This window comes from Salvelinus fontinalis, chromosome 33, assembly GCF_029448725.1.
Source record: "Salvelinus fontinalis isolate EN_2023a chromosome 33, ASM2944872v1, whole genome shotgun sequence".
Taxonomy (NCBI): domain Eukaryota; kingdom Metazoa; phylum Chordata; class Actinopteri; order Salmoniformes; family Salmonidae; genus Salvelinus; species Salvelinus fontinalis.
The window spans coordinates 40,282,992-40,397,069 of NC_074697.1; the positions used below are offsets into that span (position 1 = coordinate 40,282,992).

General features: G+C 43.9%; 5 protein-coding genes and 1 non-coding gene across 8 annotated transcripts; all 6 read left to right on the forward strand.

Annotated features, from left to right (window-relative positions):
* The first annotated feature begins 24,356 nt into the window (after nucleotides 1–24,356).
* On the forward strand, nucleotides 24,357–34,759 carry LOC129832263 (synaptosomal-associated protein 25-like). Its single transcript, XM_055896192.1, has 9 exons — nucleotides 24,357–24,705; nucleotides 28,546–28,620; nucleotides 29,395–29,574; nucleotides 30,413–30,454; nucleotides 30,685–30,733; nucleotides 31,605–31,716; nucleotides 32,021–32,158; nucleotides 33,575–33,719; nucleotides 33,815–34,759. The coding sequence occupies exons 3-9, from the start codon at nucleotides 29,491–29,493 to the stop codon at nucleotides 33,878–33,880; spliced, it is 636 nt and encodes a 211-aa protein (XP_055752167.1). The 5' UTR covers nucleotides 24,357–24,705; nucleotides 28,546–28,620; nucleotides 29,395–29,490; the 3' UTR covers nucleotides 33,881–34,759.
* Nucleotides 34,760–34,825: 66 nt separating this feature from the next.
* trnar-ucg (transfer RNA arginine (anticodon UCG)) lies at nucleotides 34,826–34,898 on the forward strand. The gene has a single exon. It is a non-coding gene; the product is annotated as a tRNA-Arg (tRNA).
* A 244-nt stretch (nucleotides 34,899–35,142) lies between these two features.
* Nucleotides 35,143–38,960, forward strand: LOC129832262 (uncharacterized). Of its 2 annotated transcripts, XM_055896190.1 has the most exons (5): nucleotides 35,143–35,396; nucleotides 36,363–36,580; nucleotides 36,795–37,259; nucleotides 37,379–37,432; nucleotides 37,524–38,960. In XM_055896190.1, the coding sequence occupies exons 2-5, from the start codon at nucleotides 36,442–36,444 to the stop codon at nucleotides 38,000–38,002; spliced, it is 1,137 nt and encodes a 378-aa protein (XP_055752165.1). In that variant the 5' UTR covers nucleotides 35,143–35,396; nucleotides 36,363–36,441; the 3' UTR covers nucleotides 38,003–38,960. The 2 variants fall into 2 exon arrangements, with proteins under 2 accessions (XP_055752165.1, XP_055752166.1); XM_055896191.1 differs by lacking the exon at nucleotides 35,143–35,396 and having other exon boundaries at nucleotides 36,491–36,580; nucleotides 36,764–37,259.
* Nucleotides 38,961–39,040: 80 nt separating this feature from the next.
* Nucleotides 39,041–42,361, forward strand: LOC129832264 (ras-related protein ORAB-1-like). The gene is made up of 6 exons (XM_055896193.1): nucleotides 39,041–39,241; nucleotides 39,698–39,770; nucleotides 40,048–40,143; nucleotides 40,265–40,360; nucleotides 40,478–40,609; nucleotides 40,796–42,361. Exons 1-6 carry the CDS (start codon nucleotides 39,228–39,230, stop codon nucleotides 41,015–41,017), a joined length of 633 nt encoding a protein of 210 aa, XP_055752168.1. The 5' UTR covers nucleotides 39,041–39,227; the 3' UTR covers nucleotides 41,018–42,361.
* A 64-nt stretch (nucleotides 42,362–42,425) lies between these two features.
* Nucleotides 42,426–76,919, forward strand: LOC129832260 (mitochondrial import inner membrane translocase subunit TIM50). 2 transcript variants are annotated; one of them, XM_055896188.1, is made up of 11 exons: nucleotides 42,426–42,721; nucleotides 43,780–43,939; nucleotides 44,494–44,525; nucleotides 52,758–52,779; nucleotides 58,939–58,997; nucleotides 59,995–60,114; nucleotides 61,000–61,104; nucleotides 62,269–62,367; nucleotides 75,154–75,310; nucleotides 75,412–75,518; nucleotides 75,760–76,919. In XM_055896188.1, exons 1-11 carry the CDS (start codon nucleotides 42,485–42,487, stop codon nucleotides 75,856–75,858), a joined length of 1,197 nt encoding a protein of 398 aa, XP_055752163.1. In that variant the 5' UTR covers nucleotides 42,426–42,484; the 3' UTR covers nucleotides 75,859–76,919. The 2 variants fall into 2 exon arrangements, with proteins under 2 accessions (XP_055752163.1, XP_055752164.1); XM_055896189.1 differs by lacking the exons at nucleotides 42,426–42,721; nucleotides 52,758–52,779 and having other exon boundaries at nucleotides 43,895–43,939.
* Nucleotides 76,920–85,280: 8,361 nt separating this feature from the next.
* LOC129832259 (delta-like protein C) lies at nucleotides 85,281–91,425 on the forward strand. The gene is made up of 9 exons (XM_055896187.1): nucleotides 85,281–85,640; nucleotides 85,791–86,030; nucleotides 86,609–86,669; nucleotides 86,904–87,161; nucleotides 87,556–87,917; nucleotides 88,017–88,233; nucleotides 88,825–89,527; nucleotides 89,799–89,916; nucleotides 90,036–91,425. The coding sequence occupies exons 1-9, from the start codon at nucleotides 85,590–85,592 to the stop codon at nucleotides 90,039–90,041; spliced, it is 2,016 nt and encodes a 671-aa protein (XP_055752162.1). The 5' UTR covers nucleotides 85,281–85,589; the 3' UTR covers nucleotides 90,042–91,425.
* The last annotated feature ends 22,653 nt before the right edge of the window (nucleotides 91,426–114,078 follow it).

Sequence of the window (114,078 nt, forward strand, 5' to 3'; positions counted from 1 at the left end):
ACACTGTTGACGTTTAAGATCCATTTTCCCGGCTCTGACTGCATGTAAAGGGCGTGTAAAGTGAATTAAAACGAATACAAATAGCACTTTTATCAAGTGCCCCGTCATTTAACACTGTTTCCATGGCGCTCGCCATTTGTACCAAGCCCTCCTGCTTGGTTGACACTAGTTACCACAGCCACAAATTTAAAATGGGCTATATCGTAAACATTTATGAAAATAAAAATGTATGTTTTGTCTTAATGTAAGGTTAGGCACAATGTTGGAAGTGTAAGAAATTGTAATAGGGACTGGAAACTAGTAATAACTACATTTCAACATAAGTCATCTTTTATACATAAGTCATCTTTTATACAAAATACACATGCTCCTCATTTCTCTTGGACATATGCTGGACTTATTAAGACACCAACTACAGACACACATAATTCCCCTCCCCCATGATAACCACAGACACACACAACTCAGGGTTGGAGCTCAAGACAAAGAACTATCTCAGGAACCAATGGAACGTGGACACCAGGCCTGTACAGGACTACCCAAGACCCAGATCGACCAACCGGAAGGCCAGACTCGCAGATCTACCTACTTTGCTTGTTGTCTATATAAGACTGTACAATTGTTGAAACTACCTCTTTCCGGACGATTTCATACAAATCAGACAGAATGAGCCGTGCCGCACGCTTTGCCTAATATCTTTACACTTGAATAAATCTGCCTTATTATAAAATTATACACCTTGTCATATGTCTCCTCTTGTTCTCCTGTCTCCAGTAAAACGAATTATCAACAGAAGTGTTGTTAAGGTCAGGGTTAAGGTTAAGTTTCAAATTAGATTTTAAGAAGATAAACTGTAGAAACAGGAGGGGTTTAGACATAATTATGACTTTGTGGCTGTGTTAACTGTGATGACCCTCCTGGTTGGGTCCTTGTTCTGACATCATCATGTAGGCGGTCTTCTGTGGACACCAAACGGAAGAAAACGTTTTCAACTGGGGAACGAGAATTAAAGTTCACACAGTCTAGCTTCTTCTTTTTCAAACGCTTTCCCTCGTTTCAGACATCAACATTCCATGCAATTTGTAGGTTAGGCAAATAGGTCTATAGTCTGAATGGAAAAATGCCATTCTAACTAGCATTTATTAGGGCATGAAATCACATGACAATTTTTTGTTAAACAGCATCAGTAAATCACTAAACATTAGGCCTATCGTGTAGGTTACTTTATGAAGACACGGACTACTTATGTACGTTTATACTGTTTAATGTAAAGTAATAAAAGGCTTTTATTGAACACACTTGCTGGCTAAAACATCCTTATTCTTATCTGCCTTCTCCCCGTGACCTCCTTGCCCCCTATGTTACTGCTCAACATTAACATTACACCACATCTCCCTTTCTGGACAACAATGGGTAGTCTAGCTTCGTCTCAGTAGGTCATAAGGGGTTATTCTGCCCATGTAAAACAGGCTTGTTCCTAGTCTGGCTTTTTAACTAAAACTCAGTATCAGGTGAACATTTAAAGCAAACTATTTCTATTGAACTGTCCCCAGCACTATAAACTTTTATACAAGTTACTTTCAGTCACTCAAAAATCAAGCCTCTGGTTTTATCACTTCTCTGCCTGATCTCGTTCTCACAGAGGCAGGTGTGACCTGACAGTACATAGAGGTAGACACCTGAGTCTGCCTGGGAAGGGTAGGCATGTCCTACTAAGGTATTTGCAACTGTTGGCTGTTTTCACAGTTGGTCTTTGAAGCAGGCATAGGCACCAAATGATGGCAGTTTCTCCTGAGGGTGCCTTGTGGCTCGCTGATAAGGTAATAGCGGGGATTGCGATGTGCAAATGTCACTGAGCCCTGTGCTTTTGCTTCAATGATCCACACATTGTCTCCTGGTGACAGTCTGGAAAGGTCTCTCACCCGATGTCTCTTGTCGTAGCATTTTGCATCCATCCACTTCTTCTCTCTTTCCTTGAGTTTAACTTTCCTGGGGTCTGGAAGTACTGGTTCCAATGTAGCTGGAAAGGTGGTGTTAGGTTCTGAATATCAGAGTAAGAACTCGATGGACACTATGAAAGCTTAAACCAAGTTAATTCATCCCAAAGGATCGAACAGCTGAACAGACAAAGACATGGTTCTACCAGTGGTGGTATATATACCCCCATTTGGGGTGGAGTCTTCTTCTTCTCGCTAAACATTGCATCTTTATTGCTAGGCAGGAAATTAAGTGATACGGGCAATAAACTGTTCCTTCTCCCTTAATGTGACCTGACCCCATCCATCACTAAACCATGGCTTTCTCCCCTTATCAGTGCCTGCCACATGTGATCATTTTTCCTACACTCAGTACATTCCAAGCTTAATTGCATACACCATTTACCTTCCTCCTACAGATAACCATTTACTTCTGATGTAAACCTTCTAGACCATAGCACTCAATGTTTCAATAGGATACCTGATAATTAACACTATTCCAAGTTCTAGGAGTCTGTAAAGGTCCTGACCTGTTTTATGTTGTTTTTGTATGTGTATTATGTTTTGGGTGGGCAGTCTATGTTTTCTGTTTCTATGTTGGTTTTGGGTTGCCTGGTATGGCTCTTAATTAGAGGCAGGTGGTTTGCGTTTTCCTCTAATTAAGAGTCATATTTAGGTAGGGTGTTCTCACTGTTTGTTTGTGGGTGATTGTCTCCTGTGTCGTCGAATGTATGTACCATACGGGACTGTTTGGCTGTTCGTTTATTTTGATGTCGTCTGTTTCCTGTCCGTGAGTTTACGTTTAGTTATGTAAGTTTATGTTCAGGTTTCGTCAACGTCGTTTTCTTGTTTTGTAAATTTGAAAGTGTTTTGTTTCGTGTTGCCATCATCGTGTCAAATAAAAGATGGCTTATTTCCCGAATGCTGCATTTTGGTCTGATGATCCTTCTCTCCTCTCCTCGTCCGAGGATGAGGAGAAAGACAGCCCTTACAGAGTCAGAACTCAGAATCCATCAGTAGGTAAGGTAGTGCGCGTAGGCGATGCCCCATAAGAAGTTCTGCTGAACTGTATCCGTTGCGCAGAGGTGTGGGCCTGTAGGCGAGCAATGCCAGATATGGATCAGCAGCCTTCTTCAGCAGGTTTTTGACCCTCTGAAAGGCTCGTTCAGCCTCCCCGTTGCTCTGGGGAAACCGAGGGCTGTTCGTCACATGCTCAAAGCTCACTAACCTAGTGCCCTGTAACAGAAGAGCCTCATGCTCAGCCAACAGAGCTCCCTCACTCCAGTAGGGCTTTAGTGGCCTGTCCAGTCTGCTGCCATGCCTCTATGCAGTGTTTCATCACTTTTGAGCAGACACTGTTGGCTATGTGCTGCTCCCTGAGCTCACTCAGATAGTGACCACTGCAGGTAAGTTCTCCATTATTGTGTCAACATAGATGTCTGTATCCTCCATCAGTTCCCCATCTGTTTTTATAATGCACACCAGATGTGCATTGAAGACTGCAAAAAAAGGCAGAATAACTTGTAACAGGTCATAGTGTATTACAGTGCAATAATTGTATCCTTTTATCCTTAATGAACATTTCAGACAGTGAGTGATCACCACGAGGTAGCCAAGCGTTACATTAAACTAACATTGCTTCTGTAACCATTCCCTTCTGTAAACATTCAAATAATTGATTCTTAAGTTATTTCGGAAGTTTATATAGTCGGGGGTCATAGTCGGGGGTCACACGCGCGCACACACACACACACACACACACACGCACACCTAGTCCTACTTGGCCTCTGCTTAATAAATGATCCTATGGATGTGGAACCTGATGGCTGCTTTTTTGACAATGGTCAGCCTTTTCATGGATGGGAGTAAGCTTTAAAAATAAAAAAAGCTTGTCCTCATCCAGAGGGGCCTGGATAGGGTCCTGGGTGGGTGGTGTTGATAGTGGACCCTCCGATGCCTTCCTTGCTACAACAAGGACCCCATTTCTCGAAAAGAGTCATTGGTTTCTGGGGTGGGACTCGTCTCTTGACAGAGGCTTGTGGCTCAGAACTGGGAGGGAGCACTGAGTTGCTTGTGGTTGACCACATCCCTCATCATCACTATCCTCACTCTCTGATGCTGCGGCTTCTCCACCGTCTCTCCCTTTTTTTCTCTTTGCCCTGCCGCTTCTCCTCCTCCTCCTCCTGCCCATGCTACTGCTGCTCCTACTTCTCCTCCTGCCGCTGCTACTGCTGCACCTACTTCTCCTCCTGCCGCTGCTACTGCTGCTCCTACTTCTCCTCTTGCTGCTGCTACCGCTGCTCCTCTTCCTGCCGATGCTAATGCTGCTCCTCTTCCTGCCGCTGCTAATGCTGCTCCTCTTCCTGCCGCTGCTAATGCTGCTCCTCTTCCTGCCGCTGCTAATGCTGCTCCTCTTCCTGCCGCTGCTAATGCTGCTCCTCTTCCTGCCGCTGCTAATGCTGCTCCTCTTCCTGCCGCTGCTAATGCTGCTCCTCTTCCTGCCGCTGCTAATGCTGCTCCTCTTCCTGCCGCTGCTAATGCTGCTCCTCCTCTCCCTGACACTGCTACTGCTGCTCTTACTTGTCCTCCTCCTGATGCTCCATGGCTGTCCGTTGCTCCCCTACCTCCTTCAGCCATGTTGGAAGTGGTTTGGCGGGACTCAAGGAAAAGGGTTGAGAGAACTCATGACAGCCATGAAGCGCCATGACTGGTGTTGCAGTGCCCCTGCCCCACTCATCCTCAACTCCTCCTTGTTTCTTTCCTTGACGAAAGTGTCCCTGAGGTTCTTCCACTCGCTCCTGCAAAGTTCCTCTAACGAAAACAGGTGAAAAATGTAATTAAATGAAAGTATAACATTATCAAATGTAATGCACTGAATATTTTACCAGATGTATTATATGATCTAAATGATTCTTATTATGGTAATAGATTGAGCATATGTTCTCACCGAAGAATGACATGTAAATGCAAGGTGATATCTGAAACTCATTAATGGCATGTAACACAAAGAATAGACTACATGATCAGTGAATATATTCCATGTATAGGCTACAATGTGGGGAACTCATGCTTGGTAACAACTACATGTAGCTACAGTACAGTTGAAGTCGGAAGTTTATATACACTTAGGTTGGAGTCATTAAAAATAGTTTTTCAACCACTCCACAAATTTCTTGTTAACAAACTATAGTTTTGGCAAGTTGGTTAGGATATCTACTTTGTGCATGACACAAGTAATTTTTCCAACAATTGTTTACAGACAGATTATTTCACTTATAATTCACTCTATCACAATTCCTGTAAAGGTTGTCAATGTCGTTCTCCTCCTCAGACGAGGAGGAGCATGGATTGGACCAAGATGCGGAGTAGGAGGTATTCATGATTTTAATGGCAAACCAACAAACACTACAAATTAACAAAACAACCAACGTGACTAACCTGCAACAGTCCTGTGTGGCCCAAACGCTAACACAGGAAACAAACACCCACAAAACACCAGTGAAACCCTGGCTGCCTTAGTATGACTCTCAATCAGAGACAAACGATACACACCTGTCTCTAATTGAGAATCATACCAGGCCGAACACAAAACCCCACATAGAAATAGAAAACATAGACTGCCCACCCAACACTCACGCCCTGCCCAATAAAGACATATAAAACAAGAGAAAACAGGTCAGGAACGTGACAATTCCAGTGGGTCAGAAGTTTACATACACTAAATTGACTGTGCCTTTAAACAGCTTGGAAAATCCCAGAAAATGATGTCATGGCTTTAGAAGCTTCTGATAAGCTAATTGACATAATTTGAGTCAATTGGAGGTGTACCTGTAGATGTATTTCAAGGCCTACCTTCAAACTCAGTGCCTCTTTGCTTGACATCATGGGAAAATCAAAAGAAATCTGCCAAGACCTCAGAAAAAAATTGTTGACCTCCACAAGTCTGGTTCATCCTTGGGAGCAATTTCCAAATGCCTGATGGTACCACGTTCATCTGTACAAACAATAGTGTGCAAGTATAAACACCATGGGACCACGCAGCTGTCATACCGCTCAGGAAGGTGATGCGTTCTGTCTCCTAAAGGTGAACATACTTTGGTGTGAAAAGTGCAAATCAATCCCAGAACAACAGCAAAGGACCTTGTGAAAATGCTGGAGGAAACAGGTACAAGGTATCTATATCCACAGTAAAACAAGTCCTATATTGAAATAACCTGAAAGGCCGCTCAGCAAGGAAGAAGCCACTGCTCCAAAACTGCCATAAAAAAGCCAGACTACGGTTTGCAACTGCACATGGGGACAGATATTGTACTTTTGGGAGAAATGTCCTCTGGTCTGATGAAACAAAAATAGAACTGCTTGGCCATAATGACCACCGTCATGTTTGGAGGAAAAAGGGGGAGGCTTGCAAGCCAAAGAACACCATACCAACCGTGAAGCACGAGGTGGCAGCATCATGTTGTGGGGGTGCTTTGCTGCAGGAGGGACTGGTGCACTTCACAAAATAGATGGCATCATGAAGAGGAAAATTATGTGGATATATTGAAGCAACATCTCAAGACATCCGTTAGGAAGTTAAAGCTTGATTGCAAATGGGTCTTCCAAATGAACAATGATCCCAAGCATACTTCCAAAGTTGTGTCAAAATGGCTTAAGGACAACAAAGTCAAGGTATTGGAGTGGCCATCACAAAGCCCTGACCTCAATGCTATAGAACATTTGTGGGCAGAACTAAAAAAGCGTGTGCGATCTAGGAGGCCTACAAACCTGACTCAGTTACACCAGCTCTGTCAGGAGGAATGGGCCAAAATTCAACCAACTTATTGTGGGAAGCTTGTGGAAGGCTACCCGAAACCCAAGTTAAACAATTTAAAGGCAATGCTACCAAATACTAATTGAGTGTATGTAAACTTCTGACCCACTGTGAATGTGATGAAAGAAATAAAAGCTGAAATAAATCATTCTCTCTACTATTATTCTGTCATTTCACATTCTTCAAATGAAGTGGTGATCATAACCTGCCTATGACAGGGACATTTTTATAGGATTAAATGTCAGGAATTGTGAAAAACAGAGTTAAATGTATTTTCCTAAAGTGTATGTAAACTTCCGACTTCACCTGTAGTTATCATCTGAGATTTTTATATTCACGTTAACGGATGGTGACGCCAGCTAGGAGCGAAAGAGCAGTATACGTTTCCCAGGTCTCGCCTTCCTTTCGTCCTTCTTCCAAGCCAAGTCATCTGCCCGGATGTCAAATCAATTGATCCCGTTGATTCTCCTCCGGTGGCTCTCCTTCTGTTCTTCCTGTGCCTTGTTCAAATTGAGTCTCACCGTGATTGATAATAGAGATAAATGCAATTATATTTTATATTATTACAAATGCATTTCTTACTTCCACATCCTTCTCAGCCCGTGCCTGAAGGTGGTCCTCGAAGGAGTTCTGATCTGGTTTGACAACTTCCACCACAACAAATCCAATTTTATTAGTCACATGCGCTGAATACAACAAGTGTAGACCTTACAGTGAAATGATTACTTACGAGCCGCTAACCGACAGTGCAGTTTCAAAAAATACGGATAAGAATAAGAGATAAAAGTAACAAGTAATTAAAGAGGAGCAGTAAAAAAATATATATACAGGGGGGTGCCAATACAGAGTCAATGTACGGGGGCACCGGTTAGTTGAGGTAGTATGTACATGTAGGTAGAGTTAATTAAAGTGACTATGCATAGATGACAACAGGGAGCGGCAGTGGTGTGTGTGTGTGGGGGGGGGGGCAATGTGAATAGTCTGGGTAGCCATTTGACTAGATGTTCAGGAGTGTTATGGCTTAGGGGTAGAAGCTGTTTAGAAGCATTTTTGACCTAGACTTGGTGCTCCGGTACCGCTTGCCGTGTGGTAGCAGAGAGAACAGTCTATGACTAGGGTGGCTGGAGTCTTTGACAATTTTCAGGGCCTTCCTCTGCCACCGCCTGGTATAGAGGTCCTGGATGGCAGGAAGCTTGGTCCCAGTGATGTACTGGGCCGTTCGCACTACCCTCTGTAGTGCCTTGCGGTCAGAGGTTGAGCAGTTGCCATACCGGGCAGTGATGCAGCCAGTCAGGATGCTCTCGATGGTGCAGCTGTAGAACCTTTTGAGGATCTGAGGACCCATGACAAATCCTTTCAGTCTCCTGAGGGGGAATAGGTTTTGTCATGCCTGCTTCACAACTGTCATGGTGTGCTTGGACCATGTTAGTTTGTTGGTGATGTGGACACCAAGGAACTTGAAGCTCTCAACCTGCTCCACTGCAGCCCCGTCAATGAGAATGGGGGTGTGCTCGGTCCTGATTTTCCTGTAGTCCACAATCATCTCCTTTGTCTTGATCACGTTGAGGGAGAGGTTGTTGTCCTGGCACCACACGGCCAGGTCTCTGACCTCCTCCCTATAGGCTGTCTCGTTGTTGTCGGTGATCAGGCATACCACTGTTGTGTCATCTGCAAATTGAATGATGGTGTTGGAGTCGTGCCTGGCTGTGTGAATGCTGACCTGTCTAAAGGTCTTACCCAGATCGGCTGCGGAGAGCGTGATCACACAGTCTTCTGGTACAGCTGGTGCTCTCATGCATGTTTCAGTTATTTGCCTCGAAGCGAGCATAGAAGTAGTTTAGCTTGTCCGGTAGGCTCGTGTCACTGGGCAGCTCGTGGCTGTTTTCCCCTTTGTAGTCTGTAATGGTTTGCAAGCCCTGCCACATCCGACGAGCATCAGAGCCGGTGTAGTACGACTCTATCTTAGTCATGTCTTGACGCTTTGGAGGGCATAGCAAGATTTCGGAGGGCATAGCAGGATTTCTTATAAGGATTTATAAGGATTTCTTATAAGCTTATAATCTGCCGCTCCTTGAAAGCGGCAGCTCTAGCCTTTAGCTCAGTGTGGATGCTGCCTCTAATCCATGGTTTCTGGTTGGGGTATGTATGTACGGTCACTGTGGGGACGACGTCATCGATGCACTTATTGATGAAGTCAATGACAGATGTGGTGTACTCCTCAATGCCATTGGAGGAATCCCGGAACCTATTCCAGTCTGTGCTAGCAAAACAGTCCTGTAGCTTAGCATCTGCTTCATCTGACCACTTTTTTATTGATCTAGTCACTGGTGTTTCCTGGTTTAATTTTGGTTGTATGCAGGAATCAGGAGGATAGAATTATTGTCAGATTTGCCAAATGGAGGGCGAGGGAGAGCTTTGTATGCATCTCTGTGTGTGGAGTATAGGTGGTCCAGAGTTCTTCTCCCTCTGGTTGCACATTTAACATGTTGATCGAAATACGGTAAAACTGATTTAAGTTTCCCTGCATTAAAGTCCCCGACTACTAGGTGCGCCGCCTCTGGGTGAGCGTTTTCTTGTTTGCTTATGGCGGAATACAGCTCATTCAATGCTATCTTGGTGCCAGCCTCTGACTGTGGTGGTGTGTAAACAGCTACAAAGAATATAGACGAAAACTCTCTCGGTAGGTAATGTGGTCTGCTGCTTATCATAAGGAACTCTACATCAGGCGAGCAATGGCTCAAGACATCCTTTGAGATCTGCACCAGTTGTTGTTTACAAAAATACATAGACCGTTCCCCTGTCCCGTGAAGCATAAGATGTTACAGTTTTTAATGTCCCATTGGTAGTTTAATCTTCCCAATAACTCATCCATTTTATTGTACAAAGATTGCATGTTTGCGAGCAGAATTGAGGGTAGTGGAGGTTTATTTTTTAACCTCCTACTCCTCAAGAAGGCAGCCCGCCCTCCGGCCTCTCATTCTCCGGCAAATCACTGGGGTCGGGGCCTGTTCGTGAGGGAGCCAACCGTATATCCTTCGCCTGGTGCTCGTCAGAGTCGTGAAAGAAGAAAAAGGATTCTGCTAGTCCGTGGTGAGTAATTGCAGTCCTGATGTCTAGAAGTTATTTTCAGTCATAAGAGACAGTAGAGGCAACATTATGTACAAAATAGTTTAAAAAATAAGTGACAAACATTGCAGATAAACAAACAAAAAAACACAATCGGTTGGGGGCACGTAAAACATCTGCCTTCTGCTCTGGCGCCATTTTAGGTGGAGTTTCAGTGATCTCAAAGTACGTTATGCAAAATAGCAATAGACAAACACTAAGTCAATCACACATGTTTTACACTACAGTATATGCAATCATTTGATATACAATTGCATTGTTTACCTCAGTAAAAAGCTGTGGCTCCCGTCCGTCCGTAAACAACAGGTTTTAATAAAGAAATGTGAAATGTTGGATTGATCTTAAGGGATCTGGGTAAGTGCAGGCGAAAAGTAACGGGATTGACTCTCCTGGCAATCTTAAAGGGACCGATGAACCTCTGGGACAGCTTGCGAGACTCCACCCGTAGTGGTAAGTTCTTAGTTGAGAGCCATACTCTCTGGCCGGGGTACAGGGTAGGACCGGGACGGCGACGTCTGTTGGCTTGTCGTTAGTACTGCTGAGAGGAACGCAGAAGATTAAGACGTGCCTTCTTCCACGTAAGCCGACAGCGTCTGATGAACCTCGAGGCTGAAGGCACTCTGACTTCTGCCTCCTGGTCCGGGAACAATAGAGGCGCATAGCCAAACTGACACTCATGCGGGGATATACCAGTGGAGGAGGAGCACAAGGTGTTGTGCGCGTACTCTGCCCAAACAATGAAGGATGACCATGTGGACGGGTTGTTGGAAACCATGCATCTGAGGGTGGTTTCCAGCTCCTGATTCATCCTCTCAGTTTGGCCATTGGACTCCGGATGGTACCCTGAAGATAAACTGGCCGTGGCCCCTATGAGTTGGCAGAAGGCCTTCCAAAACCTTGAGGCGAACTGGGGACCTCTGTCGGAAACCATATCTTGCGGAATCCCAAAGACTCGGACCACATGGTTAATCACCAACTCAGCTGTTTCCTTGGCAGAAGGTAATTTGGTCAAGGGAACAAACCTGTCCGCCTTAGAAAACCTGTCGATGATGACTAGGATCGTAGTATTACCATGGGACGGAGGAAGGCCAGTAATAAAGTCCAACGAGATATGGGACCAGGGTCGGTGGGGAATAGATAGAGGGTGAAGGAGTCCTTGAGGGCGGAGGTGAGAAGATTTGCCCTGGCAGCACACGGAACAGGCCTTGACGAAAGTGGCAACGTCTTCTTTTATGGTGGGCCACCAGAACTTACGCTGGATGAACTCCAAGGTGCGACCTACGCCCGGGTGACAGGTGAGGCGAGAGGAGTGCCCCCACAGAAGGACTTGGGACCTTGCTGCCTTGGGAACAAACAACCGATTAGCAGGACCTCCTCCAGGGCCCGGTTCGATGGCTTGAGCTTGTTTCACGGAATCCTCCACTTGCCACGAGATCGGAGCCACGATCTTAGCGGCCGGAAGGACAGTCATGTCAGTCTCTTCTCGAATGGCAGGAGAGTAGATTCGTGACAAGGTGTCTGGTTTGAGATTCTTCGACCCGGGTCTATAGGTGAGGATGAACTGAAATCGGCTGAAGAAAAGAGACCATCGAGCTTGTCTGGAGTTCAACCGCTTCGCCTGCTGGATATACTCCAGATTTTTGTGGTCCGTAAGCGCTTGAAATGGTTGAGAAGCCCCCTCGAGCCAGTGTCTCCATTCCTTCAATGCCATCTTAACCGCTAGGAGTTCACGATCCCCCACATCGTAATTCCTCTCGGCCGGGGTAAGCCGGTGAGAGAAGAAGGCGCAAGGATGAAGCTTCTTGTCTTCACCCCTCTGAGACAGGACAGCTCCAACCCCAACCTCTGATGCGTCTACCTCCACCACAAAAGGTTCCTCCGCCGTTGGTAGTGTCAGGATGGGAGCAGAGAGGATGCGCTGCTTGAGTCCTTGGAAGGCCGTCTCAGCTTCTCTTCCCCACAGAAACCTTGTGTTGCCACCCTTGGTTACAGCTGAGAGAGGGGCTGCCACCGAGCTGAAGTTCTTGATGAACGCTGAACTTCCTTAACGGACTTGGGGGTGGGCCAATCCGCTACCGCCCCTACCTTCTTGGGGTCCATCTGGACTCGACCGGTTTCCACTATAAATCCCAGGAATTGTACTCGAGAGGAATGGAACTCACACTTTTCCGGCTTAACGTACAAATAGCTGTCTAGGAGGCGTTTGAGCACTTGTCTGACATGCTTAGTGTGTTCTTGAAGGGAGCTCGAAAAGATGAGGATGTCATCCAAGTAAACAAACACGAAGATGTTAAGCATATCCCTAAGCACATCGTTTATGAGCGCTTGGAACACAGCCGGGGCGTTGGTCAGGCCGAAGGGCATCACCGAGTATTCGTAGTGACCAGTAGGCGTGTTGAAAGCGGTCTTCCACTCGTCCCCGGGTTTGATCCGCACAAGATGGTATGCGTTCCGCAGGTCAAGCTTAGTGAAGACAACTGCTTCCTGGAGCAGCTCAAAGGCTGTGGCCATAAGGGGTAGCGAGTAGCGGTTACGGACGGTTATGGCATTGAGTCCCCGGTAGTCAATGCAAGGTCGTAATCCACCGTCTTTCTTGGCCACAAAGAAAAACCCTGCTCCCGCCGGCGAGGTAGATGGACGCATGAGGCCTGCTGCCAGAGCGTCCTTGATGTAGGTATCCATAGCAGCTCGTTCGGGAGGAGAAAGGGAAAATATCCGACCCCTGGGAGGGCAGGTCCCCGGAAACAGGTCGATGGTGCAATCGTAAGGTCTATGGGGTGGTAGTTTGGTGGCCCTCTGTTTGCTAAATACCAGTTTGAGGTCATGGTAACACTCGGGAACTCGGGACAGGTCGATGGATTCTAGAGACTCGGAAGGGGAACTCTGGGAACTCGGGAAGATACAAGTGGCTTGGCACGTAGGACCCCACTGCTTGATAGTGCCCACAGACCAGTCGATGTGGGGGTTATGGCTGTGAAGCCAGGGATAACCAAGGACGAGAGGGAACTCGGAACAGGAGATCAGATGAAAGTTCATCACTTCCTGGTGTTGGGAAACTGAAAGTCGCAAGGGGGTAGTGGCACGAGTGACAAGTCCAGATCCCAAAGGGCTTCTATCCAACGTAGTAACCCTTATGGGGTCACTTAGAGGTTCAGAAGGAATGCCATTCTCCTTCGCCCAGACCCCATCCATGAAGTTACCTGCGGCTCCAGAGTCTACCAAAGCTTGAAGAGAAAACTCGTGGTCGTCCCAGGAAAGGGTAACTGGAATGAGCAGGCGGGAGTTGGATGGATGGGAGGAGGTTATGTTTCCCGTTACAGTCCTCCCAGGCCTGCACGGGAGAGTGCGTTTCCCTGGAGCCCGGGACACGTGGAGCGGAAATGGCCCGATTTGCCGCAATATAGACAGCATCGCTCCCTCATCCGGCGGTCTCTCTCAGCCTGGGAGATGCGTCCAACCTGCATGGGTTCTGGTGGAGCCAGCGAGGATAAAGGTGGAGACTCGGAGCTGGAACCAATAGGAGCTAGGGTGAGCGGTCTACGGTTGAGTTCTCTCTCTCTCAGACGCTGGTCTATGCGTGAAGCCAACTTGATAAGGGACTCGAGGTTGTCCGGTGGTTCCCGAGTGGCCAGTTCATCTTGGATGGTGTCAGAAAGACCCTTCAAAAAACACACTGTGAGCGCCTCGTCGTTCCAGCCACTTGCTGCCACAGTGCGGAACTGGATGGCATAGTCCGTCACGCTGCACCGACCTTGGCGGAGAGTCAGGAGCTGTTTGGCTGGGTCAGGGCCGTTGGTAGGACCTTGAAACACTCGCTTGAATTCTTCAGCAAAGGTAGAGTAGCTGGCACAGCAGGGACTTTGGGCATCCCACACAGCATTAGCCCAGGCTAGGGCTTTTTCCGACAGCAGGGTGATGATATATGCTATCTTGGACCGGTCGGTGGGAAACGACGATGGTTGCAGCTCAAAGGAGAGAGAACATTGGGTGAAAAACCCCTTACAAACACTCGGATCCCCTGAGAACCGTTGGGGAGGCGGCAGACGAGGTTCAGCCAGGGGGTTAACTGCCAGGGGCACTTGAATCGGATGAACTGGAGCAGAAGCGGTTGCCGGGGAAAGTCGATCCGAAATCTGCTTTATGGAAGTCAGCATCTCTGACAGAAGTTGAGAATGTCTAGCCATTAAGGCCTCTTGCTGAACCAGAGCAGCTTCGTGGCGTTGGACAGTCCCCTCGTGGTGGGACAGCATGGAAAAAAAATCCTGGGTACTGGCTGCCTCTGGGTTCATTATAATGGCTCAGTGTTTCTGTCAGGACCCGGTGCGAGAAACAGTCACTAATAATCGTCAGAACCCAGAAGATGAGGCAGACACAGCAGTACTAGAGATGGTGGTTTAATAAAAGAACAAAATCTTCAGGCAAAGAAACTAAATCCACAATGTCCAAAAATAAAGCCAAGAGGCACAAAATGGAAATCCTCCAAAATACAAAAGAAACTCCACAAAGTGGTAAAAAACAGCAGGGAAAAACAAACCTCAAAAGACTACTCAAATAATACACAAGAACTAAACCAGAGAACTTCTGGAAAATCCAACAAGAGAAATATCTGTATAAAACAAGGCTTGGGCTGGGGCTGGGTGCTAACTTACAAACACTGAGCAAGGAACTGAGGAACACACAGGGTTTAAATACTAACAAGGGAATGACCTACAGGTGCAAATAATAATTAGAGCAAGAAAAACAAAAGGTACAAAAAAGGTGCAATGGGGACATCTAGTGACCAAAACCCGAACAGTCTTGGCCAAAACCTGACACAAACGGTCAGAAACAGACTCCATGAGGGTGGTATGAGGGCCCGACGTCCACAGGTGGGGGTTGTGCTTACAGCCCAACACCGTGCAGGACGTTTGGCATTTGCCAGAGAACACCAAGATTGGCAAATTCGCCACTGGCGTCCTGTGCTCTTCACAGATGAAAGCAGGTTCACACTGAGCACATGAGCACATGTGACAGACGTAACAGAGTCTGGAGACACCGTGGAGAACGTTCTGCTGCCTGCAACATCCTCCAGCATGACCGGTTTGGCGATGGGTCAGTCATGGTGTGGGGTGGCATTTCTTTGTGGGGCCGCACAGCCCTCCATGTGCTCGCCAGAGGTAGCCTGACTGCCAATAGGTACCGAGATGAGATCCTCAGACCCCTTGTGAGACCATATCCTGACACATGCACATTTATGGTCTACTTGAGGTCATTTTGAGGGCTCTGGCAGTGCACCTCCTTGCACAAAGGCGGAGGTAGCGGTCCTGCTGCTGGGTTGTTGCCCTCCTACGGCCTCCTCCACATCTCCTGATGTACTGGCCTGTCTCCTGGTAGCGCATCCATGCTCTGGACACTACGCTAACAGACACAGCAAACCTTTTTGCCACAGCTCGCATTGATGTGCCATCCTTGATGAACTGCACTACCTGAGCCACTTGTGTGGGTTGTAGACTCCGTCTCATGCTACCACTAGAGTGAGAGCACCGCCAGCATTCAAAAGTGACCAAAACATCAGCCAGGGAGCATAGGAACTGAGAAGTGGTCTGTGGTCACCACCTGCAGAATCACTCTTTTTTTGGGGGTGTCTTGCTAATTGCCTATAATTTCCACCTTTTGTCTATTCCATTTGCACAACAGCATGTGAAATGTATTGTCAATCAGTGTTGCTTCCTAAGTGGACAGTTTGATTTCACAGAAGTGTGATTGACTTGGAGTTACATTGTGTTGTTTAAGTGTTCCCTTTATTTTTTTGAGCAGTGTATATAACTCACTGTGTTATCAGTGTCAATTTAGAAAAATATATAAATTACTGGAGACCTATGTGAAACAATACATCAACCACTACATTATTAACCACTAACATGTAAGCTAACATTGACTGAAACAAACTAGCCTAGAGCTAACTGGTGCTTAGCCAGGCTAAATTTGGTTAGCATCAAATTAGCGAACTAATAAACACTATTTTCATAAATTCAGATGACATCTTAATCCCTTCTCTTAAAAACTTCTTATGGCTGCAATCCCGTTAAAGGGGTGATATGACAACAGCCAGTGAAAGTGCAGGGCGCCAAATTCAAACAACAGAAATCTCATAATTAAATTCCTCAAACATACATGTATCTTATAACATTTTAAAGGTAATCTTGTTGTTAATCCCACCAAAGTGTCCGATTTCAAATAGGCTTTTCAGCGAAAGCACCACAAACGATTATGTTAGGTCACCACCAACTCACAGTAAAATTCAGTCATTTTTCCAGCCAAAGAGAGGAGTCACAAAAAGCACAAATAGAGATAAAATTAATCACTAACCTTTGATGATCTTCATCAGATGACACTCATAGGACTTCATGTTACACAATACATATATGTCTTGTTCGATTAAGTTCATATTTATATCCAAAAACCTCGGTTTACATTGGAGCCATGTTCAGAAATGCCTCCAAAATATCCGGAGAAATTGCAGAGAGCCACGTCAAATAACAGAAATACTCATCATAAACTTTGATGAAAGATACATGTTTTACATAGAATTAAAGATACACTTGGTCTTAATGCAACCGCTGTGTCAGATTTCAAAATACTTTATGGCAAAACACAATATTCAATCATCTGAAAACAGCGTTCAGCCACAAAAGCAAGCCATACAGTTACCCGGCAAATTGTGCAGTCAACAAAACTCATAAAAAGCATCATAAATCTTCACTTACCTTTGCTGATCTTCGTCGGAATGCACTCCCAGGACTCCCACTTCCACAAGAAATGTTCGTTTTGTTCGGTAATGTTCATCATTTATGTCCAAATAGCTATTTTTGTAGCGTGTTTGGTAAACAAATCCAACGTCAGGAAGCGCGTTCACTAAAGCTGACGAATTGTCCAAAAGTTCCGTAACAGTCAGTAGAAACATGTCAAACGATGTATTGAATCAATCTTTAGAATGTTTTTAACATAAATCTTGAATAACGTTCCAACCGGAGAATTACATTGACTTCAGATGAGCGATGGAACAGAGCTCCCTCTCATGTGAACGCGTATGGTCAAAGAATGGTCAGGTCATGGCAGACTTCACAGTAGAGGCATCAGACAAGGTTCTACAGACTGTTGACATCTAGTGGAAGCCGTAGGAAGTGCAAACTCATCCATATCTCGCTGTGATTTCAATAGGATCTTGGTTGAAAATCGACCAGCCTCAGAATTTCCACTTCCTGTTTGGATTTCTTCTCAGGTTTTTGCCTGCCATATGTGTTCTGTTATACTCACAGACATAATTCAAACAGTTTTAGAAACCTCAGAGTGTTTTCTATCCAATACTAATAATAATATGCATATATTAGCAACTATGACTGAGGAGCAGGCCGTTTACTCTGGGCACCTCTGTGTACCTTTCATCCAAGCTACTCAATACTGCCCCTGCAGCCATAAGAAGTTAAAAAGTTAACGTTACATGTAAACCATTAGCAATCTAGCCAAACTCCATTACTTACAATGGGGAAAATACCAACCAGTTTTTCACTTCACATTAAAACCCCCCTCATTTGCATTCAAACGTCACCAACCTCATGGACTATGTAGTTAACCATGTTACCTCAATATTTTGAGTCATATTGCACTTTTGTACATTACATACCTGAATTAATAGGTTACATTTATAGTTAGTTTTCAGTAGTAGTCATTCTCCAAAATTGAAGAAGAAACCTCCAAGACCTGCCGATCTCACTAACGATCTCACTAACTGTCACGTTCCTGACCTATTTCTGTTAGTTTGTTATATGTGTTAGTTGGTCAGGACGTGAGTTTGGGTGGGCATTCTATGTTTTCTGTTTCTGTGTTGGTTTATTGGGTTGCCTGGTATGGCTCTTAATTAGAGGCAGGTGTTTTGCGTTCCTCTAATTAAGAGTCATATTTAGGTAGGCGTTTTCACAGTGTTCGTGGGTGATTGTCTTCCATGTCTGTGTCTGTACACCACTCGGTTTACGGTTTGTTCGGTTTGTGTAGCCTATGTTCCTATTCCTGCGTTTTTCTTGTTTTATGTAAGTACGTCTTCTAGGTCTGTCTACACCGTTTGTTGTTTTTGTTAGTTTAATCATGTTCGTGTTTCGTTAATAAAATATGTCTTTTCACTACGCTGCGCCTTGGTTCCCTCAATACTCCTCCTCTTCCGAAGATGAAGAGGAGGAGGACTGCCTTTACACTAACGTATTTCTCACTAACGCATTTCAATTGATGTCACAGCTCCCCCCTAGCGACAGTAATCATATACATACATTAAATGTAAATACCTGGGAGGCCTAGAAAATAATACAAGGGATGGCTCCATGAAATAACAAACAAAATAAAACAAAAAATATGACCATACATATTTGTGTGTGTCACATATACACATGGCATGTGCTTGGGTACCACCTTGACATCTCTGATAGGCTTGCATCAATAAATGAATGATAGAACAGCCAGGATTAGCTGTTTGTATCTCTTAATAATTGCATAACGGTGCAAGTTAGACACATGTTATCTTTTGTTTGCATGTGAGTATGTCTTTTTTTTTGTCGGTCCTGTCAATGTTCAGTGATCACACATGTCTCAGCACACAAAGGAGGTTACTTGCCAGCTTGCAAATGTGTGCTAAAAGTGGGGATGTTTCATATTATTTTCGATTATCTTAACTCCCCACCACCAAAGAACAATTTATTTTTTTATTTTTTACAGAAAACCACAGAACCACCACTGCAATATAGGCCTACACTCAGATAAAAATGTGCAACCTAAAAGGATTCTTCCACTGTCCCCATAGGAGATCCCTTTTTAGTTCCAGGTAGAACCCCTTCTGTTTCTAGGTAGAACCCTTTTGGGCTCCATTCGACAGAGGGTTCTACATAGAACCAAATAGACCTTTGAAGGTTTTGTCAACTTCTGCTCAGACTTAAATAGCAGTGTTAAATACCAGAACCTCCACCAGGGTGACTATAGTGTCCTCAAACGGACAAAAAGGAGACACAAGAGGGCATCTCACACACATTTTAGATCCCAACGGGTCTTTATTTTCATACTATATGCCCTCACTCTCATCACTATCTCCATTTGCTATCTTCTAATGTCTTTTCTTGGAACTCCATCCATACATACACACACAAAAACACACACACACACACACTACTGTGGCATCTTGTTTACATTTACCACATTTCAGGCGTCCAGCTTTGGCCTTGGATGGATCATGTTGCAATGAGATGGGCACAGAGGTATGTATGTACAGTCCTTTTCAGTGTGGCGGGAAATTAATTGAACAGGAGAAGAGGATGTGGTTTCTTGTGGAGGGAGTGCTGTATGGGTGGTAGGTAGAACAGCTACAATGACGCTGATTGGTTGCTCTGACTCTGGTTGCTCTATCACTTCTTTACTAAAATAAATGTAGATTTAGAAATTAGTTCGACCTTGCCATAGTTCAACAGCTGAAAAGCCTTTGTTAACATACTTCCAGAGATAGGCAGAGTTGCAAAGAAAAGCCATATCTTAGACTGGCCAATAAAAAGAAAAGAGTAAGATGGGCAAAAAAACACAGACACTAGACAGAGGAACTCTGCCTAGAAGGCCAGAATCCTGGAGTCGCCTCTTCACTGTTGACTTTGAGACTGGTGTTTTGCGGGTACTATTTAATGAAGCTGCCAATTGAGGACTTGTGAGGTGTCTGTTTTTCAAACTAGACACACTAATGTACTTGTCCTCTTGCTCAGTTGTGCACCGGGGCCTCCCACTCCTCTTTCTATTATGGCTAGAGCCAGTTTGCGCTGTTCTGTGAAGGGAGTAGTACACAGCGTTGTACGAGAACTTCAGTTTCTTGGAATAGTCTTCATTTCTCAGAACAAGAATAGACTGACGAGTTTCAGAAGAAATTTCTTTGTTCCTGGCCATTTTGAGCCTGTAATCGAACCCACAAATGCTGATTCTCCAGATACTCAAATCAAATCAAATCAAATGTATTTATATAGCCCTTCTTACATCAGCTGATATCTCAAAGTGCTGTGCAGAAACCCAGCCTAAAACCCCAAACAGCAAGCAATGCAGGTGTAGAAGCACGGTGGCTAGGAAAAACTCCCTAGAAAGGCCAAAACCTAGGAAGAAACCTAGAGAGGAACCAGGCTATGAGTGGCCAGTCCTCTTCTGGCTGTGCTGGGTGGAGATAATAACAGAACATGGCCAAGATGTTCAAATGTTCATAAATGACCAGCATGGTCAAATAATAATAATCACAGTAGTTGTCGAGGGTGCAGCAAGTCAGCACCTCAGGAGTAAATGTCAGTTGGCTTTCATAGCCGATCATTAAGAGTATCTCCGCTCCTGCGGTCTCTAGAGAGCTGAAAACAGCCCATGTAGCACGTCCGGTGAACAACTAGTCTTAAGAAGGACAGTTTTATTGCTTCTTTTATTGCTTCTTTAATCAGAACAACAGTTTTCAGCTGTGCTAACATAATTGCAAAAGGGTTTTCTATCGATCAATTAGCCTTTTAAAATTATAAACTTGGATTAGCTAACACAACATGCCATTTGAACACAGGAGTGATGGTTGCTGATAATGGGTCTCTGTACGCCTATGTAGATATTCCATTAAAAATCAGGTGTTTTCAGCTTCAATAGTCATTTACAACATTAACAATGTCTACACCGTATTTTTGATCAATTTGATGTTATTTTAATGGACAAGAAAGGTGCTTTAAAAAAAGAAAGAAAAAAAGAGACATTTCTAAGTGACCCCAAACTTTTGATTGGTAGTGTACATTATTTACCTTCAGAGGTGAATGTATCAAACCAGTTGCCGTGTTAAAAGTTCTTTGTTGTTGTGCACTCTCCTCAAGCATGGTATTTTTTCACTGTAATAGCTACTGTAAATTGGAGAGTGTAGTTAGATTAACAAGAATTTGTCTATGTGTCTATGTGATGAGAATTTTTCTTGTTACTTACAACTTTATCCTAATCACAATAGCGCTCGTTAGCTCAACCGTCCCGTGGGATGGGACACCAATCCCATAGTAGAGGTTAAGATGTGTTTGTTACTTGAACTCTGTGAAGCATTTATTTAGGCTGCAATTTCTGAGGCTGGTAACTCTAATGAACTTATCCTCTGCAGCAGAGGTAACTCTGGGTCTTTCTTTCCTGTGGCGGTCCTCATGAGAGTCAGTTTCATCATAGCCCTTGATGGTTTTTCTGACTGTACTTGAAGAAACTTTCCAAGTTCTTGAAATTTTCCGGATTGACTGACGTTCATGTCTTAAAGTAATGATGGATTGTCATTTCTCTTTGCTTATTTGAGCTGTTCTTGCCATAATATGGTATTTTACCAAGTAGGGCTATCTTCTGTATATCACCCCTACCTTGTCACAATACAACTGATTGGCTCAAACGCATTAAGAATGAAAGAAATTCCATAAATTAACTTTTAACAAGGTACACCTGTTAATTGAAATGCATTCCAGGTGACTACCTCATGAAGCTGGTTGAGAGAATGGCAAAAGTGTGCAAAGCTGTCATCAAGGCAAAGGGTGGCTACTTTTAAGAATCTCAAAGATAAAATATATTTTGACTTCTAAAAACACTTTTTTGGTTACTACATGATTCCATATGTGTAATTCATAGTTTTGATGTCTTCACTGTTATTCTACAATGTAGAAAATGGTAAAAAATAAATAAATAAAAATCCTTGAATGAGTAGGTGTGTCCAAACCTTTGACTGGTACTGTACGTGTTTGGTCTCATTGGTTTTTCTCTCCTGTTATGTCCGTGTGCAGGTTTCCCTCTCAACTACCAGCTCTTCCAGTTGATCGTTCGCAGGTACAGTGACGAACAGGGCAACATGGACTTTGACAACTTCATTGGGTGCCTGGTCAGACTGGACGCCATGCTTCATAAATTACTCCTCCTCAATACTCCCCTCAGTCCGATTATGTTCTTGTTTTCAGACTATTTACTTTTCATTACCCTTCAGTAATAGTGTTTTGTGCATTTCCAGGAGCCTTCATGACTCTGGACAAAGATGATAATGGAAGGATTAAAGTCAACATCCAGGAGGTAAATTAGTTTTCACTATTTCCTCTATATTTAAACGGGTTTAGGGTTTAGGGACCATTTTTAAGTTTAATGACTGGATATAGGCACTGAAATTAAACCTAGATAATCACACCTCTTATTGTATTTTGCTTTCTCTGCAGTGGCTTCAGTTGACCATGCACTCATAAAGCATCAGGGAAAGCCTACAAAAAGGCTGCATTCATTTCTTCATTCTCTCTCATTCAAAATGTGTATTTCATATTACCATTGTTATTATTGTTTACAGATGTTCATGGGTCATTCAGTTGTAAGATGGCGTCGATAGAGATGGCAGCTTCGCTTCAAGTCCTTGGGAAACTGTGCAGTATTTTTTATTTTTTTATGTATTATTTCTTACATTGTTAGCCCAGAAAACCTTAAGTGTTATTTCATACAGGTAGAAACTAATACAGGAAGCGCCCGTGCCTAGGTCTATCCAACACTGGTCTGACCAATCGGATTCCACGCTTCAAGATTGCTTCGATCACATGGACTGGGATATGATACGGGTAGCCTCAGACAATAACTTTGACGTATATGCTGACTCGGTGAGTGAGTTTATAAGGAAGTGTACAGGAGATGTTGTACACACTGTGACTATTAAAACCTTCCCTAACCAGAAACCGTGGATTGATGGCAGCATTTGCGCAAAACTGAAAGCATGTACCACCGCATTTAATCATGGCAAGGCACCTGGAAAAATGGCAAAATACAAACAGTGTAGTTATTCCCTCTGTAAGGCAATCAAACAAGCAAAGCGTCAGTGTAGATACAAAGTGGAGTCGCAATTCAATGGCTCAAACACGGGACATATTACAAAAAGAACGGATTACAAAAAGAAAACCAGCCCCGTCGCAGACATCAACATCTTGCTCCCAGACAAATTAAACAACTTCTTTGCGCGCTTTGAGGACAATACAGTGCCACCGTCACGGCCCGCTACCGAAGACTGTGGGCTCTCCTTCTCAGCTGCTGACTTCAGTAAAGCATTTAAACGTGTTAACCTTCGCAAGGCTGCTGGCATAGACGGCATCCCTTGCCGCGTCCTCAGAGCATGCACAGACCAGATGGCTGGTGTGTTTACCAGCCAATTAATCCCTATCCCAGTCTGCTGTCCCCACATGCTTCAAGGTGGTCACCATTGTTTCTGTTCCCAAGAAAGCAAAGGTAACTGAACTAAATGACTATCGCCCCATAGCACTCACTTCTTCATGAAGTGATATCACCTCCACCCTACCTGTCACCCTAGACCCACTCCAATTTGCTTACAGCCCCAATAGATCCACAGATGATGCAATCGCCATCACACTGCACACTGCCCTATACCATCTGGACAAGAGGAATACCTATGTAAGAATGATGTTCATTGACTACAGCTCAGCATTCAACACCATGTACCCTCCAAACTCATCATTAAGCTTGAGACCCTGGGTCTCGACCCCGCCCTGTGCAACTGGGTCCTAGACTTCCTGACGGGCCGCCCCCAGGTGGTGAAGGTAGGAAACAACATCTCCACTCCACTGATCCTCTACACTGGGGCCCCAGAATGCTTACATGTCTCGCATTACTCATCTCATTTCTATATACCGTATACTGTATCCTTCACTATCTATTGCATCTTCGCGGCTCTGTCACTGCTCATCCATATATTTTGCACGAATATATCCTCATCCCATTCCTTTACTAGATTGTGTGTATTAGGTTTTGTTGTAGAATTTGTTAGATATTACCTGTTAGATACTGCTGCACTGTCGGATCTAGAGACATAAGCATTTCGCTACACTCACAATAACATCTGCTAACCATGTGTATGTGACCAATAAGATTTGATTTGATTTGAATGTTAATTAAATTCATCACTAGATGGCAGAATTGCAGCAACACAGGGAAAACACAAATCTACTTTCTCTCCAATAGGCCAAACTCAACTCCCTTTTTAGATTCCAAATATTTTAAAGTTTTGTGTTTTCCTTTTATCCGGCAACACACTTTTGGTCAAACATTCCATACTGCTATGTCATGTAATGTAATATATAAATTATAGTGCTCAATATTGGTGTAATATTACCTAATACTTAAAGCTGTAATTTATTATAATTTATTAAAGAAATGTTATGTCATATGTTTGTAAATAACTTTAATATTTATTTTTATTGTACTTATTTGATTGACTTTTACAAACCAAGTCAATAATAAAGCTGATTGTTATTCAGTTATTCATCAGCACCACTCTTGACTTCCCCCTCTGCCAACTAATAATCAAATCTTGGCTGCCTGTTAACTTTATTTACACACTGCATCGGAAAAAGGAGAAGGACACTGAAGAACAGCGGCTGATGATTTGCACAGGTACCAGGGCCGTTTCCAGAGCAACGAGAGAACGGCTGTTCAAAAGGGCGTGATCGAAGAAGAAGGACTTGGAGCAGAGCCAAGAGAATTAGAGAGTCCCTTGTCGGGGTGTAAAGTTATAGACAGAGCCACCAATTGGGTGAGCGGATGGTAATCGGGGCGTGTGATTGGACTTACCTCCGGGCAGAGCCGACTTGGAAGGAAGGAACAAAAACCTCCGAGATGATGCTGAGGGACCTTGTAGATCAATGAACAAACAGGTGACGGATGTTCCAGTGGATTGTTGGGCAAATTCGAGGCCAACACGACCTCTCATTTAAGTTAAAGGTAAAGTTACAGGTTTGTTTAACTGTGTTTATCACTTTATAGACGTAGGCCTAAGTTTTGCGTGATTTTTATATTATAATATAGGCTATGTGGAGGCTAAGCTTGACCCATCACATTGACACTGTTTAGCTATTTATTTATAGCCTAAAACAGTTACAACAAAGTATGGCAAAATCTATTGTTTGATAAAGGGAAAGTTATATAGAAAATCTAAAATATCAGTATCTAGTATTGATGTAAACAAACATGCAGGTTACTTGATATTATGTAAACATTACAGTAATAGGTCTTGCACAAGACAATGTGCTGAATCCTCCCATGCCTTGTAGCTGCACCCCGTCCTGTTATCAATGCTCTTCCTGAAAAAAAAAAAAACAGGTTTTGATAACATAATATTCTCTTATTAGTGTTTTACTGTAGGGGGTAGATTAGTATTCTAGTGGGGATGTACAATGAATGGTATTTACTCATCAGTGGTAATTACTGTGGCATAGCGTTTTCAATGCGCCCTCCACTCGGCAGTCCTCTTCAGCGGGTAACCATGATCCATGATGTCAGAAAACAGGTCATGCTGTGACCAATCATCTCTGCCCTTTTCAGGGGCCATGCAGGTTGACATTTACAGCAGGTTAACGTTAGATGAATATATCGCTCTGAGCATGTTGACAAACACACATGTTGGCAAACAAACACACACTTTGTGATCAGATTCAGATACTGTATGATACTCTCACAAGTTTGTCAGCTGTTAAGTTTGAGGGAAATCAAATATTCAGATATGTCCCTTCTGATAGGTTATGCATTGGTTATGTAATGAACAGTCGTGGCCAAAAGTTTTGAGAATGACACAAGTCACAGGATTTCCTGCCTTGGTATAGACTCTGAGATAAAATAGGCAATGATGTCGCGCTCCTATCGACACAGCAATACTGTAACCTACTCATACTGTCAAATATTACATAAATATTACATAAGCTACCGGTCTATTTACTGTGTTGGCAGAATGTTTTAATCTTAGCCAGTAATTTATGCTGTATCTGGAACAGGACTGTGTCCGTTTCTGAACGAGAAAACAATGGCAAATTGTCGGGGATCTGTCAGCAGAACATTTGAATTCAACAATGTTTTATGATGAACTGCCCACGCATTCTGAAACATTGTAGGGCTACATTTTGTTTGCAGTCCTTACAGTTCTATTTCTTGTGTGTTTTTGTTCTATTTGGCTTTTTATTTATTTATTATAGTACTACTGATTTTCATTACTGCATTGTTTTGAAAGAGCAAGCAAGAAAGGCATTTAGCTGTACGAATCGTGGCCAAAAGTTTTGAGAATGACACAAATATTAATTTCCACAAAGTTTTCTGCTTCAGTGTCTTTAGATATTTTTGTCAGATGTTATTATGGAATACTGAAGTATAATTACACGCATTTCATAAGTGTCAAAGGTTTTTATTGACAATTACATGAGGTTGATGCAAAGAGTCAATATTTGCAGTGTTGACCCTTCTTTTTCAAGACCTCTGCAATCTGCCCTGGTATGCTGTCAATTAACTTCTGGGCCACATCCTGACTGATGGCAGCCCATTCTTGCATAATCAATGCTTGGAGTTTGTCAGAATTTGTGGGGTTTTGTTTGTTCACCTGCCTCTTGAGGATTGACCACAAGTTCTCAATGGGATTAAGGTCTGGGGAGTTTCCTGGCCATGGACCCAAAATATCGATGTTTTGTTCCCCGAGCCACTTAGTTATCACTCTTCCCTTATGGCAAGGTGCTCCATCATGCTGGAAAAGGCATTGTTCGTCACCAAACTGTTCCTGGATGGTTGGGAGAAGTTGCTCTCGGAGGATGTGTTGGTACCATTCTGTATTCATGGCTGTGTTCTTAGGCAAAATTGTGAGTGAGCCCACTCCCTTGGCTGAGAAGCAACCCCACACATGAATGGTCTCAGGATGCTTTACTGTTGGCATGACACAGGACTGATGGTAGCGCTCACCTTGTCTTCTCCGGACAAGCTTTTTTCCAGATGCCCCAAACAATCGTAAAGGGGATTCATCAGAGAAAATTACTTTACCCCAGTCTTCAGCAGTCCAATCCCTGTACCTTTTGCAGAATATCAGTCTGTCCCTGATGTATTTCCTGGAGAGAAATGGCTTCTTTGCTGCCCTTCTTGACACCAGGCCATCCTCCAAAAGTCTTCACCTCACTGTGCGTACAGATGCACTCACACCTGCCTGCTGCCATTCTTGAGCAAGCTCTGTACTGGTGATGCCCCGATCCCGAAGCTGAATCAACTTTAGAAGACGGTCTTGGCACTTGCTGGACTTTCTTGGGCGCCCTGAAGCCTTCTTCACAACAATTGAACTGCTCTCCTTGAAGTTCTTGAAGCAATGATGACGGCACGTGTTTCCTTGCAGGTAACCATGGTTGACCGAGGAAGAACAATGAATCCAAGCACCACCCTCCTTTTGAAGCTTCCAGTCTGTTATTCGAAATCAATCAGCATGACAGAGTGATCTCCAGCCTTGTCCTTGCCAACACTCACACCTGTGTTAACGAGAGAATCACTGACATGATGTCAGCTGGTCCTTTTGTGGCAGGGCTGAAATGCAGTGGAAATATTTTTTGGGGATTCAGTTCATTTGCATGGCAAAGAGGGACTTTGCAATTAATTGCAATTCATCTGATCACTTTTCATAACATTCTGGAGTATATGCAAATTGCCATCACACAAACTGAGGCAGCAGACTTTGTGAAAATGTATATTTGTGTCATTCTCAAAACTTTTGGCCACGACTGTACATTGGCTATGCATCCATAGTTGTCACTCAGTTTATAGAGCATGGCTAGGGGTCTTCTTTGGTGTTGGTTACAGGTGGCTGGTGGGTGGTATGACAACTTGCACTTCATCAAGCAACTGTGCACTCATGGAAGATAATAATACACGCTACACTACCAATGAATCAGCTTTTTAAAAGGCATCAAAAGCGTGCCCTCCCCACGGTACCAATTTTCCCCATGGCTAAGCTATGAATCAGCGTGCTTGTCTCATTTCAATCCTTCTGTTTTATTCATTCGTCAAACGTGTAATGAGGACACGCTAACTTTACACACTGTGCTGTTGTCTGTGCCCAATAATGTTTGTACCATGTTTATTCCGCTACCATGTTGTGCTGCTGCCATGTTGTGTTGCTACCATGTTGTTGTCATGTGTTGCTGCCATGCTATGTTGTTGTCTTAGGTCTCTCTTTATGTAGTGTTGTGGTGGTTCTCTTGTTGTGATGTGTGTTTTGTCATATATTTACATTTTTAATCCCAGCCCCCGTCCCGCAGGAGGACTTTTGCACTTTGGTAAGCCATCATTGTAAATAAGAATTTGATCTTAACTGACTTGCCTAGTTAAATAAAGGTTAAATTAATCAAATAAAAAAATAACTACCTTTGCTTGTCATATAACTGTGCTGCTTGCGACTGTGACTTTTCTTTTATATTTGTTATTTCCTTCTATTTAAGCATACAAAAACAGGCACGTTACACACAATACTTCAGTTTATTTAATAGAGTAAGTTCTGTGTCTGAAAGATAGGCAACCCTGTTATGTCTCCTTCATGAGTTGTGGAAATGGCTGTCATTACCATCAACGATGTGATGCGTAGGTGGTGCAGTAGGAGTGCAACAGGAAGCCTTTGGTCAAGATGTATTGTATGTCTCACTCTCATCTGTCTATCTGGTACAGCAGATACCGTTCTCATTGAATCATGGCAGGAGACGGGGAATCTGCATTGAGATAAAAGAGCTCTGGTTTTTCTTTGGCAATTAAGTTCTCAAAGTCTCCTTCCAGGTGTGACTCCCCAGAAAACCAGCTTTTCCTGTGGGTCTCCTTATACAACAACTACTAGCCGTCATCATATATACAGTACGTGTTATTCAGTACGAGACAAAACATACTGTTGTTACTTCTGGTTGTCTCTTTTCTTTCCTTCGGCCTTTCTTCCTCCCCCACCTCTCTCACTCTTCTTCTCTCTCCATTTCTTTCTTTCTTTCTCTCCCTCTCCTCTTGCCTCTCAGCATGTTGCCTGGGTGAGGCAGGTGGTGATTAATGGTAATTATAAGGATGCTGCTCCATGGTGCACTGTCAACTCCCTCACAACAGAATGGAAGGAGTGTAGGTGGGATGCATGTAGGTGTGAGGGTCTGAGGAACAAGAGAGGTTTTGTGAAATGAGCAGTAATTATGTTAAGCAATGAATGGAACATGATCTGAAAGGGTTGGCAGCAGAGGCACAGAGTCGAGTGGGGATGGGAGGGGTGAGGAGAAAACAAAGGGTTGAAAATTCAGTCATCAAACTGACATGCCAGGTGAAAATGTTCAGGTTTTCAGAACTATGGGGCTCCAATTGCGCACGACAGAAAGACTGTGTAGCCACAGCGTTGAACCAACAGACCATGTTGAAATCATGATTGATCCCATGTGTCCTTAATAGTACTGTTCCATGTCCTCAAGCTCACTCAAAGAGCAATGGTAATTAGAGGGCAAATTTCATTCAGTTAATGTCATTCCCTTCCCGAGTCAATGTTAAACCACATTACTGGGTGTTAGGGTTACCATGTCAGAGTTTCTGGATGATACTGCCTAGATTTTCTATTTACTGCACTCTGTACTGTTGCACTGTTTTCATTGTCTTAACCAGGACTGTTGTCAAAGCCACCTGATGCACTAGCCTTGCCTCTTGGGAAAGAGGCTACTGAGCAAACCAGACTGTGCTGTCCTCCCGCGGCTGCTGTAGATGTCAGGCAAGATGGCTGCCGACTCACCTGTGAGGACAGAGCATGAGGAGCTGCAGAGGAGGGCCAACCAGGTGACAGAGGAGGTAATGTCACATATCATCTAAAGAGCACACACTTATTTAACTATGAAATATCAACAACAGAAGGTTCAGTTGAACTTTTAAGATCAATACACAATGTCCCCATAGCCATTGGCTGTTGACCATTGGCCCACACAATAAAGGGTAAATCATGCCAGGAGCTATAGAAAAGGTTACCTGCCATACCCGGGCATTGTTTTCAGAGTTGGAACATTCAGAGATTACACAGTGACATCACCCTAAGCCTCTCTCCCAGAGGGTTTCCCCTTTGGGTAAAGGTTACTTACTGCACATCACAGCCATTTCCCAGTCCCATTACCTCAGCATCAGGAAATACCGTGGAGAATGTCCCCAGCTATCTGTACAAACACATTCTTGGCACACAGACTACTGAAATGAGTCTGTTTGTTTATAGCCTAAGCCTTGTTGTGTGGAAATATAACAGGCCATTAGATCAGTACAGGATGTTTCAATCTCCACAGAAGTTCTATGAAAAACAGGGGAAAGGGGCAGAATTCAATGAGATGATGTCACAGTGTGTCTTCTAAGATTGATTACCAATGGAAATACTTTCACCGAGAGAATAGTGTTGTAATTTGTTTACTGTTCCATATTTGGGCAATACAAATACTGTTGTAGCTTTAAAGACAGAGCCCTAAGACAGTGCAACATGTATAGTATTAAATATGACTCACGCGGAGTGATCTTGATTAGTGCCTTTCATCTGTGGAAGTGGACAGGTTTTCAGCCTCACCCTCAGGATTTGAAATGTTTTTAGTCCTGTATCTAAGGTAACTCAATCCTCTAATGGTGTCCTGTCTCTCTGTCCCTCCTCATCCAGTCCCTGGAGAGTACCCGTCGTATGATGCAGCTAGTAGAGGAGGTATGGGAGTCTCAGCAGCTGCCACTCACTCTGCCTCTGTTGACCAAGCCCTAATAATGACACGTCGTCGTCATTATAATCACATTATCTCTGGTTGATTTTTTGGGGGGAGGCTGCCTATTGATAATGAACTACATTTTAACTGAAGAGTCTTCATTTTATTCAGTTGAAATGCAAAATCATGAACAACAACATTATGGTGAATCTAAGGCCGTTTCTGATCTCAACAGAGCAAAGATTCGGGAATCCGGGCCCTGGTCATGCTGGACGAACAAGGAGGTAATGGAATGGACGTTATATAATCGTTTTCTCTCATTGGAAGATGTGGACATAACATCAAGGTCAATCGTACAACAGCAACCTTAGATGGTCCTTGTTCTTGTATATATATCCATAAGTGAGTGCTCATGTTTTTGTCAGTATACTAGATGTGTGTAAGCTATGTGTGTGTTTGCTTTTGTGTGTATGTACTGTATGTGTGTGTTCCCTTCTGTGTCTCTCCTATCCACCCTGCTCATGCTCCCCACCTTCCCCATATGGGCAGAGCAACTGGACCGCATCGATGAGGGGATGGATCAAATCAACAAGCATATGAAAGAGGCTGAGAAAAACCTAACTGACATGGCCAAATGTGGCCTGTGCATCTGGCCCCGCATCAAGTAGGTCTGGCCTGTTCTGAGGACATCTGTCATCTGTGTGTCACCTGAGTGCCCGCCAGGCCAACCGGCAACTAGACCGTCTGTCTGTCCATCCATCCATCCGGCCTCTGCTCCAGGCCATGATTTATTTTGTTTTGTGTTTTGCTCCATTGTGAGATTGGGTGACTAGAAGTCTGCACCAAAGTTAACCACAGGAAAATGATGGTCAAGTCCCAAAATATGTGTGTTTTACAAACGGTACATCTTCTACCCACACAATACCAGGCATTTTATGGACATGTGCAGACCATTACTAAATCATTTGTGTCCTGTTCCCAGTTTTGGGGTTTGCACCATATTTGCGCAATTGCATTATATTTGACCGCTGGCTTTTGTCAGTTGGGTGCTTTGGTGATAGAACAGTTTTGTGTTATATTACGTTCTCCCTCATTCTCCCCACTTTCCTCCACCTCTCCCATTCCTACCCTTCCCTCGCGTTTTGCGTTGTCCAGAGCAACTGGAGCGGATTGAGGAGGGCCTGGACCAGATCAACTCGGATATGAAGGAGGCTGAGAAGAACCTCACAGACCTGGGCCAATGCTGCGGTCTGTGCTCCTGTGATAAGTAGGTGTTGGCAGGTGGGAGGGGTCATGAGTGTCAGGAGCAGATTGGGAATACATGGTTCCTTCCTCAAGTATTAATGCGCATGTTGGTGTGCCAGTCTTTACACTTTGTTTGCCAGTTGCCACGCATCAGACTCCTACTCGCTTTCCTTCCTCAACATGCCAGGGCTTAGATCAGGAGTTTGTTTATTTCATGCAGGTGACCCTTTGTTGTACTCTGAGTTAACACAATGTACTGTGATATGAAGCTCTGTGTGTATGGCTGTGTGATGTGCTCTATCCTGTCTGGCTCTGCCTCTGCATAGGCTGAAGGACTTTGAGGAGAGTGGGGCCTATAAGAAGGTGTGGGGGAACAACCAGGATGGGGTGGTGTCCGGCCAGCCGTCCTCACGCGTGGTGGATGAGAGAGAGCAGATGATCATGAGCGGAGGCTACATACGCAAGTAATAATGGTCAAAGGCATGACGAACCCAATAGCAAGGCAACAAATCCCAACCAATGGAATATACTCAAAGACGTGCAAGTGCCCTCACAATTCCTAAGAGAACGACAGCTTATTATTGTTGTACACCCACAGTAGGCATATATCACAGCATTATGGATATGGGCTAATAATCGCTGGGTTTCTTTGCACAGAAAAGTCTTGGGCGGGCCACCTAAGCCTTTTTTTGGGACGCTAATTCCAAACAGTGTAAAAAAAAGAAGAAAGTAATCTAGACAAAAATAATGAATTCTGGAGTATTGATTTTGTTGTAATGTTTGAGCATAAGAACATAAAAATGTGCTTTAAATCGGCTAAATTTCTCCCAGCTCCATGGAAAAATGTGTAGAATCGCGGGAAAGTGGCTTTAAGACACCAAAATCCTTTCCGCCACCAAGATAGCCTAATAACAATTCTTGCCCAGGGCCTTGACCGATAGACTGACCACACCCATTGCCATGCCCCACCATACCCACCACCAAAGCCCCTTTTTGATGCAGAAAAAACCCTGAACTGTCTGCCTGCAGTCTGCACATATTTTTTTGGCTTACAAATATTTTATGATGAATCTGGCCCTTGCTGTCACGCCCTGGCCTTAGTTATCTTTGTTTTCTTTATTATTTTAGTTAGGTCAGGGTGTGACATGGGGGATGTATGTGTTTTTTTGTATTGTCTAGGGGTTTTGTATGTTTATGGCTCAGTGTCTAGTCTAGGTGTATGTATGTCTATGGTTGCCTAGATTGGTTCTCAATTAGAGACAGCTGTCTATCGTTGTCTCTGATTGGGAACCATATTTAGGCAGCCATATTCATTGGGTAGTTCGTGGGTTATTGTCTATGTCTATGTGTAGTGTGTGTCAGCACTATGTGATTATAGCGTCACGTTTGTTGTTTTTGTAGTTTGTAAAGTGTTCGTTTCGTGTCATTAAACGAGGAAAATGTATTCACTTCACGCTGCGCCTTGGTCCTCCTCTCTTCCACCATATAACGATTGTGACACTTGCATTGATTTGAGATAATCCAGCTATGCACAAAACAGGTTAGAATCTCTACAACTACAACTTGCTCATTTATTGTATAGCTTCAATGACTATGTACATAACAGAGGCTGTGTGTGGCAGCCAGGAGATATTTACTCTCGTCTATAACACATTGACATGTAGAAGCAGTCACTGGTCATGTTCTGTAGGAGCACCTGGCCAAACAGACGACATTTATAAAAACCTAGCGCACTTCCCTGGATGCAGGGAGAATACTCCTTGCAAAAACAACAATGTACCGTAAACTTTTGTTAAATGTACAAACTGACGACTGCAAAGTATACATTCTGTTGATGTGTTTTCTCTTTATCTATATCTGTCTGTCTGTCTATCTATCAGGGTGACAAATGATGCACGCGAAGATGAGATGGAGGAGAATCTGGGACATGTAGGCAGCATCATAGGCAACCTGAAGAGCATGGCACTTGACATGGGCAATGAGATCGACACGCAGAATGTCCAGATTGACCGCATTCAGGGCAAGGTCAGTCCTAAAGTACCTGCCATACAGCCATTTATTCAATAACAATAGATGACCAATTCTGTATTGAACATTAATCTAATGTGTTGTTTTTACAGGCCATTCACAATGTCTACCGCATTGATGCTGCCAATCAGAAAGCTAACAATCTAATGAAAAGATAAAGAGGAAGATTGTCCTTCTCTGCTGTGTGATCTTATCTACTCCCTGTCTGTCTTTCTGTGCCAATATGCGTCCAGTGACCATCCACGTACATAGAAAACCTGCCAAATGATTGTGTATGCCGTATCATAAAGCCTGAGCAGCAGGGTACACATCATTATTCATACCTGGCTCTAGATTGACCCTAGCCTGTTTGCCAGTCTCTGCCACATGACGAAGAAGAGTACAATGAGTGGAATGCTACCGAGACTTGTACCCAGATAGCCTGGAGACCACACTGCTGCCATCTGTTGGCTAGATTGTTTTCTAAAAACTAGATGCACATCCTCTCCGCTCTTTCACCATCCTCCGCTATCCTTCCTCCTTCGATGCAGAATGGAGCACCAGGGGAATTGGGTTGCTATGCTTGTTGTCACCAGGAAGACTAAAGTAAATAGGAAAGAATCAACATTCTGTCTCTGCTTTGCTTTTAACACTTGAATGAGGTTTGCCTGTCAATGATGACTATAGTTTTTGAAATGCACTTTATAGCTCAGTTTTCGTTTTTATTTATTTAACTCAACAGTTGCATGATGGTAAGCACATTCTCCCATGTAGGCTGTGTTGAGATTGTGAACTGGACTTAACATCTACATGTGTCTAGCAATTGATATGTTTTAGTTTTGGTTAGACTATATTAGCGCTTCAATATAGCTGATGTCAAACTTGGTTTCCATCACACAATTTCCTAATTGTCATAACATCAAGTAGACTCACATCCCCCTCCCCTGATGTTGTGGTGTTCAACTATATAATTCATATAATTTTGTATACAAGATAAATATGGACTTATATTGTAATTCTGTATATAAAATATTAAAATGCATAATTATTTATGTTAACACAGGTATGTTTTTGTTACATAGCTAGGTACGGTTAATTTGAGAGTAAAGACACCAGAGTTCATAGACCGCGTGGCCTAATGGATAAGGCGTCTGACTTCGAATCAGAAGATTGAGGGTTCGAGTCCCTTCGTGGTCGTTTAATTTCTCAAGTCTTACTTATTGGAACAGGTTCCCGATGTAATTACATAGGTAACGTGTCATGTTTCTTGTAGCCAAGAAAAGGAAGCATCTCTGACATATAACCCATACTTTGTTTTAGATGGACTATTCCCGCTCCTGTACGCTATTTTCTTATAATTAAGTAGCCTAGTATTTAAAGCCTTCGTGTGTTTTAGTAGCAACATGACTTGGTTGAGAAATGTCACCACAGGTTGTGTACTCGTTCAACCAATGAATGTGCGTTATTCTGTAACAACAGTAGCAGTGATTGATGCACGTTGAACTGTAATGTGGCCATTCCTGGTATCATACCAAATTCCTATTCTGGTAAGATTTCGTACATGTTGCGCTCGTGGCCGCCGTGGGTCATGGAAAAAGCGCGATCAGAGTCTGCGCAACTCAGCGTTCTTCTCGTCGTCTGTGCGAAGTTTATGAAGCTACACTGCAAGAGGAAAAAAAACATTCGTCAATATTGGTAATTCCTGCTATATCCAATGAAACAAAACTTCACATTTGTTATTCTTAATTACTAAGCTAGTTAAAGTCATATATATAAACAATCTGCAAACAAAACGCGGACGACCTAGCTAGCCAGCCAACGTTAGCTAGCTAGCTAGCGACCGACATTAGCCAACGTTCCTTCAAAATGTTAGCTACTATAGTTAGGCAGAATGCATAAACCGCTCGCAATTGTCTTATCAGTTTATCTATAACACATTGGTAAAGATCTGCGTTCGTTTTCTAATTTGTATTTTGTCCTCTTCGTTGCATGGCAGGATGCACGTTTACCGTGGTTGAAAACACTGGCCTTTGACGTTGTTCCGCAAAACATCAAAGCAAAATAGCTACTGTAGCTGGTTAAAGGGGGCTCAACAAAGAACCAGGAAGCATAATGCTCATTGGCCTAGCAAGAGAGTGTGAGATTGAAGCTACTAATTATACAAATGGTTAATTTAAAGACAAATACCCACATTTAATTCCCATGCAGAGTTGTATTTTAATGTTTTACAATGAACTGTTGTCAGGTATTCTCGTCAATAGTAAATCATGGTGTCCTCACTACTGAAATGTATGCCTAGCCTACATTTATTTAATAAAGTGATTGATTCATTACAGAAGTATTGTTTTAGGCACACTTAGGGATGGATCCCTGGAATACCCATTGGTTACGGCATATTCTTTTCCCACAGAATAAAATCTCCCCCAAAACATTCTATATGCCATTTAGCAGATGTTTTTATCCTTTTATCCATAGCAACTTACAGTCATACGTGCATACATTTTTACAAAGTTCTGGTCCTGGGAATCAAACCCACAACCCTGGTGTTGCAAGCACCATGCTCTACCAACTGAGCTACACGGTCTTTTATAACCATAATGTTTTTACACAGGGATTCCTATCAGTGGAGTGCAGTGTGGTTTACATTTTGTTCTCCTGCAGGCTGGCAGTGCCAGGGGTGGTGCCCTCACAGGTATAGGTGGCTATCTCTTGGGTGTGTAAACAGGCCTAGGGGTGCAACATGAATTTCAAATTCACCTATAGCGAAATAGAGGAACTTGGGGGCAACTTGCCCATGAAGAAAAGGAAGTCACGCTTCACCTTCGATGAAGTCCATCTGTTGCTGTCTGAGGTCAAAAGAAACAGGCACATCCTCGTAAGTAAGTACCTCCACTCAGTGTGTACTGTGTGCACAAATCACATGGATTTGATCATTTACGAAGTTTATGCATGGTATTGTGTGAGGCCTTTGGTCATGATCAGCATGAAGCACTCAATAGACATATGTTCACTTTGCATTTGTTTGTCTCTTTTATTCTCTGCTTGCCTTTCATTCCTTGGAGTGCTATTATCTTCCTTTATTCATGGCCACAGGCAAGTTCAACCAAGGCGCCTCGTCAGACCTGAGGAAGCGAACATGGGCGGACATCGCGATTTGCATCAACAATATCAGCGAGTGCCAACGGGAGGTCATGGAGATCGTCAAGAAGTGGGCGGACCTAAAGTGCGACGCCAAGCGCAGGATGGTGGCCATGCGAGGGCCTAATGGCGTCCGTATCTCCCAGAACCTGTCGCCGGTGGAGAGAATGGTGCACGAAATACTAGCCACGTCCCCTCCGAACAAGGCCACCATGGGCAGTATGAATCATGAACCTGAGGAGAATGACTTTGGTGACATGTCAGAAATGTCGACTCGCTCCTCTGGCACCTCTAATGGTATGGCTGGCCTTCATCATATGGGTATGCCCGGCACCACCCCCCACGCCATGGGCTTGTCTATGTCACCTTTCACAACTCAAGATAAAGATATTGGCATGTTTTCTCGGATGCCATTTGGCCGTGAGTCTTTCCTGTATTCACAACAACATTTCTCCTCTTCTCTTCGCACTCAACACAATATGTTGTATTGATTTTTATTATCTCCCTTGTCATATTTTTATTTATTTTTGTCCTTTTAGGGGATCCTTCTCAGTCGTTTCATGATTTTTCATTCATGACACCAGTCGATGAAGGTAAAACTATTTTCTCTCTCGCTTTATTGTTGGTAAATGTGTTTGCACCCATGTTTCTGTGTGTATCACATTGTTTGTGTATTACCCATAGACAACAGTCTAGGATTTGAGGACCTAGAAGAGGACCTGCGGCACATGGACTCCTTCCGCCCTCCTGCTGAACCTCGTCGCACCTACTCCAGATTCGCCGCCTCTTCCACCGCTGTGTCTTCCTCCATGGCTACTTCCTCGTCCTCCCTCCCAGCTCCCTCCTCTTCCTTTCTCCCTGCTCCTCCCTCCTCTTCTACCTCTCCAGGGTCAGTCATGGGGCAGGGGGCAATCCGGAAGCAGCTAGCCCACAGTGCCTCCCTCAGTCTCAAGGAGCAGAAGGCCACTACTGCCCTGCTAGGGGCCGTGTCGGGGTCTCTGGAGGCCTTGGCCCAGTCCGTGCAGCAGCTGGTGGAGTCGCAGCAGGAGTTTGTACGCGACTCCCTGGAGATGCAGCGAGAGACTGTGAGCGTCTTGCGAGACTTCTCCACCAATGCCCTGGCTCTCCTGCGGGACAAGGTCAATGGCCACCCGCCTTCTTAACTCCCAGTTCACCTACAGAACCCAACACAACATACACACGGACCCTACCTGTGAAGTGCTTGCCTGTGGACTGAGATCATGTCATTAATACTGTTTGCGGATTCACCTAGAGAATGAGTATGCTGCCACTAGTATAGAGTACTGAATAGCAGGAAGCTAAAATAAAATTATGAATATCTTTATATACTGGAGATGAGCTTTCTAACTAGTGACTGTTTTGTGATACCTTTGATGATAAAGAGCAATGCATCCACGTGTCATGGTTCCAGAACTATGGTAAATAAAATAAATTACTGAATGGAACAAGAGTGGACATAGCAAGGATGTCTGTCAAAGAAAAACTTGTGCAATACTCTAAAAATGCTTTTTGAGGGTAAGCGAACTTTATCTGAGCCTGTTTTGTTTTACATGGCCTCATTTGTAGGTTTCCTCTAAGAAGTATGCAAAGACCGGTCATCCAAACACTTCAAGCATAACCAGCCACATTTCTAGATTAATTTGGGTATATCGATTAGATTACAAAAAAAAGAGCAGCACATACATGTGGAAGGTATGAATGAGTTTTCGTCTGCCAACCTCTCATATTGCTATCCAAAGGTTAGGTGGTTTGGTTTTTGAACTGGCAATAAATCCCACTACAACTACGAGACGACTAAATAGAAACTGGCCATATTTGTAGCATTTGCACTTCAATTTAATGTATTTTCATTTTGTATTGAGTTTAAATTATATTGAGTGTCCAACTTTTTAGGAAAGTTTTGCGAATGTTTTAGATATATTTTGTCAATGCTGAAGAAATGTTTTTATGAAAAAGTAACCTTTTCACTGAACTTCAATTAACTTTTGTTTTTCCAGACTGAAAGATTTTTAAAACATTCTCTAGACTACTGTACTGTAACATGTAATCTGTGACTCCTTTAACCAAATCTTGAGAATAAAACAACCTGTTTTGAACTTATTTGTTCCTGGAGGCAGTGAATGAATGTATGGGTTTTGTGATCAGTCAGTTCCCAAGCTATACCAGGCTACAGCTTTAAGACTCGGGTAATGACAGCATTGAAACATGATCTTAGGTTTTAATAAATGATAGGACTCCCGGCTCATCATACAAGATGCTGTCTGAAGAACGTCAACACAAAGCATCTGTGAAAGGCCCAAGATAATTCTGTTCACAGTTGTTTTTATTTTCTTTTATATTCTGCCCTCTGGATCCAGCTATCTGGCCATGAATCCTGAATAGTAAGTAGTGATGAGTTGTGAGTGACAATGGTGTTGTAGTATTATTTGTACGGTTGTTGAAGCATGATGTGTCATGTTTAAGTGGGCAATTGTCTTGGATAACATTGTAGCTACATTTAAAGGCCCTTTTAGGTTTGTGGGACAATAAAAGGCCCTCTGAATTTGGGACACATTTTCCCACTTAGGGCAATGGATGTGGTGCAATGGGAGTCAACCCAAACAAATGTTTTATTTTGTTGCTTTGGAAAAGCACAAAGAAACTCTTCGGCCTTCGATAACTTGGTCGAACCAACCAATACTAAAGAGATGGGAGGCCGACAGCTGTGTGTGTGTGTGTGTTTCTGCAGAGCTTGTATGCAATAACAATAGTGCATCTTCCATCTATCAATGGTGTGTTTCTTTATCCTACTTGATGAAAAATAATCAACCTAAATAATAATGTAATGTATTCCTCAGCGACTACCTGTTCAAACTGCTTCTTATTGGAGACTCTGGTGTCGGCAAGTCTTGCCTGCTCTTGCGGTTTGCGGTAGGCAAAGCTTTTCGCTACACCCGCAATAATATCTGCCAAACGTGTATGTGACCAATAAAAATTGTATTTGATTGTGTTAAAACAGAATACACACAATCCTTTGTGTTGTCCCATATGGCAAGGAGTCTAGAGTAAACAGAAAGCGAAGGCCATTTCCTTTGTGGAAAGGACCCTGCAAAATGTCATCCAAACCAGTAATTAACCACTGTGAAGGTTTGTTCAGCCATTCTCCCATTGTAAATAATAACACTGCTCAGTTGTCTCTACACCTCAGGATGACACCTACACAGAGAGCTACATCAGCACAATCGGGGTGGACTTTAAGATCAGAACCATTGAAATGGATGGGAAGACTGTCAAACTGCAAATTGTAGGTGCATGTTTATAAGACAAACTCTGTATAGCTCTGTAAAATGTATAGTTGTACATTTTGGTAATGGGGATGTGGTAAGGCTTGTTTGTAATTTCTAACTGTTTGATCTCTCTCCTAGTGGGACACAGCTGGACAAGAGAGGTTCCGGACCATCACATCCAGCTACTACAGAGGAGCACATGGGATCATCATTGTGTATGATGTCACTGATCAGGTAATACAGTGTATTTGAACTCCTCCTCTCTATGGGCTGGATTGACCATCTATTGCATCAAAATGTACTGGAGTTAGAGATAAAACTATATGTACGAGATTTCAACTATTTTGCCAGGAGTCCTTTAACAACGTGAAACAGTGGTTGGAGGAGATTGACCGCTATGCGTGTGAAAATGTCTCCAAATTGCTTGTGGGAAACAAGTGTGACTTGGTCTCTAAAAAGGTAGTGGACTCTGCCACTGGTCAAGTAAGTGTCTGTTCTCAGTCATAAAATGCTTGGGCCACCAATGCACAATCAATTCTTCATTAACTACAAATCACTGTTAATCATAGATAGACATGCTAATCACACATTATTGTGCTTTTGTTCTGGTGTGTCGTGATAAATGTCATACAATTCTGCTCTCTCTTTTTCTTGGTACAATTGCTTCAGAAATTTGCCTCATCCCTAAAGATTCCATTCCTGGAGACCAGTGCAAAGAATGCTGATAATGTAGAGAAATCATTTTTAACCATGGCCTCTGAAATACAGAAGCGTGTTGGAAGTGATGGTGTTCAAAGTGAGGCTGCTAAAGTGGGCAACAAGATAAACAGTGCACCCCTTTGGCCCGGGGGGAAAGACGAGGCTGCTGCAGAGGGGAATTCTTGTTGCTAGTGCCATACACAAACTACAGCATATGAGAATCAATGCTCTTGGACACTATGCATTTCCTTTTGTTTTGTTCAGAGATGGTAATTGATCCTTGTGAGAACAGCTATGCAATAGTTATGCAGTAGCCTGTTCCAACAGTGCAGAGAATGTGACCTGCTGAAAAGCACCCTTTGAATTAGTGTGGGTACTAGTCTATGTAACATTCCACTCCTTGTTATATTCCAAAGAGTGTTTGGCAAGAAGTGGAATGTAATAGCTGAACAGAGACAGCAACCATGCCTTCTTTGAATGGCCTGGGTATCGGACATGTGACAAAAATCAACAGTTGATTTACCCATGTGGGGATCCAGGATAGGTGAATGTTTGCTTGATGCTTTGAACTTGTAAGGTGAATTTAGGGTGTCATTTTATCTGTACCATTTGTGAAGAACTGATTGTTTTGGTTACTATCGGTGGTCAAAAAGTATTATTTCTAATGTTAAACACTTTTTGATTAACGTTTGTTGTTTAATGATGACAATAAATTATATATTTGTGTCTTAATTTGTTTTCCAGATTGTTTTTATGCATAATGCACTGTTGTTCCATAATGAATGCACTGTTGTTCCATAATGAATGCACTGTTGTTCCATAATGAATGCACTGTTGTTCCATAATGAATGCACTGTTGTTCCATAATGAATGCACTGTTGTTCCATAGTGAATGCACTGTTGTTCCATAATGAATGCACTGTTGTTCCATAATGAATGCACTGTTGTTCCATAATGAATGCACTGTTGTTCCATAATGAATGCACTGTTGTTGTATATGAACAATTTGATCAACTGAACACTTAAAATAATATGATGAGTAATGTGTAATGTCCACAAATAGAGTGGTGCACAGGTACAACTGTGGCAGGTCACTCTGGTACCGTCGGTGCAACCGTAGAAATATAATCGTTCTAGTCCTGCGGGTGCAACACCCAAAATCTGAAGCAGATGCTGTGTTGTTATGGCTGCCCTCTAGTGGTCATTAATATTAGATATAGAAAAGCAAAATAACCAACATGAAAGGATGAAATTATGATAATGATTGTTGCTATGCTCTACGAAAATCATAATTTATTACATAGGGGCCTAAAAGTTTAACATTTGAAAGACAAATCAGTGCAAACTTCCATGTCTTATAAAATACCAAATTCATTTTATACAATTCAGACTGGTCGAAGTTGTGTGTATTAGGCTACAGTAAAAACCTACAGGGCAGGTGATACATTTTTAACATACTTTGGGCATTGCCATCAGTAATGATGGACATTTTGGGGTGCATTCGAAGGTCAATGAAATCTTAAGTTTCGATTGGAGAAAAAGCTGTAAGTACCGCCCTATTTTGTTCCACATGACATTTAACGATGTTTATTGCACCTTATGGATGTTGCTCAGAGTAGCATAAGCCAATCAGGCGCCTTTGTCCTTTTCACTCGCGCTATGTTCAACGGCTCTTTCCCATTCAAGATGTCGACGACGTCGATGTTCCCCATGTGTGTCCGGGCGAGTAGGGGCCTCCTCACGCTCAGGAGCTGGAGCAGACGTGGTTCAACCCCTGCAGTGGTGGACTTGATTCGGGCAATTTCCACGGAGAAGCCAACAGGAGAGGGCAGTGCTACAGGTGGACTCGCTCAAGCAGTCTTGCAAGAGAGGCTTAAGCAGCAACAGAAGAGTCAGGTGAGTCAAGCAGGCTAGGTAACGTTAACTAGCTAACTGACATCCCCCCCTGCCTGGTTGGGTAACGTTAGCTAGACCGCCATAATCATGCAAGGCTACAGAAAAACCAAAGAGACATTCAATAAATCAGCTGGTTTGGTTTTCATGTTGTAATTTCCAGTTTGTTGAACCTCCGGTCTCTCACGACACTTTCCATTTACACCCTATTATTTGTATGAATGAATGAATGAATGAACTCGTCCGATTAGCACGTTGAGCTAGGCTAGTTTGTCATCCAGGTCAGTGCAATCCGGGATCCTTGAACATACCCTAACCCTAAACCATTTGAATTTCACCTTCAATTGGGTAGTGACGTCCGGAGGATCCCGAATAGCACGGACCCTGTCAGTCAGCTAGCTAGCCTACTAACAGTGTCTTTGCAACTCGCCGTAATAATTAGCTAGCTGCATATAATTTATCAATTGCCAGTGAGTTAGTGTTAGCTTACTTTCACATGTCACACATCGAGGCATATTCCAGGAGATGTACTAGCCAGCCAGCTACCAAGGAGGTAGTGGATTCATCCCCTAGCCAAGTAGATAACTAGCTTTACCTAGATATCCAGCTAGCTAACACTTATACTCCCATGTTCAGCCACCGTCTATTATTTATTTATTTTTTACACATCAAGGCTAACATTACATTATATATATGGTAACATTATCTGTCAAAGTTTTTCTAGATTTTTGAAGGTCAGGCAGACCCTCCACGCCCCAACGCATTTCCTGCAGACACACTGATTAATCTTATTGTCACAGTTTAATAACATTGCAGGATATTTTACTTTAACTTGAATCTCAATCTTTTGAATCTACGATCACGGTCTTATATCACTGAGTTTGTTTTTACTGATTTGGCACTACCTGCATGTGTGCACATAATCTCATTTCCCTTTAAATTATTTAAATTCCTTATTTTCCAAGCTATTCTGTATTATAGCTATGTATTCCTAATATAATGTCTAGCTGACTTGTGTGAGGAAATAAAAATGAATCTGACCTGGCTATTTGCTCTGACAGGGCCAGCTCCCTCCAGAAGGGGATGGGGACTCGGAACAGAAGCAGGACCAGGGAGAGGACAAGAAACGGAAGGAGAACACAGCCTATGCCAAGAAGATGGTGATGCGGCTAGCAGGCCTGATGGGGGTAGGGGGTGCGGTCGGCATGGTGTACGTATTCGGTGAGTCCGCCTGTTCCCTCCACTCTGTCAGAGCAGCAGCGTGTCAAGGGCTGACACTGAACCAGTAGCACTAGTGAAGGTCATACTGAAGATAGTGGAGAGATTTGGGACACCCTCTCCTTGCTCGGTGGAATATTTCCTTTTAGAAGGGCATTCTTGGTAACTTGTTTTGAACTTTAGGTGAACGGGCAGATTTGTATACTTACTCGCCTCTCATCTCAATGGTGTAGAATTTTGATTGGCTGTTTCTTTGCACTCGCGTCTTTCTCAAATGTGTTTTCTCAAAATATGCCAGACTGTCATTGCTGTCAGCCTAGATGGATGGTTGAATTGTAGAAGACATGACCGTACTTGTCAAAAGGAATGCTTGAATGTTTCATGAGTCTGTCTCTTTTCTGAAAAGCTTGACACTGCTGTGCCATATGCTTTTCAGAAGTAATTTGAATTGTGAATACATGGCATCTGATGCATGTAATGCAATAAATGTGCATGTTTTTTCAAAGCAAATAGATGTGTAATATTATCATATGTAATGTATTTCTCCCTGTCTACAGGTAGCAATTCAGTGGATGAACAAGGAAACACGGTATGTTTTCATTAAAACATGTTTCGGTGCATGTGGTTTATTGCTTTGTAGGACCAATTATTGAAAAGTAGAGGTGAAAGATTGCCAGATGACGTTATGTAAAAATTCTAAGCAGACTGGCTTGTGCCAGTGGGTTTTAAAGTGTGCAAAATGAAAGGTGGTTACTTCAAGTGACACTTATCACACTTCTCAGGTAGATCCCATGTAGCTTGTTAATTGGTTCAAGCAAGTGCTTGCGGTATGAATTGTTTCCCACAAGGCACATCAGGGACGAGAGGTGTGAGTCTGGGAAGGTGGCTACTTCAAAGAGCACACTTCTTTAAACTTGCAGGTGTGGTCCTGTTGTCTACTTCAAAGGGCACACTTGTCAGCCTACTGTAAATAGTCTGCTAACTGCCAGGGGTTGAAGGTATGGGGTTGAGAAGGTGGGCATTTGAAAAAGCACACTTCTCTCACTTCAAAGGGCACACTTGTCAGGCTGCTGTGAGTGGAGTGTGCCAGGCCTCTTGGTGCTGGATCCCACACCTGTCCCCCTCAGACTGGAGGCGCTGTGTTCATTTGAGGTGTTTGGGTGTCACTGTGAGAAAAGGAGCTGGATCCTGTTCTCATCTCTATGGCTTCCTTTCAGGGACCAGAGGAGCCTACGGTCTGGAACACCTTTCCAAGGCTCAGCCTTCATGATGTGAAATGTCGATCTCTGAGTGAATTGATGTCCAACATTTTTTGAATGAAAACCTTATTATGAGATGACTGGCTACTTACCTAATATTACATTTTTTTGTGCTTACAGCAATGCATCACAATTTTACTATAAGTTACACCCATAATAAGAGGGTAAAATTTAATCCAAAAGCCACCAAAGGAGCCTGTCGCAAGGCGAACATACTGTAGTTGGCCGAGATGACTCTTGTGGTCACTGTCTATTTTTCAGTGGCATTTGTTAAGCCAGGTTCTGTGGAATGAGAACAGGATTTGGGGCAACGTCCTCCGAAGGGCACATGTCTCAGGTAACTGATATGTGCAAGGGGTTAGAGCTGTGGGTTTGGGAACATGGGCACTTCTTTTGGCCCCCCTCATCACCAAGACCCTAGTTTGGTCTTTCATAGTTAAATACCTGTGGCCACATCAAAGGGCACATTTCTCAGGCTGCTGTGATTTGAGGGATGTAGGCCTTACGTGATGTGTGGCCTTCTGCCACAGGTTAGAGGTGAGGGTTTGGGAAGGTGTGCACTTGAAACAGCCCAGTTATCTTACTTCAAAGGGCACACTTGTCAGGCTGTTGTGAGTGGAGTGTGCCAGACCTCTTAGTGCTGGATCCCACACTTGTTCCCTTAGACTGGAGGAGCTGTGTCAATTGGCGGTCTTTGGGTGTCACTGTGAGAGAAGGAGCTGGATCCTGTTCTCATCTCTAGGGCTTCCTCTCAGGAACCAGGAGAGCCTAACGTGAACGTCTGGCCCACCTGTCCAATGGAAGAGTCCCAAGGTAGATTAAGGCACTTACATACCAAGGCCAGTCATGTACAGCCACATATTTGGGCTTTGCATTCATCAGTAGGTTCTAAGGCTGAACATGCTAGTGAAAACTTGACTAGTCATCTACCTTCGAGTTTCTGTGGGGAGGAAATGAGGTGTTCATTCTGCCTGTGTGACATCAGTAGCTCTACAGCCAAGTCTTAGGTTGTGGTCGCTTTGGATTTGGTCCTGTTTGGTCAGATGACATCCTGGTCTGCGGTTCTACACCTCTGGCACACTTCCTCATGAAGTGTTGCCCGTCATGTCCTGCCTTAAGTGAGACTAAGTTTCCAAAGGGCACACTTTTCAGGAGATTGTGGTCTGTGGGAATAGGGCACTTCAAAGAGCACACTTATTTCACTTCTGATGCCCCGTTGTTCACTTTACAGTTGAAGCTTGTTCCCACTTCAAAAGGCACACTTGTTAGACTGAGTTGTGGCCCTCTGCCAGGGGTTAGAGCTCTGGGTTTGGAACTTTGGGTAGGTGAGCACTTAAGAGTACACTTTCCTCACCCATCACCCACTTCAAAGGGCTCTTGTGTGCACACTTGTCAGGCTGCTGTGAGTGGAGTGTGCCAGGCCTCTTGGTGCTGGATCCCACACCTGTCCCCTCAGACTGGAGGCGCTGTGTTCATTTGAGGTGTTTGGTTATCACTGTGAGAAAAGGAGCTGGACCCTGTTCTCATCTCTATAGCTTCCTCTCAGGAACCAGAGGAGACTAACAGCAGACAGGTGTTCCAGACATTAGAGTGCAAAGGTAGATTCATGCAGCTACATTTCAAGGCCGGTCTTGAACATCGGCATATTTTTGTCTTTGGATTAATGCAGTTGCCACAAGGTTCTAAGGCTGAACATGACTAGTCATGCTTTTACTAGCATCTACACCGAGTGTCTGGGGGGATAAAATAAGGAGGTGCTCATTTTTGTACTGAGTGACATCAGTATCTCTAAAACCTTATCGTAGGTCAAGTAGCATTTCGATTGGGCTCTGTTTGGCTCCCATTTTCCCCTGTTCAAATTAGATTAAACTGTCTTGGAATATGAGAACAATTTTGTCATTCCAGGGCAGTGGTCACCAACCGGTCAATCACGTTCTTCAAGGCATTCCTTGTTTAAAATAAATAAATAAAAATGATTATGATCCCTATTAGCTGAGGCCAATGACCAGAGAGTGTCAAATACAGCAAAGAACTGCTGTTTTAATGATTGCGTTCATGTCTAAGTTTTTATTCAGCACTGTCAACACTGTTTTTGTTCAACACTATTACAAAACATAAAAGTGCTTGTCCCTACTACAAGGGTATTGATAGCCCTGCAATTTTTATTAATTGTAGCTCGTTGTGTCTTTTTAATATCGAGAAGAGAAATATTTCACTTTCTCTGGTCCTAGGAACAACCTGAATTTGTGCATGAGGCTGATGTGGTGCGATTTGAGTTTTGCCATCAGGTGGAAGACGGTGTCCCCTCTGGTCAGTCTACCCCTGTTTAGACTAATGCCATGTTCAAAACATCTGGGAAGTTGGAAATCTCCCACTTCAGTGCATTCAAGACAACTGGGTACTCCGGGGGAAAGAAACAAGATCTGACTGGGGGGGGATATTTTGGAACGGTCATCAAACTTGGAATTTCAAGTTTGAAACTCACATCTTTCTAGAGCTCTGATTTTCCGACCTGAATATCCCGGACGTCATGATTTGACCTAGGTTTTATTTATTTTTTAACAGAGTTCCCATTTGTCTTGAAAGCACCATGACCATCCGCTGCAGGTACCATCAGTCCAGCAAATTATTTGCAGATTTCAATTTACCCTCTGCTGTGCCTCGCAAGTGCTACACCAACTGATCTACTTTATCAAAGCTTGAGTTTTAAAATATAATATGGTCTATAATGAGCAATATTGATAGGCCAGGCATTTAGCCAATATGCTGCGATGTATTAGGCCTACTGCACAAACCTCATGCCTACAGAACTGTTTTTATTAGGTTCATGTTAAGTCATGTTTAATAATTTTGAGCAGTAGATCTCTGCTTGCTTTTTGTTTGTGAAGGTGATCTTGACTGGGTGACCACTGCTCTAGAGTTTGGACTAGGTTGTGCTGCATGTGCAAAACAGATGAGTGCATTTTGGAACTTGGTAGTGACAACAAATTCTCATTCATTTCACTAGCTAGAGCAACATCTTTTATAATGGGATTTGCCCTTCACCAGTGTGTTGCTGTGAGGGTCTATGTTCTCATGCATCCATATTGTACACGGCTATCAGTGTGGGAACTATTTTCATCTCTCAGAGCAATGAGTGGCCACCTCTGTTTGGTGAGAGTTCCCATGGCCATCCTGTAGCTGGTTTGGGAACAGGGCCTGCCCCTGGTCTCCCAGGCCTCTGCCCCATTGTTGTGCCGAGGTGTGAATTACCCCTAAATGAGCATTCGCACACCTCGTACCCTGTCAACCTCCTCTGAAAGTCCAATTTGGAAGACCCAAGTCTTCTTATAACACAGAGCAGTGAATTAACTTATAACAAGTGGTTCTTGAGAGTGATGGTTTAATGGGCAAAACAATCTGTTCTAGCAAGATTCTATGTGTTTTTATAGTTCCATATTTAGCTCTTTGCGATTAACCATGACTATCATGCAATTACATTAATTAGGCAAATTATATTATCTGAGACAGGGCACTTACATAAGATCAATTAATGAATGATTTGTTCATGAATTTCAACAAATTTCCTGAACTGACTCAAACCCTGACTAGCTTACGTGACACTATTGGTTTAGGAAAGGAGACCGGAGATGCTGGACACTGTGCTAGACACTACCGACATAGGGGTTGATACGACTCAGTCATTTGCCTGCCTTCCTTTCCTAAGCATAAGCTTATGTCTGACTGAGATGTCTAGTGTTTTAAGAGGATAGCACCCGATTCCAAGGTTGGCTTCTAGCAAAGTACATCTTAAGGGCTCTACACAGTCTACGTAAATGGAGCTGAAGGAGATCCGTTTGCATCACATTCCAAAGATTCTGTCAGCAGCCAACCTTGGAATCCGGAGCGATCCTCTTAAAACAACTCTAGGCCTATTTTATTCTCCTTACACAGCCACAAGAGGGCACACTTGGTCGACTTCATGGCTGTGTTTACTTACCTCTTCCCCACTGGCCCATCCCCTTACCTTTGCCCTAATATACAGGTTTACCTGGCACATTATGAAACTAAGCTGATTGCCAGTCTGCTTTATCAGCTGTTAATTTAACCTTTATTTAACTAGGCAGGTCACTTAAGAACAAATTCTTATTTACCAAAAGGCTTCCTGCGAGGACGGGGGGCCTGGGATTAAAATAAATTACTAAATACAATATAAATAAAGGACAAAACACACAACATGGAGACCTAAGACAACAACATAGCAAGGCAGCAACACATGACAACACAACACATGACAACACAGCATGGTAACAACACAACAACAACATGGTAGCAGCACAACATGGCATAAACATTATTGGGCACAGTCAACAGCACAAAGGTCAAGAAGGTAAAGACGACAATACATCACACAAAGCAGCCACACCTGTCAGAGTGTCTGTGATTGAGTCTTTGAAAGAAGAGATTGCGAAAACTGTCCGTTTTTTGTTCTGGCTCATTCCAGTCACTAGCTGCAGCAAACTGAAAAAAGGAGCGAACCAGGGATGTGTGCTTTGGGGACGTTTAACAGAATGTGACTGGCAGAACAGGTTTTGTATGCTGAGGATGAGGGCTGCAGTAGATATCTCAGATAGGGGGGAGTGAGGCCTAAGAGGGTTTTATAAATAAGCCTCAACCAGTGGGTCTTGCAACGGGAATAAAGAGATACCAGTTTACAGCGGAGTATAGAGTGCAGTGATGTGTCCTATAAGGAGCGTTGGTGGCAAATCTGATGGCCGAATGGTAAAAAACATCTAGCCGCTCGAGAGCACCCTTACCTGCCAATCTATAAATTACGTCTCCGTAATCTAGCATGGTCAGGATGGTCATCTGAATCAGGGTTAGTTTGGCAGCTGGGGTGAAAGAGGAGCGATTACGATAGAGGAAACCAAGTCTAGATTTAACTTTATTCTGCAGCTTTGATATGTGCCGAGAGAAGGACAGCACCGTCTAGCCATACTCCCAAGTACTTGTATGAGGTGACTACCTCGAGGTCTAAACCCTCAGAGGTAGTAATAACACATGTGGGAAGAGGGGCATTAGTCTTACCAAACCACATGACCTTTGTTTTGGAGGTGTTCAGAACCAGTTAAAGGGTAGAGAAAGCTTGTTCGACACTTAGAAAGCTTTGTTGTAGAGCATTTAACACAAAATCATGGGAGGGGCCAGCTGAGAATAAGACTGCATCGTCTGCATATAAATGGATGAGAGAGCTTCCTACTGCCTGAGCTATACTGTTGCTGTAAATTGAGAAGATTGTGGGGCCTAGGATTGAGCCTTCAGGTACTCCCTTGGTGACAGGCTATGGCTGAGACAGCAAATTTTCTGACTTTATACACTGTACTCTTAGAGGTGTAGTTAGCAAACCAGGGCGAAGACCCCTCAGACACCAATACTCCTTAGCCGGCCCACAAGAATGGAATGGTCTACCGTATCAAAAGCTATGGTCAATAGAAATAGCAGCACAATATTGCTTAGAATCCAGGGCAATGGTGACATCATTGAGGACCTTTTTAAGGTTGCAGTGACACGTCCATAACCTGAGCGGACACCAGATTGCATACCCGAGAGAATAATATGGGCATCACGACAGCAAGCCGGTTGATTATTGACAAGTTTTTCCAACACTTTTGATAAACGGGGAAAAATAGAAATGGGCCTATAACAGCTAGGATCAGCTTGATCTCCCCCTTTAAATAAAGTACGAACTGTGGCTGCCTTACAAGCAATGGGAACCTCCCCAGAAAGGAGAGGGGCGTGGCGATGATAGGGGCAGCAACCTTAAAGAAAGGGTCTAAACCATCTGACCCAGATGTTTTTTGGGGGGGGGATCAAGTTAAGGAGCTCCTTTAGCACCTCGGACTCAGTGACTGCCTGCAGGGAGAAACTTTGTAGCGGGGCAGGGGAAAAAGAGGGAGAAGCATCAGGGATAGTCACTTTCGAAGGGGTGGGAGATGAGGAAATGTTGGACATACAAGGAGGCATGGCTTGAGACAAATAGGAATCCTGACTTAATAAAGTGGTGATTTTAAAGAGCTCAGCCATGTGCTTCTTTCTTGTCAGTAACAACCACATCAATATTAAGGGACATGGGGTCCAAACCCTAACCCGGAAGACGCTGGGCCAGTTGTGCGCAGCCCGATCACGGCCGTTTGTGATACAGCCTGGAATTGAACCAGGGTCTGTAGTGACACCTCTAGCACTGAGATTCAGTGCTAGAGGTGTCGGCCTTCCCCAACGCAGTAATGACCAACACAGTGAACTGGATCACTGATCAAATGATCTACGTTTATATAAGAAAAACTCATAACCATGCACAGGCAGCAGGGGGTGTAGTTGAGCAGTGTCTCTTCAACCACTGCAAACCCCTCAGGACAGCCTTGATAGGGAGGGAGGGGTGTTGAGGGGGATGAAACAGCTCCAGTCTACCCCATCGGTTCCCATGTAGTGGCCCCAGCGTGCAGCATGTGGTGTCCCACTCGGCCCCCGGCTGGCTCTCTCTCTCTGTCTTGGGCAGGCAGACCCCCAGGTGGGCCAGGCCAGGGACCTGCTGGCAGATGCAGCTGAATATTCATCAGCTGGGAGATTAATTGGTGGGTGTGCTGCTGAAAGTGTTACTGCGAGGGAGGGGCCAGGTCTAACACGTAAGCATGACAGCATGTAATGCACAGAGACAAGCGACAGGGGCTCCCGAGTGGGGCTGCGGTCTAAGGCACTGAATCTCAGTGCTAGAGGTGTCACTACAGACCGGCTGTATCACAACCGGCCGTGATCGGGCGGCGCACAATTGGCCCAGTGTCGTCCGGGTTAGGCCGTCATTGTAAATAAGAATTTGTTTTTAACTGACTTGCCTAGTTAAATAAATATCTATATACTGGACACTACTACACAGTGCACGATGCCTGGACAGCCCAGCATCTGTGTGGAGAGTAGAACGTGAGTGGTTTGGACGGTCTTGGTGTCTGTGCGCTCAAGGAGAAAACGGCGGGCTCTTTTTAAAAATGTTGGTACCTTACTCTCTTATAAACAGTTCTTAAGCAGGGACTATGTCAAACATGGGTACAGTATTGATGTTTAGATTAGGGGTCGGCAACAGGTGGCCCCTGGGCCGAAACCGGTCTGCGAGTGATTAACATTTTTGTTCAAAAGACTAAAATCAGCAGTAATTCAGCTAAAAAGGTGTTTTTAATTGAGGTAATCTGTTCCCAAGTATCCCCACAAACAAAGTGTGATCGTGTTTCAAGGTATGAAATTATTATTTTCAGATACTCTCTATTTTGGCTTAGTTGTGGTCAATTTGCAGTGTACAAATGATTGTAATTTTCTGGTCCCCTCAACCATTTGCGCTGAGAAATCGACCTGCGTCTGAATCTAGTTGCCTACCCCCGGTGTAGATGCATAGAGAGATGTCATGTTATTTACCTTATGCATTAGGCCATAGTGTAATGCATGCCAAGTTCTGTCAACAGTACCATCTGACACTGACTTTGCATTCACTAGTGTGTGAAGTGGACTATTTCTCATCTTCCTTCTGTCTTTTACAGATTCCAGATGAGTTTGACAACGGTGAGTTGTTTTCCTATTTTGTTTGACAATACCTGTGGTATTTTGGAGAGGTTCTTTTCTCAAAGTTGAGTTAGCTTAGAGATAAGCGTTTTATTAATTCCCCCTTGTTCTCCGAGGCTTTTGGCATACCTCTGCCTCCCCATAAATCTGGTCCTGGGCTGTAAATGGATCTCGAGTCACATAACTGATGTAATCTTTTTATAGCTGATGTAAAGGCTACGTAAACATGGAGTAACAAGGTTCAGACAGCTGTTGGTGGTTAACTTGTGAAGTCTTCGTCTCATTTAGTTTCACCTTAGATTTGTCAATAAAAAGGTGTGATGTTGAGTGCTGTTTGTTTGCACACTCAGGCAGACCTCTAGCATTCTAATACCCAACATATCCATACATCGTTTACAACTTGACCACCGATTTTCACCCATTCACTGACAGGGGTCCAGATGAGCCCCCCCCCCCCCCCGGCTTGCCTGTTCTGCTGTTAGCCTAGGACGAAGGGAGGGGGGCGTTTGATCAATCAACCCACTGAGAAATGCCACCTTGCAGGCGTCCCACACCCAACGTACTTGCAATGCCAACCGCCCCCCCCCAATTCTGTGTGCGACTACCACCCTGTACCCACCCAGCCGATAACCAACTCCCCCATATGCCTCTGTCATCCCTATAAACTGCCAGGCTGACAACCTGGTGAAAAGGGCCTCATAAGACCGACAAACAGGAAGATGGACATTTGATAGTTTTTCTCCATTTTTAATTTAATAGTATTAAAACACATTGGTTTCCCCAATAGATTTGTAGTCCTAGCTGTGTGTTTCATTGGTATTTTGATTGACATCTTCTCTCTCCCCTCTGAGTGCACGTTTGGCCAGTGTGGAGCTGAGAGGGAATGTGTAGCGTTCTAGGACTGGCTATGCTGTTGAAATGACAGAGCAGGGGGACTGAGTCGTGAGGTGCCTCCCCTCTCTGCTTCAAAGCTATGCTAATGCTGGGGACAGCTGTGGCACTTTTCCAGAAGTGTTGATTTTTATAAATGCTTAACAATCACCCTGTTATACCAATAATTGCTTCATTAATTCTTCACACTGTCACGCTCCCCAAAGTCCTCTGTCTCTATCTGGCACTGCTGCTGCGTCCCTTTATTTCCGTCAGTGTCCAGAGTGCTGCTTCGGCTGCTGCTGTTATTGGCCAGCCCTGATGCACCCACAGCGTTCAATACCCCTAATGAAGGCCATTGATGGTATAAGGGGCCCACGGGGGAGCGTAGAGGGAGCATTCCAGCCCCCTGCCCACGCTCCCCTCCACCCCAAGTGGCAGAAGGCTAGTGGAGGGGATTGGGGGGGCAGCCTGGATGGGTCCTCAGGGACCCGGGGCGATGAGGTCAGGCGTGCTCGTCCAGATCCGTGTCGCCATGCCAAGTGATGGTATTCAGAGCCAGGGGCGTTATGCTGAGGAGGAGTGTTGGACGCTGTGGCGGTGATGATCTCCCCAAAGACCACGCTGTTGAGGTCACACCGGGGTGTGACAAGTGCAGGACTGCTTTCAAAATACTCACTGAGGTTGGAAGTTGTTGATTTCTCCTAGTGTGTACTGTGGGTCTATGAAACGGTCTTGATGCAGTATGGAATCAATCAGTACACAGACCAGATGTTTTGTGTTTAGGGGGAGAGAAAATACATTTTTATCTTCAAGCACTATTATTAGGCTTAAATAACTGACTTGTGATTTTGGGAAGCGTATCAAGACTTGGAAGACCTGATCTCTTTCGGTCCATTTTCTCACATCATTCATCCTCCCATGTGTCCCAGTTAGTATCCTGCAGCTAGGATCCTCAGAGCCCGTATTTGGCTTTGACTTGATGAGGGGCCGTTCTGTACGACCTCCATGTTTGTTTGCTCGCTCTGACAGACTTACAGCCCCTAGGAGGATAGAGACCACCAGTGCTCCAAACAAACAAACTAACCAATCCAGCCTGTCTCCTACATCTACTGGCTCAACCAATAGCCTATGTCCCTAAACAGATACTCCAATAGAGCCCCACCGCAAAGAGCGAGGCCCGGACGACCGTTTGTCACGGCCCAAGAAAGAAGCGATTGACAGCGCGGGCCGAAAAGCAAGAGCCCCCCCCCCCCCCCCCCCCCCCAAAAAAAAGAGAACCGGGAGAAGAAAGGCAATTGAGTAATAATGGCCTTAAGCAAACTAGCGGAGCATATGCCACCCCGGTCGTGGATTAAAGGAGGCCTTTGTTGTGTCCGGAGGCACGGCCATTGATCTTTCTCGCCCTTCCTCCTTTCCTCCCCCGTTCCCTCCCTACTTCTCGCCTGTTTAAATGGACATCCCTTCCGAGAGCAACGTAGCCTTTCCACTGGCCGCAATGGCCTGCTTCTATTACACTGGCAAACAAGGTTAGGACAAGAGGCTGCCTGACCAGAGTGCTGCTGCTTGTCAAAGCCTTTTCTGGGGGCCTTTGTTTTTCGTTAGTTTGTAACGGTCTTCCTTTCAGAGTTGATGTCAGTCCCAACTGTTTTTGCCATAATGGGAGTTCTGCTTTTGATAAGACTGAATGTGATCACAGTCATAGTGACAGCCAACAGTTACCAACGGAGAAAATGCAATGCCTATGTCCCTGACTTGCCATATAGATCCTTTGCCGCTTCGAGGTAGCTTCCCCACCTCTCACATAATTTGAGGACCCACTGTGGCCTGGCTGACACATTAATCTCGTCACCATCCTTTACCTGTCATCCTCCTTTCAATTTCACCCCACCACTACCAACCCCCAGCCCCTTTATTACCATGAAAGCGTTCCTTGATCCATCCTATCCTCACAGTGAGGCACAAACACAGGGGCACGCGCACAGACACGAACGTATTACACATTTTGCGCACACATACTTGCATGCATACACATACACACGCCTCGGCAACCCCCGTCCCTCTCCAGGGGGTTGTAACGATCACCACCCACCCCCAGCCTGGCTTGGCTCTGCTTTCCCAGGGGAGAGGTTTGTCAACAGGGCCTGTCACAGTCCCACGCTCTCTGGAGGAGTATGTTCCGCCCAGGCCTTATAAAACACACATACGCAGGCAGGCCGGAGGGGTAGGGGGTGTTTCACCAGCGCACCCACTCCCAGGCCTGCTATTACTGGGCTGGGGGACCCAGAGGGGCCTGCCTGGTTATACACACTGGCCGGATGCTATAGGCCCATAGAGAGTCACTCCATCTCTCTCACTCCGTCTCTGTCCCAAAGGACTTCACATCCCAGAGGTCCCTGGCTGCATGCTTTAGCTGAGTGGAGAACTAACCCCATAGCATCTGCCATCAAATTGCTGAGATGTTATCTGTTGGGACCAATGCTGCAGTCCCCTACAGAGATGCCTTTCTTAAAGCAGCAATCAGCTGTAGATACAATAAAGCAGTCTCCCTGGTTCGTTAAAAAGCTGGAGAATTTTAACCACTCTAAATTCAGCTAGGGATGCGAGGACTAACCATCCATGATATTAAAATGATAGTTTTAACCATGTTTTGAGGCTGTCATTTTTTTGTTTACTAACATTTTGTTTACTAACATTGGAGTAAAACAAGCTTATTTTAGATTCTGATGGGAAATGACTGAACTTAGCTCATGACGTATTTGTATGTTATATTCCTCAAGAATGAATGGGTATATATCATTTATGTCTAAAAATGTATACTGAACAAATATGAATGCAACAATTTCAGACTTTTACTGAGTTTCAGTTCATATGAGGAAATCAGTCAATTTTAAATAAATTCATTATGCCCTAATCTATGGATTTCACATGACTGGGTAACACCCCCTGGGCTCCCGAGTGACTTAGACCGCTGCGCCACTGCATCTCCGTGCTAGACGCGTCACTACAGACACCCTGGTTCGAATCCAGGCTGTATCACAACCGGACGAGATTGGAAGTCCCATAGGGTGGCACAGAATTGGCCCAGCGTTGTCCGGGTTTGGCCAGTGTAGGCTGTCATTGTAAATAAGAATTTGTTCTTAACTGAATTGCCTAGTTAAATAAAGGGTAACTTCTCTGCGCTACGGATCCCTTTAGCGGGATAATTTTCCTAAACAACCGCTGAATTGCAGGGCGCAAAATATTACTAAAAATATTTATAATCATGTAATCACAAGTGAAATATACCAAAACACAGCTTAGGTTGTTGTTAATCCACCTATCGTGTCAGATTTTGAAAATATGCTTTGCAGCGAAAGCAATCCAAGCTTTTGTGAGTGTATCAATCAATGCTAGAACAGCTAGCCCCAAATTAGCATGGTCAAGAAAGTCAGAAAAGCAATAAAATGAATCGCTTACCTTTGATAATCTTCGGGTGTTTGCACTCACGAGACTCCCAGTTACACAATAAATGTTATTTTTGTTTGATAAATATGACTTTTATAACAAAAAAACGCCATTTGGGTTGCGCGTTATGTTCAGAAAACCAAAGCCTTGTTCCGTTCGATGAAAATTCCAAAAAGTATCCGTAATGTTCGTAGAAACATGTCAAATGTTTTTATAATCAATCCTCAGGTTGATTTTAACAAACATAATCGATAATATTTCGACCGCAACCTATTCAATAAAAGAGAAAGAAAATGGAGAGCTACCCCTCTCGCACGCAGGAACTAATCAAAGGACACCTGACTCGTTTTGAAAATAAAAGCCTGAAACTATGTCTAAAGCCTGATCACAGCCTGAGGAAGCCATTGGAAAAGGAATATGGTTGATACCCCTTTAAATGGAAGAAAGACAGGCAAGAAAAATAAAAAACTACTTCCGGGTTAGATTTCCTCAGGTTTTCGCCTGCAGAATCAGTTTTGTTATACTCACAGACAGTATTTTGACAATTTTGGAAACTTTGGAGTTTTCTATCCTAATCTGTAGATTATATATTTTACATTTTTACATTTTAGTCATTTAGCAGACGCTCTTATCCAGAGCGACTTACAGTAGAGTGCATACATTTTATTACATTTACATACTGAGACAAGGATATCCCTACCGGCCAAACCCTCCCTAACCCGGACGACGCTATGCCAATTGTACGTCGCCCCACGGACCTCCCGGTTGCGGCCGGCTGCGACAGAGCCTGGGCGTGAACCCAGAGACTCTGGTGGCGCAGCTAGCACTGCGATGCAGTGCCCTAGACCACTGCGCCACCCGGGAGGCCCAGGGTTATATGCATATTCTACGATCTGGACCTGAGAAATATTCCGTTTACCTTGAACGTTATTAAAAAACTTTTTTTTTTAAATCTGACCCCTAGCGTCAAGAGGTAAATAAATAAAAATCTGTTAGTCACAGATACTTAAAATAAATGGGCCTCAGGATCTCGTCACTATTTTTGTGCATTCAAATTGCCATTGATCAAATGCTGTTGTGTTCGTTGTCCATATCTTATGCCTGCAAATACCATAACCCCACTTGCCATCATGGGGCACTCTGTTCACAATGTTGACATCAGCAAACCGCTCGCCCACACGTGGTCTGCAGTTGTGAGGCCGGTTGGACGTACTGCCAAATTCTCTAAAATGACATTGGAGGCGGCTTATGGCAGAGAAATGAACTTTCAATTCTCTAGCAATAGCTCTGGTGGACATTCCTGCAATCAGCATGCCAACTGCATGCTCCCTCAACTTGTGACATGCACATTTTAGTGGCCTTTTGTCCCCTGCTCAAGGTGCACTTGTGTAATGATCATGCTGTCTTGTCAGCTTCTTGATATGCCACATCTGTCAGGTGGGTGGATTATTTTGGCGAAGGAGACATGCTCATTACCAGGGATGTAAACAAATTTGTGCATCAAATTTCAGGGAAATAAGCTTTTCGTGTTTGTGGAACGTTTTCTTAGATTTCTTTTAAAATTTCAGCTCATTAAACATGGGACAACACTTTACATGTTTTATATTTTGGTTCAGTGTATGTAGAAACTGCTGATTGCCCCCTTTTTTAAAATTGTCATACATTAGGACTACAGCTATGTACATTCTACCAGCACCGGAGTTGGCTTGAGATGCTCAATAACTCCTATGGCCAATACATACATGCACCACAACTCCCCTTAGGCTAAGTGTTCAGTCTTGAGTATGGCGTGTTGAGAAACGATGCTCGCTCCACACTGTTTATAGCTGATCTCTCTTACAGACGCACCGGTTATCCAGCAGTTGAGAAGGACGTTGAAGTATTTCCAAGACTACAGACAGGTGGGTGATAAGAAACGAACACAAGACGGTTAAAACGGCCTTTGCCACTCCCACTGTTCAATGTAACCTGATCAATGGATGGCTCCACTCTACAGTTGGTAGTATTTGCTATGTGGCTGATCTAGTCAGTCTTTATCTCCAGAGGCTGGTGTGGTTGATTCAGGGTGCTAGAATAGAAGGTCCTTTTCCACTAAACCCCTAGGTTAACTGCTGGATTGGGATAGTTACACTGGGAGCCATGTTAGGCTGCTTTTCTGTCTTTACTGAAGCAGGTGCAGCCAGACTGCTTAGAGCAGGAAGGCCTCTCTGCATGGGCCTGCAGCTGCCGTTCAGTTAGACCCCCCCTCCATCCACCCACACACCAAAATCCATCTCCCTCGTAGCGCTTTGATCTCTTCAATGGAGCGTGAACAGCCCCCTGTCTCCGTGTGTGTGTGTGTACACACGAGCGCACACCCTTTCCCCCCCCTGCATATTGACAACACACACACCCTCTCCTTCCTGGCCTCTGGTCTCTTGAACATGTCAGTTCTCTCTTCCACGCGTTCCATCTCCCTCTTGCAGCTGGTTCTTACAGGATTCTGGTTTTCTGGGGTTTGCAGTGATGAGGCCAGCTAAGAGCAAACTAATGAAATAAGGAAGCGGACTACCATCTTATAACGCTCCTACATTCCCACATAAGCAGCCAAATACAATCCCCTCCAATTTTACTCCTGCGAGCCGGGAGTGATGGCCTCCGTGTGTTTTACTGCAACTTGCTTGTGACCATGTTGACATTAGACTAGTCTTCAACTCTTAGGAAAACACCCTTATGAAGGACCTCAAGTATTAAAGGGATAGGCCTCGTTCACCACAAAATACAAATTGCCTACTTTTTTATTTATTTATTGGAGCTTGGCTGTTATCAATTGACCCACATAGTTCTGATGATGTGCCACTTGTTCCTCCCACTGCAGCCATGTGTAGTTGTGTGACGACGTCATATCTGTGCCCCCAGATGATCATTGAGCCCACGAGCCCCAAGCTGCTTCCTGACCCCCTGAGGGAGCCCTACTACCAGCCTCCCTACACCCTGGTCCTGGAGCTCACAGATGTCCTGCTGCACCCCGAGTGGTCGGTACGTACCACCTCCACCTCACCCTGGCCTCCTGGTACCAGTGACTAGTTGGGTGACCTGGATGCCTTCTCTCAGTATAGCCAAGAACACAACAAGATAAAACATGTATCAAGTCATTCCTTGGGTTTTGATAGTACATTAATCATTCATAAGTAGAATAGTTTTTTTGTTGTTTACTTAGGATTTTACCTCAGCCTCCCCCGTCCCTCTGTGGGTGGCCATCTGGCCTGTAGGTCGTTGGGGGCCCACCACCTGTTTACCTCCACTATCTGTAAAGACCCTCCCATTACCTGTGGCTTCCACCTGGCCCCCTCAACCTGTCCCACCACTACTCTAACACCACCTGCCCCTCCTACCTGAGACCCTCCTACCTGAGACCTTACCTACTTGTCCTTACCTGAGTGGTATCATACTCCCTCCCCCCTACGAGTGGCGCGTGCATAGACAGGTGCGGACGTAAACCGACACCAGCAGACAGCCACCTGGCGGCCCTGCACAGGCTTTGATTTCTGAAGAAAAGACCACAAGTGGCCCAGGAGGTCATCCAAACGCTTCATCTGCCATAAGCTCCTCCGTTTAGGCTGTGGAAAAAACAAAAATGTATGCCTGTGAATATACCACTTTATAACGTGACGACAAACTAATGAATCAATCGTTCACTGGTTATTTGTGCATTTATGTGGATTGGATAGTGGCTGTCAAAAGATACTCTAAATATAACGCTCTATAACACGATAAACTGATTTTTAAATGGATTATTCACTGACTATTTTTGTGGATAGCTTTCAGTGAGTATTCCAGCCATAATACACGTAACCCATTGTAGTTGGGAGTAGTTAGTATGTCTTTTAGCATGTGAAGTGGACTGGTTTGTTCTCCCCACAGCTGGCTACAGGCTGGCGCTTCAAGAAGAGGCCAGGCATCGACTACCTGTTCCAGCAGCTAGCCCCTCTCTACGAGATAGTCATCTTCACTGCAGAAACAGGCATGGTGAGTGACATCACTCTGCAACACGAGGGTTTGAACGCTCGGGCCAATGAGGACTTTTACAAGATCTTGTCACAGTGTTATTGTACCGTCATTGTTTCAAGTAACACTTTGCAATTCGTATGTTGACGAATAGTCTTCTTTGAGCCAGAATTTCCCTTAAATCCCCCACTCACCCTTTTGTACCTTTCTGACCTTCCCGTGCCAATCAACACTGCAATTCTATAGGTGTTGCAACGGACAAATCATTAACTGCTACCATGTGTCACATTTCAGTGAAGAAGCATTCTGGATTGGTTAAGGCGTAGACCTGCCTGCCTCACTTACCTACCAGACACCTGCCACAGCCTCCCTCCACCACAGCCAATCAGGGCCGCTCTTACCGCTGGGTGTTGCTTGTAACGTTTGTTGTGACTGCACCTGTCGCCTCCTCGATTCCCCTGTAGACCTTTGTTCTAATGGTCACCTCAAAACAAATCCATGACGTTTGAATGTGTGATGCCAGTCAACTCTCACTGACTCTTCATCTCAAACAACATCCCTAGTGTTGTTGCGTCTTTGACTTTTTTTGTTTTGGCACCAATACGCCTCGCCCCTATTGTTTGTCCTAACAACCTACGTCTTGGCCGACAGGCGAGCTCAGAATGGGTTTCCTTTTGGGCTCCAAAGGCCCCTTTTATTCATGCCGACATGTATATGCAAATGAGCCATGCTCCGCTCAGGGTCTAATTGGCCCCTTGTTTAGATGGGGGACTGTGTTTTGTTTTCTCTCGGTGAAGGTCAGCCTCAGTGTTGTTGACCTGCAGCAGTGACTGTGCCAAGTCAAACTGAAGTCTGTTCTGTAACTCCGCTAGCTGCAGATTGCCCTACGGAGTATGGATCATTAACCCATCCAAGTTTCCTGTGCTTCACATTGCCACACGTATTCTCCACCTGCCCACTGCATTAGTGCTGACTAAACCATATAGTACTATGAGAAGCTGTTACTTCAGATTTTCTAATGCGAAGAGATTATAAGTGGGCTTTTATGAGTAGTAACCAGGAAGCTAGACCCCATACAAAACAAAGGTCTGTCCCAATCCTCAGCCCAACTCTAGCCATGTAACCGATGGCCATCATGCATATGCAGAAGCAGGTTGTGATGTGATGCGGGTTCTCTCTCACCAGACGGCGTACCCTCTGATTGACAGCATCGACCCCCAGGGCTTTGTCATGTACCGCCTCTTCAGGGACGCCACGCGTTACGTGGAGGGACATCACGTCAAGGTAAACAAATCATCAGGCTGACATTCCACCATGGCCACCGTGTGTGTGTACACACAGTTTAATGTACACTGCATAAGCCTCCAATAACACAGCATTCTGTGAATTGAATGTTTTCCATATTTCAGAATATAAAATAAATGTCATGTTGGTGTATAAAATCCATCATTGTTTAGACAAATGCCCTGTTTATTGTTGGATTTGCTTTAGTTTGGCTGACCACTGTATGCGCTTTCGCTTTCTCTCACTCCTTCACTGTCTCCGTTTCTTTGTTGTTATCTAAGACGTGAGTTGAGTTTAAGACTCTGAGACGTTAGTGTGCTCCTTTTCAACCCCGCTCCTCTTGGGCCAAGCCCCCAGCCCAGATCCCCCGGTGCTCCCCTCTCCACTGTGACCCAGTCTGCACAATGGAGCCATACCCCCCCGTGTCTCCGCTGCATAGCCGCCTTCTGCTCCAGCATTGATTCTCCTATGCTCTGACTCCATCCCTCTTTCTTTCTCTCGTCCTCGACCCCTGACAATAGGGGGGTTCTCTCCACCCCCTTTCTGGGCCTCATTAACCTTATGCCTGCCTCTCTCCAACAGCCAGAGTCTGTCTCCATGCATGGCTGAAGTACAGCAGTGTTAACGACTTTGCTAAACTAAGTTAACCTAATTTGTCATCTGAGGGAACTTCTAACGCAATACTTTCTAAGAAGGCTACTGTTGCTTTACTCCTATCCAGCATCTATTAAATGGTTGTATATTACTGGCTGTATCAGACTGTAACATGGCTAGCCTACATCACCATGTTTCAGTGGAGGGCTTTTGTAATGCATGAGGAAACTAGATTGGCCTGGTAGTGAAAGTGGTTATGGTCCCTACATGGCCTAGCTGAAGTGGTGGGTAGGTTTATAGGTATACCTTTTCTATGGAATGATGCATGGCCATGGGTTATTCATCGGGGTCAGTTCTTTCCATGTTAATAACTCACTACTAAAACTCGTATTCATCGGGAAACGTGTGATGAGGGTAACCTGCTACCCCCTGCTATACAGAACTTGAATGTATTTATTTGGTGATTTAGTCCTGATTCTAACGTTACATAGAGGATCTTCTCCTGTGTACTCACCTGAATTCACGTGTCTCCTGTCCTCATCCCCTTCCTTTGGTGACCTTCTGCCCATCTCTGTCTCTCTTCACCCCCTCTCTCCTCCCCCTTCCTCTCCCCTCCTTCGCCTTCCATCTGGCCCTCTGAAGAGCAACAGGGAGGCAGAAAGAGAGTGAGGGAGCGAGAGAAAGGGAGGTCTGAATAGAGAGCCAAGTCCCCCGAGGCCCCAGGCGTCTGTCCAATGGTGAATTTCGATGGTGTTTTTTTTCCCCCAAAAAGAAGTTTTCAAACAATGTGGAGCCACAGATGCGAGGTGCCAATAAAATCAGCAGACTTATCTGACGACTCACATTATCGGCCGGTCTGTCTAATTGACTGTGATAGAACCAGGCTGTGGTAGAATCAGCCATTGATGTTGATGACAAGTCCAACTTCGAGGGAACCCTTGAAGATAGAGGGCAGTTAGTGGAGGGCATGACCTTCTGTCACAGGTGGACTGACTGGATGGAGTTGAACAAGACTGTTGAGTGCTTGACAAATTTGCGAGATCAGTTTTTAAAAATGTTTTATTTTCAGTTCAAATTGTGGTTCCATTCTCCACGGGAGAGTCAGATTTAAGTTGTCATACTAGTGCACAGTGTGTTTATCTGCTCACCTAACATGTGGGTAGGGGTGTGTCACCCTGTGAGGGTGTGTGTGGGTTGGCCTACTCTGGCTTACAGCCTGTTGCTTTGTTAGGGGATCACAGAGCACGGCTGGCTGTGAAACCAGAGCCCTACAATGCCTTTAGAAAGTATTCATACCCCTTATTCCAAATGTTGTTTTACAGCCTGAATTCAAAATGGTTTAAAAAATAATAATTTCTAGCACTTATTTACACACACTATCCCCATAATGACAAAGTGAAAACAAACATTTTTGGAGGGTTTTTATTGTGCTAATTTTTTGAAAAATGGAATACAGAAATGTATATTACCGGTCAAAAGTTTTAGAACATTTGCTCATTCAAGGGATTTTATTTTACTATTTTCTACATTGTAGAGTAATAGTGAAGACATCAAAACTATAAAAACACATATGGAATCATGTAGTAAACAAAATATATTTTATCTTTGAGATTCTTCAAATAGTCACCCTTTTCCTTGATGACAGCTTGGCATTCTCTCAACCAGCGTTATGAGGTAGTCACCTAGAATGCATTTCAATTAACATGTGTGCCTTTTTTTAAAGTTCATTTGTGGAATTTCTTTCCTTCTTAAACACCTCTTAAGGATTTACCCCTTTTTTTTTCAAATTTTTGCCTAAAATGACATACCCAAATCTAACGGCCTATAGCTCTGGCCCTGAAGCAAGGATATGCATATTATTGGTACCATTTGAAAGTAAACACTTTGAAGTTCATGGAAATGTGAAAGGAGTGAAGTAGAATATAACACACTAGATATGGTAAAAGATAATACAAAGAAAAAACCAACCGTTCTTTTGTAATTTTTTTTGACCATTTTTGAAATGCAAGAGAGGCTATAATGTATTCCAGCCCAGGTGCAATTTAGATTTTGGCCACTAGATATCACTAGATGTGCACTCCTCAAGCAATAGCATGGTATTCTTTCACTGTAATAGCTACTCTAAATTGGACAGTGGATTTAGCTTAAATTCTTGTTAATCTTTCTGCCAATATCAGACATATCTATGTCCTGGGAAATGTTCTTGTTACTTACAACCTCATGCTAATCGCATTAGCCTACGTTAGCTCAACCGTCCCGTGGAAGGGACAACGATCCCGAAGAAGGCGTTTGAGCCTATCAGTTGTGTTGTGACAAGGTAGGGGTGTAAACAGAATATAGCCCTATTTGGTAAAAGACCAAGTCCAAATTATGGCTATAACAGCTCAAATAAGCAAATAGAAACAACAGTCAATCATTACTTTAAGACATGGTCAGTCAATATGGAACATTTGAAGAACTTTGAAAGTTTCTTCAAGTGCAGTCGCAAAAACCAAGCGCTATGATGAAACTGGCTCTCATGAGGATCGCCACAGGAATGGAAGACCCAGAGTTACCTCTGTTGCAGAGGATAAGTTCATTAGCGTTACCAGCCTAAGAAATTGCAGCCCAAATAAATGCTTCAGAGAGTTCAAGTAACAGAAACATCTCAACATCACCTGTTTAAGAGGAGACTGTGTGAATCAGGCCTTCATGGTCGAATTGCTGCAAAGAAACCACTATTAAAGGACACCAATAAGAAGAGACATACTTGGGCCAAGAAACATGAGCAATGGACATTAGACCGGTGGAAATTTGTCCTTTTGGTCTGGTCCAAATTTGAGATTTTTGTTTCTAACCGCTGTCTTTGTCAGATGTGGTGTGGGTGACCGGATGATGTGCGCATGTGTATTTCCCACCGCGAAGCATGGAGGAAGTGGTGTTAGTGTCAGCAGCAAAGCGCCCCCACACTGTCTGTGATTTATTTTGAATTCAAGGCACACTTAACCAGCATGGCTTCCACAGCATTCTGCAGCGATACGCCATCCCATCTGGTTTGGGCTTAGTGGGACTTTCATTTGTTTTTCAACAGGACCCAACACTCCACTCCTCCAGGTTGTGTAAGGGCTATTTTACCAAGGAGAAAGATGGAGATGCATCAGATGACCTGGCCTAAACAATCACATTCTTGTTCTGAAGCCATTCCAGTGTTGCTTTGGCTGTATTTTTTTTTCTTCACCTTTATTTAACCAGGTAGGCAAATTGAGAACACGTTCTCATTTACAATTGCGACCTGGCCAAGATAAAGCAAAGCAGTTCGATACATACATACAACAACACACACATGGAGTAGAACAAACATACAGTCAATAATACAGTGAAAAATAAGTCTATATACAATGTGAGCAAGTGAGGTGAGATAAGGGAGGTGAAGGCAAACAAAATATATATAAAAAGGCCATGGTGGCGAAGTAAATACAATATAGCAAGTAAAAAAATAACACTGGAATGGTTGGTTTGCAGTGGAAGAAAGTGCAAAGTAGAGATAGAAATAATGGGGTGCAAAGGAGCAAAAATAAATGAATACAGTAGGTAAAGAGGTAGTTGTTTGGGCTAAATTATAGATGGGCTATGTACAGGTGCAGTAATCTATGAGCTGCTCTGACAGCTGGTGCTTAAAGCTAGTGAGGGAGATAAGTGTTTCCAGTTTCAGAGATTTTTGTAGTTCGTTCCAGTCATTGGCAGCAGAGAACTGGAAGGAGAGGCGGCCAAAGGAAGAATTGGTTTTGGGGGTGACCAGAGAGATATACCTGCTGGAGCGCGTGCTACAGGTAAGTGCTGCTATGGTGACCAGCGAGCTGAGATAAGGGGAGACTTTACCTAGCAGGGTCTTGTAGATGACCTGGAGCCAGTGGGTTTGGCGACGAGTATGAAGCGAGGGCCAGCCAACGAGAGTGTACAGGTCGCAGTGGTGGGTAGTGTAAGGGGCTTTGGTGACAAAACGGATGGCACTGTGATAGACTGCATCCAATTTATTGAGTAGGGTATTGGAGGCTATTTTGTAAATGACATCACCGAAGTCGAGGATTGGTAGGATGGTCAGTTTTACAAGGGTATGTTTGGCAGCATGAGTGAAGGATGCTTTGTTGCGGAATAGGAAGCAAATTCTAGATTTAACTTTGGATTGGAGATGTTTGATGTGAGTCTGGAAGGAGAGTTTACAGTCTAACCAGACACCTAGGTATTTGTAGTTGTCCACATATTCTAAGTCAAAGCCGTCTAGAGTAGTGCTGTTGGACAGGCAGGCAGGTGCAGGCAGCGATCGGTTGAAGAGCATGCATTTAGTTTTACTTGTATTTAAGAGCAATTGGAGGCCACGGAAGGAGAGTTGTATGGCATTGAAGCTCGCCTGGAGGGTTGTTAACACAGTGTCAAAAGAAGGGCCAGAAGTATACAGAATAGTGTCGTCTGCGTAGAGGTGGATCAGAGACTCACCAGCAGCAAGAGCGACATCATTGATGTATACAGAGAAGAGAGTCGGTCCAAGAATTGAACCCTGTGGCACCCCCATAGAGACTGCCAGAGGCCCGGACAACAGACCCTCCGATTTGACACACTGAACTCGATCAGAGAAGTAGTTGGTGAACCAGGCGAGGCAATCATTAGAGAAACCAAGGCTGTCTAGTCTGCCGATGAGGATGTGGTGATTGACAGAGTCAAAAGCCTTGGCCAGGTCAATGAATACGGCTGCACAGTATTGTTTCCTATCGATGGCGGTTAAGATATCGTTTATGACCTTGAGCGTGGCTGAGGTGCACCCATGACCAGCTCTGAAACCAGATTGCATAGCGGAGAAGGTATGGTGGGATTCGAAATGGTCGGTAATCTGTTTACTTGGCTTTCGAAGACCTTAGAAAGGCAGGGTAGGATAGATATGGGTCTGTAGCTGTTTGGGTCAAGAGTGTCCCCCCCCCCCCTTTGAAGAGGGGGATAACCGCAGCTGCTTTCCAATCTTTGGGAATCTCAGACGACACGAAAGAAAGGTTGAAAAGGCTAGTAATAGGGGTGGCAACAATTTCAGCAGATAGTTTTAGAAAGAAAGGGTCCAGATTATCTAGCCCGGCTCATTTGTAAGGGTCCAGATTTTGCAGCTCTTTCAGAACATCAGCTGACTGTATTTGGGAGAAAGAAAAATGGGGAAGGCTTGGGCGAATTGCTGTGGGGGGTGCAGTGCTGTTGACCGGGGTAGGGGTAGCCAGGTGGAAAGCATGACCAGCCGTAGAAAAATGCTTATTGAAATTCACAATTATAGTGGATTTGTCGGTGGTGACAGTGTTTCCTATCTTCAGTGCAGTTGGAAGCTGGGAGGAGGTGTTCTTGTTCTCCATGGACTTTACAGTGTCCCAGAACTTTTTTGAGTTTGTGTTGCAGGAAGCAAATTTCTGCTTGAAAAAGCTAGCCTTGGCTTTTCTAACTGCCTGTGTATATTGGTTCCTAGCTTCCCTGAAAAGTTGCATATCACGGGGGCTGTTCGATGCTAATGCAGAACGCCATAGGATGTTTTTCTGTTGGTCAAGGGCAGTCAGGTCAGGAGAGAACCAAGGGCTATATTTGTTCCTGGTTCTAAATTTCTTGAATGGGGCATGCTTATTCAAGATGGTGAGGAAGGCATTTTTTTTAAATATCCAGGCATCCTCTACTGACGGGATGAGATCAATATCCTTCCAGGATACCCCGGCCAGGTCGATTTAGAAAGGCCTGCTCGCTGAAGTGTTTCAGGGAGCGTTTGACAGTGATGAGTGGAGGTCGTTTGACCGCTGACCCATTACGGATGCAGGCAATGAGCCAGTGATCGCTGAGATCTTGGTTGAAAACAGCAGAGGTGTATTTGGAGGGCAAGTTGGTTAGGATGATATCTATGAGGGTACCCGTGTTTACGGAATTGGGGTGGTACCTGGTAGGTTCATTGATAATTTGTGTGAGATTGAGGGCATCAAGCTTAGATTGTAGGATGGCTGGGGTGTTAAGCATGTTCCAATTTAGGTCGCCTAGCAGCACGAGCTCTGAAGATAGATGGGGGGCAATCAGGTAGATGGCTATCGGATGGCTATCGGTAGCAAGATAGCATAGGATGGAAGTCTATTTTTAGACACCTCGTGCGTTTCCGTCGGTAGATTAGTGGGGTTCCGTGTGGTAGAGGGGATCAATCCAATTGGCAAAATAGATATAGTGACCCAAGAAAAAATTGTCCGATATACACTGCTCAAAAAAATAAAGGGAACACAAACAACACAATGTAACTCCAAGTCAATCACACTTCTGTGAAATCAAACTGTCCACTTAGGAAGCAACACTGATTGACAATACATTTCACATGCTGTTGTGCAAATGGAATAGACAAAAGGTGGAAATTATAGGAAATTAGCAAGACGCCCCCAATAAAGGAGTGATTCTGCAGGTGGTGACCACAGACCACTTCTCAGTTCCTATGCTTCCTGGCTGATGTTTTGGTCACTTTTGAATGCTGGCGGTGTTCTCACTCTAGTGGTAGCATGAAACGGAGTCTACAACCCACACAAGTGGCTCAGGTAGTGCAGCTCATCCAGGATGGCACATCAATGCGAGCTGTGGCAAGAAGGTTTGCTGTGTCTGTCAGCGTAGTGTCCAGAGCATGGAGGCGCTACCAGGAGACAGGCCAGTACATCAGGAGACGTGGAGGAGGCCGTAGGAGGGCAACAACCCAGCAGCAGGACCGCTACCTCCGCCTTTGAGCAGGAGGAGCACTGCCAGAGCCCTGCAAAATGACCTCCAGCAGGCCACAAATGTGCATGTGTCAGCATATGGTCTCACAAGGGCTCTGAGGATCTCATCTCGGTACCTAATGGCAGTCAGGCTACCTCTGGCGAGCAGATGGAGGGCTGTGCGGCCCCACAAAGAAATGCCACCCCACACCATGACTGACCCACCGCCAAACCGGTCATGCTGGAGGATGTTGCAGGCAGCAGAACGTTCTCCACGGCGTCTCCAGACTCTGTCACATGTGCTCATGTGCTCAGTGTGAACCTGCTTTCATCTGTGAAGAGCACAGGGCGCCAGTGGCGAATTTGCCAATCTTGGTGTTCTCTGGCAAATGCCAAACGTCCTGCACGGTGTTGGGCTGTCAGCACAACCCCCACATGTGGACGTCGGGCCCTCATACCACCCTCATGGAGTCTGTTTCTGACCATTTGAGCAGACACATGCACATTTGTGGCCTGCTGGAGGTCATTTTGCAGGGCTCTGGCAGTGCTCCTCCTGCTCAAAGGCGGAGGTAGCGGTCCTGCTGCTGGGTTGTTGCCCTCCTACGGCCTCCTCCACGTCTCTTGATGTACTGGCCTGTCTCCTGGTAGCGCCTCCATGCTCTGGACACTACGCTGACAGACACAGCAAACCTTCTTGCCACAGCTCGCATTGATGTGCCATCCTGGATGAGCTGCACTACCTGAGCCACTTGTGTGGGTTGTAGACTCCGTCTCATGCTACCACTAGAGTGAGAGCACCGCCAGCATTCAAAAGTGACCAAAACATCAGCCAGGAAGCATAGGAACTGAGAAGTGGTCTGTGGTCACCACCTGCAGAATCACTCCTTTATTGGGGGCGTCTTGCTAATTGCCTATAATTTCCACCTTTTGTCTATTCCATTTGCACAACAGCATGTGAAATTGATTGTCAATCAGTGTTGCTTCCTAAGTGGACAGTTTGATTTCACAGAAGTGTGATTGACTTGGAGTTACATTGTGTTGTTTAAGTGTTCCCTTTATTTTTTTGAGCAGTGTACTTATTCAGATAGCAGCCGATAAGACAGCTAACGATTAGCGGGCCCCAGATGAGCGTTCAGGTAACGTTGCGACGGAGGTGCCAGTTGGATAACTCCCTCGGGCAGATAATGTCGGCAGTCAGTCGTGAAGGCCCGATGGGGCTCCGCATCTGCAGCAACAACAACAACAAAACAAAAAAACGGGTCCGGATAGGTGACTGTAGCCCAGGAATGGCTGATGGAACTCCTCAGCTGGCTAGCTCCGGAATAATTTAAGTTTGCTCCGGGATCGACGTAAGCCAATAGTCACACGGTTTGCAGCTAGCTAGCTGCGGCTGAAATCCGGGGACACTGAGAAAAATAGGCCCGGTATGCTCCGGTCCAAGTCGCGTTGCACAAAAGTGCCGATAGATTATCGAGCTAAAGGAATAGCTGAAGACCACAAAACGTGGGCAGCTGAAACACCAACGCTAGCCAGCAAACCGGCTAACTTCTGGGCAGCTTCAGATCAGCTACTGGCTAGCTTCTAGTTAGCTTCTGGGTAGCTTCCGGCTAACTTCTGGCTAGTTTCGGCCGGCTTCTGGTTAGCCTCTGGCTAGCTTCCACTGTGGATTTTCAGATTTGAGGTAAATAATAAAAAAAAATTGTAATTGGTGAGGCGGGTTGCAGGAAAGCTTTTGTAGTTGAGTTCCTGGATAATAAAACATATAAAGATATGCGAAGAAAGGTGTAAATATATATATGTATACAGGACACGACAATATGAGGACAAAAAAGACGTCTGAACTGCTATTCCATCTTGGATAATAGGGGTCCCAGTATGCTTGGGGTCATTGTCCTGTTGGAACATAAATCTTTGCCCCAGTCTATGGTCGTTTGCAATCCGAAGCTGGTCCTCATCAAGGATTTGCCTGTATTTGTCTCCATTTATTGTTCCCTCTATCCTTACCAGTCACCCTCTATCCTGTACCTGCCGCTGAAAAGCATCCCCATAGCATGATGATGCCACAACCATGCTTCACGGTAGGGAAGATGAGCTGTGTCTGGTTTTCTCCAGACATAGCGCTTTGCATTTAGGCCATTTTTTTGTCCTCACACCACTCTTTTGGCTTGTGATCTGTCTTTCACGTTCCTTTATGCAAACTCCAGGTGTGTTGTCGTGCCTTTTTCTCAGGAGTGACTTCCGTCTGGTCACTCACAGATGGTTAAGTGCTGTAGAGACTTGTCCTTCTGGCAGGTTCTCTCATCTTTGCCAAGGAACTCTAGTTCTGTCAGTGGTCATTGGGTTTTTGGTCACCTCCATGACCAAGGTCCTTCTTGCACAGTTGCTCAATTTGGTCAGACGGCCAGCTCTAGGCAGAGTCTGGGTAGTTCGATTTTAGTAATTTTTTTAATTTCCCAATGATTGAGAACACTGCGCTCTTGGAAACTTTCAACACTCAAGTTTAAAAACGTTTTTTTTTTTACCCTTCCCCAAATATATGCCTCATCACAATTCTTTCTCTGAGATCCACAGACAGTTCTTTGGACTTCATGGTCTAGTTTCTGCTCTGACATATGTTGTCAACTGTGGGACCTTATAGACGGGTGTGTTTCATTATAAATCATGTCCAAACAATTGAATTGGCCACAGGTGGACTTCTAAGTTTTAGCTACATATCAAGTATGATCAAAGGAAATTGGATACACCTGAGCTCAGTTTGGAGAGTCATAGCAAAGGTGTTTCTGGATTTCATTTTCAATACATTTGCAAAAATGTCTAAACATGTTTTCACTTTGTCGTTATGGGGTATTTTGTGTTGATGGGTGAGAAATGCACATCTTTTGAATTTAGGCTGTAACACGCACGTGCAATAAGTCAAGGGTTATGAATACTTTCTGAAGCACTGTATGCATCACACGGCCAACCAGCCCAACTCTCAACTACGCACGTGCCAAACACACACTATTTATCCGACTGAAATAGTAAGCTATCATAAAGGTTGACCAACTCTGTAAGCACAGACGTCAATACATCACTCACAAACTTGTTACTGCGCCTATCACACACAAGGGCTAATGTAGAAACGCATACCAGTCAATATACACACATCCACACACATTCTCTTGGGGATTGAGCCCTGTCTCAAAAGGCAGATGGTGATTATTTATTGAGAGTGTGCTGGTTCGTTCCTATACCTCTTGGGACACACACACACACACACTGCGGGCCCCTCCCACTGCTATGCCAGGCTAGTCAGCAGCACCTCGGGGGGGGGGGGGGGGATCCAGAAACCTCAGATAGGTGGAGAGCGTCCCTCCATCTGCTCCCCAGGTCCACCACTGAAACTGACTGCACAGGGCAGGCCAGCGGAAGTGGGTGTGTTCTCCCCTCTACAAATGTGTACAGTGCATTCGGAAAGTATTCAGACCCCTTGACTTTCCACATTTTTGGTATGTTACAGCCTCATTCTAAAATGGATTAAAATGTTTATTTCCCTCATCAGACTACACACTACCCCCATAATGACAAAGCAAAAACAGGTTTTTAGAAATTTTAGCAAATGTATAAAATAATTGACATTTACATAAGTATTCAGACCTTTTAAGTGCTTTGTTGAAGCACCTTTGCCAGAGATTACAGCCTCCAGTCTATTTGGGGTGTTTCTCCCATTCTTTCCAGATCCTCTCAATTTCTGTCAGGTTGAATGGGGAGCGTTGCTACACAGTTATTTTCAGGTCTCCAGAGATGTTCGATCGAGTTCAGATCCGAACTTTGGCTGGGTGACTCAAGGACATTCGGAGACTTCTCCCAAAGCCACTGCTGCGTTGTCTTGGCTGTGTGCTTATGGTCGTTGTCCTGTTGGAAGTTGAACCTTCGGCCCAGTCCGAGGTCCTGAGCACTCTTCATCAAGGATCTCTCTGTACTTTGCTCCGTTCATCTATCCCTCGATCCTGACTAGTCTCCCAGTCCCTGCTGCTGAAAAACATCCCCACAGAATAATGCTGCCACCACCGTGCTTCATCGTAGCCAGGTTTCCTCCAAACGTGACGCTTGGCATTCAGGCCAGAGTTAAATATTGGTTTCATCAGACCAGAGAATCTTGTTTATGGTCTGAGTCCTTTAGGTGCCTTTTGGCAAAGTCCAACAGGCTGTCATGCCTTTTACTGAGTGGTTTCTGTCTGGCCTGATTTGGTAGAGTATTGCAAAGATGGTTGTCCTTCTGGAAGGTTCTCCCATCTCCACAGAGGAACTCTAGAGCTCTGTCGGAGTGACCATCAGGTTCTTGGTCACCTCTCTGACCAAGGCCCTTCTCCCCTGATTGCTCAGTTTGGCCAGGCGGCCAACTCTAAGAGTCTTGGTGGTTCCAAACTTCTTCCATTTCAAGAATGATGAAGGCCACTATGTTCTTGCCAGTACAAGCAATATTACTCTCAGTACATGTCGCAAGTGTACCTCAGTTTATTTTTTGTTTTTATTGCTACTATGGTGTGTTTCGTGTGTATGCTTTGAAAGTAAATGTGTATATCTACATGTTACCTCTTGGTGGGTTGGCGAGAAAAGATAAGCCATTCTAGTTAATTTTGTCTTTTGTTTCTGTTAGTCTTTAGTGACATGGATAGAAGTAGTCTGCTGTCATTCTGATCTAAGAATATTACTCCTGCTTATTATGAAGAAAAAAATACATCTTTAACTTTGTAAAGTAAAGGTGTGTTTAGAATTTTTGTTGTATTAATGCTATTTAATCTCTCCTCAGACTATTATTCTGTTTGTCCTGTGGGTACCTTTGCCACTGTTCCACCCCTGTGTATTGCGCTGTCATGGTGTATTTGTTTCTGTAGAAATGTATTGGTACCCTTCCCCAGAACTGTGCCTAAACACCATCCTGTCTCGGAGCTCTATGGACAATTCCTTCAACCTCATGGCTTTGTTTTTGCTCTGGCATGCACTGTCAGGGACATTTTATATAGACAGGTGTGTCTGCCTTTCCAAATCCTGTCCAATCAACTGAATTTATCACCAGTGGACTCCAATTTGTAGAACCATTTTAAGGACGATCAATGGAAAGAGGTTGCACCTGAGCTCAATTTCGAGTATCAAGGGTCTGAAGGCTTATGTAGATAAGGTATTTCAGTTTTTTTATTTTTAATACGGTTGCAAATGTCTAAACCTGTTTCGCTTTGTTTTATTGTGTGTAGATTGATGGGGGAAAAAATGTTTTAATCAATTTTAGTCTAAGGCTGTAACGTAACAAATTTTGGGGGGGATAAAGTCCAAGCGCCTGAATACTTTCCAAATGGCTCAAGCCATTTGTGTATTTCTTCCAATTGTCACAATTACCATTAAACAATGAAAGGGATAGATTTAATTTTTTTAAATCGAAACTTTAGATAAATTCCTTCAGTGTTTTGTAACTCAACTCTTCCACCCCCTGTAGGACGTGTCGTGTCTGAACCGGGACACCTCCAAGGTGATAGTGGTGGACTGTAAGAGGGAAGCCTTCAGCCTGCAGCCTTTCAACGGCATGGCTCTGACGAAATGGGACGGCAACTCAGAGGACCGAACACTCTACGACCTAGCTCATTTTCTCAAGAGTAAGTGTGTGTGTGTGCACGCAGTGGCGTGTATGGTCAGTGTGTGTCGACCAACCTGTTCCTTCCCAGACACGCTATTCACTCGTGTTTCTCTCTGGCAGCCATTGCTCTCAGTGGAGTGGATGACGTCCGCTCTGTCCTGGAGAACTATGCACTGGAAGATGACCCCGTAGAGGCCTTCAAACGCAGACAAGCGCAGCTAGCACAGGTACAGTCTAAACAAACCCAATATATAGGAGCAATGGATGACAACTAACAAATACATGAACATTATTAACATAAGAGAAGTGTCCTCATCCTCAAGAAACATGACATTTTCTGAAGAGGAAAAAGCCTTTTCACTGTTAACTTGATGCCCTTTCTCCAACTGTTTTGCGAGAGCTTTGGCGCAGTAGTCCATTGTTACGAATGAACTGTAGATAGATATTGTTGTTTGTGTGTGGGGACAGGAGGAGGAGCAGAGGTTGGCAGAGCTGACCAAGCAGAAGAAGCAGGGCATGTCTTTGGGCTCCATCGCCGGAAGGTTCTGGCGTTCCAAACAAGAGTGAGTGGTCCTCTCACTCGCACCCACCAATCGCAGCCCACCCCTCCACAGTGTCAGGCCAAAAGGATGGCGGGCCACAGTCACTCGGCGGGGTGGGCGGCGGGCGTCTGGACACGTGTGGGGAGGAGACAAGGAGGCGAGACCATCCAATCAGCTGGACTTTTGACTGTCGCAAGCATGTCTTTGGGGGGAATGAGTTGGAAAGGAGCAAGGCTCCAAAAGAATGTTCTGGTACCTCTGTCGGCAGCGACATCACTTCCTGGATCTCAGATGCTCTGGTGTAGGCAGTGCAGCCCACCCCACCCCCCCCATCGGTCTTCTGTTGGCACTGATGTATACAAAATGGTGCTGAGTGGTTAGACATTATTGATTGAACCATTTCAGTCCACATTAGTTCATCCACTTCTACCCACCAGCCGGTCATACAGGGAACTGACCAGAGAATAGTGCTCTTATCTGCAACTCCCATGCACTTGGATTTGGTGCCCTGGAATAGAGTTTGATCAGCTTTGAACAACAGTGAATTATTTGTTTTGCTTCGTGTATATCTAAGACTGAGCTGGTCAGGGTAAAGGATATTAAACATGTTGTACTCTGAGACTCTCTAAGCTTATCTCCACCAATGAGAAGTGATGCCTTGGACAGACACTGCCGATGCTAACGGGACTGTGCAACAGAGGCTGGAGCTTGCACTGTAAGAATGAGTGGGAGAGACATTTTCAGCAAATCAAGCCAAGGCAAGCCATGTGAAATTGGGCTGATGCCACACATACTGAGTGAAAATGGATCGACATGTCTGAATATATACTTGTTGAATGTTCTATTAGATTCAGTTTGTGAACCATTCACAAAGTCGCAAATAAAGAAAAAAATATGAAATCTAGCATCTTGTGTGATTTGGCACAAAAGAACATGTCATGTGAACTACGTCAGTCAGGTGTTTTCATGGCAATATGTTGAATCTCCTCTAAATACCCTGGAATCTATACTGAACAAAAATATAAACGCAACATGTAAAGTGTTGGTCCCATGTTTCATGAGCTGAAATAAAAGATCCAAGAAATGTTCCGTACGCACAAAAAGCTTTTCTCTCAAATGTTGTGCACAAATTTGTTTACATCCCTGTTAGTGAGCATTTATCCGTTGCCAAGATAATCCATCCACCTGACAGGTGTGGCATATCAAGAAACTGATTAAACGGCATGATCATTACATAGGTGCACCTTGTGCTAGGGACAATAAAAGGCTACTAAAATGTGTTTGTCACAAAACAGAATGCTGCAGATGTCTCAAGTTGAGGGAGTGTTAAATTAGCATGCTGACTGCAGGAATGTCCAACAAAACTGTTGCCAGATAATTGAATGTTAATTTCTCTGTTATAAGCCGCCTCCAACATTGTTTGAGAATTTGGCAGTACATCCAACCAACTGCAGGCCACGTGTAACCACGCTGGCCCTGGACCTCCACATTTGGCTTCTTTACCTGCAGGTTTGTCCAAGGGGGGGAGGGGGGGTTGCTGAGGAGGATTTCTGTCTGTAATAAAGCCTACAATGAACTGTAACTCAGTAAAATCTTTGCAATTGTTATTTTTGTTCAGTATAAAGAACATACCATAGACTCACTCCAAAGCTAGCTTGAAATGTCGCTGATGGAGCCATCCAAAATGTACCTTTTTGTATGGCCCAATCGGTTTGTATGTTGTCAAGGAGGGCAGTCAAGTGTCTTTCAAACCAGAGGATCACTGGTTTGAGCCCAGTATGGGGCAGTTCGACAGTGGAGGAAGCTACACTGTTAGCAGCACACTGTTACATGGGATGATTTAAGCCAAATAAAATCTGAGATATTTAATGCATTTACAACTGGTAGAAGACATTTACAATTTGACTCTTGTTTGTGAAAGAGGTGTCTAAAATCCTTCTTTACTTCTCTATTTGAGAATGATATTTGTTTAAGCGAGGATTTAAAATATATTTGTTTTAGGGATTGGACATCATTTGTGAAATCACTCTACCTGAAGTCCCTGTTCTTTGATTTTGCACAAACTAGGAGAAAATGGGTTCGTTTGACAGTGTATTGTTTTATTGTATTGTCAAAACATATTTGCTGTAGCCTGTTACTGTAAAATAGCATTGCGCATAGTGTGGGCAATTAATAGAAAATTCATCAAGAGGGAGAAAAATTTGTATGAATAGACTTTACAGAAACGCATGACTTTGTGGGACGCCAATTGGAATACAACTAGATGATGCCACCGTTTGAGAGTAACGTGTGAAGGGAGCAGCATGTGATGGCTCAATTCACAAATACCTGCAAATTGTGAGGTGTCGGGGCTTTTTGGTTTACCCCCCCCCCCCCCCCCCCCAGACAGACGCACACGTGCCAAAATACAAATGGCCACAGGCTTTCTTGTGGAAATGAGGAGACTACCTCATGAAGCTGGGAGTTAATATTTATTAGAAATACCATGGTTATTTAGTTATATATTTAACGAAGTATTGATTTAATCTGCATATTTTAATAGAATAATATCTTAATAATTAGTAGAATTATCAGAAGTAGGCTACTGGGTTGGAAGAAAACGAAATTCGATTGAATGTGTCACATTTTAAATTTAATTACACTTTCCCATGCGTTATAGTTCAAGTAATAAAGAACTAGTACTACCACTGAAATTACTATAGTGACATATTGTTTTGTTGTTTACTGAGCATGTGACAAATACAATTTAATTTGAAGTGACAATTACGTAATGCACTAGGTAGGTCATTTACATAGATCTGGACAAAAGTGAGTATTTTTTCTGTCTGCTTTAGTGAGGTCATTTTTATTACCAGCAGAGTTTGACCTTATTTGAGTAGGCTGGGACAAGTTGGGGGGGTAAGAAATGAATAGGCCTGTCCATGTGTCCTGCAAAGGGCAATGTGCTATTTCATTTGGACCAAGCAAAATCTGCTCGTGGAAAGGTGCGACCAAACTCTACGAACATAAAGTGCCACCTTAAACTGCTATTTAATGAACATGCACGTGGCAGAAAGCCTGGGAATCGACCTGTGGTGTTGCACTTGACACCTCTACAGAATGAGCAAATTCACATTTATAGGCGCCCTATGCCTTCTGCCACCGAGTAACACCTCTCCAAATGTTCTCGCAGTGCGTCTTTCCGCTCCTCCAGGTTGTCCCCTCTTTTTCTCCACCCAGTTTTAGCACCACAGGTCAGACACACGCCACACTATAGCAAAAGCGACGAGTCCTACACCATTTGGACATTGGGCACGTGAGGCGAGTTGAGTGGCAAGTGCTAGAACATTTGCCCAAAAGCTGTTCCAATATGGTTGAAGAAATAGCACAACATTTAGATGCAAATCGACCAAATATTTTTAATTCCATAACATTCCCATTTCTGACAAGCTCGTTCCATGGACATTATGCATGCTAAATACTTGTTAAATGCGTGCTGTGTCATGTCCTGTCGAATATCTGCCTCTGCAAACACAGGCAAATTACAATTATGCACATATTCGATCGTGCCATCTGGTCATCGACTTATTTTACCATTCTTTCTCCCTTCGTCGAATTCCTTTCATGACAAGCCACGCGCGCGACACCTGCGTAGGCCTATCCCTAACAATTGTATCTGATATTCATTTGCATAATACTAGTGCTTGACTTGGGAAGGAAGAAGTGCGGGAGCTGTCTTTCCAAGTCTGTCCATTTGTTCACCGAAATTCACAAATTACTTTATGGTATAGAGACCTCTGATTATTCACTGTTAACGGTTTATACACATTTCCCATTACCATGGCTTTTAACCAAATTTCCATGACTATTATTTTAGCCTACATGAAAACGTAAGCATTATTGACACTGGAAAGCTGCTGTGTCTGATCCCATGTAGACCTATTACCTCCTGCCGTTGTGTCCTTGATCAAGGCACTTAGTCCCCCACAGAACTGTTATAGTCACATGTTGTTAACTTGTGGTCAACCCTCCATCTGGAGAGCTCCTGGGTGTGCAGGATTTTTCAACATTAAGGTAGGCTATTTCAAATCAAGGTATCTATCTAGACATGTTTATATATAAGGCTCAAATATTCATGTTTCAGAGGAGTTATTTGTCAATTAGGCTATTCTTAGAATATGTTTAACGTTGCTGCAATTGCATGGCTACTATTTCATCTTGGGAATCCCAGGTTTCCAACGGTGCAGATTTATTTAGGCTCTACAGTGCTGGTGGAAAGGCAACAACAAAATGAATGCTTAATTAGCTATAGTTACCTACCGAGATAACTGCTACAAGTTATGTTTAAAAAAAAATTTTTTTTTAATTGATTGATCCTATTTAAGTGTACTTTTATGAGTTACATTAATGACAATTATAAAACTAATTTCCTTGACTTTTCATGACCTTACAAACCAAATCAGTTGGCAATTTGTAACAGCGCATCATGCCATTCATGCTGGCACATTTTCAATCTGCGCAATCTCGAACTGCCTATACTCAGGCAAAGCGGAATCGGGAAATTAATATCCATCCTCCATTGCCATTGCTAATATCCATCCTCCATGAAGATCCCGCCTTCATTCTGCATTGATCAACCTTTTTTGCCTCGGTGTGTGAATCTGTGCCAGAATTAGGGCACTTTGTTTTTATAGAAGAGCCAGTACGCAATTCCCCCCAAAATAGAAGTACCGGTACGACGTTCCGGACAGCTTCCGCCGAAGTTAAGCACTGCATAATACCATGCTTCTACGCACGCACACCGCCTTCTCTGCAACAAAATCAATGAGTGTCAAGAATTGGGCGCAATTTTTCCGACTATAGTGTTTGACGCATTTGACTATAGGTCCCACGAGAGCGTAATACGCAAAACAAAATGTGCATTGGATGTTACATATGTTGTCAATGTTTCAGGCAATTATCTGCTTTCACTGACTCAAATGTGTTTTGGATAGAAGGCTTAGTGCCATGGACCTAATAAAAAGGTCATTGTTGACATTCATATCCTATCAAAAGTGGCATAACACAACATGCTGTCGTATTAAAACCACACAACTTGCATTGTTGTTTTGGTTAAAGCAATCTCATACAAAGTATGCATTCCGTCCGGTTGTGGATACGCATGATGGCAACTTTTATTGTTTACAGAGAACAGTTCATATTTATTTATCCAGTCTTTTGTCCCGAGTTGGAACTCAAGCCGTGGAAGCACCCAGTCTGGATAATTATCCAACAAAATAATGACAATAGAGGTTCATCTGTACCCTCTTTTTTTTGTGACGCGCTTCAGCCGAAGCGTGCCCGGGGTAGTCAGGGCCAGCCGAGGCACGCGCTGCCCTCATTAGCATTACAATAGACGAGCGCCGAAGATGAGCAACAGTTTGCAAAGCTACCCATTGTCTCTGTAGATCCCCGCAACAGCAAGCACACGCAGTCTACTGACACACATTAGATTGTAGGCTACAGATAATATCGCTGTCGTGCGGAATTCAGATTTATGGTTATTTTTTGTTATTCCTTCACGTTTTTAATTACGCCATAAAATGTTCATTGTCATTTTTTATTTCTTTATTGAACCTTTATTCAAACTAGGCAATACAGCATCAACAAGGAAATGTTCTAGGCTAAAGCTATTAGACTACACTCTCTTCATCCGATTATTTAGTAGTTATTCTATTGCAATAGCCTTCCTTCAGAGGTTTGGATAGAACGAACGACCGGACAACTGTTCATGTTTTCACAGAGAGAATATGGCGGACACGCTCCACTTGAGTGGAAGCCACTCGAGGGCCATCGGCACCATTACAGAGATACATACACCGACAGCCATATCAAAAACTGTATAACACAGATTCTATATGCCTACCTGCTATGTGTAGTTGAAGCTGGAACAGTTATAATCAAATAAAATCACATTTTGTTGGTCACATACACATACAATACATACAGTACCAGTCAAAAGTTTGGACACACCTAATCATTCAAGGGTTTTTCTTTATTTTTACTATTTTCTACATTGTAGAATAATAGTGAAGACATCAAAACGATGAAATTACACATATGGAATCATGTCGTAACCAAAAAAGTGGTAAACAAATAAAAATATATTTTATATTTGAGATTCTTCAAAGTAGCTACCCTTTGCCTTGATGAAAGCTTTGCACACTCTTGGCATTCTGTCAACCAGCTTCATGAGGTAGTCACCTGAAATTAATTTAAATGAACAGGTGTGCCTTGTTAAAAGTTAATTTTGTGGAATTTCTATCCTTAATGCGTTTAAGCCAATCAGTTGTGTTGTGACAAGGTAAGGGTGGAAGACAGAAGATAGCCCTATTTGGTAAAAGACCAGGTCCATATCACAGAAAGAACAGCTCAAATAAGCAAAGAGAAACAACAGTCCATCATTACTTTAAGACATGAAGGTCAGTCAATCCAGAAAATGTCAAGAACTTTGAAAGTTTTTTCAAGTGCAGTCGCAAAAACCATCAAGCGCTATGATGAAACTGGCTCTCATGAAGACCACCACAGGAAACCTCTGCTGTAGAGAATAAGTTAATTAGAGTTAACTGCACCTCAGACTGCAGCCCAAATAAATGCGTCACAGAGTTCAAGTGACAGACACATCTCAACATCAACTGTTCAGAGGAGACTGCGTGAATCAGGCCTTAATGGTTGAATTGCTGCAAAGAAACCACTACTAAAGGACACCAATAAGAAGACGCTTGGGCCAGGAAACAAGAGCAATGGACAGTAGACCAGTGTATATACAGCATATTCAGTACCAGTCAAAAATTTGGACACCTTTATTTTTAGGAATATTTGCAAATTTAGTCAAAATAAAAAACATAAATACCTTATCTACATAAGTATCCAGACCCTTTGCTTTGATACTCGAAATTGAGCTCAGGTGCATCCTGTTTACATTCATCATCCTTGAGATGTTTCTACAACTTGATTGGAGTCCACCTGTGGTAAATTCAATTGATTGGACATGATTTGGAAAGGCACACACCTGTCTATATAAGGTCCCACGATTGACAGTGCATGTCAGAGCAAAAACCAAGGCATGAGGTCGAACGAATTGTCTGTAGCGCTCCGAGACAGAATTGTGTCGAGGCACAGATCTGGGGAAGGGCACCAAAAAATGTCTGCAGCACTGAAGGTCGCCAAGAACCCAGTGGCCTCCATCATTCTTAAATGGAAAAAGGCTGGAACCACCAAGACTCTTCCTAGAGCTAGCTGCCCGGCCAAACTGAGAAATCAGGGAGAAGGGCCTTGGTCACTCTGACAGAGCTCCAGAGTTCCTCTGTGGAGAAGGGAGAACCTTCCAGAATGACACTCTCAGACCATGAGAAACAAGTCTCTGGTCTGATGAAATCAAGATTGAACTCTTTGGCCTGAATGCCAAGCGTCACATCTGGAGAAAACCTAGCACCATCCCTACGGTGAAGCATGGTGGTGTCAGCAAGCTGTGAGGATGTTTTTCAGTGGCAGGGACTGGGAGACTAATCAGGATTGAGGGAAGGATAAACGGAGCAAGTACATAGAGACCGTTGATGAAAACCTGCTCCATAGTGCACAGGACCTCAGACTGGGGTGAAGGTTTACCTTCCAACAGGGCAACGGCCCTAAACACACAGCCAAGACAATGCAGAAGTGGCTTCGGGAAAAGTCTCTGAATGTCCTTGAGTGGCCCAGCCAGAGCCCGGACTTGAACCTGATCCAACATCTCTGGAGGAAATAGCTCTGCAGCAACGCTCCCCATCCAACCTGACAGAGATTGAGAGGATCTTCAGAGCGGAATGGGAGAAACTCCACAAATACACGTGTGCCAAGCTTGTAGCATCATATCCATGAGGCTGTAATCGCTGTCAAAGGTGCTTCAACAAAGTAGTGAGTAAAGGGTCTGAATAATTATGTAAATGTGATATTTCAGTGTTTTATTTTTAATGTGCAAATATTTTGAAAACTGTTTTTGCTTTGTCATTATGGGGTATTGTGTGTACATTGTTTTTCATAAATTTTAGAATAAGGCTGTAAAGTAACAATGTGGAAAAAGTCAAAGGGTCTGACTAGTTTGAAAAATATAAAATATATTTTGATTTGTTTAACACTTTTTTGATTACTACATGATTCCATAGGTGTTATTTCATAGTTTTGATGTCTTAACTATTATTCTACAATGTAGAAAATAGTAAAAATAAAGAAACCCTTGAATGAGTAGGTGTGTCCAAACTTTTGACTGATACTGTGTGTATGTGTATATATATATATATATATATCTGAAGAATAGCATATATACAGCAATTGTTAAATATGATAGACCTTGACTAGAATACAGTATATACATATGAAGTGGGTAAAACACTATGTAAACATTATTTAAAGTGACCATCATTAGCTGTGCTGTAGGATAGGCTCCCCCTAATCTGTCCAGTCAAAAACAATGCTATTGAGACAATTAAAGTGCCTACCTATGGAAATGTATTAACTTTTCCCTTCTCTGACATTGGGTGCTCATTGCGTGCTTATTACGCAGCGAAGACGTGTAGCCCAGCCTATGGAAGGAGAAGGTGGGTTGCATAGCCAGGTGCCGTTGATTATCATACAGCTGTCGTCATGACCCCCCCCCCCCCCCTTCATACAAAAGCAATTATCTGACATTTCCAGTGTTACCCCTCCGAATCTTTCGATGACACAATAAAATATCTCGCTCCGAAGTCTGCCGGTTTGATGCCTCACACGCGTCAGAACAATTACAATTCTGGGGCTGAATTAAAGTGGTGTGCGCGAAGCCCCCTCCTCCCCTCCACCGTACACGGCCATTGTCCTCCCTCCCAGGAGAAAAGGATGAAAACATCCATGAAGACTAGGGTGGCACGCGGAAGGAAACAAAAAGAGGAGAAAAGTAACCACTGCTTAATAGAAGTAAAGTCACTGGGGATTTTTCATGGCCAATCACATTATGACCCTATCACGCTTACACAGCAAACCTACATTTCGCCATCGATAAAGTGTATTCAACATTGCATGAATCCAGTCCTTTAATTTACTACGTCTTGAAATTAATGTCTAATCATAGATCAAAATATGTTTGTTTTTTAAATCACACGAGTTTAGGTTAGGTCTCTTCGCAATCAAGGTGCGCAGTTCTTTCAACGTGTATATATAGCCTATTTCTTCACATTTTCGTTCAGGTATGTGGCTGAATTATCCATAGAGCCTTAAACTTTGCATTTAGTTATATTACCCTATCCAATTTGGTGACACAGAATCAAAGCACATCGTAAACAGTCCCCAAATTGCATCCAAGTCTGCACAGCCTTTGACACACTCCCCTCATTCGCGCCCACTTCCTCCCCCCTCTGATGCTGGAAGGCGGTATAAAATCCCTGGTGCACGTTCCACTTCACGTAACTAAAGGTAGAAGTCCAGAGTGCAACTGCTCCGCAGAGCAAAGGGATTTTATTTTCGTTGTGAGCTCCATTTCTATTAAGAATTGTCTGAAGACTAAAAAAATCTGACAAGAAGTGCGCTCTATTTATTTTCGTTGTGAGCTCCATTTCTATTAAGAATTGTCTGAAGACTAAAAAAATCTGACAAGAAGTGCGCTCTATTTTTACATTTCGCACATGATATTTTTCTATTTTTTTTGGGATACAATACATTTCCCCTCTATATTGGATATCTGGCGCTGTCTGCTAAACTTTCATAGCAGACGAAGAAACACTTCCCAGAATGGCTCATTTGTTATTAACGTGTTTTTTGGCGTTGATATCAACGCAACTGGTGAGTACACATACAAGATTCATAGAGTTATGTTATGAGTTGGTAACCTGTGCAGTCGCGCCTTTTACGCACTGATATGTGCTCTGGATAAGATTGTCTGCTAAATGACTTAAACGTAAATGTAAATATGTACTTATTTTTTTCCTGTAGGTCGAGTCGTCCGGTGTGTTTGAGTTGAAAGTACACTCCTTTAGTAGTACCCGTAGTGTCTGCAAACGGTCTAGGGACTGCCAAATATTCTTCCGAGTCTGCCTTAAACATTCCCAAAATGTCATCTCACCTGAGCCCCCCTGCACTTACGGCATGGGACTGACCGAAATCTTCAGTGCCGACCCGAGCTCCATCTCTAGTAGCGCACCCATCAGAGTACCTTTCCATTTCAAGTGGCCGGTGAGTAGTCTACAGTACACAGTCTACACAGTCTACAGTACTCAATATACCAAAGAGCTGATGGGGAATTAAAGGTCCAATGAAGCCGTTTTTGTCTCAATATCAAATCCTTTCTGGGTAACAATTAAGTGCCTTACTGTGATTGTTTTCAAATAAATGGTCAAGAAGAAACAAAAATGAGAGCAATTTCGCATGTGAGAATTTTGCTAGGACTGACTGGTAGTGGGGAACTCTTATTTGTCTATTAACTATTGTACCACCTGGTGTGATGTCATCAGGCAGGCCAAAACTCCATCTCACCGAAACAGACTGAAATTTCAGGCAGTCTTTACAAACACCTCTTACACTAAAATGGCATTATCATCATTTTCACAATGTCACTGTATTATGGAAATATATTTAAAACGTAGGGAAATCACGTTTTTTTTACAGCACTGTCTTTAATGGTTAATGCCTGGTGGTACATTTCATATATTGGGTAATGGCATGAAGCTTTTCATGAAGAGTTTACACTTTAAATAATCTCGCCTTTTACAGCTTTTTGACAAAGTATATATATTTTCCTGTGTGGATTGTAGGGCACATTCTCGCTCATTGTTGAAGCCTGGAACGCAGAGTCCTCCGACGGCCAGTCCACAGGTAGGTAGCCTTCAGTGCACACTCCCTCTAGGGGGCGGAAAGTGGCTTTGATATTCCTCTAACAGTCATTCCCAGCACAAGCGTTTGAGTATCAACACGTTTTACGTATTAGCAAAAATTCGGTAATATTTGATTACACAATTCATATAGATTTTTTAAAGCAATTACCTCACAAGATTGGATTTTAGGAATGTATTTTATTTTTCGTCTGCTCAATGTCTCTCTCTTTAATAGAAAACCAGAATAACTTGATCAGCCGTTTGGCCACCCGTAGAAGACTAGACATTGGCGAAGATTGGTCACAGGATGTGCATTTTGAAGAGCAAAGTGAACTTCGTTTTTCTTACCACGTTGTCTGTGATGAACACTACCACGGTGACAGCTGCTCAGACTACTGCCGTCCCCGTAACGACCCCTTCGGACACTACACTTGTGATGCCGCGGGCACCAGAATGTGCCTGTCGGGTTGGAAAGGAGAATACTGCTCAGAACGTAAGTGTACAGAAGGACTACAAGGTTTTTTAAATGATAAGGCCAAATCTTTTTTTAATGTTGTTATTCAGAATTCTCGAAATAGTTAATTCAGACATTTCAACGACATATTCTGTTAAATAAAACTTGCTTCTGTCTATTCAAATATAGAATTTGCGTCCTTTGTTCGGGCCAACAATGGGAGCTGAGTGTATGGTTTAACAGGGACACGCGTTGGAACTTAATGTGCGCTCCCTTGCGTGAACAAATATGGCATGTGTTCCTTTTGTGTGCGTACCAGCTGCTTAGTTTAGTACTTAACAAATACTTGATGTGTCTGAGCTCAGTGAAGGGGTGGTTGTTTTATGATTAGAAAGGGGAACACTCATTCAAATTTTTCCCCCTATCTCTAAAGCCATCTGCTGGTCAGGCTGTAGTGAGAAGCATGGTTATTGTGAGGCCCCTGGCGAGTGCAAGTGCCGCCTTGGGTGGCAGGGACCCCTCTGCGACGAGTGCGTCCGTTATCCTGGCTGCTTGCATGGCACCTGCGGCCAGCCGTGGCAGTGCGACTGTAAAGAGGGCTGGGGAGGACTGTTCTGCAACCAGGACCTCAACTACTGCACCAACCACAAGCCCTGCATGAATGATGCTCCCTGCACCAACACAGGCCAGGGCAGCTACACCTGTACCTGCAGGCCGGGCTTCAGTGGCAACAATTGTGAGATCGAAACCAACGAGTGTGACAGCAACCCCTGCAAGAACGGAGGCAGCTGCAATGTAAGTTCTGTGTTGCATTTATATTCAGGATTAAATGCTGCTATTCACAGTCCAAGTCTTTAATTGTCCAATATGAAATGCAACCTTTTAAATTACCAGGATCGGGAGAATGACTACACCTGCACCTGCCCCCAAGGCTTCTACGGGAAGAACTGTGAGATCAGTGCGATGACCTGTGCCGACGGGCCCTGCTTCAACGGTGGCACCTGCATGGAGCAGGTGACCGGTGGTTACTCCTGCCGCTGTCCTTCCGGCTACATGGGTTCCAACTGCGAGAAGAAGATTGACCGCTGCAGCAACAACCCCTGTGCTAACGGTAAAGCATCCCCCTATCAGCACAACCACTGTCTTGGTGAGGGAAACCTACCAGGACTTCTGATTGTTATGTTGGAGCCGCTCACAAACTCTTATCTGTCCGCCTAACAGCAAAACTCAACCGACTGTGCTGCGGACACATTCTTTGGCAGTTACCATCATGGGTTTTTACACATGGTTTTCTTCTTGTCACGTAAACTCAGTTTTGTTTTGACATGCCTAAAATGTAAAAAAATGCAGCATAGGCACGGTACAACAGACACTTGGCTCTTGGCTCAGACTGATATAAGGGGTGAGATATAGCTGTCATTATGAGATGGAAAAAAACTAGTCTTAGAATGTTGTGGGCTATTTTGTACCCCCTGGGTCCTCATTAGCTACACTGTAACTCTACATCATGTGGGAATGAGCACAAGCTTATCTGTAATTGGCTAAATTCCTGTTGGTGTAGGAAGAAAATATACACAGTATATATTTGCCTTCCATAAGAAGCTTTGACACTCATACCTGCACTTCAAGTTTTGATAAACATGTTGAGTGTGCAGTGATTTGAACCCCCTCCCCCCTCCTCGTCTGTCTATCTCTGTGATAGGTGGCCAGTGCCTGGATCTGGGCCACAGCCTGATGTGCCGTTGTCGTCCTGGCTTCACTGGGCCGCGCTGCGAGATCAACATCGATGACTGCGCCCGCAACCCCTGCCACAACGCCGGGACCTGCGTGGACGGCGTCAACGACTTTACATGCACCTGCACCCTGGGCTTCACCAGGAAGGACTGCAGCGTCCGCGCCGATGCCTGCTCCGTCTTCCCCTGCCAGAATGGAGGCACCTGCTACACACACTTCACCGGACCTGTGTGCCAGTGCCCGGCCGGCTTCATGGGATCCCGTTGCGAGTTCAGCCTCAAACCCACCGCCAAGCCCAAGGCAGACGGCTTGCCCGCAGTCCTGGTTGTCTCCTTCGCCCTGGGCCTGGTCACCCTCACCCTGGTGGTGTGTGCTGCCATCGTGGTCCTAAGCCAGATAAGGCGCGGGCGGAAGGCCATGGCGTCTTCTGTCCGTAACGACCTGGAGACGGTCAACAACCGACCCATAGGTGGTTCCAACCCCTTGTCCAGCCTCCGAGAGAAGGAAGCCTTCCTCCTCCCTGGCGGCCATTACAAGGTGTCCAATAAGGACGCAGCGCTGACCTCGGGCCCCGCAGACAAAAATGGAGACAAGGCGGCCTACAAGCAGAAGATGGTTGACTACAACTTGGCCAAGGAGGAGGACCGTCATGCCAAGAACAAATTTGACCAGTAAGTATGCCTCGTCAAACTCAAACGGCGTTGTGCCAATGAAGCAGAGAGTGCGTGATCATCAGTGCCCTAGAGTTTGGATTGCTTGTATTGAACCCAGCAAGATGTTACAACTTGATCTCTCACTGTGTGAGGCTCAGGCTTTATCAGATTTTTGAAACCCTCAACTTTGTATTGGAGATCATGGGGATCCACTGTTTTTGCTGTTGTGTGATTCCATTGCACCTCTGGAACCTGACCTCCTTTTCCTCCCTCTATCTCTTTTCAACAGGAAATCAGAGGGCAGCATAATGGTTCCACCAATGAGCTTCCCCAAAGAAGGCTTGTACCACCCAGTCTTCATCATCCAGACAGAACAGCAAGCTGAACAGTGTGTCTTTGCTACTGAGGTAAGCAGCTCCCATTCAAACGGGTTATTATTAAGAGTTTAGGAAGGAAGTTATTGTCAACTAACTCTTTCAAGATTTGTTTGGTAACTTTCTCCCTCTATAATTTTCCCACCTTTTAGGTTTAACACAGTATTCCGACACCAAGAGTACTGTGACCAACAAGGGCTTTGCCTGATCATGTTTACAATCTTTCAAAGACAATTCAAAGAATTGAAGAGGATATATTAAATCAACATGTATTATTTAATATTTATTCATGCTGCTCATAAAAAAAATGAACTTTTTGACAACATTGACAATTTTGGATACAATACGTGAAAAGTGGGGGTGGAGAGTAGAAAGAATGTTCCGGCATAATTTGCACTACATTTTTAAATCTAATATAATTTGCTTTGTGTTAAATTTTAACAAAGAAAACTTTCTTCGGAAGAGTGCCAATGATTCACCAATCACAGAGAAGCAGGACCTTTTTCTCTCCTGATGCCTTATCGAAAAGAAAACGACATCTCAAATAATCTAGAGGGGCCTTTTTTTTTACAATGAATAAGATATCACTGCAATCCACTTGAGAATCAAAATGAACAGTAAGGACATTTTCGTGCTCTATTTGGCTTAGTTTTTTTTGGCGTCAAAGTGAGAAACAATGTTGAAGCTATCAAAGAATTGAAGATGAAGATTTACTGAAAGCTTAGATGGACAGTTGTCTATAAATATCTGAGTTTATAGTGGCCGTATGTCATATCTAGGCCTTCTGGTCCCTAAACTGGACTCCCTTTCTCTATGGAAATAAATCACCAATGTGCCCTATCTTTCAGAGCATTACATGTATAGTATACTTAGGAAACTCAATCTTATCAAGTGCCTGATCTTTAAATTATGCTATGACTTAAGGAAAAATGGTACTGATCTTACACACTGACATTTTGTATGTGTTCTTTTATGTGTTTGTTTGATGCTGTACATGTTTTTTCAGTCTCTTTCGGAGTATATATATATTTTTTTACAAACACACCAGAAAGTCTTATTTGAACGGGTTGCAAGTCGTAGTACATGTAATTTGTACAGTTTGATTTTCTCAATGCCTTTCAATTTACAGCTTCCATCTTGCCAAACACCCAGTGCTTTTATGGCATTCCCTTGACTTGAATGAATGAAGTGCGTTGTGCCCTAAAGTCTGCTTCCCCGATGACAAAATATCCTCTTTTTTTAACCGACAGTTCTGGATCTTTAAAAATGTTTATTTTTTACAGAGTGAAGGACTCAAAAGAGAGGTTGTTCTTTTTAATTTGAAACCAAATAGATTTTTTATTTTTTATATTTGTGTTATTGTCCTCTTTAATTTAACAATGCAATGTGTACATAACCATGAGATATTCTTTCTATTTAATTTTTTTTGTACATCATTTGTATTTATGAAGAGAATTGTATATATGTCTATGTTATGTGACTATTGTCACAAAGTCCCCAAAAATATATTTTTTTCATAATAAATCAGAGAAAACAGTAATTCATGTGTTGTCTGTCTGCCACTGGGGGTTGGGGTCTTTGGGCTGCTCGCTTGATGTTTATGGTAAGTAGATGGGACATGGGGCTCAAGTCGATGGGGCCCATTTACTTTTGTTGCTGTGCCCCCTGAACCTTCCTAGATAGCAGAGGTTGGCCTATCACAGAAAGGGAATCACGTGGATGACACTAGCTAGCAGATTATTGCCTAGGTGGAGGCTGCGGTGCTGTTTGGAGATACATAATCTAGGGATTCATGTGCCAGGCTAGAAAAGGGAGAGATCCTACAGGGTGTTTTCTCTAAAGCCTGGGGCGTAGTTCCCACAGCATACATTATCTGGCTCTAAAGACCTGCTCTAATCTATCTCAATGATGCCTGTATATATATGCTAATTCTCTATCACTTTCTCCACCCCCCCCCCCCCCCACTTCAATGAGACCCTGTATTGTGCAAAATAGATTCAAGGAGAAGCGTATGTTTACAAATCTGCACCACTGCTCCTAGTGTCGTGTGACCACATCTGCTGACCGCTTATGAGATCAGATTTCTAACATCAGTTCTGAAATAATTTGTATTTTCTGTATTTTACTCACACAATAAGCTTCATGAGAAACTGAAATTGAGTGTTCCTGTGTTGGAGGAAGATCCGTTGAGAATAACCTGCCTCTCAAGTACCACCTCCCCCCTCTTTCAGAAAAAAAGTGATGGTTAGGGAGAAGAAACGGTATAAATGGGGGGAGGGGAGCACTTCTGCAAAGAGTTGGGAGGGCCACTGGCCCCCCCATGGGGAGCATGGCCATGTGTGCTGTGTCCCACTCAGCACCTGACCCTGTGGGCCCCTATCCTACCCCTACTCTGTCTGGTTCTGCTAGCCTCCATGTTCCAGCCCAAACATCCAAACCAGGATGCTAAGCTACGGTAGTTCATGCTAGTCCACCGCACTGAACCATATACTTGGGGGATACATCCCCATTGCCCATGCTGTTTATCAAATGTGAAGGATCTCAACCCACTGGGAACAAACTGGTTGAATCAACGTAATATGTCAACCTATTGTGATGTGGAATCTGTGTGGAAAATACATTGAATTTGAAAAAAGTCATCAAAATAAACTGTTTTCAGAAATTTCAACCTCAGGATTATGTCAGTGTAACCAATTTTCAATATAGACAAACCGTGTATAAAATGTTGAATTTGTACCTTTGAAACAACGTCAGATCTTCAACGTTCCACATTTTGTTACTTTACAGCCTTATTCTAAAAATGATTTTGTTTTTTAATCATCAATTTACACACAATACCCCATAATGCAAAAGCAAAACCAGGTTTGTAGAAATCTTTGCAAATGTATTAAAAATGTAAAACAGAAACACCTTATTTGCATAAGTATTCAGACCCTTTGCTGGAAATCGCATAAGTATTCAAACCCCAGACTGGAAATTGAGCTCAGGTGCATCCTGTTTACAATGATCATCCTTGAGACGTTTCTACAACTTGATTGGAGTCCACCTGTGGTAAATTCAATTGATTGGACATGATTTGGAAAAGTACACACCTGTCTATATAACTTCCCACAGTTGACAGTGAATGTCAGAGCAAAAACAAAGCCACGAGGTCGAAGGAATTGTCTGTAGAGCTCAGAGACAGGATTGTGTCGAGGTACAGATCTGGGGAAGGGTAGCAAAACATTTCTGCAGCACCGAAGGCCCCCAAGAACACAGTGGCCTCCATAATTCTTAAATGGAAGAAGTTTGGAACCACAAAGACTCTTCCTAGAGCTGGCCTCCAGGCCAAACTGAGCAATCCAGGCCAAACTGAGCAATCAGATTCTCTGGTTTGATAAAACCAAGATTGAACTCTTTAACCTAAATGCCAAGCATCACGTCTGGAGGAAACCTGGCCTCATCCCTACGGTGAAGCGTGGTGTGCCAAGCTTGTAGCGTCATACCCAAGAACACTCGCAGCTGTAATTGCTGCCAAAGGTGCTTCAAAGTACTGAGCGAAGGGTCGGAATACTTATGTAAATGTGATATTTCAGTCGCAGGTCTGTGGAGATCTTCACAATTGCTATAATAATCTGCACAGAATCTTGCATTTTAGTAATTTAGCAAAGTGGTTCCCAAACTTTTTCCCTCGGTCTCTTTCAGCATTGGGGAACATCCCGCACCCTACGTCTACGTCTACGGGCACAGGCACTATTTATGACAAACTGTTCACACCCCTCTTGTTAGTGGAGAGAAAATGTTGCAGGTTTAAGGTTATTTCCTGCAATTCTACACATTTTGTCATGGGGTGCAGAGAATTTTTCAATTTGAAAGCAAATGTTTGTGAAATTCTGTCCATCTTGCCATGTCTAATTCGTGTGATATTTGAGTAACTCAAATGTTACAAAAAAGTCTATGGGCTAAAAAACCTTGCCTAAAAAACGTTAGCTGACATGGGCTAGTTGATCTGACAAGTCATAAATAGTGCTCAAAGGTATGCAATGACTGACATGTCAAGAGGAAAAGTGACAATTTTGAAATTGCACCTTGTGGATTCTACTATTACAACTTCCAAGAGTAAGTGAAAGCCGGACTGGGACCCCCCCAAAAAACTCTGCTCCCCCCACCGACCCCGTCAGGGGGTGCGCCACACAGTTTGTGAACCACTGATTTAGCAGATGCTCTTATCCAGAGAGACCTACAGGAGCAATTTGGGTTAAGTGCCTTGCTCAAGGGCACATCAACAGATTTTTCACCTAGTCGGCTCAGGGATTTGAGCCAGCGACTCAACCGCTAGGCTGCCGGATCACTTGCAGTATGTACTATGTAGTCTCAACAGCCATCCAGGTCATTTGGCTGTGCTATTAGAGGAAGCACAGCGATAGCACATAAACAAATAAATAATCTGACCTTGTGTTCCCATTAGAACTTTGTTCTGTGTTTTAAATGGTTGAAAGTGCAGTGATAACCCATTTGGATGACAACTAAACCAAAAATCTGACACTGTTTTCCCATTGGAATTTGCTTGTGCTTTTAGCTGGTTGAAAGCATAGTGATAACACATTGGGTATACAGCAAACTTCTGGCTGTCTTTTTGAGTGGGTGAATAAAGGTTGAAATCTCATTGATCAGCGTCTCAACCAAATATTACCCACATTTCCACGTTGAAATGAAGTGGTGTGCCCGGTGGGAAATAATCCGATCTAAACATGGTCCAATGAACTATTATTTGTCTGAAGCCTGATACTCTCCTTCTCTCTTTTTATCACAACACCCCTCCCTTCCTTTTTCTCCCTCTTCCTGCAGCTGTCCAGACTGAGGAAAATCTTAACAGATCCTCTTGTCCATTGGTGCTAAAAGTGTGGGTTAAGATGAGCAAGCTGCTAAGCTCGTTGGACATGGTGTTGTTGAGTACACTCTGAACTGTGAGAGAAAGTGTGTGTGTGTGTGTGTGTGTGTGTGTGTGTGTGTGTGTGTGTGTGTGTGTCATGGGTGAGGGGGTATTGCAAAGGGGTGTGTGGCTCCTTTCATCTCACTCTGCGAGCGGAACCAAAACAGAAAGCAACATGACTGTGTATCAAAATGATAGGAAGTCGCAGTCATGCCACTAAACTGCTTGTGTAGAGAAGAAACCCCTCCCAACATGTCATAGTACTGTACATGACTTTCCTTTATAGTGAAAGGGGGCATGCACAGAGCAGATAGCTGTGTGCACGCTCACAGCCTAACTGCCAAGGGGCTCTGTTACATCAAACAGGGGCAACCGAACCATCATTATAGTTAATCAGTTCCAAGTGCCACGTGTTCAGACCCTGTTAGAAAACAGCAAGGGAGTGGAGAGACTTCAGACCTCAGGCCTACCTGCTGTTCACCTGGCTTTATTAAAAAAAAATCTTGCACTAAAGTTTGAACTTTGAACATTTGTCATGTCGGGAGCGAGGAAGACCAACCAACTCTTTCCCATTGACACTGCCTGCCCCTGGAGTGGAAGAGAGAGGGTTTGACTGAGTGGTGGCCGTCTGAAGATGGCTGCTCTGGATTGGCCAGAGTGCTGGGTCAAAACAGGATGTGGTTGTATACCCAGGCCTGGGAGTGGCTGAGACGCGCAGCTGGAGTCACAGAGTAACTCTGCGTCCTGTTTACCCCGCCGAGCAGAGGCTGCAGAGAGGGGGCCTGCCTGCGCCCCTCAAAAGTTGCCTTCCCTAGTTTCCTGTGGCTGATTGCCCCCTGTGCCAACTGATTGTGGCGCTACTTGTCAAAAGTCATCTCTTCAGAAAACAAACAGAGCCCTCTGCGCGTGATTCTCTACTTCCCTTATGTTCATCTTGGGACGGGGCGAATGCTGTCAATGGGCTACTCATGCTCATTCCTATCAATTAAATGGAGATGTTTTCTATGCAGGTACTAAGATAATCAGCGATTCCTATCAACGAACTAAAAGCTCTTTCAATTTCACCCTGTTTTTAGCCATCTATTTATTTAGTATTTATGTTTGTTCAACATTCTTTCAAATGTTTGGTCACAACAGAACAGCTTGGTTTCTGTGCATGAACGAAAGACCACTTGTTAATAATTTCCTCAGAAAGTGGTTGAAATCTGGTTGGGAAAATGATTTTCAGGGAGGTCTCAAGTTCAATTCAAATGATAAATACAACTCCTGAATGAGTGAGTGTTTATTTCCGGCTTCCTCTTTCCTCTTGGTCAATAGCGGGGGTTGGTGAGTTAGCTAAACACTGGTGAAACACTCCAGCCATCTCTCTGTGCTCCTGGCTTTGGGTGACACCAGGCACCAGGGCAGGACCTCTATTGTTGCCACTGTTGTCTTTTCCTTGTATCCTCTTCCACGGTCAGAGGATGAGGAAGAGGGAGCTACACCCCATCCTCATTTGTTCCTGTTGTATTACTGCCGTGGTGTGGAGTGGCCTTTAGCTCAGCAGGCTAAGACATGGTCAGGGCTGTAATATAAAGTGAATGTCCAATCCGAGGAGTAACTTTCCAGGTACGTTGTTTTACGTCTCACAAGAATGCCCGAAGATAACTCCCTTACAACATGCCTTGACACTGTCGTGCATACTATGATATCTTCTCCTTAACTTTCACACATTTCCTTTGAACACTTTCTACAAATGAGTGTAACCACAATGAAGACAACTGTACTTCACAACAGCAATTAACAGAAACACAGTTACTGTAAAGGTTTTGAAAGAGCAATAAAGCGATGCAAGATTTCACATGTACACTTCTCTTTTCCCCACGGTGTCTCCCGGCGGTAGCGACAGTGATGTTGGTTGTAGTAGAAGGTTCTGTTTCCTCTTTTCCGATGCATCCTTTAGCCTGATGCGTTTTTTTGTCGGGCCTCTTAATTTGGGAGTTGTGTTGTTGTTTTTTTTGCATGGGATTGACCTGTAGCACAGGAGAACAACCAGCAGGTCTTTCTGCTTTAGAATCTTCTTCGTGGCCTGCACCTACACTTAGGGTGGTGCGGGCCGGGAAGTGATGTGCTTTGCCATTTCTCAGTTACTTGAGAATTTGGGCCCATTGTCAGTAACGACTCATCTGCAATGTCATACCTGGTGGAGGTTCCTTTCATCTTCATGGTGACCTGTGTGCTTGTAGTTGTAGATGTGTAGTATCTTGATTAACCTTGAGTAGTAGTCTGATATGATTTTTTTTAAATGTACCTTTATTTAACTAGGCAAGTCAGTTAAGAACAAATTCTTATTTTCAAAGACAGCCTAGGATCAGTGGGTTCCTGTTCAAGGGCAAAACGACAGATTTTTTTGTCCGCTTGGGGACTTGATCCTGCAACTTTCCAGTTACTAGTCCAACGCTCTATCCACTAGGCTACCTGCCGCCCCACACGATCAGATAGTTTTGTTTCTCACACTCACGTAGATCCAGAGCAACTCCTTTCCATGGTCTGTCGGGGAGTGACATAGAGATTAGTGGCTCGTTTGGTTGTGCCTTTCTAAGCTCACAACAAGACTGATAAGAGAGGATCTTTATCTTTACCACTGATGAGATCCCCGGCCACCATACTGAGGCTTTCTCTCACCATTTAGTCAGACCCAGTGGTGTAAAGTACTTCATAAAAAATACTTTAAAGAGCTACTTAAGTAGTTTTTCGAGGTATCTGTACTTTATTTGACTATTTCTTTAAGAAAATATGGTACTTTTTACTCCATACGTTTCCCCTGACACCTAAAAGTACTCTTTATGTTTTGAAGGCTTAGCAGGACATGATAATGGTCCAATTTACGCGCATATCTTATCTGTCAGACTCACTAAATGCTTCATTTGTAAATTATGTCTGAGTGTTGGAGTGTGCCCCTGGCTATCGTAAGTAAACTAAAAAACATAAATTGTGCCTTTTGGCTTGCGTAACATAAGGAATTTGAAATTATTTATACTTTCACTTTTGATACTTAAGTATATTTTAGCAATTACATTTCCTTTTATTACTTAAGTATATTTAAAACCAAATTCAGACTTTTACTCAAGTAGTATTTTACTGGCTGACTTTCACTTTTACTTGAGTCATTTTCTATTAAGGTATATTTACTCTTACTCAAGTATGACGATGGGTACTTTTTCCACCACTGATCAGACTTTGATGTCCATTGTGTATTCTATCAACAATGTCTGCCCTCTTTGTCTGTGGTACTACTATGCGGTTCCCACAGGAGATTTGGTGGCACCTTAATTGGGGACAACGGGCTCATGGTAATGGCTGGAACGGAATGTGTGGAATGGTATCCAATACATCAAAAACCTGGTTTCCAGATGTTTGATGCCATTCAATTTCTTCCGTTCTGGCCATTATAATGAGCTGCTCTCCCCTCAGCAGCCTCCTGTGGCGGTTCCCCCCTGTGACTTCACCATTGTACTCTGACAGTTCTGATTCACTGGGATAAACACTGACTGTGACTGGGGTTTTACTCACATGCTCAAACCAGTCTGACCTGATTTACTTGATCATCTGCTGCGAGGGCAACTCTGATGTTTTCCATTTCTGTCTGTGTAGCAGGTATGTTGTTGATGTTAGCTGCGACGTAACACTCAACGTGTGTGTGTCTGTCCTTTTTTTGTGCGTGTCAAAGGACTCCCTGACCCGGTCCGCCACAACCAAGGTTTTTCCTGGTGCATACTCTGCTGTGGGTTTGAACCTCATGCACCGCATGAGTAGTCTCTGGCATGGTAAAGCCACATTATCCAAGTCTTTGCTGTTCATTAGTGGGACCAAAGGCTTGTGGTCTGTCACTAATTTGAAGTGCTCCAGGCCGTACATGTATTTCTCAAACTTCTCACAGGGCCAAACAGTCGACAGACGCTACTTTTCGATCGGCACGTATCTGGTTTCTGCCTCTGTGAGCCACCTAGAGCAGTATGCCACTGGCTTTCCCCTCCTCTCTACGGAGCTATAGTAGTACACTGCCAAGCCCATAGCTGCTTGCGTCTACTGAGACTGTGGTGGCTCTGTTGCTGTCGTAGAACATCAGGACGGGGGAAGCTCTGAGGCACTGGAACGCCACCTGCTGTGTGTAGTCCCATGTCCACGCTGTCTTTGACTTCAGGAGCTCATGCAGTGGTTGGCCCAGGGTGGAAAGGTCGGGGCCATACTTCCCTAGGTAGTTAACCATCCAAAGAACTCTCTTCAGCGCCTGCAAGTTCTCTGGTGGGGATAGCTGCCTGATGACCTCCACTTTCTCTGGATCCGGCCTGACTTCTGATGGATTAATGAGGTGTCCCAGGAAGCCTAGCTGTGTTTCCCTGAGGAACGCCGCCTGCTGTGGCGCACGTGTGTGTGTGTGTCTGTCCTTTTTCCCTGAGGAAACACTTTTCCTGTTCAACTTTAGTCCGGTTGACTATCTTCTGCAGTAGTCTTTTTAGTCGCTCGTCGTGCACCTCCATGGTATTTGCATATACCAAAATGTTATCCATAAAAATGGTAACTCCCTCTTGGCCTTGCAACGTCTCCATCATTTTCCTCTCACCAGCTTGAACATGTTTAGAAATACACTGTTTTGTGCAACATCTTGTTTCAGTGGATGATATTAGAACATTTGACATGTTGGTTGGTAGGGAGCAGAGGCAGAACAGGAGGGAGAGAGAGAGGAAAAGGAGAAACATGGACGAGTGCATTGGGAGGGGAGGAGGAACAAGGAAAGAGGGAGAGTGAAGAACACACACAGATGAAAGACACACCTGCCATCACTACATCATTACTTGCCTGACCCTTCTTCCTCTCTCCGCCTATTTTGGCTACACCGTTGTCTGGCTACGGTCCTGTGTGACCGAGAAAAGGAAGCGGAGCAGGAAGGCTAAAACACATGAATCAAGACCTCCATGTTGTATACACACTTACCTTCTCAGCTCCAAATGAGATGTCCATCGTGCATTCACATGCTACGCTCCAGTCCAGACAGACACCATTATATGGGATGGTACTAAGGTGCTCAGGGGCTGTCATCTCATCTCCTACGCTAAGACATGTTTGCAGCATAGGAGTAAGAAGGCCAACCAGTTATCAGGTATCTCAGTTTCCCGGACACAGACTAAGCCTAATCATGGACTAAAAAGCATGATCAAGTTTTAAGTTTCAAGTTTTAATGTCACATGCACAAGTACAGTGAAATGCCTTTCGTGCAAGCTCTAACCCCAACAATGTAGTAATCAATAACAATGTAAAACTCTATAACAAGGTTGAACAAAAACACACAAGATATAGAAATAAGGTAAGTAAGCATACTATATACAGGGTCAGTTCCAGTACCATATTCACAATGTGGATTGGTAGATTGGTACTGGATTGGTAGATGTGAATATACAGTGCATTCGGAAAGTATTCAGACCCCTTGACTTTTTCCACATTTTGTTATGTTACAGCCTTATTCTAAAATGGATTAAATATTTTTTTCCCTCATCAATCTACACACAATACCCCACAAGGACAAAGCACATATTTTTTTCTAAACTGAAATCACATTTACATAAGTATTCAGACGCTTTAGTCAGAACTTTGTTGAAGAATCTTTGGCAGCGATTTCAGGATTGAGTCTTCTTGGGTATGATGCTACAAGCTTGGCACACCTGTATTTGGGGAGTTTCTCCCATTTTTCTCTGCAGATCCTCCCAGGCTCTGTCAGGTTGGATGGGGAGCGTCGCTGCACAATAATTTTCAGTTCTCTCCAGAGATGTTGGATATGGTTCAAGTCCAGGCTTTGGCTTGGCCACTCGAGGACACTCAGACTTGTCTCAAAGCCACTCCTACGTTGTCTTGGCTGTGTGCTAAGGGTCTTTGTCCTGTTGGATGGTAAACCTTTGCACCAGTCTGAGGTCGTGAGCGCTCTGTAGCAGGTTTTCATCAAGGATCTCTCTGTACTTGCTCCGTTCATCTTTCGTTCGATCCTGACTAGTCTCCCAGTCCCTGCCGCTGAAAAACATCCCCACAGCTTGATGCTGCCACCACCATGCTTCACCGTAGGGGTGGTGCCAGATTTCCTCCAGACGTGACGCTTGGCATTCAGGCCAAAGAGTTCATTCTTGGTTTCATCAGACCAGAAAATCTTGTTTCACCTGGTCTGAGATTCCTTTAGGTGCCTTTTGCCAAACTCCAAGCGGGCTGTCATGTGCCTTTTACTGAGGAGTGGCTTCCGTCTGGCCACTCTACCATAAAGGCCTGATTGATGGAGTGCTGCAGAGATGGTTATCCTTCTGGAAGGTTCTCCCATCGCCATCAAGGAAGTCTGGAGCTCTGTCAGAGTGACCATTGGGTTCTTGGTCACCTCCCTGACCAAGGCTCTTCTCCTCCAATTGCTCAGTTTGGCCTAGCGGCCAGCTCTAGGAAGAGTCTTGGTGGTTCCAAACTTCTTCCATTTAAGAATGATGGAGGCCACTGTGTTCTTGGGGACCGTCAATGAAGCAGACATTTTTTGGTACACTCCCAGATCTGTACCTCGACACAATCCTGTCTCGGAGCTCCATGGACAATTCCTTCGACCTCATGGCTTGGTTTTTGCTCTGACATACACTGTCAACTGTGGAACCTTTTATAGAAAGGTGTGTACCTTTCTAAATCATGTCCAATCAATTGAATTTACCACAGGTGGACTCCAATCAAGTTGTAGAAACATCTCAAGGGTGATCAATGGAAACAGGATGCACCTGAGCTAAATTGAGTCTCATAGCAACGGGTCTGAATAGTTATGTAAATGTTTTTTATCTGTAATAAATTTGCAAACATTTCTAAAAACCTGTTTTCGCTTTGTCATTATGGGGTATTGTGTGTAGATTGAGGATTTTTTATTTATTTAATACATTTTAGAATAAGGCTGTAACTTAACAAAATGTGGAAAAATGAAAGGAGTCTGAATACTTTCCGAATGCACTGTATGTATAGCCAGCAGCTTATATAGTGATTGTATGTGAGTGGGTGTGTGTAGAGTCAGTATACATCTACAGTGGCAAGAAAAAGTATGTGAACCCTTTGGAATTACATGGATTTCTCCATAAATTGGTCATAATAAAAAAAATATATATTTCGCCTTTATTTACCAAGTAGGCTAGTTGAGAACAAGTTCTCATTTGCAACTGCGACCTGGCCAAGATAAAGCCTAGCAGTTCGACATATACAACAACACAGAGTTACACATGGAATAAACAAATCATACAGTCAATAATACAGTAGGAAAAAAAATAAAAATAAAAGTCTATATACAGTGAGTGCATAAAATTTGATCCGATCTTCATCTTCAAGTCACAGTAGACAAACACAGTCTGCTTAATAAACTAACAACACACAAACAATTAGACATTTTCATGTCTTTATTGAACACACCGTGTAAACATTCACAGTGCAGGGTGGGAAAAGTATGTGAACCCTTGGATTGAATAACTGGTTGACCCTCCTTTGGCAGCAATAACCTCAACCAAACGTTTACTGTAGTTGCAGATCATATCTGCACAATGGTCAGGAGGAATTTTGGACAATTCCTCTTTACAAAACTGTTTCAGTTCCACAATATTCTTGGGATGTCTGGTGTGAACCCCCCAAGGTCATGCCACAACATCTCAAATCGGGTTTAGGTCAGGACTCTGACTGGGCCACTCCAGAAGGTGTATTTTCTTCTGTTGAAGCCATTCTTTTGTTGGTTTACTTCTGTGTTTTGGGTCATTGTCCTGTTGGATCACCCAACTTCTATTGAGCTTCAATTGGTGGACAGAAAGCCTTACATTCTCCTGCAAAATGTCTTGATAAACTTGGGAATTCATTTTTCCTTTGACGATAGCAAGCTGTCCAGGCCCTGAGGCAGCAAATCAGCCCCAAACCATGATGCTCCCTCCACCATACTTTACAGTTGGGATGAGGTTTTGATGTTGGTATGCTGTGCCTTTTTTTTCTCCACACATTGTGTTGTGTGTTCCTTCCAAACAACTCAACTTTAGTTTAATCTGTCCACAGAATATTTTGCCAGTAGCGCTGTGGAACTTCCAGGTGCTCTTTCGCAAACTTCTGACGTGCAGCAAAGCTTTCTTTGGACAGTAGTGGCTTGTGTGACACAACCAGGTCTCTGAAGTGAGACCAATTTGGTCGCATTTGCGATTAAATATTTTCCTATGCGACCTGGAGTTTTATTTTGGGAGAACCAGTGCGACTAAAAGAAAATCCAATAAAACATCAATTCACAAGTGATTTTTAGTAGTATTATTTATTAGTATCCCTAATTAGCTGCTGCAGAGGCAGTGGCTACTCTTCCTGGGGTCCAAACAGGAAACTAACACAACAAATAATATACATAGAATACGCATCAAGACAAAAAGTATGCGGGCACCTGCTCGTTGAACATCTCATTCCAAAATCATGGGCATTAATATGGAGTTGATCCCCCGTTTGTTGCTATAACAACCACCACTCTTCTAGGAGGTGCATGGGCATTGTCATGCTGAAACAGGAAAAAGCCTAACCCAAACTGCCACAAAGTTGGAAGCACAGAATCGTCTAGAATGTCATTGTATCCTGTAGCGTTAAGATTTCCCTACACTGAACTAAACGGCCTAGCCCGAACCATGAAAAACAGCCTCAGACCATTATTCCAACTTTACAGTTGGCACAATGCATTGGGGCAGGTGGCGTTCTCCTGGCGTCCGCCAAACCCAGATTTGTCCGTAGGAATGCCAGACGGGGAAGAGTGATTCATCACTCCAGAGAATGCATTTCCGCTGCTCCAGAGTTCATTGGCGGCGAGCTTTACACCACTCCAGCCGACGCTTGGCATTGTACATGGTGATCTTAAGCTTGTGTGCGGCTGCTTAGCTATGGAAACCCATTTCATGAAGCTCCCGATGAACAGTTCTTGTGCTGACGTTGCTTCCAGAGGCAGTTTGGAACTCGGTAGTGAGTGTTACAACCGAGGACAGACAATTTTTACATGCCTCAGCACTCAGCATTCCCGTTCAGTGAGCTTGTGTGGTCTACCACTTCGCGGTTGAGCCGTTGTTGCTCCTAGACGTTTCCATTTCACAACAGCACTTACAGTTGACCGGGGCAGCTCTAGCAGGGCAGACATTTGACGAACTGACTTACTGACTTGTTGGAAAAGTGAAATCCTATGACGGTGCCACGTTGAAAGTCACTGAGCTTTTCAGCTAGGCCATTCTACTGCCAATGTTTGTCTATGGAGATTGCATGGCTGTGTGCTCGATTTTATACAACAGGTGTGGCTGAAAAAGCCAAAGCCACTAATTTGAAGTGGTGTCCACATACTTTCTTATTTATAGTGTGTATAATGGCACTACATTTACATCACAATTTAGTCATTTAGCAGATGTTCCCATCCAGAGCGACCCACAGCTAGTGCGTTCATCTCACGATAACGAGGCGATTTAAGGCCCCTGTTAAACACTGACCAAAACTTTGGTTCCTACTCATAATTCATAATTCCTACCTGGATTTTTCATTTCTTATCATGCCAAATTACAATCATAGAATTAGAATAATCGTTACATTTTTGGGGCCATATCTTGCAGCGCTACATACAATTATTTGTATTTATTAAGAGCCCTGCACATAACACTGGTGAAGTAGCTTAATCTTTTGACACACTCACTCTAAGTACCTCTGTGGTCATGCTTGTGCCCTGCGAGCCCTCTGTTGGGGCACTGGCTTTACTTTGGACTTAAAGACAAGTGGAAAGAGGCATGAGACGCCACCTGCTCCTCTGGTCCTAAATCTGATGGGTATCTGAGAAGTACACCTCTCCTGCTGCCTCCTGCCATGCATAGGAGGGCTCTGTCACAGGCCATCCAATGCAGATATCAGACCAGTTTACTTTCATGTTAGATACGATCTTATAATGAGAAATACTCTGAAGTAAAAACATTTTTGCAACTGAAATGGCTGAGGAGAGAGTGTGTATGTTTTAGAACGCTTCAGTTTGTTCGAGGTCGGTTAGTTGTGTTAGGAGCCTGCATGTGTTTTTGTTTTATTGTTTGATAGGGGCATAGGGTGTATATGTGTATTTGTATGATGTGAATGTTAGGTGTTAGTGTTGAGGTAAAGGTATCTGGATTGAAGTTGGCCCACTATTTCATCCCGGTTAGCTTCCTGTTTTCCATGTATTTATAGGCCCTGACATGGGAAGGGAAGTGAACCCTGTTCTGACACACGCGTCACTCCTCAGCCTCTATTCTTTATTTTCAAGTCAAAAGGAAATGGAATGTCTTCCTGGCCACACACACACACAAAGTTTTGTGTGCATAGGTTTGCGTGTGTGTGTGTGTGTGGCCAGGCAGGAAGATGTTCCATTTCCTTTTGACTTATCACTGGTACGTAATATACATGTGCTGAAATTCCATAATAATCGACAGCACATTTCCAAGGGTGTTTCTTGTAGTCTGGGTGGTAGGTTGGTGGGGCAATGCGTAGAGCCGGGGCCCCACCAACTCACGCGCTCTCTCTCTCTCTCTCTCTCCTTCCAAGCTATTTAAGAGGTCAGGCCCTGACACCACCCTCTGCCCCTCAGCTGCTGAGGACTGGTAGGTCAAAGGTCAAGACAAATAGGAAGTGACCAACACAAATATAGATATAACAGACAGGGGTGATTCTCAATGTGGATGTAACCGGGGGCAGTTTTTCAAGCGAAGGCTATGAAGGAGACAAGGCAGTTGCAACAACAAAACAGCAAAAGAACGAACCAGCAAAAATCAATTAGAGGGAAAACAAGCTAATCGGAGCATCTTCTCTCCTCCTCCTCCCCCTCTCCTCCCCCTCTCCTCTCTGATTGCATTCTTTTGTATGGAGCTGAGATCCCTGGGCTTTCCAGACTGTTTGTCTCGTGAAATCTACAGACAAAATGAAAACAAAACAGCCTGTAGACTACTATTGTATGCACGGCTGAACGTTTGTCTCTGTGTGTGCGTGCACGGTATGTAGCCTCCATGTTAACATGCTTTTGTTTTTGTGTCCATGTGAATTTCTTTATTTCTGTCTGTGTGGTTATGGAGCCCATAAATAGAGTATCTGCTTCTAACACATACTGTTATGTTTGTGGAAGATTTATCAAAGCCTGGTGGTATACGCCACGTGAGAGACCACACATAAAGGGAATAGACCTAAGAACATTCATTGAGGGGTTGAAGAAGAACGCCATTCAAACTAGTGGCGTTTGCCAAGTGGTTTGCATATTTGAAAAGAACGAGTGGTGGCTGCATCGTTAGTTTGTAACCTGCTTGTTCACCCCGTTGACTTTCTACTTGGTGCCAAGTAGGATGCATTGATGAATCACCTAACCATGGAGGCATGTTCATAGGCCTCAGCCTATTGTTGGGGCTGTAGGGAACATCATCTCCCAGCATTTCCATCAATCATAGAGGACATGAGAGGTTTGTGTTTGGACTAATGGGGGTTTCTCAAGTCACGTAGCTGGAAAATAAACACTTCTCCTCCTTCCCCTGTGGAACAGATGGGAGGTTCTTGTCTCCTGGGCTCTCCTCCTTCGCTCTCCCTAGAAAAACAATAGCAGCATGAACTGTTCGCACACAGAAAACAAAACCTAAACAGCAGGATAACACTGTAGCAGCCCCGTTTCAACCCAGGCCTAACCTTAGAGACGCAGGGGGCATACATTGTTACGTGAACACTTACCCAAGGCCAAAGCAGAGCAACACAACAGCAGGATAACACTGTAGCAGCCCCGTTTCAACCCAGGCCTAACCTTAGAGACGCAGGGGGCATACATTGTTACGTGAACACTTACCCAAGGCCAAAGCAGAGCAACACAACAGCAGGATAACACTGTAGCAGCCCCGTTTCAACCCAGGCCTAACCTTAGAGACGCAGGGGGCATACATTGTTACGTGAACACTTACCCAAGGCCAAAGCAGAGCAACACAACAGCAGGATAACACTGTAGCAGCCCCGTTTCAACCCAGGCCTAACCTTAGAGACGCAGGGGGCATACATTGTTACGTGAACACTTACCCAAGGCCAAAGCAGAACAACACAACAGCAGGATAACACTGTAGCAGCCCCGTTTCAACCCAGGCCTAACCTTAGAGACGCAGGGGGCATACATTGTTACGTGAACACTTACCCAAGGCCAAAGCAGAACAACACAACAGCAGGATAACACTGTAGCAGCCCCGTTTCAACCCAGGCCTAACCTTAGAGACGCAGGGGGCATACATTGTTACGTGAACACTTACCCAAGGCCAAAGCAGAACAACACAACAGCAGGATAACACTGTAGCAGCCCCGTTTCAACCCAGGCCTAACCTTAGAGACGCAGGGGGCATACATTGTTACGTGAACACTTACCCAAGGCCAAAGCAGAGCAACACAACAGCAGGATAACACTGTAGCAGCCCCGTTTCAACCCAGGCCTAACCTTAGAGACGCAGGGGGCATACATTGTTACGTGAACACTTACCCAAGGCCAAAGCAGAACAACACAACAGCAGGATAACACTGTAGCAGCCCCGTTTCAACCCAGGCCTAACCTTAGAGACGCAGGGGGCATACATTGTTACGTGAACACTTACCCAAGGCCAAAGCAGAACAACACAACAGCAGGATAACACTGTAGCAGCCCCGTTTCAACCCAGGCCTAACCTTAGAGACGCAGGGGGCATACATTGTTACGTGAACACTTACCCAAGGCCAAAGCAGAACAACACAACAGCAGCAAGATGTGCTCTCTAACCGTTTTAAATGACTGTTTCAATCCCACACCTCCACACACACCTCCACACACACCTCCACACACACCTCCACACACACCTCCACACACACCTCCACACACACCCCACAACACACTGTGTAGAATGTCCTCACTGGTTTCTGAGACAAGGAACAAATATGAGTGAAATACATTTGGAGACTTGAAACATCCATAAGAGATGGTCTAAGCCACGTTCCCCAACCTGCGACCTGTGGTTTTATTTGCGCAAAACCCCCCCAAAAATAAAAAATAACATTTTGTGGGAATGTTGTTGTTGGACATAAAAGACTGTAAAAACACAAGGAGATCAGCTCCAAGTGACAAACATTTTGTAAATCTGTTTCCAAGTATTCGCACACATAATTAAGAGATATGTGATCGTATACAAAGTAAGCAAGGTTTGAATTGAGTCAGCTTTAGTCAGAGATTATATCTGTTTGGGCTTCCTTGGTCAATTTGCAGTCTACAAATTATTTCTATATTATGTTCCGGGCCCTGATAATCCACTCAAGAAAAAATGGTCCCGCATCTCAATCTAGTTGATGATACCTGTCTCTAAGTGGACTGACATGACATATTACGTAGTGGTTCATGTGGTGGTGGCTCAGAAAGTTCCCTATACGGAGGTGAGTATGACTGTAGAGGCCGGTGTCTGGTGTTTGGGGGCTTTAGACTGGGAACCCCACATCCGGCTAAGCACTCCCCTTTGACCCTAGGCAGCGTGGGAAAGGGTGCGAGGAGAGAACCTGCGTGACCATTGGGCATTAGTGCAGATGACTCTAGCAGACCTGCCCCACACCTGTCCCCACCCCCTGCTCTAACAGGACTCTTCTCACTGAGGCTTCCCAAGGAGGGGGAGGGCGGGATGGGCAGAGGATGGGCTACTGCTGGGGTAAAGACCCACACAGTCCCCATTGCCTCCTGTCTCCCACCCATCTCTCTTACAGAAGCTGCACTGGTGAAACCTGACACCCCTGATAGGAACAGGAGATGACAAGGTGGATTTGTTGTGGGTAATCAATCATATGCCCTGGGAAATGGTGAGTGCCCATTTTTAGTTGGTCACAGGGGTTTAGAGATGTGCAGACAAGGCTCAGGGCAAACCTGGACAAGCAAGAAATCACATAGGAGTATTGGGTAACATTGCTTCAGTTTAGGGCCTATAGAGAGAGCACTCATCCGCAGCTGATTAAACTACCAGCCATTGTTACTGTACTTGACATGACATCAGATATTGTATCTGTACTGTTATGAGTCTTATTTGCTTGGAAAATGACTACCAACAGACAGAATTGATTCTCAAGCAATTCCTCCATGTTGATCCATTATGAATTTCAACATTTCATTGAGTCACAATGAATAGCTGTGTTTATAATGTTCTGTAAGAGTGCTAGGAGAAGGCTGCTTGTGGTGGTGATGGAATAGCCTGCTGCAGTGGGTCCAGCTGCTTTATGTACAGTATACTCGGTGACACTCAACAACAGAGCACTCAATGGCACTCACCATTTCCACACACCACCCACAGACTGACTGTTCCAATATTTAATTGGCAGTTTTTGTATCAGCTCTTTGAAACCAGCTCTGGAGTTTGTCATGTAAATAATTGTATTGTACTCCCATGTGACAGCCCTGTGTACCAGCCAGGCTGCCCCAGTCAGAGATGGCGGTAGTGAGTCTGACCCGCTCCACATCGACCTCTGCTGAACGTATCCTGCTGGTTGAGTAGACTAGCGGACTGACCGCCCGACCTTTGATAAATGTTGTCGACGGGCAGTCGGTTCGATGATGGACAGCTCCGTCTCGCAGCACAATAGGAGCCAAAGTGTGGGAAAGGAGGAAGAGGAAGGAAGTTGGTTTCACAAAGTGGTTACCAGAAGGCCAATAGTCTCTCTCACGCTGAGTTCTCCTGAGCCAGGCCCAAAAGCCTCGGTCCTAAGGTGAGGACTGAGGAGCTCCTTTTATGTAACAGGGGCAAAGAGTAAGGGGAGGCGGGGGTAACAAGTAGTAAGAGGGGGGTTAGTGATTCTCATAGATGATGGGAAAAGGGGAGAGAATGGGGGGGCAAGCGAATCACCTCTTGTCCACATCAAAGGGCTTCATCCAGTATTCTGCTTTAGCCACAACTTGTTTCCCAGGCCAACACAGCCCCTTTATGGAGGAAAGACCTGCAACTTCAAAGGCAGCAGAGCCTGTGTGAAGAAATACGAAAGGCTATTCAAATGAGAAGTAATGGCGAAGTTTAGCTAAGATATATAAAGAGGGTCTTTTAAAACACATACAAGTCATGGTAATGGATGTTAATTTAGCATGCGAACTAATCCCATCATTGCTGCTGCTATTTAAGACACTTTCCCTTTCTTGCCTACCTGATTGTGTTCAAAAGTTTGGTTGGGCTTTAAATGTAGAGTATTGAAACACTGTTGTCGCAAGGACTTGATTGTGTACCATCAACGAAGGAGAAAGAAGAGAGAGAGGGATTATTGAGGTTGTCAGTTCTACATTTTCAACACATATTAGACCATAAGAAAGAGGAAGAAACCGATATAGAGAGAGAGGAGAGAGACATTTTTTTATTGAAGGGACTTTGCAGAGTGATATGGCTCCTCAATCCTTTTAACAAGCTGTTGCTAGGGAAAGTTCAGGGCTCCCAGAGGATATCCTGCTATGGACATTGTTCATGGGAGGAAAGCACATGCAAGCACGTCAGCTATGAACCCACATGTTCCATGTCTTCTGGAATCTGTACCATAAAATATTATTACAGGGCAAGTCCACAATGTTAAAGAATCCCAATGCTCACGGCTTCGATTGTGTTCCTCTCAATGTACAGTACCAGTCAAAAGTTTGGACACACCTACTCATTCTTTATTTTTACTATTTTCTACATTGTAGAATAATAGTGAAGACATAAAAACTATGAAATGACACATATGGAATCATGTAGTAACCAATTTTTTTTTTAACAAATCAAAATATATTTTATATTTGAGATTCTTCAAAGTAGCCATGCTTTGCCTTGATGACAGCTTTGCACACTCTTGGCATTCTCTCAGCCAACTTCATGAGGTAGTAACCTGGAATGCATTTTAATTAACAGGTGTGCCTTGTTAAAAGTTAATTTGTCGAATATCTTTTCTTCTTAATGCGTTCGAGCCAATCAGTTGTGTTGTGACAAGGTAGGGGTGGTATACAGAAGATAGCCCTATTTGGTAAAATACCAAGTCAATATAATGGCAAGAACAGCTCAAATAAGCAAAGAGAAACGACAGTCCAACTTTATTTTAACACATGAAGGTCAGTCAGTCCGGAAAATTTCAATGACAGCCTAGGAACAGTGGGTTAACCTGTCTAGGATCAGCGTGGCGCTAGCGGCACACCCCCCCCCCCCCCACTGAAAAACCAGTGCCGCGAAATTCAAAAAAAATATTTTTTTAAAATATTTAACTTTCACACATTAAAGTCCAATACAGCTAATGAAAGACACAGATCTTATGAATCCAGTCAACATTTCCGATTTTTAAAATGTTTTACAGGGAAGACACAATATGTAAAGATGTACATCTATTACCTAAAAACACATTAGCATATTCCACCATCTTTTATTTGTCCACCAACACCAGTAGCCATCACCAATTCGGCTAAACTAAGATATTTATAGCCCCTAACCAACAAAAAAACTCATTAGATGACAGTCTGATAACATATTTATGGTATGGGATAGGTTTTGTTAGAAAAAAGTGCATATTTCAGGTATATGGCATAGTTTACAATTGCACCCACCATCACAAATGGACTAGAATAATTACAATGAGCAACGTGTTTACCTAACTACTAATCATCAAACATTTCGTAAAAATACACAGCATACACGAATCGAAAGACACAGATCCTGTGAATACAGACAATATTTCAGATTTTCTAAGTGTCTTACAGCGAAAACACAATAAATCGTTATATTAGCTTAGCACATAGCAATTAGCAGCCCAGCATTGATTCTAGCCAAAGTGAGCGATAAAAGTCAACATCGCCAAAAGATATTAATTTTTTCACTAACCTTCTCAGAATTCTTCCGATGACACTCCTGTAACATCACATTACAACATGCATATACAGTTTGATCGAAAATGTTTATATTTAGCCACCAAAATCATGGTTAGACAATGTGAAATGTAACTCGGCTGGTCAGAATTTGTCCTTGCGCCACTTAGACAGTGATCTACTCTTATACATAAATACTCATAAACGTGACTAAAAAATATAGGGTGGACAGGGATTGATAGACAATTTAATTCTTAATACAATTGCGTTATTACATTTTTTAATTTATCCTTACTTTTCAATACAGTTTGCGCCAAGCGAAGCTACGTCAAAAAACATGGCGTCCTAAGCCACTAAAATGTTTCGACAGAAACACGATTTATCATAATAAAAATGTCCTACCTTGAGCTGTTCTTCCATCAGTATCTTGGGCAAAGGATCCTTTCTTGGGAGAAATCGTCTTTTGGTGGAAAGCTGTCCTCTTGCCATGTGGAAATGTCAACTACGTTCGGGATGAACTGAAAAGCGTGTCCAACTTTTCACATCGTTGCAAAAATAAATGTCACAAAATCGCACTAAACGGATATAAATTGCTATAAAACGCTTTAAATTAACTACTTTGTGATGTTTGTAACTCCTATAACGAGTGAAAAGATGACCGGAGAAATATAACAGGCTAAACTAATGCTTGGAACAGGAGAGGGTCGGTGTCTTCCACGCGCGTTACGCAGCAAGAAAAGACTTGCTAGCTAAAGGTTTTTTTCATTTGTAGGGCCTGTGAACGAGCAATCGAGCCCGTTGGAATCGTCATCACGTAAAGGCATCCAGGGGAAGACGTAAGAAGTGTCCGTATAGTCATAGCAACGACAGTGCCCGTTTAAATGACTTCAGAAAAGTGGCCAACGTTTCTCAAATCTGACTCCATGTCAGGGAAATTGCTGTAGAATGGGCTCTGTTCCACTTAGAGACAAAATTTCAACTCCTATAGAAACTATAGACTGTTTTCTATCCAATAATAATAATAATATGCATATTGTACGATCAAGGATTTTGTGGGAAGCCGTTTAAAAAATTAGCCACATTAGCATAAATAGTCTAAACAGCGCCCCCATCCCCAACAGGTTAACTGCCTTGTTCAGGGGAAGAACAACAGATTTTTACCTTATCAGCTGGGGTTTCAATCTAGCAACCTTTCAGTTACTGCCCCAACGCTCTAACCACTAGGCTACCTGCCACCCCAAAAAGGACTAAAGGACACCAATAAGAAGAAGAGACTTGCTTGGGCCAAGAAACATGAGCGATGGACAGTAGACTGGTGGAAATCTGTCCTTTGGTCTAATGAGTCCAAATTTGAGATTTTTGATTCCAACCGCGGTGTTTTCTGAGATGCAGAGTAGGTGAACGGATGATCTCCGCATGTGTAGTTCCCACCGTGCGTCATGGAGGAGGAGGTGTGATGGTGTGGTGGTGCTCTGCTGGTGACACTCTCAGTGATTTATTTAGAATTCAAGGCACACTTAACCAGCATGGCTAGTTAAGTCCACTTAACTAGCCATGCTAGCCTTAACTAGCCATGCATTCTGCAGCGATATGCAATCTCATCTGGTTTGCACTTAGTGGGACTATCGTTTGTTTTACAACAGGACAATTACCCAACACACCTCCAGGCTATGTAAGGGCTATTTGACCAAGAAGGACAGTGATGAAGTGCTGCATCAGATGACCTGGCCTCCACAATCATCCGGCCTCAACCCAATTGAGATGGTTTGGGGTGAGTTGGACCGCAGATTGAAGAAAAAGCACCAACAAGTGCTCAGCATATGTGGGAACTCCTTCAAGACTGTTGGAAAAGCCTTCGAGGTGAAGCTGGTTGAGAGAATGTCAAGCGTGTGCAAATGTGTCATCATGGCAAAGGGTGGCTACTATGAAGAATTAAAAATCTAAAATATATTTTGATTTGTTTAACACTTTTTTGGTTACTACATGATTCCATATGTGTCATTTCATAGTTTTGATGTCTTCACTATTATTCTACAATGTAGAAAATAGTAAAAATAAAGAAAAACCCTTGAATGAGTAGGTGTGTCCAAACCTTTGACTGGTACTGTACCTGAAAAGGATTTCTGGTCTCTGGTGCCACTAATCAATGACAGTTAAGAGCGTTGGGCCAGTAACCAAAAGGTTGCTGGTTCAAATCCCCAAGCTGACTAGGTTATAAATTGGTCGATGTGCCCTTAGCAAGGCACTTTACCCTAATTGCTCCTTTAAGTCACTCTGGATAGGAACGTCTAATAAATGACTAAAATGAAATTAAACCTTTTTTTTATGTAAAACCATGCTTCAGAATTCCCATTCTCATCCCCGACCTATTTAGTAATTTAGCAGACACGATTATCCCCTCCCCCCCATCAACCCCTCA

Coding starts and splice junctions, on each gene's coding strand:
- LOC129832263 (XM_055896192.1), top strand. CDS start 29,491: ATGTCAGGCAAGATGGCTGCCGACTCACCTGTGAGGACAGAGCATGAG. Junction 31,717..32,020: donor GGTCTGTGCTCCTGTGATAA/GTAGGTGTTGGC, acceptor GCCTCTGCATAG/GCTGAAGGACTTTGAGGAGA. Junction 32,159..33,574: donor AGCGGAGGCTACATACGCAA/GTAATAATGGTC, acceptor TCTATCTATCAG/GGTGACAAATGATGCACGCG.
- LOC129832262 (XM_055896190.1), top strand. CDS start 36,442: ATGAATTTCAAATTCACCTATAGCGAAATAGAGGAACTTGGGGGCAAC. Junction 36,581..36,794: donor AAACAGGCACATCCTCGTAA/GTAAGTACCTCC, acceptor TCATGGCCACAG/GCAAGTTCAACCAAGGCGCC. Junction 37,260..37,378: donor TTCTCGGATGCCATTTGGCC/GTGAGTCTTTCC, acceptor TTGTCCTTTTAG/GGGATCCTTCTCAGTCGTTT.
- LOC129832264 (XM_055896193.1), top strand. Junction 39,771..40,047: donor GCCTGCTCTTGCGGTTTGCG/GTAGGCAAAGCT, acceptor TCTACACCTCAG/GATGACACCTACACAGAGAG. Junction 40,610..40,795: donor TGGACTCTGCCACTGGTCAA/GTAAGTGTCTGT, acceptor CAATTGCTTCAG/AAATTTGCCTCATCCCTAAA.
- LOC129832260 (XM_055896188.1), top strand. CDS start 42,485: ATGTTCAACGGCTCTTTCCCATTCAAGATGTCGACGACGTCGATGTTC. Junction 60,115..60,999: donor TGCTGCACCCCGAGTGGTCG/GTACGTACCACC, acceptor TTCTCCCCACAG/CTGGCTACAGGCTGGCGCTT. Junction 75,519..75,759: donor GACAAGCGCAGCTAGCACAG/GTACAGTCTAAA, acceptor GTGTGGGGACAG/GAGGAGGAGCAGAGGTTGGC.
- LOC129832259 (XM_055896187.1), top strand. CDS start 85,590: ATGGCTCATTTGTTATTAACGTGTTTTTTGGCGTTGATATCAACGCAA. Junction 86,031..86,608: donor CTTTCCATTTCAAGTGGCCG/GTGAGTAGTCTA, acceptor TGTGGATTGTAG/GGCACATTCTCGCTCATTGT. Junction 87,918..88,016: donor AGAACGGAGGCAGCTGCAAT/GTAAGTTCTGTG, acceptor TTAAATTACCAG/GATCGGGAGAATGACTACAC.